Genomic DNA, 144,179 nt, shown 5'->3' with positions numbered 1-144,179 from the left:
ACGGCCTTGTCTAAGAGGGCGGAGGAGCGGATAGAGGTTCAGGGCACTCTCTTGTCCTAGGGGTGGGAAATTGCCCCTAAAGGCGGAAGAATCAGCAATGATCAACGACATGAGGATGCAGAAGGCAATGGAAACCACTGCATTAAAGACACGTAACGTGTATCCACAGGACATGTGGCCTGTAATTGAAGAAGTCTCATGATGATCTCTCCATTGGCAAAAGATTCCGGTATAGTCCCGCATTCGGATCTCCGGGAGGGGACTGCCAAGGGGGAGGTTACCATGAGAAAAAGAGTGAATAATCAACGAAAGGATAACGTTCTACGAGTCGGGGCGTGGAATGTCAGAAGCTTGAACGTGGTACGGAAACTAGAAAATCTGAAAAGGGAAATGCAAAGGCTCAATCTAGATATAGTAGGGGTCAGTGAAGTGAAGTGGAAGGAAGACAAGGATTTCTGGTCAGATGAGTATCGGGTAATATCAACCGCAGCAGAAAATGGTATAACAGGTGTAGGATTCGTTATGAATAGGAAGGTAGGGCAGATGGTGTGTTACTGTAAACAATTCAGTGACCGGGTTGTTCTAATCAGAATAGACAGCAGACCAACACCGACAACGATAGTTCAGGTATACATGCCGACGTCGCAAGCTGAAGATGAACAGATAGAGAAAGTGTATGAGGATATTGAAAGGGTAATGCAGTGTGTAAAGGGGGACGAAAATCTAATAGTCATGGGCGACTGGAATGCAGTTGTAGGGGAAGCAGTAGAAGAAAAGGTTACAGGAGAATATGGGCTTGGGACAAGGAATGAAAGAGCAGAAAGACTAATTGAGTTCTGTAACAAGTTTCAGCTAGTAATAGCGAATACCCTGTTCAAGAATCACAAGAGGAGGAGGTATACTTGGAAAAGGCCGGGAGATACGGGAAGATTTCAGTTAGATTACATCATGGTCAGACAGAGATTCGAAATCAGATACTGGACTGTAAGGCGTACCCAGGAGCAGATATAGACTCAGATCACAATATAGTAGTGATGAAGAGTAGGCTGAAGTTCAAGACACTAGTCAGGAAGAATCAATACGCAAAGAAGTGGGATACGGAAGAACTAAGGAATGACGAAATACGTTTGAAGTTCTCTAACGCTATAGATACAGCAATAAGGAATAGCGCAGTAGGCAGTATAGTTGAAGAGGAATGGACATCTCTAAAAAGGGCCATCACAGAAGTTGGGAAGGAAAACATAGGTACAAAGAAGGTAGCTGCGAAGAAAACATGGGTAACAGATGAAAGGAGGAAGTACAAACATGTTCCGGGAAAATCAGGAATACAGAAATACAAGTCGCTGAGGAATGAAATAAATAGGAAGTGCAGGGAAGCTAAGACGAAATGGCTGCAGGAAAAATGTGAAGACATCGAAAAAGATATGATTGTCTGAAGGACAGACTCAGCATACAGGAAAGTCAAAACAACCTTTGGTGACATTAAAAGCAACGGTGGTAACAGTAAGAGTGCAACGGGAATTCCACTGTTAAATGCAGAGGAGAGAGCAGATGGGTGGAAAGAATACATTGAAAGCCTCTATGAGGGTGAAGATTTGTCTGATGTGATAGAAGAAGAAGCAGGATTCGATTTAGAAGAGATAGGGGATCCAGTATTAGAATCAGAATTTAAAAGAGCTTTGGAGGACTTACGGTCAAATAAGGCAGAAGGGATAGATAACATTCCATCAGAATTTCTAAAATCATTGGGGGAAGTGGCAACAAAATGACTATTCACGTTGGTGTGTAGAAAGTGTGAGTCTGGCGACATACAAACTGACTTTCGGAAAAGCATCATCCACACAATTCCGAAGACGGCAAGAGCTGACAAGTGCGAGAATTATCGCACAATCACCTTAACAGCTCATGCATTGAAGCTACTTACAAGAATAATATACAGAAGAATGGAAAAGAAAATTGAGAATGCGCTAGGTGACGATCAGTTTGGCTTTAGGAAAAGTAAAGGGACGAGGGAGGCAATTCTGACGTTACGGCTAATAATGGAAGCAAGGCTAAAGAAAAATCAAGACACTTTCATAGGATTTGTCGACGTGGAAAAAGCGTTCGACAATATAAAATGGTGCAAGCTGTTCGAGATTCTGAAAAAAGTAGGGGTAAGCTATAGGGAGAGACGGGTCATATATAATATGTACAACAACCAACGGGGAATAATAAGAGTGGACGATCAAGAACGAAGTGCTCGTATTAAGAAGGGTGTAAGACAAGGCTGTAGCCTTTCGCCCCTACTCTTCAATCTGTACATCGAGGAAGCAATGATGGAAATAAAAGAAAGGTTCAGGAGTGGAATTAAAATTCAATGTGAAAGGATATCAATGATACGATTCGCTGATGACATTGCTATCCTGAGCGAAAGTGAAGAAGAATTAAATGATCTGCTGAACGGAATGAACAGTTTAATGAGTACACAGTATGGTTTGAGAGTAAATGGGAGAAAGACGAAGGTAATGACAAGTAATAGAAACGAGGACAGCGAGAAACTTAACATCAGGATTGATGGTCACGGAGTCAATGAAGTTAAGGTAATCTGCTACCTAGGCAGTAAAATAACCAATGACGGACGGAGCAAGGAGGACATCAAAAGCAGACTCGCTATGGCAAAAAAGGCATTTCTGGCCAAGAGAAGTCTACTAATATCAAATACCGGCCTTAATTTGAGGAAGAAATTTCTGAGGATGTACGTCTGGAGTACAGCATTGTATGGTAGTGAAACATGGACTGTGGGAAAACCGGAACAGAAGAGAATCGAAGTATTTGAGATGTGGTGGTATAGACGAATGTTGAAAATTAGGTGGACTGATAAGGTAAGGAATGAGGAGGTTCTACGCAGAATCGGAGAGGAAAGGAATATGTGGAAAACACTGATAAGGAGAAGGGACGGGATGATAGGACATCTGCTAAGACATGAGGGAATGACTTCCATTGGACTAGAGGGAGCTGTAGAGGTCAAAAACTGTAGAGGAAGACAGAGATTGGAATACGTCAAGCAAATACTTGAGGACGTAGGTTGCAAGAGCTACTCTGAGATGAAGAGCTTAGCACAGGAAAGGAATTCGTGGCGGGCCGCATCAAAACAGTCAGTAGACTGACGACAAAAAAATAAATAAATAAATAAAAAAATATAGTTTGTATGTTGAGTGCAATTGACAGGAACTCATTTTGGCCCCTTTCCAGAACCTAATCGCTCTGTCCTGCTAGCCCAGCATTTTCACCTGCGTTTCTTAAAGCCATACCGGTTGCAGATGTCGACATCAGCGTTGCCTCCTCGCCTGGCAGGTGTGACGTGGCCTTCCACACGCTGTCCGCTGCCGCACCCAACCGGCTTAACGTCCGCCTCACGGCATCTCGGCGCCGTCATCGTTATCGTCTGGGAAGACGGATGGCGCCCCCGATCGCCGCGGCTGCAGTGATCTCGAGTGTCTCCTGTCTGCTGAGGTGACGACGTCGTCAGGGAGAGGGCCGAGTCCGGTGTGTTCAGTGTTCCTGCCGGTGCTGGTGACGGTGATGCCTGCGGAGAACAAGACTGCTGTTGCAGAGGTGCAGGTGACTCACCGCCGGCTACCCAACTGATGGTAGTGTCAGTGAACGCCGTGAAGTTGGCGACTTTAGTTATCTAGGATGTGAGGTGACATATAGCTACAGCAATGGCGTAGTAATTAAGCGTAATAAATTCTGATAGGTATGTGGAAGAATTAACAGAAGTCTTCCAAAAAAAACTAGGTAAGATATTCAAATTCAGAAAAACTGATCCATTTTGTCTCAAATGTATGGAAGCGAGACCTGGGTGACAGTTGGAAACACTGACACGTAATACCATTTTTACATTTGCAATTGCTCTCTAAAGCTAATGCAGTGTATAACAAAAGCTGGAATCGGTAAATAGACCTGACCTTCTATATAGGTCAATTCTAGTTACTGATTCCAGTATTAGTAACTTTTTTGTAGTAGTTCAAAGGGCAATTACAAATGCAGAAATAATAGCCTACATTTTAGTGTGCACACGAGATGAAAAAGATGATCTAAGTAATGAGTCATCGAATGGCTAGAATCGGTACTTAGAGCTGACCTTTATAGGAAGTCAATTCTATTTACCGATTCCAACTTTTCGCTGGTTCATAATATTGGACATTTTTGCAGTAAATGAGTGAACTACATTTTTTTAGGATTTCTAGATTTCTAATTGCCCTCAGAACTACTATGAAAAGCTAATAAATATTGTAGATACAGTTTCAAAAGTTTTCTCTCTTTCATAGTAATGAAAATAGTACGCGAAATATCTTTATGTAGAAAATCTGTAACATTTCAGTGCACACACTTAAAACAATTTAAATAACGAACCGTGGAATGGTAGGGATCGGTAACTAGAATTAACATACACATGTCAGTTCCAATTAACGATTCCAGTATTTGTTAGATCCTACTTTTTGTCAGTCTTCGTTACGTGTACCGGTAGATTCAGCAATCAGTATTAAAAGTTAACGCTGATTAATAATATTATGACTTCACCAGGCGCTATACTGTACTGGATTTAAGGGTTCTCTTTGCTCTTTTTTCTCGCTCAAATTACGATACTAATTTATTTCGGACATGTGTACTTGTCTTTTTCTGACGTTATCTATATTCGTTACCTTTAATTCGTGACGGTATAATTAATCACGTGAACTGTGTTTGTAATTTTATTGTATGCTACATTCGTTTGTTTACGAATATGATCAGTTGTTTCAAAGATTGACTTTATGTAGCGTCTCTGCCTTAGGTATGACGAGATTGCTCAAAGCCGACGAGTGGAATCGAACACTAGAATTGACCTACGTTTACGGTAAATTTTTCACATTTTAGGTAAAGTCGAGCGCCGAGGATTAAATGTGGATAATGCCTCGTGTGTAATTATATCTCAGTTTTTTCTAATGTATTTACTATCGGTCATTTTAACGTCAGAAGTAAAATATCGATAGCATTTTGAAATCCTTCTGTTGTGTGTCACTCATTTTAATGTGGTGGAAGAAGGTGGATGAGTTGCTGTCACATAGTCTAACATGTTACTGATATCTTGTGACGAAGTTTCTGTCTTTATTGGTCTACTGAAGCACGGGGTACAACCCTTCGGCTTTGAGAAATGACGTCATAAGTTGCCCATTGATGTTAATGTCTTTACTTTCCAGCCATAGATAATAAATCGCTTGTCTGATGCGGATAAGCGCCATCATTGTGCATTTAAAAATTGAATGTGGTTTTAAAAGACAGCGTTAGATATTGCGTAAATTTTTTTTCGTGTGCATTGATATAAGTAATTGGTTGTTTACAATTCAAGTTTTAGTTTTTCATTTTCGTTTGAAGGCATGTATCTATTTCAGTGACTCTGGATGACTGAAAGGAGGCTATGGGCGTAGACATGATGGGCGCGACTCGATTTTTACAAATGTAGGGTTTTGTTGCCATTTACGTACCATGTCGTGAGTGCGGCGAACATAGGCGTCTGACAGTTGTGTCCGCTCGCCGTACTCACGACTTACTCGTATGGCGCTGCAGCAAAGGTCCGTTGTGGCGGTCCATTAGACGAGGAATATGGTTCGAGAAATCTAAGCTCGCCTTGAGGGATATCATAAAAAATACATATTGCTGGTGTTTGAGGTATCCTGTGTGGCTGTGTGTGTGCATGGATGTCGTGTGAGTGAGCGTACAGTTGTAGATTGGTGATCTTCTTGTAGGGAAGTTCGTGGGGAATATTTAATGTATAGGGGGCCGTTGGGGGGAGCAGGTTGTTATAGTCGAAATCAACGAGTCGCATTTTGGCAAAAGGAAGTACAACAGGGGGGAACCTCCGGTAGGATTATGGGTTTGAGGGGCTGTGGTTTCAGTTCAAGAACGTGACGATGTAACTTTTAAAGTAGTTTCCAATCGAACGAAGGAAGTTTTGTTCACATTAATTGAATATCATGTTGCAGAGGGTTCTGTAGTGATTTCATGGATTTGGGGAATAGGGTTTACAGCATCTTGTTGTTAATCGCAATATTGAGTTCGGGTCTTTATCCAATGGGGCTTGTACGAATAGCATAGAAGGTTATTGGTCAGCTATAAAATTGTTGTAGGGAATGGGAACTGACGGATTTCGACACTACAGATTTACTTAGATGAATATTCATCGAGGCGTAGTGTACCCGATACATATTGCCCGTTTAAGTGTTCTCTTAAAACGGGGTGAATGTCTGTATGTGTGTGTGTGTGTGTGTGTGTGTGTGTGTGTGTGTGTGTGTGTGTGTGTGTATGTTGATTTCGTGAAGTTTTGTTTCTTGTGTATGTGGGTATGTGGTTTTTGTTGATGTCTTTCTAGGCGAGCTTCGGTTTTCTTGCGGAGGAGTTTTCGTATGGTAAGTTAAGTTTTTTATTTTTTTGTTTTACTGCATTTGTCTATTTTGACGTATTTCATTGTAGTACACCGTTACATAAGTATTCGTCAATTGCAGTACGTAATACAAATTTTGTAGCTGTTGCTCTTCTTGCCATTCCCAGCACTAGTGTCAAAACGATTTTTCGAGTCTGTACTAGCGCTAATAAAGGCGAAAATACCGTCGCACGTAAAATTTGAATCCTGTACTTCAGTTGACGTACAAACTGATGTACGGGATACTGGTACTACCTAGACGAAAAGAGCAGTATATGTAAGGCTGATTGTCCGCAGCTCGTGGTCGTGCGGTAGCGTTCTCCCTTCCCACGCCCGGTTTCCCGGTTTCGATTCCCGGCGGGGTCAGGGATTTTCTCTGTCTCGTGATGACTGGGTGTTGTGTGCTGTCCTTAGGTTAGTTAGGTTTAAGTAGTTCTAAGTTCTAGGGGACTGATGACCATAGTTGTTAAGTCCCATAGTGCTCAGAGCCATTTGAACCATTTGTAACACTGATTTGATTTACCTATATAGGTCAACTGAAGAGCAGGATACAAATGTTATGTATGGCGCTATTTTTCGTCTTCCGTAGCACTAGTATCCTGTTCTTCAATTCACATACATAGGTCAACTGAAGTACAGAATACGCTTGTTATAAATGTCGTTATTTCCCATTCACTATTACTATTTTTATATTAAGCTGACCCCCGTTGTTCTACTAAAGAATGGGATGCACATTTCACTGCTGTCGGTTTTCTTGTCGTCGTTAGCAGGACTATAACTTTCAGTCGATACTATTAGCATCCAAGGCAAAAAAAAAAAAGTGTCCCGTAATTTATATGTGTCGTCTTCTTGCGTTTCGCGTAGTTCAAGTGATATACAATGTAATGTACGTCGATTACGTTGTTTTCGTTAGCAGTAAACTGAAGAATGGGATACAATTATACTGTAGGTAGATCTTTCCGCCGCCGATAGTACTACTATCTACTTAAGAACAGACTATCAATGGTAGCGGAGGCGAAATGTAAAATTTGCATCCCGTGCTTCAGTTGACTTATATAGTTTAACTGAACAACAGGATACTAATGCTAACGAAAGCGAAGAAATCGACGTACGTTCAATTTGTATCCCGTACTGCAGTTAAGCCATTGTATTGTATTTTATTGTATGTTGACCGAGGACCTAGAAACGACGGAGAGGCTCCGTCCCCGCCGCAGCCGCAGTTGTGCACAACCCCACGACGACTACCGCAGTCCACCCCTCCGCCGCCCCACACCGAACCAAGGTTATTGTGCCGTTCGGCCCCAGGAGCCCCCCCCCCCCCCCCCACACCAGGGAACGTCTCACACCAGACGAGTGTAAACCCTATGTTTGTGTGGTAGAGTTCAAATGGTTCAAATGGCTCTGAGCACTATTGGACTCAACATCTGCGGTCATCAGTCCCCCAGAACTTAGAACTACTTAAACCTAACTAACCTAAGGACATCACACACACATGCCCGAGGCAGGATTCGAACCTGCGACCGTAGCGGTCACGCGGTTCCAGACTGAAGCGCCTAGAACCGCACGGCCACACCGGCCGGCTGTGTGGTAGAGTAATGGTGGTGTACGCCTACGTGGAGAACTTGTTTGCGCAGCAATCGCCGACGTAGTGTAGCTGAGGCGGAATAAGGGGAACCAGCTCGCATTCGCCAAGGCAGATGGAAAACCGCCTAAAACGATCCACAGACTATCTGGCTCACCGGACCTCGACACAAGTCCGCGGGCGGATTCGTGCCGGGGACCCTGTGCTCCTTCCCACTCCGGAAAGCCGTGGGTTAGATCGTTCGGCTTACCAGGTGGGTGCAGTTAACCTATACAGCTCGACTGAAGTTCGAGATACAACTCATATATATGTGACGTCAGGTATTTTATGCTACCACTACTTTTATCCCTTTTCCCCCCTTTATTTTCCACAGAAGTACTAGGGCACAAACAAGCGATATCCTTAACATTAGGGTCGAAATATTACTCTTCTTGATATATGTCTACCATATTTGCCACGTGAGTTTAGCTCGATCGTATCGCTGACGTTTTAGAGCATAATCTTTGCCGCTGTTGACATAGTGACTTAGAGCTACTTAAGTTTATCGTTGTGTTTTCGAGTGTGAAAGTCATAAAAGTTATTCTGAACAGCTGCGTATTATTCTTTAGTTCGGTATACTAAAAAGTCGCTGTGGTGTCACCGCCAGACACCACACTTGTTAGGTGGTAGCTTTAAATCGGCCGCGGTCCATTAGTACATGTCGGGCCCGCGTGTCGCCACTGTCAGTGGTCGCAGACCTAGCGCCACCACACGGCAGGTCTTGAGAGACTGACTAGCACTCGCCCCAGTTGTACGGACGACTTTGCTAGCGACTACACGGACGAAGTCTCTCATTTGCCGAGAATATAGATAGCATAGCCTTCAGCTAAGTCCATGGCTACGACCTAGCAAGGCGCCATTAACAGTATATTGCATGTATCTAAAGAGTATAACTTGTATCGCCAAGAGCGATGTACACCAATGATGGATTAATGTTAAGTATTCCAGCAGCTATGTACTTTTCTTTATAGCATTCATTACTTATCCTGTTTCAGACCTCACGCCAGCCTGCGTGAGTTTAAGCGCGTGCCTTTCGGTTACCCGTCACTGTGGACTGGCTGTCTTGTCAGTCCACAACAGTCGCCACAGTGGTAACCCCGCGAAGAAGACGCAACAGCACACACACCAAGTCGAAATAATGACTACACCGACATCAGTAGCGGAAAACAGTTTCGAGGAGGAACAAATTAGGTCGCCTGCCGCAAGCTCTTCCACAGGAGAACATAGAAGTACGCCTATAGGCCAAGGAAATGTCAAACTCCCTGCTTTTTGGACAACGAGATCACAGCTGTGGTTCACACAGGCGGAATGTATATTTCAACAACGCGAGGTAGCCTGTGATACTGATAAGTTCAACATTCTGGTTTCACGTCTCGACTTGGAAGTGATAGAAGAAGTGGAAGATACCTTGTCACAACGCAGTTACGCAGTGTGAAAAGGCTCTAATACAACGCTACACTTTACCTACAGAACTACGTCTTCAAAAAATCTTCACTGAGCAATATGTGGAACACAAGCTTCCGTCGCAAGTCCTCAGGTCATTACGCACATTGGCGGGCCCAGATTTGCTGCCAGAACAATCTTTAAGGGTACTGCGGCTACATAAACTGCCAGCCAACATCCGCGCCGTCATCGCCGCACAAACAGATGTACCGTTAACGACATTAGCAAAGTAGGCAGACACCATAGCAAATGATTTAAGACAATCTTCTGCTTGTGCAACAGTCAATACAAACCACAATAGGAGCACGGGAGTATACAGCAATATAGAGTCAGACACCGTGGATTCCGGTTCAAGCATTACTTCCTCTCATCACCAGCACACATCGCAAGATTCCGCCATGGAACAGCTGGTAGCACAAGTGGCAAAACTTAACGTCCAAGTCGCCAAGCACCAACAACACATACAATGCCGACGCTGGAAAAGACGCAGGAATAACATTCCTCAGAGCCAGTCAGAACATCATGACATTGGTGCTGGTATCACAAACACTTCCGCGATTCTACTCGTCAGTGTACCCAATCCTACAGCTTCTCAAACTTCGGAGACGGGCATTAACTGCGTATTATTCTATAATTCGGCATACTAGAAAGTCGCCACATTTTCTCTCCTGTATTTCTTTGTTTCTGAACACTCCTCTCAACAGCTACATCTGTGTAATAAATGATCTCTGGAATATTGTGACGTCATTGTTCACAGCCGACGGGTTGTATCCCGTTTTTCAGTAGACCCGCCTTTCTGGTTTGCCCTATGTAGAAATTTTCGCAGCCTTTGCAGTGAATTTTATTTATAACTGGGTTTGAATATATTGATGGTGTCCAGTTGTTATGTTGTGTCCTGTTTGGTAATCGAATACATATTTGTGTTTTTCAGTAATGTGTTCATTTTGTTTTATATTCTTGCCAGGTATGTGGTAGATATGTATGTAATTTTCTATTTTATTGGTGTTTCTCTGGTGAGTCTTATTCCTTTATGTATAGTAGATCGCGAGGGATTTGAATATTTGTTATATAATTCTGTGGCAATTTGTGGATTGTATTTATTCTGTTGTGCCATGTATTTCGTATTATATTTATGTCCTAGAGGCAGGATTATTATTCTATTAATCATATCGGGAAAGTATGCGTATTTGTCTGATGTAGGGTGGCAGGAATATGCACTGATAATGTTATCAGCTGTTGGCTTTCGGTACGTTTTGAATTCATGAACGGTTGTTAAATCGAGGAATTTTATAGATTTTTTTTTATTTCTGATTCTATAGTAAATTTTATTTTATCTTATGAATATGGTCTGTGCCGTCATTGTTTCGAATAATTATTATAGATGGAATATATAATGATTATAGATGGAAACAAGCAGGACATAGAACACATACATTCTGCACTCAACACTCTAAGTCTGAAATAGGAATTTACAATAACACTGGGAAAATATCCAATAACAACATAACAACAGCCGTTATTTTGGTTTTGTCTGTTAGACAAAATAACTGCTGTTGGCATGTTATTATTGGAAATCGACCAACCAAAGTCCTGTACTCCGGACATAAGATGGAGTTACATTCATTAGAAAAAAAAAATCAGTTAACTTCCTCGATTTGACCGTAAGTTACATTAACAACACTCAACAATTCGAAATATACCGAAGGCTAACAACAACTGATGAAATTATCAATGTAACTTCCTGGAAACCGAAATCAGAAAATAAGCGTACTTTCACACCATGATCAATAGAATGATAAACCTTCCTCTAGAACAGAACGCATTACATAAAGAAATTGGAGACCATCATTTTGTGACACAATAGATTCAATACAGTCCACAAATAACCACAGAGCCATACAACAATTATACAAAACCCTCACGACCTATATAAATAAAGCAAATAAAACTCATAAGAGAAACACCAACAAAACGGAAAATCATATCTATACCTACCACATACCTGGCAAGTAAGCCGACAATAAAATCAATATGTCTCAATACATACCTAATTAGAAACATGCATATTTGCTTTTGTGCCGTCCGTAAGCCTAAATAATTACATTACAATTTATATTGTCTAAAGTACAACCAGTGTTTAATTAGGTTATGTATATTTTAAGTGTTTTAACAAATCTGCTGTGGACGTACGTGGTTTAATGTCGTGCTTTTAACCAATGACACAGCCGCCTTGCTGTAGTTACGTTATTATTGTTCCTTACCTCGTAAATGTTACGGTATTTCAAACTTCCGAAAACGGGAGATGTAAGGGATTCATGGAGAAAAGCAGTTCGCATGTCAAGTCTGTTCCCAGCACTTCCGTGAAGAAAACGTGAACCTAACTGGTCACACAAGGAGACTTCGGGAAGGAGCTATTCCATCTGTATTCCCTTTACATCCATCAGATTATCAGGAAACGGCCACCCCAAGGAATTTATCTATCTGTCAAGCTGCCGGGGATGAAAATTTACAAGTTAAGTGAAACAGTTCACCATCAAGTCGTGATGAGCCGGACGTAGCAGATGATTAGCATTACACACCAAACCTGTCGCCATGCAAAAGGAAACTAATGGAAGAGTTGAGGGAAAAAAGATAGAATTAGTGAACGTAAAGGAAAAAAATAATAGTGTTACAGCAGAATGTTAGGGATATAAGAAGAGTGTACATGCAGACAGTGAAATTATTGATGTTCTTCTGAAAGATAAGATAATTAATGAAAACGGTGCTGAAATATTACAAAAAAATTCGTTATCTTCAGATGTTTGTCGTTTGCTCGCAAAAGCAGCACAGAACGCTGATACACATGCAAGCGAACCTAGTGTAAAGTATGTTGCGCATATGACATAATTTGCTGTAACTTTACATTACCTGTTTCCCAAAGCATATGACTTTGTTAGGCTGAAATTTAATAACGCTTTATCACGTCCCTGAACAATCAGATCTTGGTACATGAAAGTAATTTGGGAACCAGGTCTTAGCCAGGAATGTTTCAGTGCAATTTAGGATAAGGCAAAAGCGTTTAATCAAACAGGTACAGTATCAGTAGTGGCTCGTATCATGTGTTTAAAGGAACATAGAGATTATTGGTTACATTGACCTTGGTACTGGGATCAACAGTGACTGTTTGCCAACTGCCAAAATGGCTTGTGTAATTATGTGCACAGCTGTCATCGACAGGTGGAAAATTACTTGTGGATATTCCGCCATTGATTCACTGTCTGAAGAGGAAAGATTCACTTTAGAGAATCTTGTACTGAAAAACTTCATGACGTTGACCATGTCAAAACGTTGGGTGCAGATCTGTGTGACAAAAAAAGACGTTCATTACACTTTTTCTCAACCCTCATTACCATCCTCTTCTGTTGTTCCACGCCTTGATCGATGCCATACGATTAAATCGATATGAAACCGCGTAGCATAAATGTAGGCGGTTTATATGGCCATTGGAGAAATTAAATAGTCACATTTGCAACGCTTTGGTTTAAATATAAAATGTGTGTACGAGTAGCTCTCCAACCACTGAGTAATTCTGTAGCTGAGGCTCAACAGTTCAGTGATAAGCACTTAGGATTAAAAGAAGTTGCAGGTAGTGATGAAAATGTAAAATTCATTACTAATGTCGACAAAGCTTTTGATCTGATTAATTCATCAATTAAAGCTGGCAAAGGCTGCAAAGCACCACATACTGCTGAAGATACATATTTCTGGCAGCATGATACACTATGGTTTATTAATTCACAGTATGTTGACAATAAGTAACAGGAAGGTAGGACTATTCGGCCTTAAAGTCAGTTTGTTGTTTGTTGGTTCATTACTTAGTATGTTAGAACACGTAGGCTTAAGTATTTTCAGACGTGCAAACTAATGCTACATTGTCCCTATTTTCTGAAGGCAACTTTGAGTACATTGCAGGTTTTGTGGTCAATAACACTAATAACATTTTGAAGGGTAATGTTCGTATTAATGCAGGTGTGCAGACAGATGCGCTTTATCATTTTCTGTTATTTCAGAACAAGGGGTGCTTGTTGATTCCCTCAAGACATGTAGCGAAGGTGTGCCAGATGACAGAACTTGCTATTAGAGAAGTTAATACAAACCTGCACACAATATTCAGTCACAGTATACGAGGACAGGTTGCGACGGAAGCCTGTGACCTGGATCTGTTTTCTTCTAAAAACTCCCATGCTTCCAGTTTAAATTATTTGGGCTAATTAAGGGAATATCTGAACATTATCAGAATTTTCGAATTGCCCGTGTAACCCAAAGTATGAATAACATCAAACTCTATCACCGATCTGTATGTAACAAACTGGCCAATTTCAAGTGTTTGTAAAACTACGGTAACTTGTCCATATTTTAAATATTTTGTTATTTTGAAGCTAAATGAATGAAAGCACAAAAATGTTTTCCTTTATTTTTTCCATTGTAGTGACGGAATGATTATCCGGTATGAGTTAATATACAGTTATGAGTTGTCATGCATATATGTCCTTTATTCGTTAATGAGGTAATAGTTCTCAGGAGCCTTGGGTTATTTTTGAGATGGTATGCCCATTACATCAGAATTTGTGGACGTGGAACATAACAATTGAAATTAATAGTTCTGCTTATATAGCCGTATTTTTTTTTAAACTTAAATCTGCTGTAAATGTGGGTGCACATTACTTGATGTTCACATAATATAATTTTATATATATGATAAACACAATTTTATCTTAACTGCAGAAATTATTAAAACCATCTGGTACAGTGAACAAAGTCAACAACAAACGAAATGTCAAAATGGGATTTAGGTTCACTAAGTAGTGGTAGTCAGTATTCATTTGTACGTTAGTGGCCATGAAAGTTTAAGAAGAACATAAGTACGAAAATAATTTCGTTATGCTTTACTATTCATTGTATAATAATATATACAGTAACGACCCACATTCCATCAGTGGTATTGATTGATTTATTCATTATTATTTACTATTTATTGATTATTTATTGACTATTTATTTATTGATTTATTCAGTAATACTTATTGATCTGTTTCCAGTTTAGATCAACTTTAGCTTTCCTTCAGTTAGTATGGTCGCTGTAAAAGTGCTCCTGTAAGTAAAGAGTGCTACTTTTGATAACAAGTGTCTGTACTGATTTCGGTGTACTTACGTAAGCTGTAGTCCCCTTTAAACGTTATCATATGTATCTTGACGGTCACGTAACAGGACTCTTCAAAATATGTGATAAATTCAAATAGTACGCAAAATGCTAGCTCAACTGCAGCAGTTGTTTAGACCACCTCGTAAAGTTTAAAACGTCCCTTCGCTTCAGAAAATCGTTGTAGTACTATACACAAAACTTTTTGAGGTTTGGTGAGATAAGATGGCATCCTCAGACTTCACTAACAACTGCGAATTTTCCAGTCTGGTAATGTATGTGTATGGTCTTTAGCGCCATAACCATCTATTTTAACCTTCATTCCAATAACATCGCTGATGGAATTGTCACCAAGCAGATATTACGATATGATATCGCTGATCGTCTGAAATTTTTGCTGTCACGAAATTTCAACTGGATGTTAAGTTTATTACTGACCATTATTAATGCTTAATGTCAAATATTTTACACTTTAACGAATTTTTAAAGTAATATGTGTTCGGATGTGTTTTGCAAATGGGAGTTTTCGCTTCTCTAGACTCGGAATAGTGTTATAGCGGGAAGGGTGGCGAGGGGGGACGGGGTTGACCGTTGTTCACTGGTGGTACACCACAACCCAATGATCTACTGCACACGTATTAACTTAGAAATTTTGTTTTTCCAGTTCCGGATTATGTCTGATAGCAGTAGCCTTCTTTTGGTGAGAAATGCCCTCTTTTCCTGTGTTAGCTGCTTCTTATACCCTCCTTGCTTCGTCTATTTTGCATTGCTTCCAAGGCAGCACAGTTTCTTCGTCTTCTATATCAGCAATTACTACGACAACCCTAACACCTGCGCTAATAGAAAGCACAGATGCTGAAATCGTTATAGGTACAGAAAGCTGGCTAAAGCCTGAAATAAGTTCTGCAGAAATTTTTATGAAGTCTCAGACGGTGTTCAGGAAAGATAGATTAGGCAGAATTGGTGGTGGAGTGTTTGTGTCTGTCAGTAGTGGTTTATCTAGGAGTGAAGTCGAAGTAGATACTCCGTGCGAACTGGTATGGGTGGAGGTTATACTTAACAGCCGAACTAAGTTAATAATTGGCTCCTTCTACCGACCCCCAGACTCCGATGATATAGTTGCTGAACAGTTCAGAGAAAATTTGAGTCTCGTAATAACAAATAAATACCCCACTCATACGGTTATAGTTGGTGGGGACTTCAACCTTCCCTCGATATGTTGGCAAAAATACTTGTTCAAAACCGGTGGTAGGCAGAAAACATCTTCCGAGATTGTCCTAAATGCTATCTCCGAAAATTATTTCTAACAGTTAGTCCACGAACCCACACGAATTGTAAGTGGTTGGGAAAACACACTTGACCTCTTAGCCACAAACAATCCAGAGCTAATAGAGAGCATCATGACTGATACAGGGATTAGTGATCTCAAGGTCGTTGTAGCTTGGCTCAATACCGTTTCTTCCAAATCCACCAGAAACAAACGCAAAATAATTTTATTTAAAAAAGCGGATAAAGTGTCGCTAGAAGCCTTCCTAAGAGACAATCTCCATTCCTTCCGGACTGACTATGCAAATGTAGACGAGATGTGGCTCAAATTCAAAGATATAGTAACAACAGCAATTGAGAGATTCATACTTCATAAATTGGTAAGAGATGGAACTGATCCCCAATGGTACACAAAACAGGTCCGAACGCTGTTGCAGAGGCAACAGAAAAAGCATGCGAAGTTCAGAAGAACGCGAAATCCCGAAGATTGGCTAAAATTTACAGACGCGCGAAATTTGGCACGGACTTCAATGCGAGATGCCTTTAATAGGTTCCACAACGAAACATTGTCTCGAAATTAGGTAGAAAATCTGAAGAAATTCTGGTCGTATGTAAAATAAACAAGCGGCAAGACGCAGTCAATACCTTCGCTGCGCAGTGCCGATGGTACTGTTACCGACGACTGTGCCGCTAAAGCGGAATTATTGAACGCAGTTTTCCGAAATTCCTTCACCAGGGAAGACGAATGGAATATTCCAGAATTTTAAACACGACCAGCTGCTGGCAAGAGTTTCTTAGAAGTAGATACCTTAGGGGTTGCGAAGCAACTCAAATCGCTTGATACGGGCAAGTCTTCAGGTCCAGATTGTATACAGATTAGGTTCCTTTCAGATTACGCTGTTACAATAGCTCCCTACTTAGCACTCATATATAACCGCTCGCTCACCAATAGATCTGTACCTACAGATTGGAAAATTGCGCAGGTCGCACCAGTGTTTAAGAACGGCAGTAGGAGTAATCCATCTACGACCTATATCATTGACGTCGGTTTGCAGTAGGGTTTTGGAGCATATTCTGTATTCAAACATTATGAATCACCTCGAAGGGAACGATCTATTGATACGTAATCAGCATGGTTTCAGAAAACATCGTTCTTGTGCAACGCAGCAAGCTCTTTATTCGCACGAAGTAATGGCCGCTATCGACAGGGGATCTCAAGTTGATTCCGTATTTCTAGATTTCCGGAAAGCTTTTGACACCGTTCCTCACAAGCGACTGCTAATCAAGCTGCGGGCCTATGGGGTATCGTCTCAGTTGTCCTACTGGACTCGTGATTTCCTGTCAGGAAGGTCGCAGTTCGTAATAATAGACGGAAAATCATCGAGTAAAACTGAAGTGATATCAGGTGTTCCCCAGGGAAGCGTCCTGAGACCTCTGATGTTCCTGATCTATATAAATGACCTGAGTGACAATCAAAGCAGTTCTCTTAGGTTGTTCGCAGATGATGCTGTAGTTTACCGTCTAGTAAGGTCATCCGAAGACCAGTATCAGTTGCAAAGCGATTTAGAAAAGATTGCTGTATGGTGTGGCAGGTGGCAGTTGACGCTAAATAATGAAAAGTGTGAGGTGATCCATATGAGTTCCAAAAGAAATCCGTTGGAATTCGATTACTCGATAAATAGTACAATTCTCAAGGCTGTCAATTCAACTAAGTACTTGGGTGTTAAAATTACCAACAACTTCAGTTGGAAAGACCACATAGATAATATTGTGGGGAAGGCGAGCCAAAGGTTGCGTTTCATTGGCAGGACACTTAGAAGATGCAACAAGTCCACTAAAGAGACAGCTTACACTACACTCGTTCGTCCTGTGTTAGAATATTGCTGCGCGGTGTGGGATCCTTACCAGGCGGGATTGACAGAGGACATTGAAAGGGTGCAAAAAAGGGCAGCTCGTTTTGTATTATCACGTAATAGGGGAGAGAGAGTGGCAGATATGACAAGCGAGTTGGGATGGAAGTTATTAAAGCAAAGACGTTTTTCGTCGCGGCGAGATCTATTTACGAAATTTCAGTCACCAACTTTCTCTTCCAAATGCCAAAATATTTTGTTGAGCCCAACCTACATAGGTAGGAATGATCATCAAAATAAAATAATAGAAATCAGAGCTCGAACAGAAAGGTTTAGGTGTTCGTATTTCCCGCGCGCTGTTCGGGAGTGGAATGGTAGAGAGATAGTATGATTGTGGTTCGATGGACCCTCTGCCAAGCACTTAAATGTGAATTGCAGAGTAATCATGTAGATGAAGATGTAGATGTAGACCACCCGCCAGATATTAAACCCACTTCTGTACCTATCTTTTATTGCTTTCATTTCCTTTTTCGAGGATCTTCTGAGTATTTGAAAAATCTTCCAGTAGTTTGACTTTTCTTGGTCGCAGTTCTTATGAAAGTGTAGTGACTTTTTCAGCCTCATGTACAATATCAACCATAACATCATAGCTGCGTCTCTAGTGACTTTGCCTTTCCCACTATCAAACTAGACGTCAGCTAACAGATCTTCCACTTTTGTTGATTATTCTCTATATCGTTCTGGTCAGTGTCTTTGGTGCATAAGTAGTCAAGCAAATTTTACGGCAGTTCCCGTATTTATGTGTCCTTCCTGACTTTGCTGTTAAGTGAATGATTATATTCCGAAAATCTAAAGGTCTCTCTCCATTTTCATGAATTAGACACAATGACCTCAACAATATTCAGTGAAATTTGAATGCAGAACAGTGTCAGAGACTGATAAGCATAATTGTTTCGGTATCTTTGTACTGAAATAAGCACTTTTGCCAAGAGGCATTCACTAGGGCGTAGGCGTAAATATAGTTTACAGACACAGAAATACAGTACTGGTTTATTTGCCAGAAGCGTTTATATTTCCCACCAACGGACAAATAGTATCCAAATTGTTCCGTAATATGCTTCACTGGAAATAGATGTTGCAGATCTTCAGTGCTAGAAGTTAAGAAATTTTTCACATTACGATCAGAGAGTATAAAACAGAAAATCATAACTACATCTGCATATGTACATAACAGTTGGTAGGAACATACCTGTAATATATAATTTAAATTGGTAGGCACTGGTGTCAACAAGCTTACAGCGATCACATAAACTGAGGCCGCTTATTAAATGCACCTGTTCAGCAGACCTCGGTGTGACAGGGCTTGGCACGCCCTCTATGTGACATGTGTCACGTGAAGACTTAATATTACTGGTTTTGCAAGATATTAACACTAAATAACTCTTGCGCATTTGTGAATCATGAAGTAATTCAAATTTGTAATGTACGTGAAACACATGGCAGACGAAGGGGGAAGGAAATATCTAAAATACATTGGCGTATTGTTTTTAAAAAACAAACTTATAAAACATAAAATACGTCGATGATACGTTGTCAGAGTGCAGGACAGGTAAAAGAGCAAAAGAAAACGAAAAAGAATAATATATGAATAACATGAAATGAGAGATAACACAGATTTTTAAAAAACATAATACCCACCATCTGGCGTGGGAAGTTAGAAGTACAACGTTCGTTATTTGCATAAAATGTTACGTTAAGACTAAGGACTCAAATATATAAAAATAGTAATAGTACGAAAACGCCATTACTTAATAATTAAAATGCCGTGAAACACAATGTTCATTACAAAAAAGTTTGTAGGTGTGGATAAACAATTTTGTTATCATATTTAACCGACATGCTGATGTACGTCTCGTTTGTCCCTTTGGACAAGCTAGCAGTCTTATAACAGTGGTTATAGGCTTCCGCATAACTTCTAGCACTAAAAAATTTTTAACTTCTAGCACTGAAGATGGTCACTAAGTGACCGAAAATCGATTTTGCCGTTAATAAAACAAAAAAATACGACCAATGCTGTCTCTCCTTCCAAGAATACCCATTATCTGGTCGTGGTGCACAGGACACTCCATGGAGTCGCCAATCAACTTGCTGCTATGTTTGATTGGAATTTGATAGTACTGTATTTTTGTAAAAAATTGCCCATACCTCTGAGACTGGTTAAGAGGAATGTTGCACGTTCTAGTCCTAGACAGGCCAGTCGGGCTCGACCCACACCCGTGTCATCTTCGGCCAATGACATCATTCGAGTTGCCGTGAAGTGGCATGCGGTCGACACTCCGCTGTCCCGGTCGTTGTCGTGTTTCTTGACGTAGCAACTGCTAGTAATCGGTCGATAGCTCCTCAGTTGGCCTCGCGAAGCTATGTGCACCCCGCACCAGCCCTACCACCAAGGAAAAATCCATAACAAAACTGGGATTCGAGACCACGTCTGCAGCATGGCTGTCAGTGCCTCTGACTACTCAGCTACGGAGGCAGACTGCTTAAAAGCGACCAAGAAGAAAAACTGCATGTTTTTAAGACATTAAAATATTTAAATTACCTTCTTTCCCCGGAATATTTTTTCATTTAATGTGACATACTGTTGTGTTTATGTGTCTTCGACCATTGGTGAACCTAAGTAGGTTAGTGCTACAACCAGTCTTCATAAAGCGGTACCTTTTTTTTCCTGTGGCCTTTTTCTCTAAATGTTAGGTGTTCTCGACAGTTTGTGACTAAGGTAATACTTAGTTTCGACAAACTTCTTTTGATTTGTTAATCATGGTTTATTTGTATAACTTTTTTCGTATAATCTAAATAATTTGCCATGATAGAGAACTTTTTATGGTCTTCAGCCTGATGATTGGTTGGGTACAACTCTCAACGGTACTCTGTTGTGTGTATGTCTCCTTCTCTCTGGATGACTCCTTCAGCATACAACGACTTGAACCGACTGACTGTATTCAACGTTCGGTCTCCCAATAGCATTATTATCTCCCATAATTCCTTCCATCATCAAGTTCACTATTCCTTGATGCCTACTCAGGATGTGTCCTTTCAACCGATCCCTTTGTTAAGCCGAGCTCTGCCATAAATTTCTTTCGTCTGGAGTTAGATTCAGTCTCGTCCTTAGTTATTTTAGACACTTATTTAACCTTCAGCATTTTTCTGTAGCACCACATTGCAAAAGCTTTTATTCTGTCCTTGCCTGCAATGTTTATCGCCCTTGTTTCAAGCCTCCTCTCCATGCAAATGACATCAGAAAAGCTTTTCCAACACTTAAAGCTACATTCGATATTAACAAACTTCTCTTTTTCAGAAGCGCTTCTCTTGACATTACCAGCCTGCATTTTATATACTCTTTTCTTCCGCCAACCTGAGTTATTATGCTGCCCAAATAGCAAAAGCCATCTACTACCTTCAGTGTCTCATTTCATAATTTCATTCAATGAGCATGGCTTGATTTTATTCAACGATATACCATTACCTATGTGTTCATCTTACAACCTACTTTAAAACATGCAAGCTTCTAAAGTCTTTCATTTCCCGTGAAGCTAGTCCTGCGTTGCCATCTTACACTCCCTGTATATGTTATTTTTAGACAGTTGTATTCTCGTTTGCCTCCATAATTTTTTTGTGTTTTTGTGGCTCTCTCACGTAAATTACATTAAATATCTTGTTTGTTTATATCTCAAATCTGTCCATTCGATTACTGTTAAATGTCTTTTTTGTTTCAGTGAGTTGTTACACAAGGCTTTATTTTTTTTTTGCTACTCTGTAGAACCATAGCTCTTTCAAATTATCCAGGCCCCATCTCCTTAATTTTCTAATTATGCAAATTTTAAAATTTTAATTTGCAGTTCATAACCAACAAACTATTGACTGAGGCTGTATCTGCTATTGTAAAAGATTTCTAAGCCACATTTCAAACAAAAACGATAGTTTTATCGCACAGAATGCAAATAAAGTTAGTGGGTCTGAAGAGTCCAATTTCGTGGGCTTTCGGATAGACGGTAATCTGCCATGGAGAGCCCATGTTCAGGATCTTGTTCGAAACTCAGAGCTGCTACAGTTACGATTAGAACAGTATCAGCAATACAAGATAGTCCAGTAGCCCTCAACATCTAACAAAGCGTCATTTTTCTTTTCCATTCTTCTTGTTAGTAACTTGCATGCATGAGCTGTTACGCTGATTTCTCAATAATTCTCGCACTTGTCGGCTCTTCGTATCTTCGGAATTGTGTGGATGATGTTTTTCCGAAAGTCTGACGGTATATTGCCAGTTGAAGTGATATTTTTTCGTGTATGTTTGTGTGTTGTACTTAAGTGTGTGTATATTTGTACTGTTAATAATAAATCGTAAGATCACATAAGGCTACACACAACATATTCACTGCAACTTCTTATCACGTGCGAGTATTGTTATTTTTAATATTGTTAAGACTTTATATACTCAAGTGCCCGATAAATGAGCCACCTTGGAATGCCGATACATATGTAAAATAAATTAGGAACAAATCGGTATGAAGCACCTTAATCTTTTATCTTTAAAAATATCTCAGAGTTGTATTTACATATCTTTTAATTCGAATAATAATTTATACTTTCGTGGGTTCGCTTGGGGAAACAGCTTTTGCTTGGTACACTTATTATTAATTCAGAACTGATAACTTTTTTAACTGTGGAAATCTCTTCACTTGGACAAAAGGTAGCCATGAAACGACTACACAGGAATGTTTAATATTTATAAGAGTCTTTGCAAAATGTAAAATGAACTTCACATTAATATGTTTACTCAAAAATTAGTTGTAAAACCTCTCCATTTTGCTTTACATCTCTTAATATGCAAGAATCTGGCCACTTTCAAATGGCGGCCAACAATACAAATTACAACTCGCGCTGTACCGCACGATATTAATATCTGAAAAAAATTATAATTAAATTTTCACATATGTATGGATGCTACCACTACTGAAATCAGTGGTTTGGTTATAAATAGCAGCATATATTTACCAAAAGTACGTTAAAAGATAGGTACGTCTTCATCCACGTCTTTCTCATGCGAAGAGCCGAACAAAAGCAAAAAAGTTCTGAAAATCTATTTCTATTGTTTCATTGCTCTAAAGCCACCAATTATCATCAATATCGATACTGCTTTTCACATACATAACAGTGAGATAATTAAAATATTTGTCGTATTCTTTTGGACACATAGTAACAGTTCATTTAAACAAGTCATTTCAATCATAAATTAATATTTCTTGTTCGCAGAGGACCAGTACACAGTCTCATACATCCTCCACATCAATTTTAGAAATTCCGACAGTATTGTATCTATCCCTTGTGCCTTCTTTAATCTCAAGTTTTCCAACGCTCTTTTGAATTCTGATTCTAATACTGGATCCCCTATCTCTTCCCTTTCGATTCGTGTTTCTTCTCCTATCAAGTCATCAGAAACACCCTCCACTTCATAGAGGCCGTCAATGTTTCTTTTCACCCATATTCTATCTCCCCTGCATTTAACAGTGAAATTCTCGACGCTGTATTAACGTTACCATCCTTGCTTTTAATCTCACGAATGGTTGTTCCGACTTTTCTGTTTGTTGAGTCAGTCCTTCCGATAATCATTTCATTTTCGACTCATCACATTTTCCATGCATCCATTGCGCCATAGCTTCCCTGTATTCCTGAATTTCCAATCTATTTCATCCGTTAACCGCGGTTTATCCGAAGTTACCTTCCTTGTACATACGTTTTTCTTTTCAGTTTCCATGACTGGCCTTTTTAGAGATGTCCATTCCTCTTCACTGAAGTACCTAGTGAACTACTCACTAATGCCTCAAAGAACTTCGAGCATATCTCTTCATTTCTTAATTCTTCTGTATCCCATTTGCTTGCGCGTGGATGTTTCCTTACAATTCTCTTCAAATGTAGCCTATTCCATACCATTGCTAAATTGAGATCTTAGTCTGTATCTGGGTACGACTTACAATACAGACACTGATTTCGGAATACCTACCTGACCATGGTGTAATCTAACAGAAATCATCGCGTATTTCCCGGGTTTTTCAAAATATACGTCATCCTCATTTGTTTCTTGAACAGACTTCGCTATCTAGCTGAAATTCATTGCAGAGCTCACTTAGTCTTCCTCCTCTCTCATTCCTATTACCAAACCCATATTTTTTGGCAATCCTTTCTTCTATTACATTCCCCTACAACCTCATTCCAATCCACCATGAGTACTGCATTTTCATCTCCCATCAATTACACGTTCAGTATCCTCATTTACGCTCTCTTCATCTTCTGCTTTTGACGTCGGCACGTATACCTGAAACAATGTTGTCGGTTTTGGGTTGCTGTCGGTTCTGATGAGAGAAACCTTATCACTGAACACAGTAGCTTACTCTCTGCCCTACCTTTCTATTCCTAACGAATCCTATTCCCGTTATATCGTTTTCTGCTCCTGTTGATATTACCCTATCGTCACCCGACCAGAAATCATTATCTTGTATCCATTTCACTTCACTAACTTCTGTTATATCTGGAATGTGGCTTATCATTTTCCTTTCAAATGTTCTAGCTTCCTTATCAAGATCAAACTTCTGACATTCCACGCCTCCAATCGCAAAACGTCTTCCTTTCGTCAGATTTCAATCTTTTTCTTATAGTCATCTCCCCTGGCCAGCCCCTCCCGGAGATTTGAATGGGGAGTAGTGCAGAATCTTTTGGCAACATGAGTGATCATCAAGACGAGTACAGGCTACAGTAGCCCATTGCAAACAGTATTGCAAGGTGCTTAAAAATCTTATTAGGAAGCCAAAGAGTATATTGTATGCAAATAGAATAGGTAATTCGCAGTATAAAATTCAAACAGGATATAAATTAAAACCATATGGTCAGCAGCACAAGGTCGACGATATACAGCGAGTTCGTAGTAAAAATATTTCTGTTACTGATAAATCAGTTATATGTACAGTATTTAACAATTATTTTCTGAGCACTGGTGGTGAATTAAATAAAATGTTACGTTCTATACGGAATCATATAACTTTCTTGGCAATTGCCTCTCTGAGATTGATGTGTTAAATACTCCTCTGTGTACACACAAGGGGGAGATTGAGTCAACAATTAAATCACTGAAGAACTTAAGGCTCAGGATTCTCATGCACATGATGGAGTGCCTAGCAGAATGTTAAAGTACTGTGCTGCACATGTTAGGCCTGTATTTAGCCATATTTGTAATTTTTCCTTTAGGAATGGTCATTTTCCTGAACGATTGAAGTACTCTGTGGTAAAGCCGATTTGTAAAAAGGGAGAAAAGGATGATGTACACAATTTTAGACCTACTTCTATGCCATCAGTGTTGCTAAAGTTATTGAAAAGGCTTTGTATATAAGGATAATTCATCATTTTATACGCACGACTTACTATCAAGTGTTAAGTTCGGGTTTAGAAGTCGTTTAACAACTGAAAATGCAATATTCTCTCTTCTGTGTGAGGTACTGGATGGGTTAAACAAACCGTTTCGAACGCTAGGCATATTTTTTGATTTTACTAAGACGTTTGATTGTGTTGATCACAAAATATTGCTCCATAAGTTGGACCATTACAGTATACGGGGAGTAGCTCACAACTGGTTCACCTCATACAGACAGAAAGAGGTCATTATTCACAAAATTAAGAACGACTGTGATGTTGGGTTTGAGTGGGGTCAGCCAAGTGGTGGTGGTGGGGGGGGGGGGGGGGGTTGCTCCAGGGATCAGTGTTGGGGCCACTCCTGTTCCTTATTTATATAAATGATATGCTCTCTAGTATTACAGGTAAGTCTAAAATACTTATATTTGCTGACGACAATAGTTTGGCGGTAAAGAATGGATTGTGCAACATTCGCCCAGTTCCAAATAGTGCAGTTCATGACCTATGTTCATGGCTTGTGGGAAATAAACTAGCGTTAAATCACAATAAGACTCAGTTTTTACTGTTTCTAACACAGAATTCAACAAAAACTGACGTTCTGATTTCACAGAATGGGCATACAATTAGTGAAACTGAACAGTTCAAATTTCTAGGTGTTCAGATAGATAGTAAACTGTCATGGAAAGCCAACGTTCAGCATCTTCTTCAAAGAGTTTACTATTCGAATGGTATCTGAAATGAGTGATCGTTCGACATGAAAATTAGTCTACTTTGCCTATTTCCATTCGCTTACGTCGTATGGTATTATGTTTTGGGGTAACTCTTCCCATTCTAAAAGAATATTTTTGGCTCAGAAACGGGCGGTTCGGTCAGTAAGTGGTGTAAGTTCACGAAATTCTTTACGACCCCTGTCCACGAGTATGGGTATTTTGACATTAGCGTCTCAATATTTATAATCCTCACTGTCATTTCTTGTTAACAATATTAGCTTATTCCCAAGAATAAGCAGCTTTCACTCAATACTCGGCAGAAATCAAACCTGCTTTTGGATCGGACTTCCTTAACTCTTGTGCAGAAAGGTGTGCAGTATCTGCATCCATTTTCAATGAGCTACCGCTAAAATTCAAATATATGAGCAGTAACCCAAGCGCTTTCAAATCGAAACTGAAGAGTTTTCTCATGGGTCACTCCTTCTGTTCTATCGAGGAGTTCCTTGAAAAATTAAGCTGATTCTTTTTGTATTGGTGATTGCGTTTACATAAACTTATGGATTGACTTCAGGTTCATAAACATTTTATTCTTATCTGTTATTACTTTTATGTTGTAATTTCATGCACTGACATGTTGCATGAACTTGGAGATTCGCTCCTCAATTTGGTCGTACGGAACTTGACGTGTAAATAAAATAAAATAAAACGTCCTATAGATGCATATTATGTATCTTTAATGCAGTGATTGTCATTGCCTTCTGCATTCTCAATCCGTCGATCATTGCCTATTCTTCCCAACCCAAGGACGAGAGAGTGCCCTGAAGGTCTGTCTGCTCCTCCACTCTCTTTGACAAAGCCGTCGGCAGAATCAGGCTAACTTCTCACGCCTGAAGTCTTCGGCCGCCATGCTGGTTATTTTTATCAAAATAGGTAGACTCCAACCGATTGAGAAGGAGTGACTGGTGAATATCAGAGTTGTTTCAGAAAGAGCCTTTCGGATGTTAGAAAATGTTTGTGCTGCGACAGCTCACCAAGAGGATGTGGGAATATGTTAGTTACTGAATATGCTCTTCATATACTTAATGAAGGCATATACCTTCATTCACGGGGAGAGCCTGACGAATTGCCTAGTCGAATTCGCTATTCCTAGGATACTCGTCAACGCAGTTCTAATCTGTCTTACGGATTCAATGGGCAAAGTGAAGCTCTGGAATCAAGTCACACTGAGCTTGTACATAAACACCGGATTGAGAGAAAAAGATGGTGTGTCTTCGATATTTTTCAACCCAGTGCTCGGAAAGGTAACATGAAGTTTTCCATACGAACTTCGAGTGGATCGAGATACATGGTGAGAAAAACACACACCTTCCGTTTGCGGACCATGTGACCCTGTTTTCCAACTTTGTACTGATGCAGATGAGCGACAGCATTGAGGTGGCAACAAGCAGAATAAGTCTCCTTGAGAATGAATCGAAAACTAAGTTTCTGGTGATGAGCAGGACTCACGCCTTTTCAAAAACCTCACTCCAGTGTGTTTGTATCCGGAACCTCACCGTACGAAAGGGTTCATAATTTTAAATACCTAGATGCAGATGACGCAAAATGTGACGCAGAAATACAAGCGAGGATCCAAATCATACTTCAATCTGAGTCAGCTTTTTAAATAGCGCAGTCTCTCAACAAATTTCCGACTGCAACTGAACAATATACTGATCCAACCCGTAGGGCTGTATGGTTGTGAAACTAGGAACGTCTGGAAAAAGCATTTAAATAATTTTCTCTTTTTCTAGCGAAGAGTCTTAAGGAAGATGTTTCGTCTGACACGAGATCACTTGATAATGGAGGATCCAACATAACTGCGGGCAGGATGAAACCTACAACAGATCAAACATTGCAGAGCTGATAAGAAGCAAGCGGTTTGTGTGGGCAGCACACTTTGCTCTGATACATAAACACTGATGGCCAGCAAAATTGTGAGAAGCATGAAATCTAAAAATGGCTCTGAGCACTATGCGGCTTAACTTCTGAGGTCATCAATCGCCTAGAACTTAGAAATAATTAAACCTAACTAACCTAAGGACATCACACACATCCATGCCCGAGGCAGGATTCGAACCTGCGACCGTAGCGGTCGCTCGGCTCCAGACTGTAGCGCCTAGAACCGCACGGCCACTCCGGCCGGCAAGCATGAAATCTGCTACATATCAAAATATCATAATTATGAGCAAGATGGAACCTCCAATAGATCAAATATTCCATGACTCATGGGAAACATCGGCTTGTGTGGGCAGGATATTTCGCTCGGTTAGATAAACACCGATGGCCTTTGAAATTCATCGACTTTATTCCCTACGGAAGAAGACTGCTAATAAGACCAAAGAAAAGGCGGAGAGAGGGAATCCAAATGAACTTTCTGCAGATCGGCATAGACTGACCGGCGACATAAAAAGATTGGGTAAAATAGTGTAAGTTACAATAGAAATAGCGGGATAATCACCGCATAAGCACTACATCAGCTTTCAACATAACTTGAAATATGTGCTACAGTGAAACATACAGAACTTTCTTCGGCTCTTTCTGCTAATGTATGAAAAGTAGTTTATTCCGTGTCACATAATAATTTGCGCTGATTGTTCCATGAATGATTCTTTTCTTAATCCCCAGTAACTGAGCATCAGTTATTATTTATGTATTGCCCTGTTCCTATTCTGTGATTTAACGTTCATTTTTGCCAGGTACATATTTTCTCTTGCAGATTTGTTTGCACAGACACTTAACTATAGATTACGTAACACCGTCTACGGTTGCACTGTTATTCAGATGTCTTCAGTGCAATGCAGATACAACAATAGGCACGGAGGAGTAAGAAATCATACGAAACGTAGTTACTCAGTAACGTGAATCCGTAATCGATGACCACTTTCACCCTCCCCCCTCCTCCCCCCCCCCCCCCAAACACACAAATCCCGCCCAACATCCGAAATATTGTTGGTGAATTAGGCTACACCCGTACAACGAGAACAGTAATAACTGAGTGGTAGTGTGGTAGAGGGTGATGGTATCCGTGTAGTAATACTTGCACCACTTAGCTTAATGGAATCGATAGTGAATAAACATCGATCGTCAGCGCTTCGTGACGCGACACAGAGAAAACATATTATGTTCCACGTTTCGCTGATTGATCAAAGTTGGTCCCACTCATTCGGTTAAAAGGTATATCGACAAAAGCAGACACTGATGCTGAGGCAGACGTGCTTGTATGGTACCGTACGGAGCACTACGTATTGAAGCTTCAAGAATTTTCGACATTAATTGCTGTCAGATAGTGTGGAAAGGGAACTCCATGAAAATATCTAAAGGAAAGAATTCCATATTAGTGTAACGAGTTAAGGATATGATAAAGGAAGGAAGGAAGACTGCCGGGCAGTTCTAGGCGCTTCAGTGCGGAAACGCGTTGCTGCTACGGTCGCAGGTTCGAATGCTGCCTCGGGCATGGATGTGTGTGATGTCCTTAGGTTGGTTAGGTTTAAGTAGTTCTAAGCCTAGGGAAGGGGGGGGTACCCGTGGTCTAGGGGTAGCGTCTTTGATTCATCCCCGCCACTGCCTAAATTTTGATAAATAATCAGCATTGGCGGCCGAAGACTTCCGGCATAATAGGTCAGCCTCATTCTGCCAACGGCCTTGTCTAAGAGGGCGGAGGAGCGGATAGAGGTTCAGGGCACTCTCTTGTCCTAGGGGTGGGAAATTGCCCCTAAAGGCGGAAGAATCAGCAATGATCAACGACATGAGGATGCAGAAGGCAATGGAAACCACTGCATTAAAGACACGTAACGTGTATCCACAGGACATGTGGCCTGTAATTGAAGAAGTCTCATGATAATGTCTCCATTGGCAAAAGATTTCGGAATAGTCCCCCATTCGGATCTCCGGTAGGGGACTGCCAAGGGGGAGGTTACCATGAGAAAAAGAGTGAATAATCAACGAAAGGATAACGTTCTACGAGTCGGGGCGTGGAATGTCAGAAGCTTGAACGTGGTAGGGAAACTAGAAAATCTGAAAAGGGAAATGCAAAGGCTCAATCTAGATATAGTAGGGGTCAGTGAAGTGAAGTGGAAGGAAGACAAGGATTTCTGGTCAGATGAGTATCGGGTAATATCAACAGCAGCAGAAAATGGTATAACAGGTGTAGGATTCGTTACGAATAGGAAGGTAGGGCAAAGGGTGTGTTACTGTGAACAATTCAGTGACCGGGTTGTTCTAATCAGAATAGACAGCAGACTAACACCGACAACGATAGTTCAGGTATACATGCCGACGTCGTAAGCTGAAGATGAACAGATAGAGAAAGTGTATGAGGATATTGAAAGGGTAATGCAGTGTGTAAACGGGGACGAAAATCTAATAGTCATGGGCGACTGGAATGCAGTTGTAGGGGAAGGAGTAGAAGAAAAGGTTACAGGAGAATATGGGCTTGGGACAAGGAATGAAAGAGCAGAAGGACTAATTGAGTTCTGTAACAAGTTTCAGCTAGTAATAGCGAATACCCTGTTCAAGAATCACAAGAGGAGGAGGTATACTTGGAAAAGGCCGGGTGATACGGGAAGATTTCAATTAGATTACATCATGGTCAGACAGAGATTCCGAAAGCAGATACTGGACTGTAAGGCGTACCAGGAGCAGATATAGACTCAGATCACAATATAGTAGTGATGAAGAGTAGGCTGAAGTTCAAGACACTAGTCAGGAAGAATCAATACGCAAAGAAGTGGGATACGGAAGTACTAAGGAATGACGACATACGTTTGAAGTTCTCTAACGCTATAGATACAGCAATAAGGAATAGCGCAGTAGGCAGTACAGTTGAAGAGGAATGGACATCTCTAAAAAGGGCCATCACAGAAGTTGGGAAGGAAAACATAGGTACAAAGAAGGTAGCTGCGAAGAAACCATGGGTAACAGAAGAAATACTTCAGTTGATTGATGAAAGGAGGAAGTACAAACATGTTCCGGGAAAATCAGGAATACAGAAATACAAGTCGCTGAGGAATGAAATAAATAGGAAGTGCAGGGAAGCTAAGACGAAATGGCTGCAGGAAAAATGTGGAGACATCGAAAAAGATATGATTGTCGGAAGGACAGACTCAGCATACAGGAAAGTCAAAACAACCTTTGGTGACATTAAAAGCAACGGTGGTAACATTAAGAGTGCAACGGGAATTCCACTGTTAAATGCAGAGGAGAGAGCAGATGGGTGGAAAGAATACATTGAAAGCCTCTATGAGGGTGAAGATTGGTCTGATGTGATAGAAGAAGAAACAGGAGTCGATTTAGAAGAGATAGGGGATCCAGTATTAGAATCGGAATTTAAAAGAGCTTTGGAGGACTTACGGTCAAACAAGGCAGAAGGGATAGATAACATTCCATCAGAATTTCTAAAATCATTGGGGGAAGTGGCAACAAAACGACTATTCACGTTGGTGTGTAGAATATCTGAGTCTGGCGATATACCATCTGACTTTCGGAAAAGCATCATCCACACAATTCCGAAGACGGCAAGAGCTGACTAGTGCGAGAATTATCGCACAATCAGCTTAACAGATCATGCATCGAAGCTGCTTACAAGAATAATATACAGAAGACTGGAAAAGAAAATTGAGAAGGCGCTAGGTGACGATCAGTTTCGCTTTAGGAAAGGTAAAGGGACGAGAGAGGCAGTTCTGACGTTACGGCTAATAATGGAAGCAAGGCTAAAGAAAAATCAAGACACTTTCATAGGATTTGTCGACCTGGAAAAAGCGTTCGACAATATAAAATGGTGCAAGCTGTTCGAGGTTCTGAAAAAAGTAGGGGTAAGCTATAGGGAGAGACGGGTCATATACAATATGTACAACAACTAACGGGGAATAATAAGAGTGGACGATCAAGAAGGAAGTGCTCCTATTAAGAAGGGTGTAAGACAAGGCTGTAGCCTTTCGCCCCTACTCTTTAATCTGTACATCGAGGAAGCAATGATGGAAATAAAAGAAAGATTCAGGAGTGGAATAAAAATACAAGGTGAAAGGATATCAATGATACGATTCGCTGATGACATTGCTATCCTGAGTGAAAGTGAAGAAGAATTGACTGATATGCTGAACGGAATGAGCAGGCTAATGAGTACACAGTATGGTTTGAGAGTAAATCGGAGAAACGAGAACAGCGAGAAACTTAACATCAGGATTGATGGTCACGAAGTCAATGAAGTTAAGGAATTCTGCTACCTAGGCAGTAAAGTAACCAATGACGGACGGAGCGAGGAGGACATCAAAAGCAGACTCGCTATGGCAAAAAAGGCATTATGGCCAAGAGAAGTCTACTAATATAAAATACCGGCCTTAATTTGAGGAAGAAATTTCTGCGGATGTACGTCTGGAGTACAGCATTGTATGGTAGTGAACCATGGACTGTGGGAAAACCTGAACAGAAGAGAATCGAAGCATTTGAGATGTGGTGTAGACGAATGTTGAAAATTACGTGGACGGATAAGGTAAGGATTGAGGAGGTTCTACGCAGAATCGGAGAGGAAAGGAATATGTGGAAAAGGGACAGGATGATAGGTCATCTGCTAAGACATGAGGGTATGACTTCCATGATACTAGAGGGAGCTGTAGAGGGCAAAAACTGTAGAGGAAGACAGATATTGGAATACGTCAAGCAAATAATTGAGGACGTAGGTTGCAAGTGCTACTCTGAGATGAAGAGGTTAGCACAGGAAAGGAATTCGTGGCGGGCCGCATCAAACCAGTTAGTAGACTGATGACAAAAAAAAAAAAGCGTAGGGAACTGATGAACTCAGATGTTAAGCCCCATACTGCTTAGAGCCATTTGAACCACTTTGAAGGAAGACTGGGCTTAACGTCCCGTCTACATTGAGGTCATTGGAGCCGGAACACAAGCTCGGATTGCGTCAAGGAAGAGGAAGGGAGTCTGCCACGCCCTTTAAAAGGAATCATCCCAGCATTTGTCTGCAGCCATAGAGGGAAATCACCGAAAACCTAAATCTGGATCGCCGGACGCGGATTTGAGCGGTCGTCCTCACGTATGTGAGTCCAGTGTGATAACCACTACACCACTTCGCTTGGTAATATACTGCAATAACCTCTATACAAACCTATGGGATGTAGAGTGTATAAACACTACAGGGAGACAGAGATTGCAACTTATCCAACTAATAACTGACGACTTTTGGTGCGAGTGCTGCTCTGAGGTGAAGAGGTTGACACAGCAAAGGAATTCGTGTCGGACCACACCAAAGCCAACCCATTTTAGTGGTGATTACCCCACACCAAAAAAAAGGGTATGTATTTGAACAATATGTAAACATACCTAAATTTCTGGTAATTAGGCAATAGACTGCGAACATGTATTAACACATCGATTTACAGAAACGTGGTGAGTGGTGTGTGGAAAAACAAACCAAACGTTTGACATATTAAAACATAATACGAATGCCGGTACCAATCACTTGCTACTTACAGGGTCTAAAATGAGTGTCAGCAATTTGACAATCTGATCTGAAATACGCTGGTACTGTAGCACCTATTTTGGTGTCCCTGGGGCGTAAAATTATGATGAACTTGAGCAATACTTGGAAAATCTTAATTGGAGAAAAAGTACATAAACCATGAAAAATTATGAAATCTGTCAAAAATGGTGGTTAGAAAATGGCGACGAAAATAACGAAAGAAAAAAATGGTTCAAATGGCTTTGAGCACTATGGGACTTAACTTCTGAGGTCATCAGTCTCCTAGAACTACTTAAACCTAACTAACCTAAGGACATCACACATATCCATGCCCGAGGCAGGATTCGAACCTGCGACTGTAGCGGTCGCGCGGTTCCAAACTGTAGCGCCTAGAACCGCTCGGCCACTTCGGCCGGCAGTAACGAAAGAGCCTAGTAAATATTGTGCTGCGTGATGTAACGCATGTAGTCTAAGTAATTTCATAGGAAGAAGTGACGAGATATCTTTACACTGATGTGACAGAACTCATAGAATAACGATGTGTATATATATATATATATATATATATATATATATATATATATATATATATATATGTGTGTATTTATATTTATATTTATATATATATATACAGGATGGTCCATTGATCGTGACCGAGCCAAATATCTCACGAAATAAGCGTCAAACGAAAAAACTACAAAGAACGAAACTTGTCTAGCTTGAAGAGGGAAATCAGATGGTGCTATGGTTGGCCCGCCAGATGACGCTGCCGTAGATCAAACTGATATCAACTGCGTTTTTTTTAAAACAGGAACCCCCCTTTTTTTATTACATCTTCGTGTAGTACGAAAAGAAATATGAGTGTCTTAGCTGGACCAATTTTTTCGCTTTGTGATAGATGGCGCTGTAATAGTCACAAACATATGGCTCACAATCTTAGACGAACAGTTGGTAACAGGTAGGTTTTTTAAATTAAAATACAGAACGGAGGGACAATGTCATCCTTGCCACTGGCTTATATCCTGACCTGTGGAAAACCTCCCGTATCCGATGTTCTCCAAACCCAATAAGCCTCCATCTGATGCCTCTTCCTATCGTCCTATCTGTCTCACATCAGTGTTCAGCAAGCTCTTAAAATCCAACCATTCCCGGCGCATCCATCACCACCTCCGCCAAAACCACCTCCTCCCCGACACCCAACGTGGCTTTCTGCCTTCCTTCTCTACTGATGACTAACTCCTCCGCCTCACTCATCTCCTCTCGCTCCAGCTTATCTCCTGTCGCTCCGCCATTTTTGTCTCACTCGACCTCGAAAAGGCCTACGACCGTATCTGGCATCCCGGTCCCCTGTTTAAACTCCAAACCTACGCCCTTCCTATCAACTACATCCATCTGATGGCCTCCTTCCTTTCCCACCGCCCCTCCTTTGTTACCATCCATAATGCCAATTCCCACACCTTCTACCACTCTGCAGGTGTGCCCCAGGAGAACTCTGTCCTCTCCCCTCTCCTCTACCTCCTGTACACGACAGATATGCCCCAACCCCCCCCCCCCCCCCCACCAGTACACCTCTTGCAATATGCCGATGACACCGCATTCCTCGCCCTCGCTCCTACCCTCCAACGGTCCCAACGCCTTCTCCAGAATCACCTTGAACTTTTTGCTGCATGGTGTAACCAGTGTCTCCTGAAAATCAATCCTTCCAAGACCCAGGCAATCATCGTAGGTAGTACCACTCGCTCCTTCCGGCTCCCTGATTTCTCCCTTACTGTCTGCGCCCGTCCTGTCCACCTCACCCCCACCCTCACCTGCCTTAGCCTCACCATTGACCATCACCTCACCTGGATCCCTCATCTCTGCTCCATCCAATCCAAAGCCCACAACCGCCTCTGACTCCTCAAACTTCTCTCTAGCCAGACATGGGGGTTGCACCCCTCTACCATCCTCCACACCTACAAATCCTTAATCCGTCCCATCCTCTGTTATGCCAGTCCCGCCTGGATATCTGCCCCCCCCCCCCAAATTCTATAAGTCCCTCCAGATCCTTGAGCGTCATGCACTCCGCCTTGCCTTCCGTATATGCCTCCCGTCCCCCACGTGGATCCTCTATGACCTCATTCCTTCCCTCCATCTGCACCTATTCCTCGAACATAGCCACATCCTCTGCACCTCCCGCCGCCTTGATCCCCCTCACCCCTGGTTGCTCCTCTCCTCTCCCATCCCCGACCCCTGCCACGTCTTCACTGTTATGTCCCCCCTATCCTCCATCTCTACACACTTCACCTCCTTTCCCAAGGTGGCTTCCATCAACTCCCTGGATGATGCCCTCTCTCCCTTCATTTATCCCTCCTATCAACTTTGACCTTCACTCCCCCTCCTTATCTCTGTCCTTTTCCCAGGCTCCCTCTCCTCCCTTCCATCCTCTTTTTTCCCCATCTCCCCTCTATCTGCCCCCTTCTCTCCCCCGAGTCCTTTTGCATTTCTCTCCTCTGCCTCTTCTCATTCCCTCTTGCATCTGCCCTGCCCTGCCACTCTCCCCCCTTATGAGTGCTCTCCCTCCATGGTTCCCCCCCTTTCGTTTTTGACTCTCCTTCCTCCTTGTTTTCTCCCCTCCTCCAGTTCCCCCCCCCCCCTTTCTGCCTTTGGCTCGGGTGTGTCATCTTTGTGCCGCCATTTTCGTGCAGTGTTTTACAGTGAATGTTTTACAGTGAGTGTTCCGTGTTGTGTCTTCTGGGAAGTGTTGCGAACAGCCATCATACTGTCGCTGGGTGTGATTTTTTTTTATCTCTTGTGAACAGAAACCAGACTGTCGCCATGTTTTTTAATTGTGTCTCTCCTCTGTTACTTGTCTGATTCCTGTGTATTTTATTGAGATTGCCAACCCCTTTGCTTTCTGTTTTAACTTCCGCATTTTTCCGCCATTTTACACTTTAAGTTACCGTTTTATCGCCTGTTTTTCTTGTTTCTTTTCTTCTTCCCTTTTTAAAAAAGTCTGCAGGCTTTAGAGCGGCGTACTAAGAAAGCTGCCAGCCCGCCCCCTTTGAGAGGAATTGAAAATCAATAAAGAAAAAACCAAAAAAATGGAGGTACGTTTGAACATTTTATTTCGGTTGTTCCAATATTATACATGTACCTGTGTGAAGTTATCATTTACAGCGTGATTACCTGTAAATACCAAATTAATGCAATAAATGCTGAAAATGATGTCCGTCAACTTCACTGCATTTGGCAATACATGGAAAGACATTCCTCTCAACAGCGAGTAGTTCGCCTACCGTAATGTTCGCACACGCGTTGATAATGCGCTGATGCATGTTGCCATGCATTGTCGGTGGATCATGATAGCAAATATCCTTCAGCTTTCCACACAGAAATAAATCCGGGGACGTTAGATCCGGTGAACGTGCGGGCCATGGTATGGTGCTTCGACGACCAATCCACCTGTCGTGAAATGTGCTGTTCAATACCACTTCAACCACACGCGAGCTATGCGCCGGACATCCATAATGTTGGAAGTACATCGCCATTCTATTATGTAGTGAAACATCTTGTAGTAACATCAGAAGAACATTACGTAGGAAATCAGCACACATTGCGCCATTCAGATTGCCATCGATAAAATGGGGGCCAATTTTCCTTCCTCCTATAATGCCGCACCATAAATTAACCCACCAAGGTCGCTGATGTTCCACTTGTCGCAGCCATCGTGGATTTTCCATTGCCCAATAGTGCCTATTATGCCGGTTTACGTTAGCGCTGTTGGTAAATGACGCTTCGTCGCTACATAGAACGAGTGCAAAAAATTTGTCATCATCCCTAAATTTCTCTTGTGCCCAGTGGCAGAACTGTACACGGCGTTCAATGTCGTCGCCATGCAATTGCTGGTGCATAGAAATATGGTACGGGTGCTGTAAGGTGTCAGGCAAATCCAACACATTCCATGAAAACCCTGACATGATAAGCAAATCCAGTAGTATGTCACATAGCTCCGAATAAATCGTGACGTTAAATTAACGAAAGTAATATGAGTAACGAGTGAGCAAATGGAATACCACAGACTAACACAAGAATGCCTGTCATACCTTCCCACCGTGAGACAGACGCAGTTCCGAGGGGAGAAACGAGAACAGAAGCCAAGAGCAGAACCGTATTAAGCTAGAAGGCCCTACCATAAGGGACGGACATTCACATTGCCAGCTAACCGACAGGACCACCCCCCAAGCCCATGTTAAAAGCTAGAGCCCTCCAGAAGAACAGTATAGATCTTACGATAACACTAAAAGGGCCACACCAGCTGCAAGTTTTAGCGTGAGACTTTTTCGCGTCTGTGTTACGTTGCAAACGTTAAAAACATTGTCCCACCACGAAAAGTACAACGTTTCTCATTGGATAGACAGAATTTTTGTAGGCAGAGCTTAAGGTTAACATTGAGACCCTGATTGGTCAGATGAAAACACAGCCAGATGGTTTTTTTTTTTTTTTCAAACCATCTTCGTTAAATTGTAGTAAGGAGAAGTTAGGAGAGAGTTGCTTCCGAGACAGCAAGCTGGATGGAGCTGCGCCGGCCGCCGCCCCCTGACGAACACCGACAAGGTAAAGAATGCACGCGATGCCGCATTTTTGAGCGCATAAGGCTTCACTCAGAACTGCCGAAGTCTCATCTATTACATCCCCTTTTTACGTAATACGAGTGTCGATTGTCAATTGAAGCTCATGGTATTCACATTTGCTATGTAAGTTAAAATCTGAAACACGATGATTTTTCTGTTATATAATTATTGAGAAGCCACATCAGCCACTGTAATTTACGACAAGTTAGATAAGTAATTAGAGATAATTGAGGGTCACTGTAGACCATTTTGTGAAACTTAATTTAAACCTAGATTATAGATGTGATATGGCATAGGTCATCCTTCGATCCATTGTAGAACTTGGAAACCCATTCAGGGAATATTCGTTCAGATTTTTGTTGAACGCAGTTGATTTTTGTCATCCTGTATTAAAACATTTCCTTTTATCAGTAGTGCAATTTATAAACGATGTTTTGTGAGTAGAATAAAATTTCCAATGGTAAACTAAACTGCTTTTTCGACGTTATTTTACCAGCTAACTAAAAATAGGAAAGCCTTGAACCCCTTCCACTAAATTTGGTTAATATTAAAACTCTTTTACAGGGAGTGCAGTGGAGCTGACGCTGAAATCATTAAGGATTTGATTATATCATCGCTAGTCTCACTGAACTCTTCTGAACTCTATATGTCATATGTGGTCTGGCGTCTCCTTACCAGCAACAGGTCCCAGGTTCAAACTAGTCAATTCCCTAAAAAACACGCTCAGAGCGTCGTTCCGCGAAAGTGGTAGGGAGACACGACATAGAACAATAGAAACCACGCAGAATGTTAGAGTGCAATCGATGTTGATGTAGCATTCTCAACACCGACATTTTTGAGATTCCCGATTCTTGCGCAATTTGTCTGCTACTGATGTGCGGATTAGCCGTGACAGCAGCTAAAAGACCTACATGGCCATCATCATTTGTTGCCGGTCGTGGTTGACGATTCACACGTGGCTGAACACTTCGTGTTTCTTTAAATAACGTAACTACCGAGCGAACGGTCCGGAAATTTGGATGATGTCGTCCAGGATACCGAGCAGCATACATAGCACACGCCCATTGGGCATTTTGATCACAACAGCCATACATCAACACGATATCGACCTTTTCCGTAGTTGGTAAACGATCCATTTTAACACTGGTAGTTCTACGTTCTAGGGGACTGATGACCTCAGATGTTAAGTCCCATAGTCCTCAGAGCCATTTCAACCATTTTTTTTTTTTTGGTTCAACTGGATCAGAGAACCCAGTCCATTCCATGTAAACACAGCCTACATCATTATGGAGTCACAACCAGGTTGCACAGTGCTTAGGTGACATCTTGGGTCCATGGCTTCGTGAGATGTGTCCCACATTCGAACACTTCCATCCAACTAAAACATTCATATTTCTATGCGTACTACACGAATATGCAACAAAAAATGGGGGTTCCTATTTTAAAAAAACAGCAGTTGATATCCGTTTGACCTATGGCAGCGCCATCTAGCTGGCCAACCATAGCGCCATCTGGTTTCCCCCTTCAATCTAGACCCGTTTCGTTGTGTGTAGTTTTTTCGTTTGATACTTATTTCGTGAGATGTTTGGCCCGGTCACTATCAGTGGACCGCCCTGCATCTGCGGAGCTGTCATTTGTACTCATGCGATTTATATGAAAAGGTAATGGCCGTACGACGGGAATTAACGTACTTTGAGTCCAAAAATGTTCTTGGAGCCAGACACATGGGACATTCCATTCCGGTAACATTTGGGAATTCAATATGTCGAGGTCCAGAGTGTCAAGAATATGCCGAGAATACCATATCTCAGGCGTTACCTCTCACTTCGGACAACGCAGTGGCTGACGGCCTAAACTTAACGTTCGGGTGCAGCGGCGTTTGCATAGAGTTGTTAGTGCCCATAGGCAAGCAACATTGCGTGAAATAACCACAGAAATCAATGTGGGATGGACGAAGAAAGTATCCTTTACGACAATGCGGCGAACAGTGGTGTTAATGGGTGTGGCACCAGACGACCGATTTGTGTGCCTTTGCTAACAGCAAGACATCACCTGCAGCGCCTCTACCGGGCTCGTGACAATATTGGTTGCACCCTAGACAGCAAGGAAATCGGAGACTGGTGAGATGAGCCCCGACTGTAGTAGGTAAGAGCAGATGGTAGTGTTCGAATGTGGGACACATCTCACGAAGCCATGGACCCAAGGTGTCACCTAAGCACTGTGCTACCTGGTTGTGACTCCATAATGATGTAGGCTGTGTTTACATGGAATGGACTGGGTTCTCTGATTCAGTTGAACAAAAAAAAATGGTTGAAATGGCTCTGAGGACTATGGGACTTAACATCTGAGGTCATCAGTCCCCTAGAACTTAGAACTACTTAAAACTAACTAACCTAAGGACATCACACACATCCATGCCTCAGGCAGGATTCGAACCTGCGACCGTAGCAGTCGCGCGGTTTCGGACTGAAGCGCTTAGAACCGCATGGCCACCGCGGCCGGCCCAGCTGAACAGATAATTGACTAGAAACGGTTATTTCCCCCTACTTGGACCATATGAAGACATTCAGGTACTTCATGTTCCCAAACTAGGTGGGATTTTTATGAATGATATGGCCACCCACATCGCCCAACATAAATCCCATCGATCATTTATAATCAGTTCGTGCATAAAATCGTGCACCGTCAACACTTCCGCGATTATGGATGGCTGTGGAGCCAGCATGGCTCAATATCTCTGGAGAGGACTTCCAAAGATTTGTTGAGTCCATGCCACGTCGAGTTAATGTAGTACACCGAGAAAGATGTCCGAAGGGCCATTAGAGCGTATCCCAGGACTTTTGTCACGTCAGTATATTTTATTTTCCATAGTTCGAACATTGTAAAAAGGTGAGAAGTTCTTAAATCTACGCAAAACTGGTGAAAAATTGTGAAACTTACCATTCAAATAAGATATATTATTGGTGTTATGAGATATTGAAATAGTTGAGCGGCCATTGAGATGTTCATTGCATAACACCGCACATACAGAAACAACGGTTCTGTCCATGAGTAACAGAAGTACGTCGCCTATCTGTTTCTTCTTTGGAATGAATCCAGAAGACTGACAATGGCATATAAAACGGGCGTGCGCTGTAATTTGTCCAGATGAACTTTAACATAGAGCATTGCCTGTCCCGAATGGGTTCGTAGTATGTATTAATCCACATTCCTCTAAAAGCCTTTTCGAGCGTGTTAAGGAGATTTAGTAGATAAAGATTTGATAAAGAACCTATGTCAGGAAAGGTACCGTTTGGACGTAAAATAAGTTAGCAGGTCGAATCACCGCAAATCTCCCACTTCACGGTAAGCTCACAGCAGAGACAATGAGCTCTGACCTTTCCACAAGGCGATCCTGCTGTTTGTCCCAAAAGATATGGGCCTATGTGCGATGTAAATTTGATGGACTGAGGTGATGCCTGAAAAGTTTTCGTTACTCTTACTGTGTAGTTCTCCTACTAGGTTCCATGCCACGAAATGGAAGACTGGAAAATGATTCGATTTTCAAACTTATTTTATATCTGAACTTTACGTTATTAAATCTTTATCTATTAAATCTAATCTGTTATCCCTATAAGCCTGTAACAGGAATTGTCAACCCCAAGCAAATTTTTATTGAACAGAATATGATCTTATAATTCGGCAGGTGTTACTTCCGTTTGACGGAAAATTTGCCACGTTGTCTCCTGTAACTTATGAAATGCGCACCCCTATACATACACTCATTCTGAATTTAATTGCCGGCCGGAGTGGCCGTGCGGTTCTAGGCGCTACAGTCTGGAGGCCAGCGACCGCGACGGTCGCAGGTTCGAATCCTGCCTCGGGCATGGATGTGTGTGATGTCCTTAGGTTAGTTAGGTTTAATTAGTTCTAAGTTCTAGGCGACTGATGACCTCAGAAGTTAAGTCGCATAGTGCTCAGAGCCATTTGAACCATTTTTGAATTTATTTGGAGTGACCTGACTTAGTTAGTGGCCTTACTACACTGAATAAAATGGAGGTCAAACGTTTGTTAGAATGCTTCGCCTAAGAAAAATGAGGAAAGTACGATCTCTGTTTACACCTTTATAATGAGGTAACTCGCCCCATCCGGAAGTGGCATTCTGATCGAAGTGCAAGGGAGGTGTTTGTCCATGTAAGTAACTCTCTTCAAATCTGACCATCTCTTCTGCATTATGAGAATAATGTACGTAAATTAGAAAAGAAACTGATTATAATACGCGATCTTCCGCGTCTTCTCTCTGTCGTTGCCTAACATAAAATACTTTGTCACATTGCAACAGGCGCTTGGAAAGGCAACATCAGAACACAAGATTCTATAGCGCTCAAACACGTAACATTGGAAGGTGCGTTGTCAGACGCGGAGCCCCCCATATTTACGCAATCAGTACAGAATACAGTTGGCTTACAATGCGGTCTTTGCAGGGGGTCTTTTCAAATACTGCCTCCTAAAGGACGCCAGAGACGCGTTTTTCTGGACCCGGCGAGGCTGCAGTAAGTTTCCACAACTTTCCATGCGCCCTGCGCCCTGTGCAAGTGCCTGCGGCTGCTTTTGTGGCTGCTCATCAGTATTCATGAAGTTTACGCCTGCGTATGAGTGCGGGCGGCCTGTACTTGGCGCGTGCGAGTACACGATACAGGCGGAGCGCACTCTGCCGTGTCGCTGAACGACCGCGGACATGAGTGGCGTGGAGCGATGACGGTCCAACGGCCAACAACGCCGCTCGCTCTCCGCCTGCTGAGATGTCGGCTTCACACTACGGTTCGCGTACTGTCGCACTTTTCATCCTGAAAGTAGCTTCTGGCTCTCACATCCAGCCGAGGTCCTGAATTCTGTGAATGTGCAACTTCATTTAGTCGCACATATCATGAAACCCACTATACACTCCAAAACCACACTCAGAGTTGTAGCTGATCTAATCCATCAAGAAACTCACGTATAATCTGGAACTGATAACTATTTGCCACGAGAGGAGGGCCCACCAGTACTAAATAAGTACTGAGGTGTCTGTACAGAAGCCCTAACACCTGAATGGGTCGTTCGGGAGAGTTCAGTGACTTCTAAAGTGGACTACTCACTGGATGTCACCTGAGCAACAAATCCGTCAGGTGTATATTAACCCTTCTAAAACGGTCCAAGTCGCCTGTAGCTGATGTGACTGTGACAACCACAGCTAAACCACGTCCAAGATGTCCTCATCTCCTGGCAGAGAGAAACTGTCGAGTACTGCGGAGGGTGTTTGTAAGAAGATGAAGAGGAGGGAATCATTCGTGAGTTCCAAAGCGCTACTAGTTATTTAGGTAGCGCAACTGCTGTGCGTTGGGGGTACAGTGGTCGAGCAGCTCCTCAATACCCACACATTTCTGTAGTCAGCGCTAAGCGAAGTTTCGGTTGATGTAAAAGGCAATGGCACTAGAGAGCATACCAGTAATTTGGAGTCATGAAACACGTTACACAATCTGATTCGGATTAGTTTGCGTTTGGATAATGGCTGGATAACGTTACCTGCCATCGTGTTTAGTGCCAATAGTGAAGTAGTGGCAACGGTGAAGTACGAATGAGGTGGTGTCAGGAAATATGGGTGTTCCTCGCTTAATACACATTTACGTCTACATCATTGTCCTCAAGCCATATAACGGAGTGTCTCGGTGGAGTGTGTCTAGTGCCATTAGCTGATACCCCTTCCTTGATCCATTCGCAAATAGCGGTTGGGAACAATAATTGGCAGTAAGCCTTGGTATTAGCTCTAATTTCTCGTAATTTCTCGTCGTGGTTGTTTCGCGCAATGTGTTTTGGAGGAAGTAATATGTTGTCCGAACCTTCCCGGAAAGTGCTCGCTTAAAATTTCAGTATTAAACACCTCCGTGATGCACAACGCCTCTATTGTAACGTCTGCCACAGAGTTTGTTGAGTAAATAAAACGCTAAATGCAGCATTCAGTAACCGCATTCTTTAGAGGAAGAATTCGGTGACGATGACTGTTTGTGTCAGCATGACAATATACTCCGTCATAAAGCAGCTTCTGTGAGACAATGAATTGTGGAAAATAACATTCCTGAGATGAACTAGCCTGCTGAATCCAATGAGACCTCTTTGAACTGGGTTAGAACGTCAGCTTGCTCCAGCTCGCAGCGTTCTACATCACTTTCGTAAGTGTTTCGGCTCTTGGAGAAGGATAGGCTGTCATTCCTGCTCAGACATTAAGACACTGAGCTTGTCCCCAATAGAGCTCAAGTAGTCATAAAGGGGCAAGGGGGGACATACCCCATATTATAATCCTCTAACAGATACCGAAATACATTTGAACGTGTAGTGTAAACTAACAAAGAATGAACGCACATCGTGAGAGATGAAGAATAGGTGGAACTTCCTCATTGCATGATTACTGCGTAGGAGTTCACATATGATCTCCTGAAAACGTACACTGAACTAAACAATAATAAAAAAAGAGGATACGCCAAGAGAAGTAGCGGACGAGCAATTAGTTCACATTCGGAGGAAGTAGAGTTCAAATCGCCCCATGGCAGTCGTGATATAGATTTCACTATAAATCTGGTGAGTATCAAGATATTCTGTTTAGACAGGGTATGATCAATTTCATTCCCATCTTTTTCCAAGAAGATAATCCTCAGTCTCCAAGTCTTCATAACCTGTAAGACGTATATCCGAAACCTTCCATTCTACTTCCTCTTCTTCTTCTTCTTCAATAAAAGTAATATTTTAGTCATTGTTATCTTCATTGCGGGCCTGACGATGCCCACTATTACTTTCCTCTGAGTTGCAGATGTACACCTCTCGGGTATAATGTCTAAGTCACTTGGTAAGTTCTGCCATACAATCTAGTTTTCAGTCATCAGTTGCTTCTCCCACTACTAGACTAACACATCTAGATGGCTTTGGGATATCATCGGCTAATATGTCAGTTCAGAGTGTACTCCGCTGCTTACTTTCCTTTGACTTTTTTTTTTTTTCTAATACTGCTACGTTTCTCAAATTCTGAGTGAGCGCTAGTTGTGAAAATTTTTGGTACACTGAAACTCCATATCAAATTGGGATTCATTCCGAGCCTTCACAGGCAATGATATTATCGACTGAGCTATGCGGACAACATTTCAAATAACTTAATTCATATTACAGTCTTCTGTGCCATTATCTCAGTTACTTACAGTGGTAGATGCTATTCTGTTTCCTCACATACGAGTCGTTTTGTGATGCCAGTAGATTTCTTCTTACGAAAGATAGGCCCTATTTCACTCAATAGCATGCGTGTGCCTTAACTACCGAATGGTTGCAATTAAACATTCGCTGCTTGAGCCATTGTAGACGAAACTCTGTTTACTGTGTGGATAATCAATTTTTTAGGAATGATGTTCAGAGCTGTACACTGCAGGTTTTTTTTTGTAGTAATGTTAGTGTCGTGACTTGCTATCAGGTATCGGTACTGCTACCCCGACGTAAGGTTGAAACACAAACATCAGTGTGCATTTCAGTTGCATACAGTCAGCATGGGTCTGGACAAGGTGAGCAGGGATTTACTCGTAAAGCTACTTTATCAAAAGGAAGTAAAATTAAAATAAAATAAAAAGATTCAGCAACATTGCTGCTATTCTTCGCCAGTATCGACGCATTGTTCGTGAGATTACTCAGTTACTTCGTAATACATCTGGAGAAAACCGAACTGTTGGCCAATACGTCCAAACTACGTGGCCACCAAGGTTAGATCTGAAGCCATATAATTTCTAGGTTGGGGTCACCTTAAGGAACACTAACAAACATTGGAAGTTGAAGGTGAGCAAAGTGAGGGATGGAGCCAACACGCCACTTTTGAGAAGGTCCGGGCAGCATCGCAGCTGTATCTAGGGCTGTTCCAAGCCGTCACGGATGCAGATGAACTTCACACTGAGGAGCGTTTGTAACTTGCACCGTAAATATAGTATACAATTAAAAAAATATTATCTTCTCATGTTGAATTGAAAATGTAAATCCCTCTTCTGCATGTTCCTACAAATATTTCCACAAAGTTTCTTTGTGCTGCTATCACTGGATTTTCATGGGAGCACTCTCAAGTAGGAAAAGTTTAATTACAAATATCCTGTGATTTCCGTAATGCGCTCATCTTATCTAATTGAATCGCTGCCTAAATTTTGTAGGTGTTTCTGCTTTTCATGGCGTGCTCTTCTTGTTTCCACTACCGTCAGTAATAATCATACGTGGAACACATTCTTCACCTTGTAACGCCGGAAATGCATATCCTTCTATTTCCATCTATTGTACTATTATTTTTTTTCCTTGTTTTGCTACCTCAAGATATGACATTTCTGTCTCTTTATATATTGTAATTGTTTTACTGTTTATATATATATATATTTATGCACTTATGTCGATGTATAATTGATTTGTTTCGTAAATATTATTTGTATTTTTGCGCTGGGTCTTGCCTAGGGAAAACTGCTATCGAACGATTACATCGATAGGTCGTGTGAAGACTCAAAGTGTGTAGGATCTTTGGTAGTGTGAACTCTGCCGCGTGGAGTGCGGGCAGAGCGGTCGGAGTCTGGCGGGAGTAGCGAGTGGAGCAGGTGTGTTGTGTGACGCTCCCGCGAGTTGCCGCGCTTTCGGGGTTTGGCAGCATGTAATTGCGCTCGACTCGCGATGATAGTTACTGACATGGTGTCGCGCACGGGAAGCATTAGCTGGCGCACATCAAGAGCCCGTTTCGCCTGGTGACCGTGTCGAGAAGAAGGCGCGCCAACATCCAGCTTCTGCAGCAGCGACGGCCGACAATGAGTGACTGTCGCCACCTCCTCGATCAACGGCTTCAAACCTTCAATCAACCAACAAGGAAGACTAAAAGCACGTAAAGTTTCAGAACTGTATGGCAGACCTCAGCTTTTCAAATTGTTTCATTTGCCTCGCAAAATTACAGCCACTTAGCATGAACCTTTGTTGCTCATTGTCCCAATTGCATTGCCAAGCAGGGTCCCTTCCATTTCCGAAATGAGCCCGAGGGTCGTTGAAATTCAAACGCCAGCATCATTCGATTTCACTGCTTTAATTTCAAAGTTCAGCTGGCTACAAGATTTAGATTGCACAAGCACAAATTAAGAGTGCGAGTTTTGTTACCGTATTTTAGTTACCTGTGACTGCAGCTCAGCTTGGTATGTACTAAATTTTACTATTGTTAATTGTTCAGAATCATTTAATTCAAGTTCAAAGTTAATTCTCTTATTTCTAAATTGCGTAGATTCAAGTAGCTTTTGAAATGATTGTTGAGGTAGTCCAAGACTAACCTTATTTTACTGAATGTCGATGTGCTTCAGAAAGAAAGCTCACTATTAACTTCAGTCACTAAATTAACTTCCGATTTTCCAGTTTTATTAATTCTTTTGCTAAATTAAGTCAGAGTGTAGCGAAATTTATTACTTCTGACAAACTTTCAGTTTTCACACTACACGTGTCAACCTTCAGTTGCCACGCTTCTAGTGCTAATTATATGTGCAATTACCTTTCTTTTTCAGTTACTATAGTAATTGTCCTTAGGACTGGCGACCGTAATTTCCCCCAAATCTCAAATATCTAATTACCGCTAGTTAATTGTTAACGTAACGGCCGCACATTTACTTTCTTCATTAACTTTACCCCTTTTCAAAATTAATTTCCACCAGTTTCATTTGCATTTTTCCTTTCATTTAGATGTAACCCTTTCCTCCCCCTTTACCGACAGATTAACTTCGGTGACGATTGCTTTTCCCAAATTTCCATTAGGTACACGCGGTTTAATTTTTCAATGTCATTAAGGTCGATAAGTGAGGGGGAGGTTACACGTGGCGACCTGGTGACAGGACAATCTTCGGATCTGAGGTTGTTCTGGACACGAATTTTGTATGTTGCAAATCTCGTAACGAAGTACTGGTTACGTACAGGCCGTTACGTCAGCGAGAATAAGTAGTGGGAGTAATCCTAATTATATTTGAGATTTGGCATTTATATTGAAAATTATTAAAATGAGTGAAGGCAACAATTGCCAAAATTTGGTAGACTTGGATACGGAACAATCGGTCGAACAGTGGGAAACGCGCACTGCGGTACCCATTGTTCAGGGGCAGGTGGCTAGCATGAAAGACGCGACCGCCGAAACGCAACAAAGAGCAGAAATGGAATTCCAAACTTTAGAAAATGTTTCGGAATCGGAAGTGAAAATCAAATCTGAATCCCTTGATGACGAATACGGGGGGAAAATTAAAGAGGAAGCCGCTGCGGAAGTAAAACCGGTAGTTTCCGGGAATTTAACTGATTTATTGAATGTTTTGATTAACGAAATCAAGAGTCAATCGGCCAAGCAAGAAGATCAGGCTGCCAAGCAAGAAGCTCAGTCTGAAAAATTTGAACGGATGCTAGACAATCAGAACAAAGCTATTAACGTTGTTATCAACAATGTTGGAGTTGTTAACACAAAAGTTGATAAAATCAAAGAAGATATTGTTGTAATTAATACCGAAATCGGTAATCTTAAACAGGAAATGATGGGCGTTCAGGCGGAAATTGCGAGCATAAATACTCGTTTTAATTCTGAAATTAGCAGAATCGAATAAAGTGTAGGAGAATGAGTTGCTCCGATCATCGAGAATAAGGTGACGGAACAAATTCAATTAGTGAAAAAAGAGGATCAAAAGAAGGTGGAAACTTTAAAGGCTTTAGTATCCGAAGTAGATACCAAAGTGACGAAGCAGGCTAATACCTACGAAGAGAAAAAAAGGGAAGTAGAAACGCTTGCGACAACCACTTGCCAAGTAATTACGAGAGTGTCGGAATTAGAAAAGAAACTTGACGAAAAACAGAGCTATGTGCCAATCTATGCACATAGTTCGGAATTGTTGACGAAAGAGGAGCGGTTCGACCCCTTGAAAAAAGGCGGTATACACGCGACGGATTTCATTAAGAATTGTGAAAGAGTTTTACCCAGATCATGGACGAATGAGAGAAAAATTAATGCGGTTATTGATGTGCTGGCTGGTGATGCCAGGCATTGGGGCTTAAATCTCAACATTACGAACCTGACTTTTGACGAGTTTAAAATTTTGTTTCTGACTGAATACTGGTCAGAGCAGAAACAGCAAGGTGTCTGGCGCGAATTTGTCGTATCGAGGCCTTTCGATGCGAATTCGCGCGTTTCGATGGAGTTTTGTGAGGGCTGGATCCGCAAGTTGGAATATTTGCGTGATCGCCGCACGGAATGCGAAGTAGTCTGGGAACTCTACAAGAAGCTTCCAGATGATACAAAACGATACGTAGGAAGCAATTACAGGACAATCAATGATTTCCTGGAAAGAGTTGAGGACGAGGACAATTGGCGCAATAATCGCGACAGTGATAGAGGCCGTGGTAACAACAATGGGTACCACAACTACGATAACCATGGGAATAATGCATACCGCAACCATGGCAGCAATAACAATAATGATTTGGGGCCGTAATGACAGTCGGTACAACGCGAATAATAACAGGAATGACTGAAACCAGTATCACACTAGCATGATACGGGCTTCGCAGAATAGTAATAACGCCGGAGGGTGTGATCAGCCGCCTCAGCAGAATCCGGGGAGCGTATCTGCTGGGACGAGACAGGGAAACCATTAGCCGCGCCGGTGAGGGGCCGACCGGGCGTGGAGAAATTTTGGCGGCCCAATAGCAGGAGAAAACCCAGGTGTCGTCGATAAGAAAATTCCGTGTGGAATAATCAACGGCGGGAGAGTGTGCCAGTGTTAGGAGAAAGGAGTGCGCCCTCAAGTAGTAGATCAACTGTATACACGGCAGTAGAAAATACATTCACTGTCAGTGAGAACAATTTAAGTAGTGTTCCGGAAATCGATTATAAAGGGGCAGCTGTAATACCCACAGCGGAACTGGAGATTGAGTTTAAGAATGATTCGCAATTGTTGAGAGAAGATCAGATGTCGGATAACACGTCCGTCATTGAGCGAGGGGATGCAGAGAGGGATGAGGTCTGGTTAAGGCAGTTCGGTCGCTTATACGACGAACTAAGAGATTATAGGGGCCTGTACGGGAGAAGCATTTATGGAGAGCGCGGGCAGAATTTGCCGCGTCTCGTCCCACAGGAAGATAGTATTTGTGAAGTGATGGAAAGTTCTGGCCCTAACCGGCAGACTTTACTAGAAATAGTTGATGTTAAGGGGGAGCACGAGCAAGATGCGTCGTGTTTCGTCCCGCAGGAGTTGAATGTTGAAGCAGTAACGGAAAGTTCTGGCCCTAACCGGCAGACTTTACCGAAAGTTGTAGTGGTAGAAGTAGCCGACCCATCCGACGCGAACATCCAGTTTAAACATTGCGAGAGTATTAAGGAGAAAGATTACGAAAATTTTAGTGATAGCAGGACACGATTGGTAGAAAAGCACGTAGATTACAGTGTGTATGAGGTTAGAGCTGACGTTATACTTTCAGACGGTAGCAGTGTGGGTTGCGCAGATCCAGAGGAAGTAATTGCAGATACTACTGGGCACATTCCTCCAGGTAGATTGGCAGATGAGATCAATCTGACCAAAGAGGAATCAACGAAGGTGACAATTAGTGAACTGATAGCAAAGCAACACTCACTAGTTCACGAGTTACAGGAAAAGGATTCGGTATTGGAGGCGAAGCTACAGACTAAACCTCAGGACAAACGTGTTGAAATTAAAACTGTATGTGAACAGAGGCAGAAAAAGCCGCCAGATAAGCCGAATTTAGGATCAAAGCCGGATGGTTTTTTCTGGAATGACCTGGATATAGACGAGGATTTACTGTGGGAAAATAATGAAACAGTCGAGGACAAGTGTAGACAGATAGTAGTGTCTGTTAATATGCACGACCTACAACTAAACGTCTTGATTGACACCGGCGCAGAATTGAGTGCTGTATCTGGGAAAATATTTGAGTTACTGAAAGACAGACCCGGCATCGTAGTTATGCCAGTAACAGGAGTGAAAATTATCGGTGCTACTGGGAAGGCCAGTAAACCGGTCACAAAACAGATTTTTGTCAACTTCGAGATACGTGGGGCACGATTTGAGCAAGAGTTTGTCGTCGTGCCAGACTTAACTACGGAAGTAATTATCGGGTTAGATTGGCTATTAAAGTACCGTGCAGTGATTAATTGCGAAAGCAAAACTTTGACATGTACGTCCCAAGATAAAACAATAGTAGTTAGTTTTGACGAGGCAGGAGACGGTGTGCATAGGCAATACCAGCCTATACACATTGTTAACTGGCCAGATGACATTGACGCAGGAATGAATTTGAACTGCTGTAACGTGAGGAATCTCAGCATTGACAATAGAGTAGAAAGTGAATTGGAAAGTATAGTAGACGGTGTGTCAAACGTAACACACGAACAAAGACGAGGCCTGTATGAAGTAATAATGAGGAATAAGAGTGTGTTTTCAGACAAACCGGGACTAGTGGAAGAGATAATCAAATTCCCTCCACGGATTGACATTAGTATTGGTGTGAAAAAGGATCGTTTGCGAGAAGTAATGAAGCTAAAAGCCGATGCTCGCATACGTTGTCATGACGCTAAATCGCGTTTTGATAAGTTTGCAATCGGAGACTTAGTACTTGTAAAAGCTCATGAGAAATCGAGCGAGATAGACAATGAAATCTCTAAATTTAAGTTTGTTTATAATGGACCATATAAAGTCATTGGTATACCTCACACAAATGCTTATTGCTTAGAGTATCCAAGCTCTGGAAAGCTATTAGGTATACGGAACATTGTAGACCTGAAATTGTACCAACCAAGGATTGATTAGTACCACGGAAGGGTAATTTGTACAGTATGTAAATATAGAGTGTAAGATTTAAGGTTTGCTAGATTGCCATGCTTTTTCCTGACCAAGAGGACATTAAAGAAGTTGTAATTAAAAAGTAATTAATTTTACTAAATGATTTAAGAGAGAGTGATTATTTGTCAGTTGAAAAATCCAAGCTGCTAGTTTGAGTTCTCAGCTGAGTCACAGTAGATTAAGGAATGTAAATATGATTTTGTAACTAGCTGTAAGATTTCATGAATATGTGTTTTACTAGTCACTGCCGATGTACTTAGACGCTGTTTTAAGTTTCAGGCTAGTACATGCGTGTGATGATGGACAGTGTTGAGTTATCCACTGTGATAGAATTAATGGACTCCTTGAGATTACTCGGGAGTGACGTTTTCCGAAAGAACTCAGTGAAACGGACGTTCTGGAAATGCCGTTACACAGGCGAGTGAGATCAAGCGTGCCGCACAGGCGGGCGCAACAATACTGGCGAGGAGGTGCCGCTGTCGGCTCTTGTGCCGCTGTCGGCATTCTTTGTACTTGCGAGTACGGAAGGCGGAATTGTTTTTCTTCCCGGACAGATGATGTGAAAGAATTCTGCTGTCAATACTTACGTTTTTTTCGATCTACTGAATATTATTTTCTTGTTTAGCATTAAGTGGACTCTCATGGCAAGCGTATTAATTACGAAAAAGTTATATAAAATGTGTATTCTATGTAATTAATAATTAATTTGCGTATTTTGATCTACCTGTTTTTATGACCATGTACTCTGATTAATTTAGTAAATAGTATTCCATTTCATGATAGTGTTACGGATTTTGACGATTTTGGAATAGCTAAACCATCTTCTATGAATTTTAATATGTTGTCAACCTGTTTTATTTTGTGCAAGATGACAGAGTGGAATAAGATTAGGAGTGTCTCCACTCAGTTATTATGGTTTAAAAATTGATTTATGATTAATTAGACGAATGCTAAATTTTGTTGATGTTTTGAGCATATGCATTTCCGCTGTTTCTTTTTTGGGACATTTTCTGAGTCTGTTTACGTTACACGAACATCCTCAGACAATGTGGGGCACGTGTAACGCCGGAAATGCATATCCTACTATTTCCATCTATTGTACTATTATTTCTTTTCCTTGTTTTGTTACCTCAAGATATGACATTTCTGTCTCTTTATATATTGTAATTGTTTTACTGTTTGTATATATATATTTATGCACTTATGTCGATGTATAATTGATTTGTTTCGTAAATATTATTTGTATTTTTGCGCTGGGTCTTGCCTAGGGAAAACTGCTATCGAACGATTACATCGATAGGTCGTGTGAAGACTCAAAGTGTGTAGGATCTTTGGTAGTGTGAACTCTGCCGCGTGGAGTGCGGGCAGAGCGGTCGGAGTCTGGCGGGAGTAGCGAGTGGAGCAGGTGTGTTGTGTGACGCTCCCGCGAGTTGCCGCGCTTTCGGGGTTTGGCAGCATGTAATTGCGCTCGACTCGCGATGATAGTTTCTGACATGGTGTCGCGGACGGGAAGCATTAGCTGGCGCACATCAAGAGCCCGTTTCGCCTGGTGACCGTGTCGAGAAGAAGGCGCGCCAACATCCAGCTTCTGCAACAGCGACGGCCGACAATGAGTGACTGTCGCCACCTCCTCGATCGACGGCTTCAAACCTTCAATCAACCAACAAGGGAGACTAAAAGCACGTAAAGTTTCAGAACTGTATGGCAGACCTCAGCTTTTCAAATTGTTCCATTTGCCTCGCAAAATTACAGCAACTTAGCATGAACCTTTGTTGCTCATTGTCCCAATTGCATTGCCAAGCAGGGTCCCTTCCTTTTCCGAAATGAGCTCGAGGGTCGTTGAAATTCAAACGCCAGCATCATTCGATTTCACTGCTTTAATTTCAAAGTTCAGCTGGCTACAATATTTAGATTGCACAAGCACAAATTAAGAGTGCGAGTTTTGTTACCGTATTTTAGTTACCTGTGACTGCAGCTCAGCTTGGTACGTACTAAATTTTACTATTGTTAATTGTTCAGAATCATTTAATTCAAGTTCAAAGTTAATTCTCTTATTTCTAAATTGCGTAGATTCAAGTAGCTTTTGAAATGATTGTTGAGGTAGTCCAAGACTAACCTTATTTTACTGAATGTCGATGTGCTTCAGAAAGAAAGCTCACTATTAACTTCAGTCACTAAATTAACTTCCGATTTTCCAGTTTTATTAATTCTTTTGCTAAATTAAGTCAGAGTGTAGCGAAATTTATTACTTCTGACAAACTTTCAGTTTTCACACTACACGTGTCAACCTTCAGTTGCCACGCTTCTAGTGCTAATTATATGTGCAATTACCTTTCTTTTTCAGTTACTATAGTAATTGTCCTTAGGACTGGCGACCGTAATTTCCCCCAAATCTCAAATATCTAATTACCGCTAGTTAATTGTTAACGTAACGGCCGCACATTTACTTTCTTCATTAACTTTACCCCTTTTCAAAATTAATTTCCACCAGTTTCATTTGCATTTTTCCTTTCATTTGGATGTAACCCTTTCCTCCCTCTTTACCGACAGATTAACTTCGGTGACGATTGCTTTTCCCAAATTTCCATTAGGTACACGCGGTTTAATTTTTCAATGTCATTAAGGTCGATAAGTGAGGGGGAGGTTACAACCTGTAACAGAGATAAGCCATTTTATGTGTTCTACGCCATCAACTGTACTTATTCATTGGTGGATATGAATATGGATGGTAGCCCACATCAACAGGAAGTCAGTGTGAAGCACACGTTTACGCTGTCTCTAGTGTCCTCGCCAGAGTTCAGGTGAACATAACTGTTACTGTGCTGTCCCTGCTACAACTTTTTTCTTAATATATGTAACTTACCCTCCAGGCAATTGGCCGTATTTATTCCAAATCGAATGCTGTGGATTTGCTGTTCTCTGCCACTAGGTATTTTTCTAATTAACCAACGAGCTAGAACTTGATTCAGTGGATTGCCTATGATCCGGTGGCTGACACTGTTAGCTATAAATTCTCGAGTACCGGCCTTGAGTCCTGGCGACCACTGAGGAATTTTTTTCTGGTGGAAGAGTCTGGACAGGCATCCATGCATTCTAAAGATAGTACCATTAGTAAATAAACAGCGGCATTGTTACAGAAATCACCGCAGTTTCAAATGAAAGTGCTTGAACCAATCAATATTGTTGTTGTGTGATTTCATTCAATGTTTTGATTTAATATACATTTTTAGACAATGCCTGGGTTGTGTTGAATCTTTTATTATCAAATAAAATGTTGTTTCCATTCCGAATCTTTGATTGAAATGCGACAGGGTTTGAAATCTGTAAACTTGCTTTCCAAGAATATTGTCCTACCGATTGATCTATCCACTCACGACCAACAGCTCTTTACTTCACCCAGTATCTTTCCAACTTTCCAAACATGACAGAAATTCTCCTCTCTATCTTGCAGGACTACCATGCCTGGAAGAAATATTTTCGTGCAAGCATGGCTTGGTCATGTTCTAAGACTGGTTTGTGAAAAACTCTGACTCATCGGCTAGAGAGTGCACGGCAGAAACTTCCTAGTAGACTGACACAGCATGCTCGTCTGGGACTCAGTCTTGACACTTTACTTTCGGAGGCTATGATCTTATCAACTAAGATCTGAGATATTCGGCAACGAATCACATGTGCCCCCGCCCCGCCCCCCCCCCCCCAACCCTATACACACAGATATTTTTTTTTTTGGAGAAATACAAACTCTATTAAATATGTTTTCCTTAGCTTTTTAAGACCTTAAAATTGTTCTTAGTGCTAGTACTCTCCACACCACAGATATTAGTTTTCTACTTTTTGTGAGAGTATGGTTAGCGTCAGCACGCCGCGGGAGTTCTAAGTGTTCTTCGTTTCACATTCTATAATTCGTTCGTTCATATCCGTTCCGGTCTTACTTCTTCCTAGATAACTTGAAAATGAATCCCGTACGTCTGCTTTGAGAATAAATTCTTTGATCTTACAGTAGCCTTAACACTGACAACAACAGTCGAAACTTGTTTAAAAATGGTGCTATCTCCCAATTTTTTTCACGTTGCAGTAATTAAAATACGTGTAAGCGAGAAATTTTTACCTTTGATCACTTTTCAGACTTTCGTTCCAGCCTGCCATGTAATGTAACTTAAATATATTTTGTGATTCCATTTTGAAATGATAGCGTTCAATTTACCTGTGCTGCTGCATTTTTTAAAATTAAAAAAAATAGCTTCGAATAAGTAAGGTCATTCCAAATGTTAAGAGACTGTTTCAAGGTAGAATATGGTCATATATCTAAGAACATATATCGTATTCAAATTTAAAGTCGTTTCATACGAGAATATTTTGTCAACACTGTATTTAATAGTCAATATGTTACATTAGTTCTCTACTACACTCCAGTAACCACTAAATGAAAGGGCAGCTAATCCAAATTACTATTTTCTAGACAGGAAAAACTTTTAAGCATTAGGGAAATTATTTCATTCACTAATTTCCACTATAGAGTGACATTACGTTTTGAGTTACAAAATGGTCCATGACTGTTAAGGGACAGCTTAACTATCTACACCAGTTGTTCCCAACCTGGCGATAATTATCCGCGGAGGGGTAAGACGAAACTTTCTGGGGGGTAATAACACGATGGTTTAGATTACGATTCAGCCACATAACTAAATTGCTTCATAAAATCAATTGCACTACTTCATTAGACTGATAACTTTAAGACAGACCGCTAATTCTAAAAGTCTCGAAAATGAACATTAACGCTTGACGGTACGTGGCGGGGGCCGTAGTGAATGTATTCAACGACAGACATTAACAGAACTTCGCGCGGAGTAACCAATGACAACTAGCTGCAGGTGGCTACTTGCCTTCATTGTTACGTCAGTTCCTTATTTACTCCACCGAGTTACCGGCTCGCTCATTGTTCTTCTTCCGTTAGTCAGGTGTTAGTTCGCCAACAAAGTCGACGGACACGAAGCGAGTGCCTCCGATTTCACTACCTTCTCAACGAATTTGAAATTGAGACTAGAAAGAGAACAGGTGAGTGAAGTTTTTTTTTTTTTACTCAAGCGCTAACTGTTGGGTAAGAAATTCCTAGTTAGCAGCACTGCCTTTCGTTATTACTGGTCATAAATAGCTGGCTCGATAAGATACAAGTAGGCGTGTATGTTTCTTTCTTACATGTTGATATGAACAGTAAGCTTAAAAAATCTCTCTACGCAGCAACAATCTAAAAATTTCTTCACTGTAAAGGCAGAAAAGGATTCAGCATGTGCCTCAAGCTGACTTTGTCACTGCAAAATAAACGTTGGACACAGAGGTGTATGATTTCAGACGTGAGCATAATCTTAATTAGAAGCTCGTTGGTTGAGGAAATATAGGATGAGAAAAATCCTTACACACGTTTATGAGACGTATTTTGTTACTATGTCGCAATTAACATAAAAAATGAAATGAGAATACTCACTTTCATCATTGTGTGTTGAATGGCTTCGTATGTGATCAAGATTACAACAGATTTAACATGTGATCATGCATCGAAAGAAAGCGCACACATTGCGCTACATATCGCTCGTTTTTTTTTTATCACAACACTAGTGCCCGCCAAGCTTCCTGCTGAAAACGCCTAATCTAGGCATGTATAAATAGTTGGATAGCACTGGTCCTATAAATCGCGTACCCAGTGATTCACTGTTCACACTCACTGTCACAATTCTTTGTGGCAGACGTTTTCGCCCAGCCACGCAAAGGATCGCGTACGCATCTAGATTTGATTCACGGAGAGCCTAAAGCTAAAAGTTTAATCATATGCTGCGCCGCTAAAAAGTAATCTTTGTGTAAGAGAAAGAAAATCTGCATTAATCTGTGAAATAGTTTTTCTTTCGGTAAATGATTTACATACAACAGATTCTGGTTTCGCATGTTTTTCGCTATTCAGTCTTTGTCAAACCATTGCAAGCAATCTACTCGCTAAAAATATTTGATTCCTTTGCATCCTAGTCTCATATCGCAGTCTGATGATGAAGTGGCTATGTTTTCAATAGTTCCCATATTTATTACGATTCTTCGAATTAAGTAACTCTCTTCCTGTTGTCCGAAGAATATATAGTGACTTATAAGTGAAAAATGCGACTGCTGATCTGAGAGAGGCAGAAACTGGATGTCTGAAAATGTCTTTTTCGAAATGCGTCCCTGAACCATTTCTACAAGGTTTTCGTAAACTTTTGTAGTCATCCCAAATAATATCAGAATCCCAATCCATCCTCCACTTTTTAGGTATCTAGACGGTTTTGCTCATAACTGTTTCTTTAAGAACCTCATGGATCTACCGACGTTTATAACCAATGCTGCTATTTTTCGGTTGTTGCAATTTAGATCATATATTTCTGCAAACGAAAGTAGCTAACACATCGAAATAATTTTTTATGAACATAATAGACCAATATCTATTTCTCGACAGTGGAGATTCGTTTGCTAGTCTTATGTAAATTTCGAAGTGTCCTATAAAAAACTGAACAGGTTAAGGCGCGTCCACACCGAGCGCTCTCCTACGAACGTGTTCCGCCTGTTGTCGTTGCGTCAAAGGAATGTGGCTATTCACCGTTACTCAGTTTGGAGGGTGCTGTGCCGCGCCGTGCAATGTGGTTAAAGTGGGGGGGCGTCGCAGTCACGCGTCTGAAGCCAGTTAAGACTGCAAGTGCCTCGTTTATTGTGCTGTACCGTCATCTGAAAAAGAGCTGTTGTCAGTGGTTAACACCAGTGTTGACAAGTAGGGCAATGTACGGTGGAATTAATCTTTTCATTGAACTACTTGTTGGGAAGGCTTCGAAGACCCAACACTTGTATATGAACCACGAATAATGGACACAGATTGCACAACCTGAATATCTAGCAAACTTTTTGTCAAGGGCAAATTCCTTCATGAGGTTCATGTGCCTGTTTCAGATATCCAGAATATATCGTCTATTGCCATTGAAGTATGCGAACTGTTCTTCGCTTCATCGGTTTCGTATGGACATAACTCGCGACCTACTGCCAATCATAATATACTTTTCTTATGTGATATTTATTGTCTTAGGATAATACAGGTCCTGCTTTTCTCTACGAAGAGCTATACGTTGTTCAGTTTCTTTGCTGTTACACTCCATACATAGTGCTGCAACGCAAATATAAACACTTACTGGGTCACTGCACCTGAAAAAATTAATCCATTTATGTATTATGTGGTATGCTGTAACTTGTCAGACTGTACACTGCATGACGCACAATGCGATATTTACTTGTCGCTTGTCTCTGAGTCACGTCCACACTGGCAATCTTCCGCAGTGCTGAATCTGAGAATCTGAAACGCCTGAGAAGTACTGTCCTGTAAGCACCGGATTCGAGATGCAATGCCACAAAGCTGTATTTGCCGCCCAGAAACAGCCTTGCGACAGTGAGTGGCAGCTTTGCGTCTCAGAGCTCACCAGGCTTCAGACTACTGCGACGTGTACTTTTATTCCCTCCCTCCCTCCCTCCCACCCTCTCTCCCTCCCTCTCAGACGTATACTTGGTGTGCCACTCTGGCCAAATCTTCTCTTTCCTTTACCAGCTAATATAGAGAGGTCAGTGGTAAGTTACAAATCTGAAAGTCTAGGCTTCGATCCGTGGTCAGTCCTAGGATTTTTATCTCTCATTTATTACTTCTTTCCCCTCTGACAATGTTTTTTGACGTGAAAAACTCTGAGCTACACCATTGGTCGGAATCCACGTTTGACAGCAGTTCCCTCTACAACAGGCTAATTAAATCACTTCAGAAGTCGGAGGAAGGCAAGGACATACCACCCCCAACAGGACCACTCGTAGTAAAACATTGGGGTGTTGAAAACAGTCATCGGATTTATGAAGCTTTACTTTACTTACACAGAGTTATGTTAACATTCGTGTTAAACTTACAATGAAAAGAAGTATAGCAAAAGTACTGCTAACGACCATGTTAAACTTACAATGAACGTAGTATAGCTACATGATATTGACGATTCTGAGACTACGTCCACGTGCAGTTGAATAATTGGCAAGAGCAGTACGTAAATAAATATACACTTCAGGCCACTGAAGGTTCTTCATAATAAATTCAGGCGAAAAGTTTACGGCAAAATATAAATTAAGATACTTCAGTTGCAAGTAGACGTAAACCAGAACTAATCAACATCATTTGCATTATATTTTTTACTACTAATGCTACATTTTCGTGACTTTTATTCCAAAAATGTATTATGGTATGTTTCTTTCTCTTATGTGCCCGCACTTCAGACAACTTCCCTACTTCCCGGATCCATGCCACCCGAAGAAAAAAGGTTTTACAAAGAATCATTTCTGCAGTTGGGTTTTACCATGGTAGTTCATAAAGATAAATAGAAGCCCCAATGTGTTTTGTGTAATAAAGTGCTAACAGCAGAGCATGAAACCAAGCATATTAAAAGACCACTTGAAAGAAGTCATGCAAAGTTCGCTGGAAAAGACATTGAATTCTCCAAACGCAAAGAAGCTACACTGAGAAGTTCACGCATGGATTCATCAGGCTACTTTCCGGATTCGATGGAAGCTGTTCCTGAAGTTTCACACTGAGTTACTATTCTAATAGCTGAAAACAAGAAACTTCATACAATAGGTGAGGATCACATCAAGCCTTGCTTACTAGATACAGTGAAGTTAGTTCCAGGAGAGCTACATATAGAAAAGACAAACAAGGTGTGTCGTTCTAACAAGATGATCCAAAGTCGTATCGAGGACATGAGTTTGGATAATTTGGACACAGTACTCAACGAAATAAGATCAAATAATTCCTTTCACGGCAGTTGATTAATCGACTGACGTTGCATCTGGCCCCCTGCTATCTAAATTCGATACATAACAGATGATGGCCTGAAATTACAATACTTTTACTCGGGATCATTGGACACTACTACACGCGGTAACGATATTTTCCGATCAGTAAGGAATTTTGTTGAAAGAAGTAAGTTGCAACGGTCGAAGTTGGTGGGTGTATGTACAAACGGAGGGTCTTCCACGTTAGGCGTTCGTCTGGATTCCACAGATTGGTCAAAGCTGTTGCTCCAAATGCAACATTCAGCTACTGCATTATACATCGCTACGCTTTGACAGTGAAAATACTTCGACCTGATTTTTGGATGTACTCGCTCAGTTAGTGAAGACTGTAAACCACACCGGAGACAACAAACACAAGAGTTCTAAAAGAGTTGTGCAAAACGGTTGGAGCGAAATTCGATTTGCTCTTGTTCCACGTAGGAGCTCGATAGCTGTCATGTGGCACGTTTTTGCGTAGAGTACTTGGGCTCCAACCACAAACTGCTTTTTTACTGGAAAAAGCGAGGACGGAAAAAGAGGAATACTACATGCAAAAATGACGAATAATATATTTATTTTTAAATAGCGTATCATGCGAATTTATTCACGGAAATCAATAAGGTTAACTTCGGATTGCAACGAAATGTGGTGAATATTTTGACGGCACAAGATGAAGTTGCCAGTTTACCTCGTCGGTTGGAGCTTTACCAAAGCAGGGGTCACGTTAAAGACATTCCGCTGTAACTAGAATTGACAGTAATGCTCGACGCCGGCAGTGAAAAATACTCATTCGCAAATGAAATAAGTAAGCACTTATCACCAGAACAGGCAACATTTTGGAGAAAGTTGGGTGACGAGTATGTATTATTATCAGATAAATATTGATACCATTCGCCACATCTTATTGGTGTGAAAGTGAATTTGCGACTATGGTGGCAATGAAAACAAAAGCAAGCAACCGATTGAACTTGGAACACGGTTTGGAATGCGCATTGGCCGAAGCCAAACCGAATATAAAATAGATTGTTAAATCTGACCAATACCGACCATCTGATTGGCTTTCATTATTTCTTGGCTTAATACAACACAGAAACATGTGAGTTTTATTTGTTGAACGTTAATAAAGATGTATTTTCTTGTAATTTTAAAAATTGGAACGTTCAAACCTTTTTTCCAGTAATAAATGAATTAAGGATGGGATCGTTTTCTTGCAAGCGTACAGCTGTTTTGTTTTACTACCCAGCCTCATTTCACCACTAATGCTGCATACTCAGTGGGTATTTTACTTTATTTTTTCTTGAAACTTACGCTATGTGAGTCCTGTGGCTGCCAATGGAAATCGGTAACAGGTCTGATTAGTATACCATGTCATCCATGCTGAATTTAGATTGTCTGAGCTTTGCCTTGATTGTATTTTGTACCCAATGCGTTTTGTTGTTTTTGTATATTTGCAATGACGTTTCTCCTGCTCGTTCGTGAATAATTGCGTCTTTTTATTTTTGCCGCTCTCAACATTAGTTAAACACTACACTCTGTATTGGCTTCCATATGATCTCGTTCAGGGGTAAATCTTTCGAAAAGTTTGGGAACCACTAACTTATATATTGTATGGCTACTTTAATAAGTATATAGAATTTTATTGGTTATAAAAGTCTGTAACTGAGCAACTAACAATATCTTCAAAACAGGTGTAATATGTTATACAGTACTTAAACAAGAAGTAATAATTGCAAATGGTGCACAAAAAAGCACACGTCCTACTAAAACCGAAAGTGTAGAAAATGGTGGAAACTACTTTTTGTCGCTCTCTAGTGTCCGTTCCCTTACGTGATTCTAAAATCAGTTACTTGACTGAAACACCGGCCAGGAAACATCATGTGTTCCTAGGTCTACTATCTTCCAGGTACATCTCTCTCTCCTAATTATCTGCTCCTTATATCCCAAAATTCCCTTCTAAAAACTTTACTATTACGGATCACGAGTGCGAGATCGCCAAGATACACTGCATGGTTGCACTTATCGTTTGGGTTTTTCCTAGTTTTTGGCTTCGTTTGAATCTATGTGAAGTGTCGCTTCAGTGAGTATAAAGTTAGAGGATGACATGCGTTGTACGCGAATCCTTTGTGCAATAAGTGCACCTTGAAATTCTTCTTTCAAAGAAATCAATAATTTCAATACAACTCCTTTATATACTTATGTTTTTCTAACATGAGTAACCCATTTCCGGCACATTTCAGCAGGAAATGCTGACAGAATTTTCTGAGTGACATCTTTACTGTATTGGATGTCTTTTTCTAGGGCATACAGTGCTGCAAAACAACAGGCACATTCCAGGAATGTACAGTTCAGCGCTTCAGGTGTCACTGACTGTACAGGTCTTAACGTATGCAAATAATCGAGGTGTAACTGCATAATGCAGTTGCTTTCGCAGTACCAATTCACTCAAATTTTTTGTTTCCTTGTATGTGTTAGCTGTAATAGATATCCTATCCGCAAACAACTTTGGTCGTCTGACATATCCTCGGAGGATAATATGTTTGTTTATTGTAGAAGGCGATGGGTCTTTATTAATGTTCGGGTCAAATTGTTTCTAAAAGCGGGTCCAGCTTTCGGCATCTCCACAAAATATCTCAAGTTTAATGGTGGTAGTTTGTCTTGGTGGGATACAGTGGAGTGAATGGAAACAGTAGGCGACGTCAAGTGTGTCTCTGACATTAAGGCTCAAAGTTTGTAACAAAGTGATTTTGTAGCCTAAATACGTCACGTCATTTTCGTCGTCGCAGAGAAAGCTGTGCTAACGTTATCCAATGAAACGACGTCCTCTCTAAATCACTTTGAAGCCATTCCATGTAGTGTTCAAAATCGTCTAACGGCCCTTCTGTTACATTCTATCTACTGCCGCACAAAATCTTGTAGTTTTAGTTCTCTCCTCAGCTTTCTCTCCCTCTCTTGAAGTTTGCTAACTGGTTTTCTAAGTCATCTGGCATTATATGTTGCTAACGACGGCCATGGCATTATTTTTTTACGAGTGCACTTATGAATAGCTTAAACCTCTGACAAAGAGCATATGCTTGAACGTGAAATGAATCAACCTTTCGTTAACACATTATGTTCTCAGGTTTCACGCTTGAAATACAACACAGAGTTCATGTACCCGGTGATACACATTCTTTCGAAACGAAAGATTCATGCCTTACTATTATAATGAAATGGACTTCTTCTGTGATGTAATCCGAAGTCGTCTCTTGTTTTCTGCAGCGTGAAGTAAGCCATTCTTCGTTGAAGTCAAGCAGGAAATCGAAATTTCTACAGCAGTTTCGCCAGCGGAATATTACGTACACAGTACACAGTGATTCCAATATAACACTGATTTCTTTCTTTCAGAAGGAACGTACGTACATAATGGAGTTACAACACATATAAAGTCGCAGATAATAATCAGTTCCAGTATAACACTGATTTCTTTCTTTAAAAAGGAAAGAACATATTGGTGTACACAACATCTATCAAATCACAGATAATTATCAATATCGTAAGAGTGTTTATAACTACAAGCATCAACCAGCAGCGCATCACCTTAATTTCAGTTTTTAGTTCACTATTTTTTTTATTTTCATGTGCGCTGGTTTCCCTATAGAAATATTTTATTATAATTCTTCGCAGCTCACAAGTTGACATATCCTTCTTCGAAATTGTTGCTCAGTCCTTTTACGAATGACCTGCACGCTCACCATCTTCAAGGCAAATGCTCATTACTACATCTTTTTACTTCATAATTTGGCTTCACCTTGCTATGTGCTATGAAAACCTTTTACTCCTCTTCATCACACTTACAAGGGTCTCCGTGGTCTTAATCACTTAATATTGGTCCTGTGGACTACTTCTATTGAATCGGTAGTGTTGTTACTTCTTGCTCCAATAATTTAGAGGTATGATACTTGCTTTTAAGGGATTACCAAGTTTCCTCTCAATTTCGAGGATAACAACTCTTTAGTCGAACGTATTAGAATATTAGTTTCGGTGGTCTATTATCTGAGCGACTATCCACTAATCGCAGAAAGGTTGGGAAGACTGGGAGCAAACTGCATAATTTTTACTGCCATTTCATAGCAGGATTATAAAATTAAGCTTTGAGTTTTTTATTTCTGCATTTCAAAATGTCTTTTTTTATTTAGCAGATTCATTTTACGTCTGAATGCAGAAAGCTGAAGATCATTGTAACTAAGAATTACCTATTTCTTTAAAACAACATCAGTATGTATTAAGTGACTAATTTAATCAAGGACTGAGAAAGTCTCTTTGAACACAGTAACTCTCATTATTCGTACACTAAAGGCCATTAAAATCGCTACACCACGAGGATGACGTGCTACAGACGCGAAATTTAACCAACAGAAAGAAGATACTGTGATAGGCAAATAATTAGCTTTTCAGAGCATTCACACAAGGTTGGCGCCGGTGGCGACACCTACAACGTGTTGACATGAGGAAAGTTTCCAACCGATTTCTCATACACAAACAGCAGTTGACCGGCGTTGCCTGGTGAAACGATGTTGCGATGCCTCGTGCAAGGAGGAGAAATGCGTACCATCACGTTTCCAACTTTGATAAAGGTCGGATTTTAGCCTACCGCGATTGCGGTTTATCGTATCGTGACATTGCTGCTCGCGTTGGTCGAGATCCAATGACTGTTAGCAGAAAATGGAATCGGTGGGCTCAGGAGGGTAATACGGAACGCCGTGCTGGATCCCAACGGCCTCGTATCACTAGTAGTCGAGATGACAGGCATCTTATCCGCATGGCTGTAACGGATCGTGCAGCCACGTCTCGATCCCTGAGTCAACAGATGGGGACGTTTGCAAGACAACAACCATCTGCACAAACAGTTCTACGACGTTTGCAGCAGCAAGGACTATCAGCTCGGAGACCATGGCTGCAGTTACCCTTGACGCTGCATTACAGACAGGAGCGCCTGCGATGGTGTACCCAACGACGAACCTGGTTGCACGGATGGCAAAACGAGATTTTTTCGGATGAATCCAGGCTCTATTTACAGCATCATGATGGTCGCATCCGTGTTTGGCGATATCGCGGTGAACGCACATTGGAAGCGCGTATACGTCATCGCCATACTGGCGTATCAACCGGCTTTATGGTATGGGGTGCTATTGGTTACAGGTCTCGGTCACCTCTTGTTCGCATTGACGGCTCTTTGAACAGTGGAAGTTACATTTCAGATGTCTTACGACCCCTTGGCTCTACTCTTCATTCGATCCCTGCGAAACCCTACATTTCAGCGGGATAATGCACGACCGCATGTTGCAGGTGCTGTACGGACCTTTCTGGATACAGAAAATGATCGACTGCTGCCATGGCCAGCACATTGTCCAGATCTCTCACCAACTGAAAAAATCTTATCAATGGTGGCCGAGCATCTGGCTCGTCACAATACGCCAGACACTACTCTTGATGAACTGTGGTATGGTGTTGAAGCTGCATGGGCATCTGTACCTGCACACGCCATCCAAGCTCTGTATAACGTATTTGCTAGTATAATATATTTGTCCAATGAATACCCGTTTATCATCTGTATTTCTTCTTGGTGTAGCAATTTTAATTGCCAGCAGTGTAATTTTATATATCGTAATATTTTGAATTTTTTTCAAGCGGAGGGTTAAAAATAAATAAATGCGCTTTAAATAAAAGCTCTGAATTCAACAGTATTCTTTCCAGTAAATCTTGTCACAGATCACTGCACTTATGACGGACACAAAAAATCATGGGAGCGGCGAAAACACAAACTCAGTACCACGCTTAATAAGGCTTAGGAATACTGTTGGCACTCAAAATAGTTTCGAGTTGTCGAGGAATGAATAAATAAAGGTACTGTCCCTTATACCATTCATCCAGCAAAATAGAGTCAAGTTCGGGTAACGATGACGGAGGTGGATAGCGATCACGCACACTTTTCTACAAAGTGGACCAGGAAGGCTTAATAATATTGTCATCTGGTGTATGTGGTGGCTAGGAAAGCAGCGACAAATCATCTTCGTGCCCACAAAATCGGTTCTGGACGGTGCGAGATGTGTAAATAGGGGCACTTTCGGTTTGGAACACAAAATCGTCATTAGAGGGACAAATGTTGTATCACGGGATGGATCTGATCGGGGAAAGTGGTCACAATCTTTAGCAGTAATGCGACCTTGCGGAGTACCCTTGAAGCCATTGTAATACAACGATATGACAGTCCAAATCACCCAATCCCCGGCATGTTTCACTCTTGGGACGTAAAGAGTGGAGAAGTTTGAAACAGTGAGCAACAAGACCCATCCAACTCCATGACTTTCTTGCTTTGCTCAGTAGTCAATGTTATATGGATATGGCACCAGATTTTTCTGTTAGGGACATGTGCGCCACTGATGTGCGGCCTTGAAACACTTCCAGCTCATCCTGTAATTCCCTGTTTATGGAGCTCCCTTCTTGTTGCTTTGGTGCTGACCGGGTTCGCGAGTGACAAATTCAATTCTGCAGTGACTTTTGCAGCTTTCGTCCTTCGAATTTTCGTCATAAACCTCTTCAATTCCCGTTTGTCACGATCAATCAACAAATAGTTTCGTTCGCGTTGCAACTTAGAGGACGACCTTTTTCCGCTTTCGCTGTATGCGGTGTAAGTCTTCGATGTGGTGTCTGTTGTAAGAACCATACAAGCATCAACAATCAGCCCACGTTCGAATTCACTTGGCCCCGGCATAATACACTCACATCTACACAGAACACTGTTCTGACAGGGAGTGACACTTGAAAGGTATGAGCACACTGTACGGGTGCCGTTCGTGGTCAAATACGACAGCGCAACCTACTGGTCAGCATCGGCATTTATGTTCAAAGATGTATTTCACGGGGTGTTTCGACAATTTCCTCGTCAATTAAGAAAAATGATACCGCGTTGTCACGATCCCATAAACTTAACATGAAAGAGAAGCAAATTAATACACTGAGATAATGTTAATGTGAATGCATCGAAATATAAAGTTTAAACGTTTCTTCTGACGCCTCAGATAGTGGTAAAACCTTTGTTGGCGTTAGTATTCATAATACTTTGACAAAAGTTCTGTCTCTCAGAATTGTCCATCACAGTCCTGAAACGTTAAGAAAGTGTTTGCTGCAATAATTAAAAATGTGTGCGAGTATAGCTCAGTTATTCTCGTCTTCCATTACTTTCCCTGGGTCTATGTATTTGCGTTAATGTCATAACGTCTTTGCTATCTCGATCAGTACTCAAATCAACGTGACCTCTATTGCTAGTTTGCTCAACTTACAGTTTCCTGATGATAATTCTAGTACTCAAATTTACTTTAAATATTAACGAATTCCTGGTTTTCAGAAATGATTATCATGCTATGCCCAGTCTGCATTTTGTATCGTCTCTGCTTCGGCCATCATCTGTTATTTTGCTCCCTAGTAGAAACATACGTATGCGAACTTTTAGTGTCTCACTTCCCAAAATAGTTCTTTCAACAACATCTGATTCATTTCGACATTTCATTAGCCCTGTACGTAAGTGAAACATGGACGAATGGATGTTCAGACAAGGAACAGTTTTTGGGAAGAAGTGTTACAGAAGAATGTTGAAAATTCGATGGGTGGTTGGTGCAACTAATGAGGAGAAGCTGAACAGAAATGAAGAAAAAAGAAATCTGTTCGACAACTTGACTAAAAGAACAGAACGTTGTTAGGACTCGTCTAGAGACATCGACGAATAGCCAGTTGGGTAATAGAAAGAGGCATTAAGGGCAGAAATTTTTGGGAAGACCTAGGGCAGAATACAGTAAGCAGATTCATATAGGATGTAGGCTGCAGTAGTTATTCGGAGAAGAAGAGACTTGCACAGGATGGAGCAGCGTGTAGAGCTGCATCTCACCGGTCTTCGTATCGAAGACCACAACGAAGTCAACGAAGTGTGTCACATAAAGTGTTTCACAACTAAGTTTCATGTGCCTTATGTTGTGTCGTCCTCTGCCCGCGAAACCTTCTCTCTTTCCCATTCCAGTCCACAAAGCGTTGCCACACGTACACCTACGTTGTGTATCTCTCCCTTCAGAATTTCTGGCTTTGCCAACAATGTTCCATGTAGTAATATTATGTCATTAGATTTTTAGGAAGTTTTCGAGCCCAAGTGCATCGTCTTCCTGTTAGCATTTTCTGAATCTCCTGTGTACGTAAACAGCTGGTGTTTATACCGCAAAAGTTTGCTTGTGATCCCCACCTCGTTTCTCTTCTTACAGGAAGGTTGTAGCTAAAATGAGGGTATTAGTATTTTCATAGGCTAAGCAATGAAGTAGGTTCAACTCAAAGACGACTAAGTTAGTAGTCAACGTTGTTTATTAACACATCGCGCGTTTGATTTACTGCATTACGCCAATTATAGACAATTTAGATCACTAGAAACTGAGCAGTTACTCAGGCTTATACGTACGACGCTGTATCATTGAAGACATTCTACGCTACATCATTGCTCTGGAATTGTGAGTTTTCTTCCTGAATACGGTCCATTTTCTTCACATGGCTGCACGACGTCGGCGTAGACTCATGGTACTGTTGATACAGCACTAGGCTCGTAACGAATTTTAACCATTCGTATATAGATTCGGAATATTTCATTACAGCTTATATATAATTAATAATGGTCACACATTTTATTAGATTCATAGTAGCGCTTTGTCTAACTAATTTTCTATTGCTAATATCAATTATTACCCATGCATAGATATGTCAGACGGATTGCACACTTGCATAAAGCTGTTAAAACATCTGATATGGCGACTAAATGCAAGTTAGAACATTTAATGAATTGCACTTAAAAAATATAGCAATTTTGAAAGACTGTGTTATGTAGTCAAGCAAACCAAGAGAAAAGGTTATCAAATGCAACATGCCGCTTCAGTTTTTTGTGCCACAGTTCAGAAACATACAGAAATTTAGTTGTTGTCTATCTTCATTGTGGAGTAGTGTGTCATGTTTAGATCACAGGTACAGTCTTTCATACACTCATTTTAATGTGTTATTAGATAATAAGTCAATGACTATTCTTCATTTTTCTGGAATGCCACTTCCGAGTTTTAATTAAATGTTTTGTTCAAAGAAAGAGCAGATGGTGAAATATAGACTGCATACGAACTTGTTGTCTAGTCGTGATACAGAGAGCAGGGCGTTTTCTGTAAGGAGCAAAGTTTTCATTCGGTTCGCAATTTATTGGAGCCCGGAGAAACTCTCAGAACTTTACGGCATCTCTTCTGGGCCGATAACCCTTTAAAGTAGGATCAAAGCATTTTTGAAGTTTATCTATAGGGCAATCTAAATACTTGCTTCCCAGAGCTTAGTTTACATTTTTGACGTGTTGTGGAACATTGTACATGAAAGAAGATAATTTCTTTTCGCAACGCTAAGTAGAATGATTCATGCTCACATCCATGACAATGAAACAACACGTTGATTTGGAATACATGAAAAATAGTCTGAAATTAGATGATTGTAATTTTAGAGATCATTTTCAACTCTTATTTTAAGTGAGAGCCCATTGAGGCAAATCTTGTTCCCACAGAATTTAATTACTCTAGAAACCAGAGTAAACAATGAACGTGGATACCTATAGATTACTGAAGATAATTAAAGCTACTTACTTTTAGTAACTACCATCAAGTGTAATTAACCCTCTTTACAAGGTATCAAAAATGGCTCTGAGCACTACGGGACTTAACATCTGAGGGCATTAGTCCCCTAGACTTAAACCTAACTAACCTAAGGACATCACACACATCCATGCCCGAGGTTACAAGGTATCACAAACAGCACTATGTAGCAGTAGGAAATACTTTATCTTGTAGTGAAATTGATGTACGTAGTTTGTATAAGTTAGTATTTATAGAAGTGAGAACTGGGATAAATTACTAAATGGTTCCTTTTACCGACGCCTGTCACCACCACCACCACCGAACCCACTCAGATGATGTAGTTGCCGAAAAGTTCAAGGAAATTTTAGTCTCATTTGGAATACATACACAACTCACACAATTATAATTGGTGGTGATTGCTGGCGGGAAGAAAATTTAAAGTCTGCATAAGGCTAAAACTTCGTCTTAAATTTTCCCATCATGATGGATACAGAAATTAAAGACCACAAGATCGTTTTTGTGAGAGTAAATACCATGGCAATCAAATCCAGCAAAAATAAAGGCCAAAACACATATAATTAAATAATCAGATAAAAAGTCACTTGACGTCTTCCTAAGAGACAGCCTCCTTTCCTTCGAAACTAATTATGCAAACCTAAATTCAGATACAAGGTGACGATTGTGAGTTTTATACCAAGTAAGATAAAGAGACAGAACAAATCCCCGGTAGTGTACAAAGTCCAAGACACTGTTGTGGAAACAACAAAAAAACTCATTTCAGGAGTAAAAGAAAGCAAAATCTCCAAAAAGCTTGAAATTTAGCATTGACTTCAAAGCGAGATACATTTAGTAGTGTCCAAATTGGAACCGTAACAGAAAATCCAAAGAGATTCTGATCATATGGGAAGTATACCAGCAACAAGATACAACCTATGCTTTCAATGTGCGCTAGCAATGATAATATTATCAATCACAGGACGAACAAAAGGATGCAATAAAAATTCTAGAATTCGAATCGAGGATGGCCTCAAGATAATTTATATGTTGATTCACTTGCTGCCGCAAAGCGAAAGTCACTCTGTAAACGGAAGTATTAGAGTCCTGGTTCTACAGTCCTGTTTCTACACCAGTTAGGTCAATTGGGAAGTAAATACATGATCTGACGCACGGAGTAAGCGGTATCATAAGGCTGTTTGCTGATGACGATGTGGTGTACGGGAAGGTGTTTTCGTTGAGTGACTAGCAGGATACATGTGACTAGGAAAAAATTTGTAGTTGGTGAGTTGAATGGCAGCTTAGTCCACATTTACTTTAAAGTCTGTTAACCCGCCACCGCCCGCTTGGTAGCGCGGAACGCAGTCTCCAAAGTGGGGTCTGCCCGGAACCTATTTACATTTTTGCTCCGTAAATACATCAAAACATCATTCAGTAAATTTAGAGGTGCCTGTTAATATGCCCTTCAAATTTCGAGCCTCATGAAGAAAAACTGCCGTATTTAGCACAAAATGAAAAGAACCAAAACTGTTAAGTATTTCAAGGACACCAGAAAGAAATATAAACTTGAGTAAACAATGAATATGATAACATCCTTATTTATCGTATCAACAGAAGTACAAAGCTCCATATTTTCATCGACATTCAGGCTTTTGCATGAACTTCGGAACTTTTTGAAAATTGCCATCTCAATCGAGTTAAACGACCCAACTATACTGATTAAAGAACCAGGTGTAGAAAAATATAGAAACCCGAGGTATTGTATTGACATCAAAAATAAATGTACACTCCAGCACACTTTGAGTAAAACGGCACGTTTATAGAAACTGCCATTCCAGGGACGAAGCAAGAGCAACTTATACTACTGACAGTACCACAATCAGACTTAGAAAAGTATATAAATAAACTAACATTGCTAACTTGCATCACTCTATGAATCCGCAGCATCATATAGCAAACGTAATCGACTTATTTTTCATGCTCCCAGCAAACTGGACGATTACATGTGGTGTATATGTTGGATTTCTTATTCTTTTTTTCTACCTCACATTTGGCATCTCATTTTCTTGAAAAGCGCCATACCAGACCATCCCTACTACGAGACATAGGGTTCTCTTACTCCCCACATTAGCTTGCCACCGCTTCATATGAGGTTCATCAAGCTGCAGATAGGATTTTTCAAATATCTAATCGACGCAGTTTACTTCCAGCTAACGTGAATAAAACCCAGCTGTTTTTCTCATCATCGCAAGTGTGCCATCAAAATACCGCAGTGGCCAACGACAAGAGTCGAAAAATTCAACTCATCTTTTCGTCAAATTATAGAACTGAATGACTTAAAGTTTCCGTGTATCAGGATTTACGGTTTCTAACTCATGTTTCATTGGTAAATGTATTATGTTTTTGTTTTTCTTTTCAGAGAAGGTTGTGAGCATTTTGTAGGGTTGGTAAACAGATGTTAATATCATGTAATCCTTTCACAGCGAGCAATCCAGTACGTATTTCTCTTTTGTTTTTCCACATGGTGCCAATAAAAGTGCCCTTACGTTCAATAAGCTGCTCAGCCAGTTCTTACGATGCAAACCAGTTGCTGGCTGTTATATCGATTGGAATTTGGTATGTTTTCACACAGGTGAATGACGCAGCATTCTGGCAAAAGAAGGGAGCCTTCCCTCTGGATTGTATTTTTGGCTACGTGGGGTACCACACAGAAAAAATAAAATGTGCGAGCTTCACAAAGTGACACAGTCTCCAATCAACCAACATTTTTTTTTTTTTTTTTTTTTAAGGGATACACGTTTTAAAGCGACATCTCCCTTTGAAACTAAGAATTTATCGACAATCACATACTCGGATGGAGTATATAATTCCCCACAGTCTTCACTGAAAATGTCCGATACCTCAAGAATGTGTGCTAATTTACACTTTCTTCTTCTCTCATTGCGTGTTTGCTTAGAATCAAATCTCAAATGTGGAAGAAGGAATTTTTGGACATCACGCATCTGAAAATTTGAGAGCAAATTTTCTGAAATAAAGACCATCGAGAGTCACATCAGAGTTCTTGGGAGCCCCACAAAGAAAGGTGAATCCGATAAGTGGTTTCATTCCAATGTCATCTGGGTCCAGTGTAGCTCAATAACTTTGGGGCTAAAGCCTGTCTTTTACTGATTTCTTTATTAGTGTGAAATACAATTTTCTCGATAATACTTTCAGTCACGAATAATTCAAGAAAGAAGAGAGGTGTTTCGCCTGTTCGGGCAAATCCTTTTGCACCATTACGGTGAGTTCTGGTTGTATAATTTCTCACATCCACGTCATCCGAATTGTCTCTCTAGTCTGCCCCAAAACGAAGTCTCTACCTTCACAGCCGTCCAAATCTGTCTCTTGCAAGGGATCCATCAGAATCAACGAAGATGTCGTCAGGCACCATATTGCACTTCACCGTCTGTTTCTTCAGTATCCTCGTCTTCAATTGGCTCTTCTTTCTCCAGTCTTTCCCACTTATCAACTATTATCTCCTCACCGATAAACCAAGGACCCCCTCCCCCCCCCCCCCCCCTGCGGCAACATGACGTCTTGTCAATAAACCAAAACCAAGAAGAACAAAATGTTCGGTTCAGGATGGCAAAATACCAGTATGGACAAGAAACAACTCTTTCTCATTCTCAGTTTTATCCATGACATATACAGTGAAAGTAAGCCTTACATAGCTCAAAAGAAGGAACATCTAAGAGCAAAAAAGTTTCTGCATGTTTCAAATATTTTTAAACGGACTCCCACGTAGGGTTCTCTCAGAACAACGCCACAAACGAAAAAGTAAGGGTTACTGACCTGCAGAATCGATGCTGTCTTGTGAACTTCTCAGGTACTACTCAGGAGGAAACTGTTCAAGAATGGGCCTGTGAGAGGCAAGATGGCGATTGAGCAGTGAAAAGGAAGTGCACCTAGGACCGCCACGATCCCAATTGGCCGACGTACAATGTAAGCATATGAGTAGAAAAAATAATCCCGTAATGTTCGAATATAGAATTAATAACGTACAGCTTCGATTAAATGTCTAAACATAGCGTTGCAAAACGAAATGTAACGAGCAGCTAAGTACAGGTGAATGTTTGACTTCGGCTTATCGGGACAGTTTCAAAAGACCTCCAAGGAAACACTGGTGTGACCCATTTTTGAGGGCTGCTCGAGTGTTGGGGTTCACCTGATCTGATTAAAGGAAGATAGTGAAGTAGTTCACAGGCGGGCTGCTAGATTCGTTATAGGTAGGTTCGCACGTCACGCGTGCCGCGTTAACTGAACTGGGAATCTCCGAAGAGAAGACCTCTCCGCCAAACACTGGTCAGAAAATTTAGAGAACGGGTACTTGAAGCTGACTGAAGAACGATTCTACTAACGCCAACGTATATTCTGTGTATGGACCGCAAAGACAAGATAAATTAGAGCTCGAATGAAGGCATGCAAACAGTCGTTATTCATTCGCTAAATCTGCTTATGGAGTGAGAAAGGGAATGACTAGTAGCGGTACAAGCCTCACTCAGCCATACACCATGTGGTAGTTTCCGTAGTACGTACGAGTGTAGATGCAGATGTAGATATACATCAAATAGTTCCATTTTTAGCGATCATTCACAGGCATTTACATGATGAAAGATCTGTACCTAATGACTGGAAGTTGCACTGATCAGTCCAGTACACAAGAAAGGAAATATAAGTAATCCGCTTAATAACAGACCATGTCACTCACATCGATTTCTAATAGCATTTTAGAAACATAGTATGTTCGAAAATGATAAAGTACTTCAAGAAAATAATTTATACGCACATAACCACCACTGATTTAGAAAATGTCGTTTTCAGTAGGAAAAACAGTCTGGGTTGCAAAAATAGGAATCTTCAGAGTTCGTATAGGAATATACTGAATTCGAACATCATAAAGTGCCTCTAGAAAACAATCTATACTCACATAAACAGTACGGATTTAGAAAATATAATTTTCAGTTGGAAGGAAAACATGGGTTCAAGAAACAGCATTAAGCTTTATTGACATGATTCGCCTTCTTTAGGCATCTTCATAATTCATATAAGAACCAAAGGTAGCGCTTTGGCGAAGGTGCACACCAGAATTTCGACTACTCATGACTAATGAGTTACCTGTAAGTTCCTATACTAATTCTGAAGATGCCTCAAAAAGGCGAATCTCGTTAATGAAGCTTATGCTATTTTTGCAACCTAGGCTGTTCTTTCTATTGACAAAACATTATGATCACTGCACCATGGACGTAGAGTGGACGATTTATAGAAAACATCGCTCTTATGAAACAAAACTGACTCTTCATTTCTACATGGGATCTCTCAACTCAGTTCCATATTTCTAGATCTCGATTGGGCTTTTGACACCGTTCCTCGCAAGTGGTTCACTGCGTGACTGTGGAGTATAGTCTCAACTCTGGGAACGGGTTCATGATCTTCTGTTAGAAATGGCAGTTCTTAGCAATTAACGGGGAATCATCAAGTGAAACAGAATTTATGTGTTGACTTAACCAAGGAACTATTACAGCCCCTCCCTTCAGTTTTTAATCTGCTTAAATGTTTTAGGAGACATTCTGAGCAGCCCTCTTAGATTTTTTGAAGGTGGTACTGTCGCTTTCTTACATTGATACGACAGCAGAGAAGGATTCCCTCTTAAAATCGTAGAGGGAGATCAAGAGACGAATATACTAAGCAGATTCAGAAGGATGTAGGTTGCAGTAGGTACTGGGAGATGAAGAAGCTTGCACAGGATAGAGTAGCATGGAGAGCTGCATCAAACCAGTCTCAGGACTGAAGACAACAACAACAACAACACAACTTTGCTCTGCACTTAATGTCTAGGGTATATTGCTCCATCTTATTGAATTTGTCCATTTGTGTGGAACATATCCAGTCTCTCTATGGCTACTAAGTAATCTTAAATCTGTCCCTAATAAGCATTAGCGTAATTCTATCAATCATGACATTTATATCGACACGAATAGCCACATAAGTAATAACGTCAACTTGATCACTGTCACTAATGTAATAACGGCAATATATCACAGTTTCCTTGCTTAGTGTTAACTGCATCGGAAACCTCGAGATTTTTGTAACAGATGTATCTGCAACGGTGGCCTGACTTAACAGATCCCTGTTTAATTTATCAAGATAACCATCGTATAAATAATTTGGAACAATATCCCATAAATGCCTGTCCAAACGACCCACCTTAATCAGTTTCTCAAAGTTTATAATGGTGGGTTGCAAACGTGCCCCAGAATACAACGTGATCAGAAAATTTACCATCCAAAAGTTCACTCCAAAATTGCGTCACTACCGCTTATAAAGCGGAGGCACTATAAAAGCACGCAATTACTGCCTTTAACATCTTCACTCCAGTTATTTTGAATGTGAGTTTGTAGTACCTGCACTAGAAATTATTTTATTTTTTTTCGTCTATAAACACGGTTTCGCCACCGCTGTCCAATACACAGGGCGAATCACCTAAAACTTGCACCGCCATTAATCGAAAATGGAAAGTTCCGCTGAGTGCGGTTTTCACAGAATGGACCGGTAGTCATGGGCTCGTATCGTTACCAATAAAGAGATTTTAATAATACTTAGTTTCTTTTGTGATAACATTCAAGATGGAACGATGCCTACTGAGACTAATTAACTTGAGAGATATAGTATTTTGAAAAGTTCCCACATCGACACGTGTAGAATACCTGTAGTAACACATACTAAAGAGCAACACAAGTGCCGGCCGCGGTGGTCTCGCGGTTCTAGGCGCGCAGTCCGGAACCGTGCGACTGCTACGGTCTCAGGTTCGAATCCTGCCTCGGGCATGGATGTGTGTGATGTCCTTAGGTTAGTTAGGTTTAAGTAGTTCTAAGTTCTAGGGGACTGATGACCACAGCAGTTGAGTCCGATAGTGCTCAGAGCCATTTTTTTGAACAACACAAGTGCATACTCCAATTATGTGGATTCTGTCCAGTAACGAGACAACTGACAACCAAAGGTTTCTTTTCAAAATTGCCACAGGCAGCGGTAATCACGCACCCAGTCTGATATGGGTCACCTGGAAAACACGTGCTTGTATTTCAGCGGAGATGTCCGAGCAGACTACAGTAATACATGGTTGCATATCATCAAGTGAGTTGGTATGTCCTTGACGACAGCGTTTTCAGCTTTCCCCAGAAAAAATGACTTCAAGAGTCAAATCCGGGAATGGGCAGGCAGATACAGGTCCTCTATGTCCATTCAAACGATTTGGAAATAATTCGTGAAGACATGCCGTAGTATTTCGTGCACAATGGTCTGGACGGCCATCATGTTGGCGGCACAGTCTGCAGCGGAACTTTTTCTAGCATCCATAGAAGATGGTCTCTTTGGGGGTTGCGGTGCTTGCGCGCGTTCAGCGTTCCGTCATGAGAAACGGGCTCATGAGCTGATTGTTCACTATCCCACATCACACGCTTACACTCCGTTTACGCAGACGTTCCACATGATGGTGGCAAAGTTGATTGTCAACACACCAACAGTGCACATTTCGGCGATTTACCTGGTCAAATTTGGAAAATGCGGCGTCATATGTTAACTAGATACATGATACATCTGGAGTATCCTGTTGTAATGTCCACGCACAGAAGTTAACACGATTCTCATAACCGTTTCCCTGCAGCTCTTGATGAAGAGTGTCACGATAGAAATGGAATCATGTCGATGGAGAATGCGTAGGGCAGTTGCCTGACTCATGCCACTTCCTCGTACGACTGCCCAGCAGCTAACGTGCGGATCAACTGCAACAGAAGCAAGAATAGTGGTTTTCCCATCTTCTGTCATCAGTTGGGTCCTCCTGCTATATTGGCTGAGTGTTACACTACCCCTTTCACGTAACTGGTTGAAGCGGTTCTACATCTATATCTATATCTACGTCGATACACCGATATCCACCGCACAGCACTTGGGGGAGGGTATCCCGTACCAATACTAATGATTACCTTTCCTGTTCAACTCGCAAATAGAACGAGTGAGTAACGACTGTCCGTATGCCCCCGTATGAAACGTAAATTCTCGTATTTTATGCAAACAAAGGCTTCCGCGGCTTTTGTCACAATCAATAAAATTCTTCTGGGTTTGAAGCCGCATTGTCAACTATAAAACTCGGACTTTTCGGCGACTATTGCAAGACGCTTTCCACAGGGTGTACTGTTAACTGCTGAATGAGCACTAGTTTGGCCGGGGTGGCCGAGGGGTTCTAGGCGCTACAATCTGGAACCTCGCGACAGCTACGGTCGCAGGATCGAATCCTGCCTCGGGCATGGATGTGTGTGACGTCCTTAGGTTAGTTAGGTTTAAATAGTTCAAAGATCCAGGGGACTGATGGCCTCGGCAGTTAAGTCCCAGAGTGCTCAGAGCCATTTGAACAATTTGATATTAGGTGTTCTTTTATTCCTCTTTGCATTGCTTGTTGTCATTGGTGGAGACAGGCGTTTTCCATTGGTGTTTCTTTTATTGCTTGCCATTGGTGGAAATCGGCGAGTAGGAGGACGGCAATAGGAAAATGCAGAACGAAGCACAGAACACCGTCCTGCTACCATACGTACAAGGGCAAAATTCTCCGTCGGGCAGGTACTAAGCAGATTTTTCGTAGCAACAACAAAATCTGGGCTCGACGATAGATACAATTGAGAAGTTTCGTTCCGTCGGAGTTTATGAAATCGAGTGCGATTGTGAACTGGTGTATGCAGGTGAGACTGGGCGTCCAATAAATACATGCTTATCTGAACAGAGAGATATATCCGTCTCAAATAATACGACAAGTTAGCGGTGGCAGAACACCAGGAACAGTGGAGGATGAAGATCGAATTTCGAGAGGCCCGCGAACTCGTGAAACAGCCGTTTAATTTGAGGAGAAAGATTAGAGAGGCTATTGAAAAAGCCAAGCGACCCGACAACATGAATAGAGAAGACGGGCACCGACTTCCAGCGTCTTGGCTGCCAGCAGTGACAGCTTTGCGGAAGGACAGCTCTCGCAAAGCAACAGGCGTGCATTAGGTCACAGCTGCGGAGGGTACACAGAGTGCTGACGTGCACTAGTCGATAATAGACAGTTAGTAAACAACGCTACGTTGCAGTCGCCGCTCAATTTCCTATACGCCGATATCCACCAGTGGCAAGCTATAAAGGAAACTCCAATGGGAAACGCCTATTTCCGCCAATAACAACATGCAATGCAAAGACCCATCAAAAGAACACCTAATATCCTTAAGTAACCAAATTAGTGCTCATTCATCAGTTATCAGTACACCCTGTGGAAGGTGTCTTGCAATAGTCGCCCCAAACGTCGGGAATTTACAGTTGACAATGCAGCCTCAAATCCAGAAGAATTTTACTGATTGTCTAGTATTTTATCTTCGCGGTCCTTATGCGCAGTGTATGTTGGAGGAAGCAGATTCGTTCTTCAGTCAGCTTCAGATTTTCTCATTAGTGTTTCAGCATGGGACTTGGGGAAAAGCAGGATTCGGTGTGGACCGGGCCTTACTCAGCTACCGTTGGTTGCTCAGTTAAAAAAAGAAAATCACGTAATCTTTATTTGGAACCAATTGCAAATGAGATTGACAATAAGGAACAATTATCAAATTTAACTGTTAAGACACAGTGTCTATAAAAAATTCTTAAGCAAGTTGCACTCCCGGCTGAAGGCCTTATTGACCAGAAATTCAAATTATTTGTTGGCTGAAGGCTGCAATAGTAACAACTTACAAACAATTTGACGGCTGAAGGCCAGGATAGTGAATTCTTAAAAACAGTTGAACTTCTCCAACAGATACTAAAATATATATATTCTTTAAAAATAACAATAATCAAATTTACTATTAAGAGACCATATCTAATTAAAAATTCTTAAGACAAATTGCATTCACGGCTGAAGGCCTTATTGGTAAGAGATTCAAATTGTTTGTCGGCTGAAGGCCCCAATAGTAATTACTCAAACCCAATTTGACAGCTGAAGGCCTAGATAGCAAGTTCTTACTAAAATATTATAAAAAAGGGACTGTCATATTAAGAGACAATGTCTAAGTACAAATTGTTACGACAAATTGCATTCACGGCTGAAGGCCTTACTGACGATTATCACAATGTCACCAAATCAAGAGAGAAGTGGGCCTCAGACAGTGCTCCAAGGATCGGCCTGGGAAAGCCGCCCAACTTCGTAAACGATGAGACAGGATGCCAAGAGTTGTATTCGCTTAACCGGGTGGCAACTCAAAACTACTGACAGTTTAAACGCAGGTCAACACTCTTGCAAAGTCTACCTAACGTCTGGTAACAAACTCAACGATGGAATAGCCCAGGAAAGACGGAAACGGCGGGAAGCACTGCGTCTTCAGAATCAGGTGTTCAGAACATCCAGAAGCAGAAGGAACCACTACGACCAATGTAGTCCAAAAGAACAAAATATTCGAACCACAATCAAGTAGGCTGTCGAACTACACACCTTACCAGACAGCAGCGGCAAGGCGACGAAAAGTACACTGCAACCTAAATACGCTAACCTCGAGAGCAGGTAACTGGGGCTTTAGCGGCCACTAGACAGAAAAATACCGCCCGTTGAACTTCATGAATAAACACAAGAAATTCAAAGATTAATAATAAGAAGTGGAGGACGGTTAATAAATGTTGCTAACTCCAAACACTCCAATCGTTGCTCTTCGTCTCAGCGACCCTGTGAGCAGCAACGCAAGAACAAACGGCGTGATCTTAAAATAGTGGAAGTTTCACTACTGCGTTAATGTTCACTCAACTGAAACGTCCTGAGCATTTAACACCGCGGAGCACGAAGCACACCTGGCAGTTACTGCCACTCTCTTGTCTGCGTATCCCATCAGTTCCCCTCTGTCCAAGTTGTGGGATATCAACGACCTCCTGTCCCTGTCCATTACTCCTGAAGATCTTAGGGAAAATTGGGAACGGGCAAACAACATTAGGTTCGCCCACCGCAGCCAGGGACGGCGATATAATGGGAATAGACGCCGCTTGAAGTAGGAGAAGAGGTTTTCGTGAAGAATTGTGCCGGTCGGGTGGGGTAGAGCCAAGCTCGGGATGTTTACTCCTCGTTTCATAAGCCCACACTCCATCATGAAAGTTCGGTGTTCAGGTAACCTGCTTTTCAGGAATCGGGCCACTGGTAAGATCTGCAGGGTGCGTCTTAACCATTTTGAGTCATCAGTCTTCTGACTGGATTGTGCGATCCGCCACGAATTCCTCTCCTGTGCCAACCTCTTCATCTCATAGTTGCAGTTCCATCCTATAACTTCAATTATGTACTTGATGTCTTCCCTTGCAGTTTTTGCCCTCTACAGCTCGCTCTGGTAGCATGGAAATCATTCCTTGATGTTTTAACAGATGTCCTATCATCCCGCTCCTTCTTCTTGTTAGTGTTTTCTACAAATTCCTTTTCTCTCCAATTCTGCACGGAGTGTCCTCGCTCCTTACCTTATCAGGCTACCTAATTTTTAACACTCATCTGCGGCACCACGTCTGAGCTGCTTCGATGCTCTTCTGTTCCTTTTTTCCCACAGCCCATGCTTCGCTACCATACAGTACTGTGCTCCAACCATACATTCTCAGAAATTTCTTTCTCAAAGTAAGGCTTATGTTTGGTATTAGTATTCTCTTGGTCAGAAATGCCCTTTTTGACAGTTCTAGTCTGCTTTTAATATACTTCTTTCTCCGTCAGTCATTGGTTATTTCGTTGCTTAGGTAGCAGAATTTCTTAACTTCATCTACATCGTAACCATCAGTCCTGACGTGAAATCTCTCGCTGTTCTTATTTCTGCTACTTCTCATTTACCCTCAATACAAATTCTGTACGCAGTAGACTGTTCATTCCATTCAGAAATTCATATAACTCTTATTCACTTTCACTCAGGATATCAACGTCATCAGCGTATCTTGTCATTGGTATCCTCTCACCTTGAACAGTAATCCCTCTCCAGACCCTTTCTTTTATTTCCATCGTTGCTTCTTCGATGTACAGACTAACGAGCACGGGCGAAAGACTACATCGCTGTCTTAAACCCTTTTTTAACCCGAGCATTTCGTTCTTGGTTGGCCACTCTTATTATTCCCTCTTGGCTCTTGCACGTATTGTGTATCACCCGTCTCCCCGTACAACTTACCCCCATTTTTCTGATGATTTCGAACATCTTCACCATTTTACATTGTCGAACGCTTTTTGCAGGTTGACAGATCCTATGAACGTGTCTTGATTTTTGTTTAGTCTTGCTTCCATTATCAACCACAACGTTAGAACTGTCTCTCTGTGCCTTTCCCTTTTGTAAAGCCAAACCGATCGTCATCTTACACAGCCTCAATTTTCTTTTCCATGCTTCTATACACCATTCTTGTCAGAAACTTGGATGCCTGAACTATTTAGGTGATTGTGAGATAATTCTCGCTCTCGTCAACTCTTGCAGTCTTCGGAATAGTGTAGATGATATTTTTACGAAAGTCAGATGATTTGTCGCCAGACTGATACATTTTACACACCAAAGTGAATAGTCGTTTTCTTGGCACTTCTCCCAGTTATTTTAGAAATTCTGATGGAATGTCGTCTACCCCTTCTGCCTTAGTTAATCACTTCATCTTCTCCAAAGTTCTAATTCTCATACTGCACCACCTATTTGTTCTAAATCCACTCCTGTTTCATATTCTATCACATCAGACAATCTTCCCCCTCATAAAGGCCTCCAATGTACTGTTTCCGATAATCCGCTCTCTTCTCTGCAGCCGGCCGGAGTGGCCGTGCGGTTCTAGGCGCTGCAGTCTGGAACCGAGCGACCGCTACGGTCGTAGGTTCGAATCCTGCCTCGGGCATGGGTGTGTGTGATGTCCTTAGGTTAGTTAGGTTTAATTAGTTCTAAGTTCTAGGCGACTGATGACCTGAGAAGTTAAGTCGCATAATGCTCAGAGCCATTTGAACCATTATCTCTGCATTTAACAGCGGAATTCGCATTACACTCTTAATGTTACCACCCTTGCCTTTAATTTCACCTAAGGTCATTTTGGTTTTCCTATGCTGAGACAGTCCTTCCAACAATTATTCTTTTTTCGATTTCTTCACATTTTTCATGCAGTTATTTCATCTTAGATTCCCTGCATTTGTAATTATGTATTCCTGAATTCCTCTGAACATTTTGTACTTCCTTCTTTCATCAATCATCTCAAGTGTTTGTGTTGAAATACTTAATCAACTTAAGCCTGTTAATTAACCTTCCTCTTCTTCTTCTGTAAGCTGTTTAAGGCAGGAGTGTTAAGCTGTGGCGGGGAAGTAGGCGTCGTGTTTCGAATTTCTTGCGCCACCAGCTCGATCCGTTATGTGACGTCCCTCTAGTTTGAGTCCACTAAGGTATTTGCTCGAATATGTTGATGGGATGGGATGTGTTGTGGCGTGGCGAGTAGTGGAGTGGCAACGGAAACCGGAGTCCGGTGTGAGAGGTCCATCCGGCGAGTAAGGCGAGCACTTGCGTAACCGCCGTGGGCACTGCGTCCGGTGAGTGATTGCTGGACACAATTATTGGCAGATTTGAATCCGTGGCTGACTTCGAGTGCTGTCTTCGTGGGTAGCCTTGCCAGCCAGTTGTGGGGCGTGACACACCGGTAAGAGAGTTGAAGCCAGTTTCGCTGCCCTGTGCTGAATTCTTAGCCCCTTTGAAAATATCAGGCTTCAGGTTCGATTCGTGAACTCTAATTTTTGGATTTTGGGGTCTTAACTGTCACTTTATTCGCGATATCTATAAGTCAGTTGCGATCATTCCAATTTCTTAGGTGATCTATTTCACCACCAATTCATTCCTTGAATTGTGGCTGTTGTTTGCATTTCCTCGGTCGATACTGGCCTTGGTTATATGTTAACTTCTTGAACTGTGCGAGCCAGTGGTGTTTCCTGAGGTGAATAGATAAGGTGTTTCTTCTACGCCGCGGCCAGACCCCCTGTCTCACGCAGTACCTAGATTGTTGCCGTGTAGCTGATCTCCCTGTCAAACATCTTCAAACAAGGACCTTTCTCTTGTGTACGGCCGGAAGCCGGTTTCGAGAAAGCTTCGAATATTACAGACCTCATCGCTCTGTTAATTATATTGGCTTAGGAGGTTCATTGGTCTCAAAATTTGCAGTTATCGAGGCTATATAATTGGATGTGGCAGCTTAGTTTTCTTTCTGGCGCTTCGCCGTCGTTGTAGAGGCGGTATCTTTCAGTGACGCGGGTATAACGTTTGGCTAGTTATTGTTACTTTCGCGTAATTAACCTTGCTGTGTTCATATTTTTTTTTGCCGGTCTGGAAACCAAGAAAATGGCCTTGGAAGGCTGGTCCTCTAGTTGTAATCTTTCTTGGCCTTCCTATTCGGTGTAGTGTTGTGCCTCTTGCTTTCTGGTGAATATTTGTGAGGAGGCAATTCAAACTCTTCGGTATTTAACTGAAGCAGTTATTTATGAAGGCGTACCTGTTTTCTATTTGGTAGTCTTACGTAACTGAAGCAATTATTAAAGCAGTCCTGCTTATTTTCTGTTTGTTAATCTTACTTAACTGAAACTGCTGTCATTGAAGGCCTATTTGTTTTATATTTGGTAACTTTTCGTTAACTGAAGCTGTTATCGTTGAAGGCCTGTTTAATTTGTTCAAATGGTTCAAATGGCTCTGAACACTATGGGACTTAACATCTTTGGTCATCAGTCCCCTAGAACTTAGAACTACTTAAACCTAACTAACCTAAGGACATCACACACATCCATGCCCGAGGCAGGATTCGAACCTGCGACCCTAGCGGTCACGCGGTTCCATACTGAAGCGCCTAGAACCGCACGGCCACACCGGCCGGCGTTTGTTTTTTATTTGTTAATTTTACGTAACCGAAGCTGTTATTAAAGAAGGCCTGGTTTTCTATTTGGTAATTTTACTTAAATGATGCTGTTATTACTGAATGCCTGCCTGTTCCCTTTCAATTAAATTAAAAGCTATTTGATAATTAAGGTTAGCTGAAACTCTTATTAATTAAGGCCTGTCTCTTTTTATTGCTCTATTATTGAGATCTGATATCTTAATCTGTGTTGTAATTATCTGAAATTGTGATTGCCAGAGGCCTACCTGTTTCAGAGGTATATATGTGGGTAAGGTAGTAACAGGATATGACACATGATGGTACATGGGCCCTAACCTTTGGCCCTACATAACTGTCGGTTCCAGTGCCAAGCTTGTGTGTGTTTCCTTTTAAAGACTGTTTTATATTAACTCACCGGTTTAGTGAAATATTTAATGTGTGTCAGTTGTTTAATTTTATTTGTGTTTACTGTTGTAAACTGTGGTGTGAATCTGATCTTCAAAAATGGCTCTGAGCACTATGCGACTTAACTTCTGATGTCATCAGTCGCCTAGAACTTAGAACTAATTAAACCTAACTAACCTAAAGACATCACACACATCCATGCCCGAGGCAGGATTCGAACCTGCGACCGTAGCGGTCACTCGGCTCCAGACTGTAGCGCCTAGAACCGCACGGCCACCCCGGGCGGCGAAGCTGATCTTCGGTGGCCGGTGTTGGCGTTCAGTGAGGTCCTGTACTTGGCTGTTTCATCAGCTGGAAACATTTGCTGAATGCAGTGTTGTAGTGGTTTAATGTAATGAATTTCCATTTTAATCAATTTTGGAACTGTTTTTTTGGTAATAAGTTTGCGAACTCAAAGTTGGCTTCTTTTGGATGGTTTTCCTGTTAACTCCCAGAAAAGGTTATCAGCTGGTCAAGAAAATATACCAGTAGACGAAATAAAAACCTGCTTGTAGAAGAATGTTTGCGCAATTTTAGAAGCTAGCTTGCATTGCCCTTATGTAGGTTCGAAGACACAGCCACTGAATTAATTGGGAGGTCTCTATCACTCTGTGACAGTTTGGTGAAGGGAATCATCATCGCAATTGAGTACTGCAGTGTTTTCAGTAAAATTTAGTTTGTAGATATGTTTGTATCTATTGATGAACTGATGTTAACTATTCCTCCAGTTTAGCTCCGATTTGCCATCTGCCGTTCTGATGAAACACTGCACAGCTAAGCTTACCTTCTCTCAAGTATGACACTAAACGCTTGACAGTAACTTTATTACTGTGTTAATGATTAGAACCTATATTATCTGTTCACTTATATCGTCCTCAGTATTATCGAAACTATTATAAATTTCCTCCAGAAACGAGATTTTAAAGTGGTGTTTCCAGTAGTACTGGTGAGTAAGGGGTTAAGGCTAGAGATAAAATTATTAACGTGGGCTTATCGAGGATGTAATTCAAATAAGTGTGTGAAACGGGAGTGTCTTCTGTAAACAAACGATTTAATTTCACTTACGGTTGGCCTTTGGTTGGACGCTAAACAAATTTCAGGGTGTGTATCTTCAAATGTCTGGCATCCATTTTCGAGTAAGTGTTTCTAGGACACTCAAATTTACGTGTCTTGTTCAAGTGGTAACAATACGTACGTGTATTGTCTAGAGGTAACGGCTGTAATATTATCTCCCTTAATGTATTATAAATAATTGACGATTAACTCAATTATTTAAAAATATAACGAAAGTGTAATGGAAGAATTGCGCATAGGGTGACAGAACTCCCAATCAATCCAGTGAATGTGACTTCGAACATACATAAGGGAAATACAAGCTAGTTTCTATAACAGCGCAAGAGAACTTAAATATAGTTACCTATTTAGAGCTTACTATTCAGATCGTACAGAGGGAGAGTCGTCAACTTGTACTGCTACAAAGTACCCGTCATCAAATTGTATACAGCATGCTAATGTTACTTATCCTCGAAAGGTTACCTGGAAGCGCTACATGACTGCTTTTGTAAATTTACATGTAAGCCCATGAACAAAATAGATTAATTACATCAATAAGAAGGACGAGCATGCGCTTTCTCACTCTGTAAAGTTATGGTTAGATTTTAGAGTTACTGGCCTCATATGCAGAATTCTTCGATCAAACGTTACAAAGAAAAAGATGCTCCCGTGGGGCCACGAAAAGGGTGAATATGTTACTCTTTGAAAGGGTATGACAGAGAAGTGGTAAACCCACTGCCACAATCGTTATTACGCCTTCCTCAACAAAAATTTTGTCGTACTAACAAATTTGCGCTCTTTTAACAGAAAATTCTAAATGTTTTATACAGTCTCTCTTAGTAGTTAAACCTCCATATTTAGCATCATTCTCGCACTGCCACTGTATACAAATGTTTCTTTCTCACTGTCCCCCTTTTCCCTCACTTACACTATCTTCTAATGTGTTTCTGTCTGACTCCCACACTCTCCACCATGCCTCAGCAGCTCAAAAATTCTGGCGTTTAGAATTAATTTTTTCTCCTGTATCCACGTGTTTAAAATTTCGGTCCAAAATATGCCATTCCCTGTACGCACTTGTTAAAGTTTGGCTGTCTGGAAGAGTTCAGACCCGCCAAACCTATGTCGGAGTCCAGTCATCTCCATTTTTCATTTTCAATGTCTCTTCTCTCTTTTGCTCTGACTGATTCTATGTCTACAGCTCTCTCTTTCTCTTTTACTGCCACTGTCGTTCACTGACTCTTTCTTTGTCACCCACTGCTATTGGCTTTGCACACCTCTCTTTTCCACAACCACTTTCTCCCCCACCCCCACCACCACTGTCTTTCTCTTCCACTGGGATTGCCTCGCCTTTCTTCTACCGTCACTGGCTCTGATACACTCTTTCAGCACTAAAAAAAGCTAATATATTCGGATGGCAAAATTTTTCGTGACGATGGTGGAATGAGGATTGAAGTAGCAGAGCCCCACATTTCTGTCAATGTCTTAAAGAAACACATTTGCCTTTCTTGTGCACTGAGACTACCATTTTTCTGCTGCTTCCCTTCTTTTCTCTTCTACAGCAGGTTGCGATATATAAAACGAATTCTATAGACCAGTAAAGTTTTCATAGTTTATTTATATATTTCGACACGTTTAAATACTTTGACACATAGAAACAACAAGGAATTGCGCATAATTTAGATTAACGAAAAATCATTTGCTTTGCTTTTTCTCTATATAGGTTGGTCGTCGATCGCAATTCATTGAAAACCCCTGGTTCATTAATTAGTTAGTTAGTTAGTTACATGTTTCGTATTTCATTTGATCGATTATTTCGCCGGCCGGAGTGGCCGTGCGGTTATAGGCTCTACAGTCTGGAACCGAGCGACCGCTACGGTCGCAGGTTCGAATCCTGCCTCGGGCATGGATGTGTGTGATGTCCTTAGGTTAGTTAGGTTTACTTAGTTCTAAGTTCTAGGCGACTGATGACCTCAGAAGTTAAGTCGCATAGTGCTCAGAGCCATTTGAACCGATTATTTCATAAAATTGATGTGGGATGAGTCAGTTTACAGGATACGTATACATGAGTAGTTTTAACACTAATGAATACATTCTCATTTTATTCCTCCTCGTACAACTACACTCAAAAACAATATATTTTTTTTTTTTTTTTTTTTTTTTTTTTTAAAGTCTACGACACTTTAAGTAGAAGTTTGTCAATGGAATAAGAATTCCCCAGGAGAAATGATTTTAAATTAGATTTAAAACTTGATTCGCTATCTATCAGAAATTTTTATATTGGGAAAATGATCAAAAATTGTTAGTGCTGCGTACTGAACTCCTCTCTGAGCCAGTGACAGTTTTAACAGTGGGTAATAAAGGTCATTTTCCTCTCTAGTGTTGTAGGTATGTACATCACTGATTGTATCTTAAGAGACTAAAAGTGATATTAGAAATATGATACTAAATTTGCAGTGTTTCCAGTTGTACATAATTTTTGGCTGTCATTTTCTTTTCAGGCATGTTAGGACCCTATTTAGCCCACTGCAGTACCACTTTGTGCATACTTGTATAGGCGTAAAGCGCTCATTATACAGAAACAGCGCATCATGAAGTTTTATATGCAAAAAATACTGAGTGAACACAGTTTGTGTGGCTTCAGAACACTTGACATGACCCTACAACCCTTGTCACGTGCTCACTACGTCAGTTAAAACTACGCTCATGCCTGAGATCCGATATTAGGCGCATGTTTTAGGAGCGTAAGTACGGGAACCTTGAGCCTCTGTATTTCGGTAACGAATACTGATATCGAAAAGGTTTCAGAGTTCCTCGATAACATCATCTTAAGAAACCACGCAAAAATTTCGACGATCAGCCATAAACAGAAATTATAAATGTGGCCATCCTCACAAATGGTACTTCTCGTACCCAAAACTTATGGTTTTTCGGGGTTTTCTCAGGATCCACCGCAAAAAAAAGGTGTTTTTAGAAGCCCTATACCACACCTAATACAAAGGAACCAAACGATTTTCAGTTTGTCTGCTCTGAAGGAATGTGCGAATTTTAAGTGTTGACCCTATACTGTAAAATAGCTACAGTAAGCTCGTTCTTCCGATAGGTATACAAATGGTCGCTAGGTCAAGGTTATCCAAAACACCTGGCACCTTATGTCTGGTCGATGGAAACTGAGATATGAACTGTGAAATATCGCATTTTCGGGAGCGGCCATGTGGAACATATTGGTACCGTGCACTGCCACGCACAGACCGATGGAGTCAACATTTTTACGATTGATCAAAATAAAAGACGTATTACCACTTGGGGTCTTTAAAGTGGCGTATCAAAGGACTATAACGCCGAACGTGCAGTATGTTATAACAATGAGTGAAAATAACAATGTGGCCGTCAGGAATAGTACAGCGGAAAACAGGTTTTCGATACCGTACAAATGCTAGGAATGGAATGCAACATTTTGAAAAAGGAAATCCTGGAAAGTGGCTGAGATTTATATGAATGAAAGCAGTTTCAATAGAGAGTAGTTTCAGTAGATGCAGTCTTTCTGCTTTGTGGCTTCCCGCCAACACCGACGTAAATACCCATGCATAGTGCGCGGCAAGCAAGCAAACAAACACCACCAGGCTAGGCGAAGTGGTCCGTAACAGGAACTAACGTGGTCACATGATTAGGTACAGTTACACTACGATTAAGGAAGTGTGCGTTGTTACGTCACAGTGCAAGCGCGGTAGATTAGCGCCTCAACGCCTTCACGGGCAGGCGCGACGGCTTGCGATTAGCGTAGTTCAAATGGTTCAAATGGTTCTGAGCACTATGGGACTTAACTGCTGAGGTCATCAGTCCCCTGAACTTAGAACTAATTAAACCTAACTAACCTAAGGACGCCACACACATCCATGCCTGAGGCAGGATTCGAACCTGCGACCGTAGCGGTCGCGCGGTTCCAGACTGTAGCGCCTAGAACCGCTCGGCCACCCCGGCCGGCGATTAGCGTAGTTAAATTTGTTGCCAAAGATAAAGGAAGGGCCGGCCGTTGTGGCCGAACAGTTCTAGGCACTACAGTCTGGAACCCCGCGACCTCTACAGTCGCAGGTTCGAAGCCTGCCTCGGGCATGGATGTGTGTGATGTCCTTAGGTTAGTTAGGTTTAAGTAGTTCTAAGTTCTAGGGGACTGATGACCTCAGAAGTTAAGTCCCATAGTGCTCAGAGCCATTTGAACCATTTGATAAAGGAAGGTGACGGAAAGTGCAAGATTTAGATTTGCAGATTACGGAGGGAGGAAGCTGAGCACTGTGAAATACAAGTGCCTACGCCAAAGAAGGAGAACCAAGGTGCTCACAATCGATATTTCATTGTCGATATGGATAAATGTATTGTCAGGCGTTACTACGCTTTTACCAACAATATAAGCAAATAGCAACTTTGCACAGAACTGAACTTAAAGACCAGCAAGGAAACTCGTAGGAAAATGGTTCTGTCTTCGTGATTTAGTTTTAAAAGGTGGAACATAAACATGTCGTTATGATGAACGAGAGGAGAGAGCTGCAAGAAGGGCATACTGCATTAGGTTTTTGCGGAAGAATGAAAGCGAACAGTGGTTTACTTAGATGAAAGGAGGATTTACAATTATTACACCATAAATAAACGTTGCCAAGTGACCGTGTGTGAGAAGTATTGTCGAATAAAATTTCTGGTCAGCGTTTTACTGTTGTGCATGCAGGCGGCGACAGGGGTTTCATTAATGGTTCACTCCACATATGATTCACAAACCAAAACATCGGACTTCCATTCAGAAATGAACCACGAAGTCTTCTTTATTTATTTGAGGTGAATCGCGTTTTACCTTTCCTTGACGATACGGGATACACAAAAGCTTAAATATTTTCTAAAAACAAAACCAACTAGCTCAACCATAATAGATTACTTTGGAGGCTAATATGTATATTATTTATACACGTATTATCTCACTGGAAAAACCTCTCGTCTGCACTCGTTTGCTTGTGCCAAAGCTCCACCTAACTCACAAGGGAAGGGTTGGATTTGACTTTTAGGCACCATCTATACAGTGGTGGGCAAATAAAAAAGTTAATACAACGATTAAAATGACGCAGAACGGATTAGAAATAAATTAAATACAATTAATTGACTTAAAGCAACGAATAAAGTCATTTTGATAAATATTTATAAATTAAAGTGCACCGAAGGGAACTGGAACTGACAACCTCTAAATCCCTTCGCTCACGGGATAATATAATTATTGTTATAGAGCATCAAACTAAACATTTTCTTTTCATCGCTCGGAATAGTTTTGCCCATTCGGAATACTTATAGCCATTGTAAGCTTCCAAAACGTTCAGGCACTTCGCTTCGTAAATTATGTAATTTCCGTAATGCCCATGTTCTGGAGACAGTAATAAAACACTCTTTCATTGATAAGATTTTCGAAGATCGCGTCTTGGACAGCCTCCTATCCCCCCGCCCCCTCCCCTTATCACTCTCTCTCTCTCTCTCTCTCTCTCTGTCTCTCTCTTTCACTCTCTCACTCACTCTCTCCCTCCCTCCCTCCCATCCTCCCTTCCCTCTCCCTAAGAAATAAAAAAAATTACTAAAAAGACAGTGATATTTCACTGCACGGAGTTGACTGAATCGGAAAAGCAGATTTATGTTTTCCAGCTGTGTCAGATAAGTGAATTTGAAACCGTTGTTTGATCGGGTTAGCAGAATAGATTTACGATAGCAAAGATCGCGTTTGAATTTCGAAATTAGATTTCCGTCTTCGGCAATCGCGTGACGTGTAAACCTGACGAGACATGAGCGGCGTGTGACAGCGTTCCACTGCCACCATGACGAGATTAACGGTAGAAGTAGTGGACTTCGCCGTACCCCTTGAAATACGACGTGTGTGATCCTTGACTCTTAGTGGGAAACTGCGTTTTTATTGATGTTTGTGTGGTGTTTTGGGTGTCGCTATGTTAACAACACGATTAAGATAACTCTGATGTGTAATCAGAGGTTAATGTGGCGTCTAAAGTGAATAGTACACTCTCAGAAATAAATTTTCAGAAATAACCAATTTTTTATTTTAAATATTACAGACGAAATTCCTCAGTGTTTTATCAAACATCATTAAAAGTAGAGAGCAAAACAATGTTTCACAGTTTTTCTGTGTAAAAATACTGAAACAGAGTTAAAATACCCTGTCTATAGGAGTAGTAATAGTATTTTTACTTTTACAGACAAATGAGTTAGGAACCGAGTGTTTGTAAGTGGTTCTAAAATGCAGCATGTGACTAATATGCTCTGCATGTGTTCTTGCTTACTACAATCAAGGAACTACAGCATAAGAAGAAACAATTTCGTTCTGGAACTAAAAATGTTTCGAAATATTTAGGAACAAAGGGAAGGACGTAACTGTCTAAGTCGGAATGGGCTCACAGTTAACACATTACACAAGAGTTTTAGTTTGGCCCCTTTAGGACACACACACTTGTTGCACTTGAAACATACACGTGATGTTTTATTCCCCTTCTGTTCTTTGCAGGAAACCTGATCTTAACAACGTTTCGTATTTCCATGTTGGCCAGCGGCGCTACCTAGAGCCTGCAAGGGGAGAGTGCTCATTTGTTACTCCGAGCATTAAGTCGCGCTGTGGAATCCTCTTAGAAGTACATTAAAACTGTCTGAGAATTGGTCATGGTGAATTCACCAATGTTGTAAAAGACATGCACAGGCCATCGGTAGGTGTCAGCTCGGACTCTGAAGAGTCTAGTCATTAGATCAACTGTATCGTCTCCACCCATAGTTTCATTATCAAACTTCACAGTTTCTGGAAGTGACATCCAGCATGCATGTTACTCAGAATGACAATTTTTTCTTTTTGCCTCGGTATACTATAAGAAAATTGTCACCCGACTTGCACAAGCGTATACCATACAACGTGTAGTCTCCACTTAGCGGGAAAGATCTCTGAGTGTTTACGGAAGAGTGCCAAGTCAACTTTCCATTTTTTATTTCAGCTCGTCCATCAGTTTCACAGAGGTGAAGAAGTTGACAGTCGTTACGACCTAATTGAGGAACGGCTGTACCAGCTTCATAACAAGATGATGACCAAGACCCCTGCTTCCATCACGGGTGTAATGTTTGCCATGGTAAGCGAATCAATTCAGGCAGTAGCGGTCCAGCATCACACTTGAGCCAGTATTTTATCCCTTACTTATTAGGTTTACTCGGCATGTACAGTATGAAAGGGCACCAGCAATTGCAAAGATACAGCTGCTCGTCAACAGTCATGAGACAAAATTTATCAGTTACAGAAGAATGCTGATGATTAGATGGGTAGATCACATAACTAATGAGGAGGTATTGAATAGAATTGAGGAGAAGAGGAGTTTGTGACACGACTTGACTAGAAGAAGGGATCGGTTGGTAGGACATGTTCTGAGGCATCAGGGGATCATCAATTTAGTATTGGAGGGCAGCGTGGAGGGTAAAAACCGTTGAGGAAGACCAAGAGATGAATACACTAAGCAGATTCAGAAGGATGTAGGCTGCCGTAGGTACTGGGAGATGAAGAAGCTTGCAGAGGATAGAATAGCATGGAGAGCTGCATCAAAGCAGTCTCAGGACTGAAGACCACAACAACAACAACCTTGCGTTGGTTCCTTGATGACATAAAATGAAACCCAAGATGACTGCATATTTCTGCAAATCTTTTCCTTGACATGTCAGAGTAGACTTGCATCCCACGTTTTCAACTATGTGCTCCATTTATTTCAGTCTCTGGCTTCCTCTCCAGTTATCACCCTCTACAGCTCCCTCTTCTAGCGTGGATGATATTCCGTGATATCTTAACAGATGTCCTGCCATCCTGCACCGTCTTCTTATTAGTATTTCCTTATATTCCTTTCCTCACCGATTCACCGGAGAACCTCCTGATTCCATACCTCATGAGTCCACAATATTTTCAACATTCTTCTGTATCACCACATCTCAGATATTTTGGTTTTCTCCTTTTACGATTTTTCCTCAGTCAAAATCTCACCACTGTTGTACTCCAAACGTACATTTTCAGAAAGGTCTATGTTTGATAATAGTAGGCTACTCTTGGCCAGGAATGCCGTTTTTGCAAGTGCTCGACTGCTTGTGTCCATCTTCTCCGTTCGTCATGTTTTCTTTTCCTGCATAATTCTAAGTTTACTGCCATTTCATAGCAGGATTATAACATTAAGCTTTGAGTTTTTTATTTATTCATTTCAAAATGTTTTTTTTTATTTAGCAGATTAATTTTACGTCTGAATGCAGAAAGCTGAAGATCATTATAACTAAGAATTACCTGTTTTTTTTTCAAACAACATCAGTATGTATTAAGTGACTAATTTAATCAAGGACTGAGACAGTCTCTTTGAACACAGTAACTCTCATTATTCGTACACTAAAGGCCATTAAAATTGCTACACCACCACGATGACATGCTACAGACGCGAAATTTAACCGACAGGAAGAAGATGCTGTGATATGCAAATTATTACCTTTTTCTGAGCATTCAGACAAGGATGGCGTCGGTGGCGACACTAGCAGCGTGCTGACATGAGGAAAGTTTCCAACCGATTTCTCATACACAAACAGCAGTTGATCGGCGTTACCTGGTGAAACGTTGTTGTGATGTCTCGTGTAAGAAGGAGAAATGCGTACCATCACGTTTCCGACTTTGATAAAGGTCGGATTGTAGCCTACCGCGATTGCGGTATATCGTATCGCGACTTTGCTGCTTGCGTTGGCCGAGATCCAATGGCTGTTAGCAGAATATGGAATCAGTGGGTTCAGAAGGGTAATACGGAACGCCGTGCTGGATACCAACGGCCTCGTATCACTAGCAGTCGAGATGACAGGCATCTTATCCGCAAGGCTGTAACGGATCGTGCAGCCACGTCTCGATCCCTGAATCAATAAATGGGGACGTTTGCAAGACAAAAAAACCATCTGCAAGAACAGTTCGAAGAAGTTTCCAGCAGCATCGACCATCAGCTCGGAGTCCATGGCTGCGGTTACCCTTGACGCTGCATCACAGACAGGAGCGCCTGCTATGGTGTACTCAACAACGAACCTGGGTGCACGAATGGCAAAACGGGATTTTTTCGGATGAATCCAGGTTCTGTTTACAGCATCATGATGGTCGCATCCGTGTTTGGTGACATCGCGGTGAACGCACATTGGAAGCGTCTATTCGTCCTCTCCATACTGGCGTATCACCCGGCGTGATGGTATGGGGTGCCGTTGCTTACTCGTCTCGGTCACCTCTTGTTCGCATTGACGGCACTTTGAACAGTGGAAGTTACATTTCAGATGTCTTACGACCCATGGCTCTACACTTCATTCGATCCCTGCGAAACCCTACATTTCAGCAAGATAATGCACAACCGCATGCTGCAAGTCCTGTACGGGCCTTTCTGGATACAGAAAATGTTCGACTGCTGCCCTGGCCAGCACATTGTCCAGATCTCTCACCAACTGAAAAGGTCTGGTCAATGGTGGCCGAGCAACTGGCTCGTCACAATACGCCAGTCACTACTCTTGATGAACTGTGGTTTGAAGCTGCATCGGCAGCTGTGCCTGTACACACCATCCAAGCTCTGTTTGGCTCAATGCCCAGGCGTATCAAGGTCGTTATTACGGCCAGAGGTGGTTGTTCTGGGTACTGATTTCTCAGGATCTATGCACCCAAATTGCGTGAAAATACAATCACATGTCAGTTCTAGTATATTATATATGTCCAATTAATACCCGTTTATCATTTGCATTTGTTCTTGGCGTAGCAATTTTAATTGCCAGTAGTGTAGGTAGCCGCATTCTTAACTTCATCTACTTTGTGATCACCAATTCTGATGTTAAGTTTCTCGCTATTCCCATTTCTGCTACTCCTCCTGTATTCGTCTCCATTTTCACTCAGGATATCGAAGTCATCAGCGAATTTTAGCATCGATATCCTTTCTCTTTGAATTATAATCCCACTCTTGAACCTTTCTTTTATTTCCATCATTGCTCCTTCGTTGTACTGGTTGAAGAGTTGTGGTGTAAGACTACATCCCCGTCCTACACCCTTCTTAATCCGTGCACTTTGTTCTTGGTCTTCCACTCTTGTTGCTCCCTCTCGGCTCTTGTACATATTGAATATTACCTGTCTTTCCCTTATTTCTCATAATTTCGAATACACCATTTGACGTTTTAGAATGCTTTTTCCAAGTGTACAAATCCCTTTCAGTCTTGCTTCCACTATCAAGAGTAACTTCGAAACTACCTCTCTGGTGCCTTTACCGTTCCTAAAGCAAAACTCATAGTCATCTACCACATCTTTGATTTTTTAAGTTTCTTCTGAATGTTACTGTTGTTTCAGCTTGGATGCATGAGCTCTTAAGCCTATTCTGCCAAAATTTTCGCACTTGTCGGCTCTTGCAATCATCGGAATTGGGTGGATGATGGTTTTTCCCGAAAGTCGGGTGGTGTATCGCCAGACTCATGCACTCTACACACCAACGTGAATAGTCATTTAATTACCGCTTCCCCCAATGATTTTAAAAATTCTGATGAAATGTTAGTTATGGTTTGATCTTATGGCTTCCAAACCTCTTTTAAATTCTGACTGTAATATTGGACCCTGTATCTCTTCTGTATCGTCTTCTGTTTCTTCTTATATCCCGTCCTCAGACGAGTCTTTCCTCCTCGTAAAGGCTTTCAATGTACTCGTTTCACCTATCCGCTCTCTCCTTGCATTTAATAACGGAATTTGCATTGCACTCTTAATGTCATCACCCTTGCTTTTAATTCCACCAAAAGTTGTTTTGAGTTTTCTGTAAGCTGAGGCATTCCTTCCTACAATCGTTTCTTTTTCGATTTCTTCGCATTTCTCATGCAGCCATTTCACCTAAGCTTATTTCATTCTTAAGTATTCCTGAATTTCAGTGAAGATTTTTATACTTCAGGCGAAGTATTTCTTCTATTACCCATGGTTTCTTCACAGTTACTTTCTTTGTACCTATGTATTTATTTCCAGCAACTGTGATATCAGTTACTCTTGAAGTGAACTGCCTAGCGAACTTTCCTTATCGCAAAATCTATAGCGTCAGCGACATGCAAGCATATCTCTTCATTCCTCAGTAGTTCCCCACTGAGAAGTAGAAGTAGTATCCCACCTCTATGTCCAATGGTTCTTCCTGACTCGTCTCTTAAATTTCAGTCTGTTCTTCATCACTACTACATTTTGATCTGAGTCTGTAAGTGTTCCTGTGTACGCTTTATAATCCAGGACACTTGAATTTCTCCCTGACCATAATGTAATCGAAATGAGACCTTATCATATCTCCCGGCCAAGTATACCTCCTATTGAACAGAGTATTTTCAACTACAAGCTGAAATTTATTGAAGAACTCAGTCTTCCTCCTCTCTCACTCCTAGTACCTAGCCCATATTCCCCCGTAATTCTTTCTTCAGGTCCTCTCCCTACAACCACAATCCAATTCATCTTCCTTTACTTATTAAACTGTCCGTTCCATATCCCACGTATTGTTCAATGAGTTTTCTACAGAATGCCCTCAGCACCATTTTCTTCACAAGCGAAAGGTAAGCCAAAGAAGCAACTGGTTTTTTCAGGCTTAGGAACCACTCATTGTTACCAAATGTGCAGTGAGCCTTTTCCTTAATGTGGGTTTTTATCAGTTCCAGTATCGGGTCGCTGACATATAGCCGCAACACAGAGTGTGCCTACGCGCATACAACATGTCGTTTGGCATACCCATCGGCCCGGGTGTCTCCTGCAGCATATTATGGGCGCTGCGCCCCCCAACATCTTGTGAATAATGCCCAAGCACACCAAGTCAGTAAGGAGTTTGAAAAGCATGTTACTGATATCAAACTGCGTTAGACTACGTGTGGGTCGAAAAGGACCTACGCGGTACTTCAGGTGCAACAGGTAAATTTTTCATACGTCTGTGTGCGCTAGGGGAATGAAATTTTGGAGAGTTGTACAGCCACATAAATGATTAAAAGTCACCGGTGGGTTTGGTCCTACGATGATTATGGAGGGGTAGGACCCTCGACAAACACTCTTGGGTAAAAAATTACCCACGTGGTACTCGTAATGTTAACATTCACATTGCCGACTTATTTTGGGAAACACTCTTTCTCTCTTCTCACTTCTCAGTCACTACGTATCCAATACCGATGGTTCACCAACAGGACAACTTTCACTCAGTATTCACATTTCTTCGGGACAAGCGCGGGAAAATTCTCTTTTATAAGTAAATACGACACTGATCTTTGACAGCGTTCAGGTAGCTGCGGATACCAGAAAGTTCTGAAGAAAATTAAGGCAGAGGGTCGAAAGAGTTGTGTAGGAAAAAGTTTATGATGTACTGGGTACACCCTAGGAACCTAGAAGGTATTTTGTTTGTTTGACATAACCACTTAGTAACGTTTTCAATTAATCTGTAAATTAGTTATCAACACAGAATACTTGAACGAAGAATCTTTATCGTTCATTGCGATCAGTTACATCTACTGTTATTTCTGAATGCATGAAAACACTGGAAGAACCGTCTACGTCAATGACATTGGGGACGGAGCACAAGCTCTAGTTGGTTCAAGGCTGGGGATGGAATTCGGCCGTGCCCTTTCAATGAAACCAACTCAGCATTTGCCTGAAACGATGTAGCGAAATCACGGAGGACCTAAATCTAGATGGCCGGAACGGGATTTGATCCGTAGTCCACCCGAATGTGAGTCGAGTATACTAACTGCTGCGCCACTTCTCTCGGTTCGAATAATGGAAGCACGGCATAAAGTAGAGAAGCTTCCATTCGAGGTGTCAGGGAGACCTACATATTCCCTGTGCGATGGTTTCGGTTTTCACTACAGACTGGTGTTTGGCGGAGCGTGAGATTTGCTTGAAATAACGATACTTGAGAGGGTCGGAATTCCGGAGTCCAGGCATACTTCAGCCGAGAGACTTACCGTTTTCGGAAGATTCGCTTCAGAGCACTCTGCTGCAGAGGAAAAAATAACCCTACGGCGGAAACTGCAGCCGTTCTGTACAATGTTAGTCACGCCTGCGTACTCTACATCTGACGTTACGAAATATTTACCTACATTTCACAACCTACTATTATAAGGGATCATAAAGTCGTTTAGTAATTTTAGCAGACGATGATAATTTGACGTTCACCTCGGAAAAGTGTCTGTCAGGTTAATCGAGAGAAAATAAAGGAAACGTAAAGGTATTCCCACTGGGAGAAATGATTTTCAAGATAATTACTGTAGTGGGATGACAGAAAACTGAGGAAGTAACTAGTTCGAATACAGTGGAAACTACAATTGATAAATCATCATCCAGGTGTTTTACGTAAAGTGTGGCTTGTAATGTCTCCTGGCAAAACACATATTATATGTGGTAAAAAAGAAAAAAGTAATTGAACTGGATAATTGTAATTTTTTTCTGCATGGACAATGATTGTGTGATCTCTATGTACTAAAGAGAAACCATTATGTCTTATGTTCTATACTTGTATAGTTTTTTAAAGATAATTTTAAAGATTTTTTTTAAAGATAATGTCTGTGTCGGCGAGTACTGAAACCGCCACAGACGATACTTATTAAATATTAAACAAAGATGAGCCAAGCATAAATAGTAGTAACCGAGCATTAATTTCTCTGTTGTCTTTCTGGAGTTACGTGAGTAGGAAGAGCCTGTGACACTGTATTGTATGCTCGTGTAGCATTCTTTTGTCAGAATTGAGAGAAGTACGCCATTTAATCTGTCTAAATGTTTTGAATAGAGTTACTTAGTGAAAACTTGCATTATGATTTGTAATAAGCTTGCCTGGCATTTTATCCCATTCTTTTAAGACATTTTCATTTATTTAAATATTATTCGTGGTGCAGAGCTGCGCTACGAACGAACGAGCCGCTGCCGCGGCGGATTCAGACTGCATTAAATGAAACAAATCATACCGCAAAGAAGCGGACAGGTAATAGTGAATTAAAATTATTTCTTTCAGCTTTCGGGATTGCAGGGCAGAGCATCAGATTTTGTGATGTGTTTTACAGGTGGACGCGGGCTGCGGATGACATATTATTAACAGTGCAAAAAGATAATTTACCTTCATGACATAAAAGAAATCTTGCTGTGCGTAGTTCTGGTCTGGCAAACATTATAGAAAAATATTTTTTCTCTGATAGTAGTCTCATGTTCTCGTGGTCGTGGTAGTTATTGGTGTTTTACTGTTAACAAAAATCCACTGGAAAATTTTGATGTTGAACAAACATTGCGTACTGTAACGTCAGTATTGATAATGAAATAATTTTCATTAACTTTTTCAATAACTCTGAAATAAGGAAGATATGTTGAACTTTATAGCGAGTTACAGTAACGAAACAATGTTCTTTTTATAGAAAGCCAGATCCAGAATAACAAGAATATAATATATTTTGTTTTGTTGAAAATTAATGATCCGAAGAAAGTCACAGCACAGCATCCCTAAAAAGTATTTCAGGGCTCTTTTCGTAGCAACGTATTTTATCTCATATATTAGTTGTTACAGGAGCGATAACGGAGCAAAGACAGCGAAACTGATGCCCAAAAGCATGGGGCAGAATTTGCAGTGGTCACGAAAAAAATAAGTGTTTTATGTGGTTTGTCTCATTGTCTTGTTCATGATTAATGCCATGTGTTAATGAATGTACAAAAATTCTTTCATGAAAAAACGCACCACTGTAAGCGAGTCAGAGGAAAAGATCCTGATAGTACTGAGAAACTGTAACAGGTACGTAATCCGGGGTAGCCGAACCCCCGAAATCAGATAAACTAAAGGTAAGACTACAGTGTAGTTGTCCTGTTCGTAGAAGCTTAGCTCCAGTGAAGTGATCGCATATCGCTAGTTGTGTGCGTAGTTTGACGTTAGTATTTATGACAGGGCAAAATTGAGTGTAGATAGTAATTTTTAGTGTGCAGTGTATTGTAGATAAATTACCATACTTTGTGTGCAAGTGGCAAAATTGACAGATTCTGTTTTCGAGTAGGTAATTGATGAATATGGTTACACTGCGTAGTCAACGTCCGAGCAATATGGATACTGAGGGACAACAATTAATTAGTGCAGGAAATGTAGAAACGGGTGCATTAAGCAGTACAAGTACTCTCTTTGAGGATATACCATGTGAAAATGTGGGGGCGGGGGCACAGGAAGTGATGCCACCGCCCACCAGTGCTCAAGGACACGTAGATAAAGAAACTGTACCAGCCCCAGAAAAGCAGGAACTAGAGAGTGGTTATATGCCTAGTGGGTATTCACTTCAGGCAATATTAGAGCGTGTGCTGGATTACCAGTCCAAATTAGCGCAACAACAAGCTGAATAGGACGAAAAAATTGAGAGCTTTCTCGCACAGCAAGCTGGGCGAGATCGTCAGCTAACGGAAAATTTCCTTGCCCAGCAAACAGAGCGAGATCGCCAGCAAAAGGAAAAGTTTCTTGCCCAGCAAGCTGAGCGTGACCAGCAACTTGTGCCATCGTTAGAAATTATGAAAAAGAGAGATTGCCTGTATGAAACAGAATTACGAGTCGATACCTAATGCCGTGCTGGAGTTGATTCTACAGGTCAACTACCTGCAAGTAGCAAACACTAACATTGTATACGAGATGGGTGTTTTGGCCAACCGATTAGAAAAGCTATAAATAGATTCCACACAGCTTGTAGAGCAGAAGTGGAACGAACAAATGACTAAAATTGAAACCGAATTCAAGTCACGGTTAGAAGCGAAGGAGAGCGAGATCAACATATACACTCCTGGAAATTGAAATAAGAACACCATGAATTCATTGTCCCAGGAAGGGGAAACTTTATTGACACATTCCTGGGGTCAGATACATCACATGATCACACTGACAGAACCACAGGCACATAGACACAGGCAACAGAGCACGCACAATGTCGGCACTAGTACAGTGTATATCCACCTTTCGCAGCAATGCAGGCTGCCATTCTCCCATGGAGACGATCGTAGAGATGCTGGATGTAGTCCTGTGGAACGGCTTGCCATGCCATTTCCACCTGGCGCCTCAGGTGGACCAGCGTTCGTGCTGGACGTGCAGACCGCGTGAGACGACGCTTCATCCAGTCCCAAACATGCTCAATGGGGGACAGATCCGGAGATCTTGCTGGCCAGGGTAGTTGACTTACACCTTCTAGAGCACGTTGGGTGGCACGGGATACATGCGGACGTGCATTGTCCTGTTGGAACAGCAAGTTCCCTTGTTGGTCTAGGAATGGTAGAACGATGGGTTCGATGACGGTTTGGATGTACCGTGCACTATTCAGTGTCCCCTCGACGATCACCAGTGGTGTACGGCCAGTGTAGGAGATCGCTCCCCACACCATGATGCCGGGTGTTGGCCCTGTGTGCCTCGGTCGTATGCAGTCCTGATTGTGGCGTCACCTGCACGGCGCCAAACACGCATACGACCATCATTAGCACCAAGGCAGAAGCGACTCTCATCGCTGAAGACGACACGTCTCCATTCGTCCCTCCATTCACGCCTGCCGCGACACCACTGGAGGTGGGCTGCACGATGTTGGGGCGTGAGCGGAAGATGGCCTAACGGTGTGCGGGACCGTAGCCCAGCTTCATGGAGACGGTTGCGAATGGTCCTCGCCGATACCCCAGGAGCAACAGTGTCCCTAATTTGCTGGGAAGTGGCGGTGCGGTCCCCTACGGCACTGCGTAGGATCATACGGTCTTGGCGTGCATCCGTGCGTCGCTGCGGTCCGGTCCCAGGTCGACGGGCATGTGCACCTTCCGCCGACCACTGGCGACAACATCGATGTACTGTGGAGACCTCACGCCCCACGTGTTGATCAATTCGGCGGTATGTCCACCCGGCCTCCCGCATGCCCACTATACGCCCTCGCTCAAAGTCCGTCAACTGCACATACGGTTCACGTCCACGCTGTCGCGGCATGCTACCAGTGTTAAAGACTGCGATGGAGCTCCGTAAGCCACGGCAAACTGGCTGACACTGACGGCGGCGGTGCACAAATGCTGCGCAGCTAGCGCCATTCGACGGCCAACACCGCGGTTCCTGGTGTGTCCGCTGTGCCGTGCGTGTGATCATTGCTTGTACAGCCCTCTCGCAGTGTCCGGAGCAAGTATGGTGGGTCTGACACACCGGTGTCAATGTGTTCTTTTTTCCATTTCCAGGAGTGTATATTCGTTCTAAGGTACAAACAGCCATGGCAGATAGAGATTCCGAATCGTTCAGTACCGCGGTAAATAGTCAAGTACAGAACGACGTGCAAACCACCAAACAAATACTCAATGAGGATATTCCGCATTGGCAAGTGAATATCCGACTTGGAAAAGGGTTTAGCACACAGCAGCAAACATCTTGAGCATGAAACTATGTCGCCAACAGCCAATGTTTTTGGCAACGCACAAACTTATGCGCGACGCAACAATGGTGAAACTTTAGGCGATAATGCGAAGAGCTGTCGCTTCTGTTCGGAGCACATAGCCTATGTCCCAGGAGCAAACCAGTATAGTCCAAAAATATTGGTTGAAGAAAGTTTGATCAAAAATAGGCAGTTTCAAACGTTTACTACTGAACGGAAATCAGTACATCCAGTAGTATTCATAAAAAGCTTTAAAATTATCTGTTCCACTAGGCATAGTGTGGGGAACGAAGCGCAGAAAATTCAATATGTAATATACATTCAGGGTGATGCAGTGTTGTGGGCTGCATGAAGTATGAACAGTTCGAAAAGGCATTTTTGTCGAAGTACGCCTTGTATACAAGAGCGGCTAAGAGAAGAAGTATACAATCGCGAGCCGTACTCAGCCCGTCTTGGGAATCTGAGACGGTATTTCGAGAAGTATATAAACAGGACACGATACTAATATGAGCCTATCTCATCAAGAGACATAATAAGACTCCTAAAATCACATTTACCCATTCATATCAAAGAGAAACTAATACACGTACCAGAGAACGACATGGAACATTTCCTGTCTGTTCTAGATTCAATAGACTTAATGCAGGAAGACGCAAAAGCAGCGTATGATCACTCACGGAACAATGGATCAGGGTGTAGAAATGACAGGAATAATAGTGCACCAAACCACTACCATGGAAGTGGTGGGGTGGTAACAAACGGCAAGAGCTCTCGCAAAATGGTAATAACGGTAGAAGTCAGAACGGCTATGGGCAGCCGTCTCATAACAAAAAGCGTCGACTTGATTACTGGTGCGATTCCGGGCCGCCTGGGACCAACTGCTGGAAAAGTGCGTGAGGTCAGTGGCATAGCAATTACAGCGATAGCAATCGCAATTGGAATGAGAATCACCGACCAAGCCCAGAACAGCAAGGTAATGACCGGTACGATAACAACAGACCACCGCTTCAAAACGCGCCTATTGCGCAGTCGTGGCAGCCTACAAATCAAAACGTACACATAGTAGAGGTCACGGACAATAGCCGTCCAAGTACCTCGCAAGCAAGCCATCCAACAAACTAGAATTAGCCTCGATATGCTCTCCGTCGCTGGCCGAGGGGTGGAGTGAGAGCAACACGAATGACAATTCATATGCTGCCATACAACGGCGGTATCAGTATGGAGCAAGATCTACTGACCGAACCCCATTAATGGAATAAAGATAGCAATGAAAATGTGCAAGCCGTAATAGAAGCGAAAATAAATGATGTTGCAGTGAATATAATCATCGACGCAGGTGCCTCAGTGAGTTTAATGAGTACAGAATTGTTTAAAGCACTGGGGAACGGACGTAGCATACCGACTTTCCTGGTTAATAATTGCAAGGTGTCTGGAGCTAGAAGTGCACAGAGCCAATTAGTTAAGCACAAAGTGCAGGTGGAGATTTGTAAGGGGGGGCGAAGCCCTAATGAGCTCGTTCCTCATTGTTAAAGGGTTAAAAGTGGCCTGCATTCTGGGAATAGATTTTCTCCGTGAGAGGGACGCAGTGATCGACCTCTCCTCGGGAAAACTAAGCATAGTTAATAAAGGTAGGAGGATTGTGTTGTCAATGATGAAATTGAAGGAGGTACTTGTGCCATGTTGCAACCGGATTAATATCAAGTGTAGGAAACCCTGGGTACTACACCTAGATGATTATTCACGTGTGACAGATCTTTATTATCCTAGTGTGGAAGATAGAAATTTTGAAACAAATGTTGATGCATTTCAAACCGAAGTACAGGAATCTGAAAGTTTAAGCAATGTACAAAAGCGACAGTTAACGCAGCTGCTATCGGAATATACCATGGTATTTACCGACCGACCAGGAATAATCAAGGGGTACCACTATCACTTAGAGGTGATGCCCCACAAAACGTACTGTCGCCCATCTTACTCCATCCCTTGGTTGAGGAGGGATGTAGTGGCTAAAGAGATTCGGAAGATGTTAGAGTGGGATAGTAAAATTATTTATTCAATGACCTGGCAGATGTAAATAGTAGCAATGAGAAGATTTCAATTGTGTTTTAGAGTGTAAGTATGTCAGCTTTAAGAAAGAATTTGTGCGTATTTAAAATTTTGAGGAAGCAAGACATGTAATACGTAAGCGTAGCATGAAAGTAGGATCAATAAACTGAGCAATAGCATGCAAATTGAAGATTTTGTTTATCGACAGCTAGTTGGTTCAAATGGCTCTGAGCACTATGGGACTTAACTGCCGAGGTCATCAGTCCCCAAGAACTTAGAACTACTTAAACCTAACTAACCTAAGGACACCACACACATCCATGCCCGAGGCAGGATTCGAACCTGCGACCGTAGCGGTCGCGCGGTTCCTGACTGAAGCGCCTAGAACCGCTCGGCCTCACCGGCCGGCAGACAACTAGTGTCAGTAAAATACTATATGCTCATCAAGCAATGAACAATCTTTTCGTTGGCAAGGTAATGAATAATTTCTTCAATCATTTTCATTTGTAGTAAGTATGCACAATTAATGATGAGATTTCATTTAGTAATATAACAGGTGTAATTTTGTTAGAATTAAGGAACCCTGAGGGAGTCTCTACTGGACAAAAAATGACTTTGCAGTACGAAATAATTATGTGGAATAATATTACTGCCAATATTGATCTGAGAACGACACTGGAGCAGAATTCAATCAAAGACAAACCCATTTTGTGTAATCTGCACTTTCTACGTAATTATGCTTCGGTTGAAGCCCGTGTACTTGGTACACGTCCTTGAATATTAATTAAGCGGTACGCGAATCAAGTCAATTTACGCGGGAAGTACACTGTAGTCCTGTAACAAAAGATCATTAGAAGAAAAATTCTAATACTAAATGAAATATTTATTGAGCAATATGCCCAAGTCCAGCTGTTATGAACATGGTAAAATCTTTTTGCTAGATGGGTGATAATCTGGGAAGCTACACCGAAAAAGGAATCGAAAACTATGTACCAAAAATCACACACCTTTAAATAATTACAAAAAAGCCATATACGCCTAGTAACATTACTAAAAGTGTGTAATGAGCATGGTAAATACAATGGACTCAATATAGATGAGAGTGATTATGCAAAGAACAGTTGATATGCATTAAAAATAAACTATGTGCGCAAACAATCTAGGAAAGGACGGAATATTGTGTGTAGCATGGACAGAAAATGACTATCGGATCTGCACCAATATATACGTCGGAATAAGTCAAGTGTTGAGTGACTAACTGTCATATTGCAGTGCTCAACGAACAATAAATTTACTGTGTATAAAAATGGTAGATAGTGATCCGTTCCAAGTCGATTAAAACAAACATCGCTCGACGGAAACATTTAGAGTGTGTGATCCGAAACATTTTCGCGTGTTCAGAGACGCTATGGTAGCGCATCGACCGTGAGAACAAATGAAAGTGTGTAGTACAGCGTGCGTGTGACGAACCCTAAATGGCAGTGTCACAGTGCGATTCAATTGTGAAACCACAAGAAACCAGTTATCACGCCAAAACATTCTGTGCAGACCAGCGAAACGACGGCTTAATGAACAATAAACGCTTTTAACCAAGTTGCATTTTCTTCCACATCTAATAACCTATATCCTTAAAGACTAATCGTTGTGGAATATTTGTTTCATGCGTTTTGACGGGGAGCCCTACGGAGAAGCAGAGACGGGTGCTGTGCCGCCCGCGGGAAACAATTGCAACACGCCGACATTGGTGAATGCTTCCGCACAGTTCGCAACTGCGCGGGCGCCACCCCAACGCGCCGTCGCTGTTTTTAGTACTGTGTATAAACTCAAAATATTAATTTGTTAGATGATGTATGTTATGTTTTCGTCACATTAGTGAAGCAAACTGAGACGATTGCCATACCATGGTAGAGCATTTGTAGTGAATAATTGTAGAGGCAAGTCATTATACTCCTGTAAAACTATTTAATGATTGACTTTCTTTGTGACACAGAACACACACTCAAACATTACCACGGATGTGGAAGAGTATAGAAGGTACATTTTCAAACGGGGCGACTAAAAGTTTAACATTTTGTCATCAATAACATTCGTGTGTGACACTTTATCTATGAACATTTGATAAATGCCAACCTTATTTGATGAACAATCAGACTGCGTTTCACTGCAAACCAGGCGAGGTGACCATGGCTCCGGCGCAGTTTTCCCATGTTTTCAGACCGCACATAACCCGAATGGGGGCGACAGAAATCAGTAATGACCCTGGGACTAGGTTTTCGGTCACCTCGTAAAGTTTGAGAAAACCATTAACAGTGTAAATAAAACTATAGTGCAAAAGAGCAAACAAAGTTAATAGTGAATATCCCAAATAAGGTGAGAAACAATGACGAAACGGACGTTAGTGGCAGCGTATTGCTGAACATTCTTAACGTTAGTCAATTGCAGCTAGGGAGCATTGTAACGTCTCCTGGCAAAACACATATATGTGGTAAAAAAGAAAAAAATAATTTAACTGGATAATTATAATTTTATTTCTGCATGGACAATGATTGTGTGATCTTTATGTAATAAAGAGAAACCATTATGTGTCATGTTCTATACTTGTAAAGAATATTGTACCGATTTTTTTAAAAATCATATCTGTGTCGGCGAGTACTGATACCGCCACAGACGATACTTATTAAATATCAAACAAAGGTGAGCCGAGTATAAATATTAGTGACCGAGCATTAATTTCTCTGAAGTCTTTTTGGAGTTACGTGATTAGGAAGAGCCCGTGACGCTATATTGTATGCTTGGGTAGCATTCTTTTGTCAAGACTGAGAGAAGGACGCCATTAGGCATTGATTTCTAAAGGTGCGTAAGAATTTAATCTGTCTAAGTGTTTTGACTAGAGCTACTTAGTGAAAACTTCAATTATGATTTGTAATAAGCTTGCCTGACATTTTATCCCATCCTTTTAAGACATTTTCAGCTATTTAAACACTATTCATGGTGCAGAGCTGCGCTACGAACGAACGAGCCGCTGCCGCGGCGCATTCAGACTACATTAAATGAAACAAATCATACCGCAAAGAAGCGGACAGGTAATAGTGAACTAAAATTATTTCTTTCAGCTTTCGGGATTGCAAGGCAAAGCAGAAGATTTTTTGATGTGTTTTACAGGTGGACACGGGCTGCGGATGATATAGTATTAACAGTGCGAAAAGATAATTTACCTTTATGACATAAAAGAAATATTGCTATGTGTAGTTCTGGTCTCGCAAACATTATAGTAAAAACATTTTTTCTCTGGTAGTAGTCTCATGTTCTCGTGTTAGTCGTGGTACGTATTGGTGTTTTACTGTTAACAAAAATCCACTGCAAAATTTCGATGTTGAACAAACGTTGCGTACTGTAAGCTCAGTATTGATGACGAAATAATTTTCATTAACCTTTTCAATAACTCTGAAACAAGGAATACATGTTGAGCTTTATAGCGAGTAACGGTGACGAAACAATGTTCTTTTTATAGAAAGCCAGATCCAGAATAATAAGAATATAATATATTTTGTTTTGTTGAAAATTAATGATCCAAAGAAAATCACAGCACAGCATCCCTAAAAATTATTTCAGTGCTCTTTTAGTAGCAACGTATTTTATCTCATATATTAGTTGTTAAGTGAACAGTAACCAAGCAAAGATAGCGAAAGACTCTATATGCGGCCGGGACATGGACGTTCAGAAAGAACAGTGAAAGTAATGACAGACCATGTGAGACTGGAAGAACTTAGAAAAAATTAACTTTCTAGGAAGGGTTAGCATCACAGCATTAATGTATGTGGTTGCTGAAAGTATGAATTATCGCTATACATTATAGAGAGATGGAGATGCTTGTTAGAAAACTATCCAGAACGACAACGCTTACTGTCACATGCATTGGTATGAATAGAGATAGAAAATGTAAGAAGAAAGAAATAAGTGCAAATAGGTAGACAAAATGAAAATGCAAAATTCATGTAATGACAAAATTTATGCCATAAATGAGACAAGAATGATGTGCCTATATTTTGTTATATACAGGAAGTAGTGACACAGAAAACTCAAAATTCTGATGGAATTGGAAAAAAATAGAACCTCGGAGAATGTTTGTGAGGCTCTTACGGGGTCGACAATCATTTGTTGAACAGTATGTCAAAAAGGAGGGAAAATAAAATAACTGATTATAATCAAGATGATTAAACCGAAAGGGTACTAATGTTGAGTTCATACATGATTCCGTCTATCTCACTAAATTGTAAAATAGTTTATTTACATCTTAAAATTTTAATACCATTAGAAGAACATATTAATGAGAAGTGCTGGATCGCAAATATGTATAAGCATAAGTCGAGTTTTGCAGTACTAATGTTGAGTTCATACATGATTCCGTCTATCTCACTAAATTGTAAAATAGTTTATTTACATCTTAAAATTTTAATACCATTAGAAGAACATATTAATGAGAAGTGCTGGATCGCAAATATGTATAAGCATAAGTCGAGTTTTGCAATCGAGAAAGAATAATTCTATCCGAAAAGAATATGGCAGACACAAAACACAGAACCAGCGAGCGCTTGCCACGAAAATACCAAGGAACGTCAAAGAAAACACAAAAAGAAAAATTAAATTAGATCCACGAACATGCTACTACTGCAGACTGATGAAAGCTACTCAGTCCGCTCAATTACACTACGTTTAGTAATATTACTTCAACACAGAAAACTGCTTCCATTCAAGTCACTATTTGCCCCAAAATAAATTGCAACGCGTTTCACAAACTGACATGGAAAGGTGTAAAAACCAATATATGTTAAAACACCGTTGATCTAAAACATTAGAACCACTGCTCATAGCGAGATTGAATGCAGTTTTGAAAGCCGGCTGTTGGCACTGTGGGCACGGCACGCAGGAGGGAGGTATATAAGCGGTGAGAGAAATGATTCTAGCGACTGTACAGGGCGAAAGACGGTATATGCATCGACTTCAGCTACTTTGATAAATGGAGGTTGTCATGGCCTCTGGGAATGAGCACCTCCATCTGTGGGAAGTGGTTTGCTGAATGGCGGTATCACGCGAAGGCGACGGGGTGTTTGTCATTTGCGGCTTATCACAGAACGTGAAATTTGGAGACACACCGTTAGGCGCACATTGTTGAGCATGGTGTTCCACAGCAAACGATCTCAGAGTTGTATAGTCGATTGACGGAGAGGGACAAACAGCGAGGTCCTGGGTCCCATAGGATTAGGAAAGGATGGGGTAGGAAGTCGGCCGTGTCCTTTCAAAGGAACCAATCCGGAAAACCTATTTCAGGATGGACGGACGCGGTTTTATACCGTCGTCCTCCCGAATGCGAGTCCAGTGTCCACTGCGCCACTTCGCTCGTCAACGACCCCGGAGTGCCCTCATGTTGAACAAACGACAGCATCAATTACGTTAGTTATGGGTACGGGAATATAGAGATTCGATCATGTATCAAAGGAACGTATGTCACCTGGTCAGTTACATTACGTTTCTCGTTACACGACTAAGAGGGTCGTGTTTCGATACACCGTCATTCAGGTGCATGACTGCTTGAAACATGACAGCCCAGTGGCATAGTTTGAAGTGAGCACGGCTCAACATGGAAAATCAACAGTTTGTCCAAGAACATCCGACGGCCTCGTTGAGCTAGTGAGACGGCGTTTTGTCGACAGCTCTACGAAATCGACCCGGTGTGCATCTTGCGAACTGCAGATCCCGCATACGACTGTCTGTCATATGTTGAGAAACCGTTTGCATTTGAAACCGTACAGATTGACGATTGTACGGTACACTGATAAAACTGCTCACAAGAACGTCTATGCGGATATGTTAGATAGACTGGATGAGGATGGACATTTCTTGGACAAAATCATCTTTTTGACGAGTCGACTTTTCACTTAAGTGGCAAGGTTAACACACATAGATGTAGGATCTGGGGCAGTGGAAATCCACATCAAACATGACATCATGTTCGTGATAGCTCTAAACTGAACGGTTTTTGTGCATTGAGCAAGAACAAAGTGTAGGGCTCCTTTTTTCGCCGTGAGAGACCCATCAACGGAATAGTGTACCAAGATATGTTACAGCAATTTTTAATACCCCAGTGGGGTGACGATGAATGAAAGGTTTACTTCATGGAAGATAGTGCACCACCCCACTACCCGGCTGACGTCCGGGATTTTCTTAGTGATCGCTTTCCAGGTCAATGGATCGGTCGTGATGCACCAGTTGCATTGCCCCCCACCTCCGCCAGACCTGACATTACGCGATTTTTTAAATGGGGATTCATCAGCTTAGAGCTAGAATTTACGCCGCCACTAAGCAAGTTACACCTGCAATACTACAACGAGTGTGGGAAGAAATTGACTTCCGATGGGATGTGTGCAGGATAACCAAAGAAAGCCACATACAATATCTTTAGTTGAAGGTAAAAAAACTTGATGTGTTTCCCTAGAAACTAACACTGAACTCAACTCTGTATCTTCTTTCAATAAATTTACATGAATTTTTAAAGCTGTAAGGTCGTTTCTGAAACCCCTGTATACTATGTTCTATTTAACCAAATGTGATTTCTTATCGTAAGTCTCTGACGAATGAACCAAAAACTACTGTAACACAAAAGTCTAATAAGCAAAGGCCTACTACGAATAAATAAGGGTCCAAGACAATGTGCCACATAGCAGCACCTCTCCGCTTATTTTCTACAGTACCTAATACGAGCAGCCTTGAATCACGTAAATGGCTGGACAACCCGGCGATCATTGAGGTGCAGCTATAGCAAGCATAATCGATCTGCAGAGACAATTCACTTTCACTATAATTTTAAACAATGACAAAGAAAGTTTTAACTCTCGGTGTTAATGCTAAATGCGCCCACGTGTGTGTCTTATGAAACATTGTGCCTTGTGCGTGAATCTGATTTATTAATGAGACTGGACTCAGTCTAGAGAACTGTATTCCAATGAAATCTCTAGATTTTCATTTCTTCTAACTCCTAAGTCCATGTTATTGGTCGAGATTACGTCGTCATTATTACCATTAAAGACGGAACACTAGCGCATCAATGCCGCGATAGAGAAGCAAAACGGCCATCTTCTTTGAAAATAATTGTCTCGGCATCGCCGGTAAGGAAAGCAAGGGAAACAGAACGCCTGGCAAAGATCTTAACCACAAGTCTGTTGCTGTCGTACGTTAATCATCTGATATTTTAGGTGACTCTATATTCCTCTTCAAATTTCTTCAGTACTCGTCGATTCCTATACTCCCAGATTACCGTGACACAGATGAAGACTCCCGAAGAAGATCTCCACAGAGAGATCGAGAATTTGTAACAGGAATACGACTCGACCTACCATCTCAGACAATTTTGCCACAAATCCGATTCACGTTTCTCCGGAATTCGTGTCTGGGCGTTTCTCTCGCTCTTCCCTCTTGTTGTACGTTCTTGGGTTACGCATGGAGGTCCAACGCCTGGTTATTTACTAATATTTTCACCGTCATTCCTTCACACTGAAATCCAGTTGTATGACGAACCAGTTTAGATATACTTTTTGCTGCCACCTCATTATTTCTACTTTATGGAATTTGATAAAATCGGCAGCTTTCATTTTCTTTTGTGGACTGAAATTATTTAATAATATTTCTGTTTTCTATACCTGTATCCTATACTCCTCGTACAACCCACATGGTCCTACACGCCGTCATAGCAAGATAATTTCCACAGGAGATGTACCTTCATGATCTAATTGCGTGTTACACATACTTATGAAAACTAACGGCTAAAAGCTCTTGGTATTAGGTACAGTTCGGTGTTCGTCGTAATTCTTCGGTGCTCTTTAGCAGTTTTTTTTCTGCTAAAACATTTCTGTAGTCTTTCATTTAAATGATTAAGGCTGAGAGTACATAGTGCGAGATCCTTGCTCTGTAGATAATGGGAATATCACTGATCAAATGAGTAGCTTATTATCAAAGATGGACATCTGTCGTTTTCAAAGAATCGAGGTATGTTTCATTTTTTACTACGAAATGTGGAACTTATGTATTTCCATGGTGCTTGGTGCAAAATTAATTTTAATACTACAGAAATCATTCTGCAAAGTTCTCGACATCAATTTAATTAGATAAACCAATTAAAATTAACTTTGAAAATATATACGTCCATATTTGAAACAAAAAATATGTAGATGTCCACTTTTGATGTGAACATGCTTGCAGGTGTCTGTTTTTGATGCTCAGTAAATCGCTTTATAATGCTGAGAATCTTTTACAAGGGTATCTGCTGTGAAATTGTAGGAATATGGGTATAATGAGAAACAAATTAAGTTTTAAACCATACTATTTTATTGAATAAAATTAAAAAATTACAATAATTGTAATAATCTTTTGAGTGTTACACACAAAATAAGATGTAACTTTTAGTGGTGTTTGACATGTTAAGCTCATTTACAGGATTCTGAGTACTAATGAAATGTGTTTTATTTGCAAGTTCTTACATTAAGAGGAAATTGCCACAGAAAGTTAAAATTTTAATTTACATTTAGAAATGTAATTAAAAATAGACTTGAATCTGATCTCAAACAGCCATTGAAACGAGGTCATTGCCAAAATCGTTCTGCTGTGTTTCACATTCACATTGATCATTAGATAAATCTGAGTCACGGGGTGGTCTCTGTAGTACATTTTTGTACCACCCTTCAAAATGTTTCACTAGCAACTTGTCAACATCTCGAAGTTTTTCTGCCTTGATTGGTACACCAATTGGAATGTTCTGAGTGTTTATATCTTCTGGATTGCTGTACACTTTACAAATAGATCTCTCTGTTCCCGCGTCTATGTTGTAAGCAAGTTCCCCTTTAACCACAACTTTGCCTGACTTTGTTTTCCGGAAAATTATGCTCTTGCATGCTGACAGTTTGCAGTGAAGCTGACCTGCTGACTTCATATGACGCTTGGCTTGTTCGTTCCAACCTCGAGGTAACCAAGCTAAGCCAATTACCTTAAGAGTTCCATACGTCTCAAAAACTTTGTATTATTCATGTTTATTGATGATGGTATCTTTTTTCCTTAGATCCCTTTCTATTGGGCCAAATACTATCTGAAGGTAGGAAAGAGTGGCCAGTAACTGGGAAGATAGCTAGCCAGAAACTTGTTCAACATTGTTAACATATTGATATTCTTGTTTTGCCCTGCACATCCGTCCACCACCAGGCGAATTGTGTCGTAGACGGAGAGATCAACAGCTTTCAACTCATTGAATATTATGGAAGCCACTTCATTCGACGATTTCGTGGCTTCATCTTCCGTCCAGCTGTATATTGACACAATAGCAGGATTTAGACAGTCAGTTGAGAAGCCTTCAACAACTGAAAGGTTGTAGCAATAAAACTGTCTGGAGTAGTAGGCAATTCGGTCTGTTGCCTTAGGTAGAACAAGGTTTTTTTGCCAGTCAAAGCTCAAGAGAAAACAGCCTGTTGCTTTTATACGCAAGTACTGGAAAAAAGATTGTGCTTGTTTCTTGTGTAGCTCCAGTTTCATTGTCAGTCCACCTTTCGTAGTCTCATTTTGTTCCATTGAGATTTCATTTTCCACCTCTATACATGTGCTACACTCATCTACACTTGGGTAAGAAAATCCTATATTATATTCTGTGCAGAAGACTTTTCTGAAAAAGGCTTGAGTAACTTTCTGTTGATAATCTCTTTCTGCATTGAACATTCTTCATAGCTTACTGATGTTGAGACCTGTTGGCAGATATACACGGGATGATTTTTCTCTTGAATAATGCGATTCACAGGCTTTTAGACTGCAAATGAAGGTCTTCACCGCTTCTCTAAGTGGGCCAAATTCGATCTCCTTTCGATTTACATCTCGTGTTTCCACTGGGACATGGGAGTTGCCTTTATTGAAGTTTTTGAAGACCCCCTATGATCCTGTGCTTCGTTATTGGTGTCAACACCGTGAGAAATGTTTCACGACAGACTTGCATATTGTTACCGCATTGATTTACAATACTGTATTTGAATGTAGTGGATTTTCCTTTAACCACGTCTTTCTTCTTCTTCTTCTTCCTTTTAGGGTTGGGTATTTCAGCACGACAATATTTGAGAATAAATGCATCTTGCTTCATCTTTTCAGGGATGGAGTAAAATGAGTCGTGGAACACCTTGATGTCAGACATCGTTAGTAATGCACACTGATAACCAATTCTGTGGTTACATGTAGGAAACTCAGGGTGTATATTAAGGCTACTGCGTTTGAAAACACATTTACTTTGTTGGTTCATGTATAGCAATTAACTATTTATTTTTGTTGTACTTTAGTGCGTATTTTGAACATTGAACCTTTCCCCTCTCCTCTAGGCCGCTTTACCCAACCCACGAACACTAATTTTATCACCAGAATAACGATTACGAATTTGCCCTTCTCTCAGTCAATAACGTGGTCTACAACTATTTTTTATGGCCCTGAACCTCGGACATTCGTAGCATAAGGCCAGTTAAAACTCTCATCAGATTTTTCCCTTATACTCTTACATTATGTCTAACATCAAAATACACTCCAACAATTGGTAATTACAAGCAACACGCACAAAACTGGAACAATGTAGATTATAAGCTATCCTTACCTTTTCCTCTTTTCAATGCTTCTTTTCCACTTCTCAGATTGCCGAATTCTCTGCCTGGCTTTCCCTCCTGTGGCTGGTGAAACACTGTGTTCCATTTCACTCACTTATAAGGTAATACCGTAAAAAATGCTTCAAAACATGAAGTACAGGTTAGTACGTCTTAGTTTCTGTCACAGACTGTCGCTATGTCTGATTTTGGCAGTCACATGATCATATACGGTATTACCATTGGTTCAAATCGTTTTTTTCATCAAATGTCCGTAATTGATACCAAGCTCTTGTGTAGATGTCCACGTTTGACGTGAACAGCGAACTTCAACGAGTAATTTATCACATTTACATCCTTTTTTGAAACAAACGGACTTCACCAATGAAAAGAGCGGAAAATTTCCTATTGGAAATGACTGCTAACTCAATTTCGACCAAGAGGTCAGATTTCCGGATTTGATATTAGGCTACTCAAATTACACTGTTATTGGCATTAATGAACACTTTTAGCGAACAACATCCGACAATAATTTTCCACCTGGATCGTTTAGGTTATATGGAGAAATGCCAGTTCTGTGTCACAAAAATCTATTGAAATATTATTTTACACGGTTCTAAGAAGGAAATTCATCACCTTCGCAGTAAAACATATAATTTGGTACACGTTTTAGCAGTGTTTATCATACGCAACCTAAGCGTCACTCACTTGGACCTGGTGGTTTATTGAGTACTAGCTGAGAAACACGGCATTGCCAATTTTCTGTTATAAAGGGAAATAAAGAAAAGAGAACTGAACTGTGTTTGCCGTGTAATATTCCGAACAATTTCTGTACGCTGGTCGCAGCTGATTTGCATGTTTAAACGAGATATTGTATATGACTTTGACAGTTGCTCCTCATAGCTCTATAATGATAACTGCTTTCACCTACAGCTATTAGTTCTTCGCAGTTGAAAGATGTCAAAAGCGGTACTAGGTGTCAAGGATTTCCTTCACTCGAATGTAGGAGTGTCTTAGTAGTAAGAAATATACGTATTAAAACTTCATGCAAGATGCGGTTTTTTCACGCATCCCAGTGCTTATTACGTCATATGTGTTGAACTATGTGTCGAAAACTGATGTATTTGTGTAAGTACATTCAGTGGGGCATCTGGATACTGTCTGCAAAGTATGTTGCAAACAGAGTTAGTAGCAAAGAAATAAAGACGTGTGCACAAAACAGCAGTTCTTCACGCATCTCATTGTTTATGATGACATCTCTCCTAAATTGTATGGGCTATCATTATATAGTTTTGTAGGTGCGTTTAGCTGCACATGTGGATCTTGTCTGCGGTTGTTGTTAGTGGCGCAGAGGTAATAAATTCAAACGTCATAGATGATGCTGCAGTGATTCACGCATCTCCTTGTTTATGGCGTCAAATCTCTGAACTGTGGTAGGGTAAGTGGTTCTTACCACGACAGTGATTGTTCCCAGACAATAAGGGTTACATGCACCAAGTTTGATTGACTGACTGACTGACTGACAAACACACACACACACACACACACACACACACACACACACACACACACACACATACATACACACACACACACACACACACACACACATTTTATAAAATATATGTAGATTTGAAAGTTCTTTTTTATCTTTAACAAAGTATCCCTGAATATTCCAGGAGAAACTGATTAAACGTTCGTCACAATTAAAAGTTTCATTTATTTAGCTAGACCAGTCAAGACTTCATGTAAACTAGCTTAACAGCTCGTTGGTCCACCTTTGGAAAGCAATATAGCAGCAATTTGGCACGACTTGGATCTGACCAGCTCTTTGTAGGTTTAAGGAGGTGTCTGGGTCCAGGTACACGCTTATGTCATGCAATTACCGAAAATACCATGCCGGCGGTTTCTGGGCGTGTTGCTGGCACCATATAGCTGACAATTGTATTCCATTAGGTTCAGTACAGGTGATTTTTCTGGCCAAGCCATCAACATAAGGTCACTGAGGTGCTCTTCAACCTGTTGTGGCACGGGTCTGGCAAGAAAAACAGTTATCTTGCTGGACGATGCCTGATATTGTGAAGGATATTCACCATTGTGCCAGCTGCATGGAGCAAAGGTACAGTACGCACAGGGCTCTCGTAGACTAAGGATTTAATAAAATAATCGTTTTTGTTTTTCAACGGTCTCCCCAAAGGAATTTTGGCACTTTTTAAAAAAAAATCATTGTAGTTAATTTCATACAATTTAAACAAAACAGTCAGAACCAACCATCGAATGAAATTAAATACAAAATAGTTTGAAAGATCTTGACCATTAAGGTTACAACTTGAACTCAGCTATTGCAATCATCAAAGCAGTTTTAAAACCAAGTACCACACTTCGATTACCACTGTAATTACTGTTACTAGCAAGATAGATACACGGACTGGTTTCGGAAGCAATAAAAGTTCATGATCTGGTCCTCTGTAACAAGAACAATCAGTCACACACCAATAAGACTCAACTCCGTAATGGTGTGTGTGTATGTGTGTGTGTGTGTGTGTGTGTGTGTGTGTGTGTGTGTGTGTGTGTGTGTGTGTTTGCGCGGCTTATAAGGGCCACTCGCCTACAATATATAGGACAAAAGCTACACACATGCCTTACACTTGAAAACATAAAAAATATTACCAACTAATGGGCAGTAAAATATGAAAGCTGTGCCAAGAATAATTACTAGTGAAGCTATTATTTGCAGTACACTGAACGTAATAATTCGAAGGCACAAATGTCTGTAGTTTATGTGACATCATCGCCTAGTTTTCTCCCACTTTCCGTTAGTAGACTTCTAGAAACTGACCAGATTACGAATTCGTTTCTCCACGAGATAAGCCACTTAAAACGATGTTCAACAGAAATAGTTCTAATATCGACTAAGTGCGTCCAGGGACAGTGCAGTCTGACAGAAGACGACGCAATGGCTCTGATTAACGAATGAAGGTTCGCCAGATTCAGCACGATCCTCCTGCGCAAATGAGATGCCTCAGCAGATCTCCGATGCAAGAGACGCAAAACGCTGCCGGACGACACTGGTCGATAGCACCGTTCCTCATGGAGTACCAAATCCGATAAGCAGCTGCTACAGTCCTTGTAGTGCAATGCATGGAGCCGCTACACTCTTCTCCAGCGATCGTAGTACCAAGCAAGAGTTCTAGCGCAAGGCCCGGCGAGCAAGACCTCTGTTTCACTTCACCGTGCGACGCTAAAATCCTCATTTTACCTCTTCTTTTAGTTTATTTCTGTGTTTTGGCTTCGGATTACAAGAACCATACAGCCAACAGCGGTTATAAAGTGTCAAAGAAAGCTAACTGAAAAAAAAAAACAAAATAGAGTAAATTTACGAAGTTGGCATTCAAACACACTCTTAAAGATAAAAGCGCAAGCAGACAAACACCTGACAGCGGGCGGCACTGATAACAATAACATGGGGGTGGAATTACAAACAACACTGTACAACATCATCATGATAAACACGCATATGCTCTTAAAGTAAAAGACAAAACGTGAAAGGTCAGTCATCGTACATCATACAATAAGTACAACAGCTGTGGAACAAAATTGAAGGTAATACTTATCATACAACGATGTGAAAGATTTTGCATGCAGACAGACGTGCTGAAAGTGAAAGAAAAACCCAAAATGAATGACAAACACAATACAATCTACGGTATGTACAATAGTACCAGTAGGACAGTAACATGCACAAGAGAGCAATAATGAAAATTTAATGTACAAATAGAGGTCTTTACGCAAATTAAAGCATAAAGTACATACTCCAATACGAATCAGTCTGATGCCATGTGAAAACGAAGACTTCGGAAAGTCTTAAATTAACTTTGGATGCCGGTTGCGGTTACTTTCACGTAGTCTGTGAGCTACTTACTTTTATCAAAATGGTGGAGTAAAACAGGACGCTAGTTACTTTAATCAAAATCGTGGAGTAAAAAAGGAAGATTGGTGGAGAGGGGGTAACCTATCGCAACCAATTTCTTATACAACACTGATTGTGCATTTCTGTACCTGGAACATGCCAAAATCATGTGGTTAATGTTCGCTACTGCCGTTGACTCCTTCTTGCAGTGCCGAGAAGTGGTAATCTTCAATCGATATACGTTTTACCTGGTCGCATGGCTTCTGTCGGTCCGAGGCGAGGACCATGGCGCCGCGGGCAGTAACACAGTCTCCCACCGCTCTCATGAGGTATCGATAGGGACCGCACACGGCTCAGTGCCATCGCTGTCAAGGGAGACATCAAGGGGCGACCGCACCCAAAAAATTAAATTTACCGCGCTGATTTGAACCAAGTTTTAAAATCATGTTCATCATTCAATGATATAGCATTACCCAAGCGTCATAGTCCAGAACTATGTTGGTTTTTGAGTTTTGAATTTTTAATATGCTTTTAATGGCGTTTATGGAAACCAATTTTTGGTACTCAGACCCCAATTTTCACATTCCAGATTCTTTAGGTACGCTCAAAAACATATTTCAACAGTTGTAAGCATTCATTCTATGAGAAATGCAATAATTTTTTCAAATTTTAAACTTCAATTTTCCTTCTATATCGGCACATATATGTGGCAAAAGTAGGCAAACTACATTTCCACGATATTAATACATAAGAGTGTGCAAATACCTCAACTTACTGCAAAACTTTCATTGAAACTAGTTAATATTTAGGATAAAATGTAGGCAATGAACTTAGAAGAACAATCTTATGCGGAAATGTATTTTAAAATTTTATTAACAAATCCGTACTAATACGAAACATATACCCGTCAAATTTCAGAGCTCCATATCTTTTTGCTTCCTGCAACTATAAGGTTTCTTCTTCCGTAATTTCAAAATCAGGATAGCCTTTTACTTCAATTTTTTCATCTCTGGGTAGCATAGTGGACGCTTTGTTGATCTCTACATAATATCTTCTTCTGGGAGAGTGATAAAGGAGTGTTGGGACTCCTGTTCTCTTCAGTCTTCATACATCCCATACTAAAACGAGAAACAGCTTCTGCAAGACCCAAAGTATCTTCTTCCTAGACACAAAATTTTCTTTGGGACTCTTGTACCAAATGACACTGTGCAAACTGTTATTTGCATTTTGTGTTTTTCCACCAGTACGTGTTGGCAGTAGTGCATCAGATAATAGTCTCGTTGAGATAAATGTTAGCTTGACCACAATATTAGTAGTAAGAAGAGTATCAATATTATCTCCGTGAGGTCCTAGTGTTACACCTAGTAGTGGTAATTTGAGTACAGCCAAATTGGTTTGGCATATAAGTGTAAGCACTCCACAGATGTGAAATAGCCATTGAAAATGTTTTGAAAAAAAAAATTGAAATTTTAGGGTGCTGTGCCTCTTAAGCACAAAAGGACGTAGATAGTCCGCGATAAAGTTGACACAGTGCACTGCTGTCTAGGTGCCTCGGCTACTATCTTGGGTTCCATGGAAATCCAGGTAAATGTCACCCATAGCGTAGTAAGGACTCCACCGGGCTGCGACCGCGGCGCGTTGCACGTTTCGAACTGACTTTCGCCTGGATGACGGTGTATCCAACGACAACCATCGATCTGGTGTGACAAGTAATGTAGCTTACTCGAGGAAGAGACGCTTTTCCATTCATATCAGGTTTAAATTCTGTAATCCCGTGCCCACTGAATTGTAACTGACGATATCGTTGTATAAACATGGAAACATGCTGAAGTCGTCTGCTGCAGAGCTCCATTGCATTGTACTCTAGCATTGTACTCTACAGTCTGTCGCAGATGCCATCTGTCGTACATTCCAAAGCGATTACCACTCCACCTTCTATTTTTACGTAATGTTATGGGGCGTAGACGCCCATCATGTTGTCGCTTACTTGTAGTTTCACCGTCTTTAAACCATTTTCCATAATGCCTACATTAATAGCAAGCGAGCAGCTCGTCAGCTCTGCCGTTTCCGAGATGCTCGTTCACAGGCGCAACGTCATAACAATCTGCACTTTGTCAAAGTTGGTCATGTCAGTGGAATTCATAAACTGCGCTCCCTATCGGCGCCATAATAGTTCCCTACTCACCCTGCTTGTTAGTGAAGCTATTTAGTTCTTTTAAAACTGTTGTATCGTTGCAAGGTTAGCCACTACTACATTCCAGTCTCTATATTATTACCATTATTTCAAATTAAAAGTAGATATCATTGAAAGTTTTGTCTTTATCATTGCGATAGTTTTCACTGACCCATGTTATGGCACTTGACAATAACTTGCCTGTTTCATGTGCAGGAAATCCAGTTCCTAGTAATTGTTCCGAGTGATTTTTCTTTTCTGATTGTCACACGAAATAAAGTCCTTGATCCACTATAAACGTGCCAGTATCCTTATTCCGATATTGTCATGGCTCCAATTGCTTCATAGACTTTCAATCAGCAATCACTGAGTGCCGTGTTGCACTACTTCTCAATCATTTCATCTATGGTGGAGGTTTCATGACCCCTTTCATGTTGATTATTTTAAATCACCTTTCGGCTGTATTTCAATAAAGTCACTCATATATTTATTGCTGAAACTGAAGCAACAGCGTCGTTATATACTTTCGATAAAATATGGGTCAATTTTCATCAACATACCTTTCAAAACAAAAACAATTGTCACTACACTAAATTCCAATCTTTTGAAGGAAAATTCCATTGGTCCAGATGACACTTCAGTTATATTATTTGGCAACATGTAAAACAATACATTCTTGGTATAAAAGTCATAGCTGTGTACGCACTGCAAATTTTTTCCTTGGTCTCGAATTGTTTTACGTCTTACGATAAGTAGAAAACAGGTATCTACAAATACGAACCCACATTGTGCTGCTCTTTCACTGCCTTCCGTGTTCTGTCCACTACCGTCCAGCCTTTACAAACATTCGCGAAACTGCAGACCGCGAAAAAGTGAGAGGGTGTTTCACAACAGGATACGTCGGGGATGGGTGGAAAGGGAACAACAAGCTTCTCTGTAACTACTCGTACTTGTGTATCTCATCCAACACCACTTACTTTTAGCGGCACTTTGTATACATCAGTAGCAGACAAGCCAGCCAGAAACTTATGCTTCTCGCAGTGTGTGGCTCCTCCGAATTCAGTGTCAAAAAAGTTGCGATGCCATATGCAGAATGAGGCCCTCCCAGCGCTCGTCCTTCAAAAGAGTGAGGCAGACCCCATTAGCTGATTGCGTTGCATTCACAAGAAGCATCGGAACGTGCAGAGCCATTTCTTTTCTCGATAAATACTGTTGCTTTTGAATTCCGTTGCCGGGGAGCAGGTTATATTCGGTGGGAGAGCCCATCGATCCAGCTAGAGTATTTAAATTTTGTCAGATTATTTTTGTGTCGGAAAAATTGTTGCACAGATACCACTGGGGCTACAATTTAGGCACTGAAAAACAATTTTTGGTATTGTCAACGACCAGACTTTGAGGTAGTTCAGTACGCTTCAGTGTGTCAGTAAACAGGAATAACTTTAAGAGAGGGAGAATGTTACAGGAAAGATCGAAATGCAAATGTAATTAAATCAGTTTCAAAAACGATCTCAGTACGTTAGAAGACATGCAGATCAAAAGTATATGTTTTGTTTTACTAATTGCAGAACACATGTTATGAAGACAATTTGCTGTTACTCTTTTTTTGTGTGTTATCGAAAACATTCCCACGTTTAAATTTTCTCCCCGTTACACTTCTACGACGAAAGTAATGAAATACTGCACAACTTTTCAGTGAAACTAAAACGTTTTAAATGTAAGGAACGTAAGGCATCTAACCGAAGTACTACGAAAACCGTAAACGCCGTTCTTATTTATTGCTGTCGATATGTTGTCTTTAATTTATTACAATAACACTGATTCAGATTTATTATATCGCATTTTTCTGTTATAAAACAGCATTTGCTTTTTTTAAAGCCCTCCCAAGACGGATTGAAGTGGACAACAGCAATACTGAAATTATTTTCAACTTACATATAACAAATAATTTTCAATTTACATATTAACCTTCTTAAATTAACCATTGTCGTCCCTCACCTCCATCGCCCTCTGAATGGCATGCTACAGTGATGTTGTTGAACAGATATTTTCCTGAGGACAACGTATCTGCACACAAGTTGTGACTTTCTACAAAAGTAGTGTAATGAGTCTCTTCATATAAGTGACCCTTTTCTGTTGTCATCTCCTGCCACTGTAGTCTTTGCTCGCAAGTCGTCAATTCTGGAACCTCTTTCAACATCCAGTTCATCGATATCCACATCTGTACTGTGGAAATTACTGTGAAGTGTGAGTCACTTTTAGTTCTATATTTTAGGGACTCTTCTCGTTACAGTTGAAAAAACAAATGACTGCTAATGCTATTTTCCCTCACCTTAACCTTCGTAGTCCTATACGACATACGCAGACAGCAGTGAAATGCTGAAAATCAATACAAAGATCAAAAATAGCTTTGCATCATCTCGGTTCCTAGAGTTCCTTTTTTCTGCTCATGAAAACCACACTTTGCGTGTTGTACCACCATACAGCGAGACCTTAAGAGGTGGTGGTCCAGACTGCTGTACACATCGGTATCTCTAGTACCCAGTAGCATGTCCACTTTCTTTCATGCATGCCTGTATTCGTCGTGGCAAGCTATCCACATGTTCATCAAGGCACTGTTGCTCCAGATTGTTCCACTCCTCAACGGCGATTCGGTGTAGATCCTTCAGAGAGGTTGGCAGGTCACGTCGTCCATAAACAGCCCTTTTCAATCTATCCCAGGCATATTCCATAAGGTTCATGTCTAGAGAACATGCTGGCCACTCTAGGCGAGCGATGTCGTTATCCTGAAGGAAGTCGTTCACAAGATGTGCACAATGTGGGCGCGAATTGTCGTCCATGGAAACGAATGTCTCGAGAACATGCTGCCGATATGGTTGCACTATGGGTCGGAGGATGACATTCACGTATCGTACAGCCGTTACGGCGCCTTCCATGACCACCAGAGGCGTACATCAGCCCCACATAACGCCAGCTTAAAACAGCTGAGAACTTCCACCTTGCTGCACCCGCTGGAGCATGTGTAAGGCGTTCAGCCTGACCGGATTGCTTTCAAACAAGTCTCCAATGATTGTCTGGATGAAGGCATATGCGACACTCATCGGTAAAGAGAACATGATGCAAATCCTGAGCGGTCCATTCGGCATGTTGTTGGGCCTATCTGTACAGCGCTGCTTGGTGTCGTGGTTGCGAAGATGGACCTCGCCGTGGACGTAAGGAGTGGAGTTGCGAATTATGCAGCCTATTGACCATAGTTTTAGTCGTAACACGACGTCCTGTGGCTACACGAAAAGCATTATTTACCATGGTGGCGTTGATATCAGGGTTCCTCCTAGGCATAATCCGTAGATAGCAGTCATCCATTGCAGTAGTAGCCCTTGGACGGTCTGAGCGAGGCATGTCATCGACATTTCCTGTCTCTCTGTATCTCCTCCATGTCCGAAAAACATCGCTTTTGTTCACTCCGAGACGCCTGGACGTTTCCCTTGTTGAGATCCCTACTTGGCACAAAGTAACAATGCGGACGCGATCGAACCGCGGTATTCACCGTCTAGGCATGGACGAACTACAGAAAAGACGAGCCGTGTACCTCCTTCCCGGTCTGGAACTGGTCAGCTGTCGGACTCCCTACGTCTAATAGGTGCTGCTCATGCATGGTTGTTTACGTCTTTGGGCAGGTTTAGTGACACCTCTGAACAGTCGAAGGGACTATGTCTGTGATACAATATCCACAGTCAGCGTCCGTCTTCAGGAGTTCTGGGTATCGGGGTGATGCAAAACTTTTTTATCATGTGTATGATGTATCAACCATATAGTACGAGGGTCGTTCAATAACTAATGTTCCACAATTTTTCTCACAAAATATTCGTTGTTCAGAGTAAAAATTTTGTGACAATATACATCAAAATGTGTTGTCCATGTCCTACGTTTTTACGCAGTCTCCGTCACATTCTATGCCTGAACATAAACGGTGTGGAAGAACAGATGTTCCCTCCTGCTAAAACCTGTTGTCCTGTAGTTGTAGCCATGTTTTCACTGCAAGTCTGTCACTCCTGTAATCTTCAAAATGTGTTCCCCGTGGAGAATCCTTAAGCGGCCCAAAGAGATGGAAGTCCGAGGGTGCCAGGTCTAAACTGTAGGGTGGATGCGGCAATGTTGTCCAACCGAATTTGGAAATGTGTTCCCAGATTCTCATACTTGTTTGTGGGTGCGCATTATTGCGTTGGAGCAAGATTTATGCAGGATTCTTGTCCGATCGAACACGTCGGAAACGATTCTTCGATTTATTCAGAGTCTTCACTTATGCCTCTGAATTGATGGATGACCCTCTTGGCATCACATTCATGACACCATCACAGCCCCAGAAGACTGTCACCATGACATTTCTGGCAGAGGAGGTTGCCTTGCATTTCTTATTTTGTGGTGAATTAGGGTGATGCCGCTTCATGGAATGCCTTTTTTTGTTTCTGGTGCATTGGGGTGCCCCCAGATTTCGTCCCTCGTGACGATCCGTGACAGGAAAGAATCTCTGCCGGTGTCAAAACGCTTCAACAATTCAGATGAAATGGCCTTTCTTTGAATCTTGTGGTTCGCTGTGAGCATTCTTGGAACCCATCGTGAGCGCCTTTCTGAATGTCCGGGAGTCATGATCATTGCAGACGCACTTTCAATGTTAACCAACAGCTGTAGAACCATTTGTCGAGTTGTGATTCGCCGGTCGGCGCGAATAATGGCATCCGCGTGATTCAGCACGTCTGGAGCAGTGGCTGCGACTGGACGTCCCAAGCATGGCTGATCATGGAGCATTTTCGGAGGCTGTAACGTCCCTTACCCATCGCCCAACTGTAATCCTATCGACTGCAGCATCGCCATATACTGCACACAAACATTTATGGATGTTCATCACGGTTTCTTTTTCTCCACACAAGAATTAAATAACAGCACGCTGCTTGTAACGTGATTCGTATGTAAATGACATTTTGACGCTCTACTATGGCTCTGCCATCTGCCAGAACGGTTCGAAACGTCACCGGCGTACAGAACAAACATCAAATGTGAAAAACCAACAAGGACGTTTGTCTATGTATATTAATAGCTTTAAAAATGTGGGGAATTACTTATAACGACCCTCCTAGAATATAAGTAGACAGCAACGAAGGTGACATACAGGAAAACATATAACTAATAAAAGAAGATGCAAAAGAGGGCGCGTCACAAAAATCTGTTACAATTTTTGTAACTCGCTTCCTGCTGGGAGGGGGAGTGAAGCTGCTTCCTTAGCGTTTCTAATTAGGGTCCAATAAAGTTAGTGATTGCCGTGGCAGTTTCCATCTTTAACCAAAGTATTAGTTTTCCGTTGTTGTTGCTTATGACTTCTAAAATGTCATAGAAAGTAACTTAAATAATATATTAACATAAAACAGCTACTGCTAAGTGGCATACTTTCTTCCATTAAGGATTCGGATTATTATTATTATTATTGCAAGTTGGTTCATCTCGTACCACAGCCACAAATTTATTGAAGGGCAATTCCACTTTCCACCTTTACTATTATTTCCTCACTGGGATTTACATCTCTATCACCGGATCTAGGCCGTTAGCCATTTTGTAGTGAATATTCCTATGGTCGTAAAGACGCGGGCGGCAACAGCGTTCTGTGCTTGTCAAGATTCTAAAATAACTAATGCTGCGCTGGTTTACCTAAAAAAATAAGACTCACCACGCCATTTACAAATTAAGTCGTCATCCCTGGGTTCATAGGAGTGCTTCTTCTTCTGTTGAGGTAGCAATATGAAATAATACTTTTTTGTGGACATATAGTGGACAACTTCTCTTTATCGGGGTTCACAGCCACGAAGAATTTTTTGAAGGATATTGTATTCTTCGCTGACTGCAGAAATAAATCACTTATTTCAAAATTGCAATTTCGGCCTTTTGGCCTTTTTGAAGTGGTAATGCAAAAGATAAAAGACTACAAAACTGAAGTACGTGATGTATGTACAGAAGTGCACAAATGTGTCATGGAAACAGTAGAACATACAGAAATAATGAACATAATCCATCACTTATATTTTGCTTCAGCACATGTCAGACTTCAAAATCCTCTGAGAAGTGTACATGCCATATTCAAAACTAAGCCTTTTCACTGTAAAACTACAGTAACATCAAACGAGTGTGAAGCTCTGTATATATTGAAATGATATAAATTACGCGAACATTCATTAGCACTAATATTTCTCAAATAAATTACTACAAATAAAAGTTCTAATACATTGCATGTATGTGGACTAATGCTGCTGGTGCAAAAACAAGTTCACAAGTCACTATATCTCTGAACTTATCAGAGATAGTGTATTAGTGAGATAAAAATTTTAAAATTCATGTTATAATATCTTTTTACATTTCTATGAGATGATATGAGGCGCAAAGGGGACAAGATAGGAAAATTTACTGACTACAGAGTAACGTAAAATTACATGTATTCTATGTCTAAGAGGTCTCAGACTGGCTTTGGTACAGAAACAGAACATTTCCTGTGTATCCTCCCATATTACTTTCTTTGCGTGTACGCTACAACTGATGAAAAAACACACAAGCCGCAAAATGCTCGCCAATGATGCAACCAACAGAGTAGCACAACAGTTTAAGACATCACATCATAAAATGTTACCTCGTAAGTACAGGATTTCTCTTTTTACCAAGCCATAATATGGGGAATTTAGTTATGTATAAGGATATGTACATGTAATAATAAATCACAAACAGTTTCAAATGCTGTCAAGACTATATTATGATGCACTACTAAAATAAATCACGTAAGATACTGTATAGATACAATATAGATAAAATGACATGAAGAGGATAAAATTAATTTACAAAAAAAAAAAAAGACTGGGAGTGCACTAGACTCTCGCCCATTATCACGTGTAAAAACTGCAATACAATAGAAAACATTGGAAGAACTACTATTAGGTACAAAGGTGGGATGCTATTCATGTACTGGAGAGCCTCAGCAATACTGATAATTTAAGAAGGGGAAAAAGGGCTGAAGGCATGAAATTTGGAAAATTTGATATTTCGTGGTATGGTCTTATGAGATCAAACTGCTGAGGTCATCGGTCCCTGAGCTTACACACTACTTAATCTAACAAACTAGCTTACGCTGACAACACATACATCCATGCCCATGGGAGAACTCGAACCTCCGACGGGGTGATCCATGCAAACCGTGGCAAGGCGCCTTATATCTCTTGGCTACCCCATGGGGCGGTGGAAGGCATGAACTAAAGTTTGTGTTAGGGAGAGCTTTGCACTAGGTAAGTTCATGCATCCGTGTTGGCCACACTGCTACACTGGTGGACTGGTTAACACATCTGCCTAGTGAGCAGGAGACCCAGGTTCAAGTCACGGGCATGGTACAGATTTAGTTAATTTTTTCAGCTTCTGTCATTTTTATTGTAGTTGTGAATTTCTGTTTCTTCAGAAAACATTTAAGTGAGAATAAACATAGTATGTGGAACATAGATCCAGCCCTTACAGTACTGAATACTGCGTCTAAAAGTAGAATTGTGAACATTCTTCAAGAAATAGAAAACAATAAAACGTAACGTTTTATTGAGCAAAACATAAAATGAACTAAATTTCTTCACATGAAATACATGACGGGAACACAACAAGGATCAAAATTCAGCAGGATTTCATATTGACACTTGTGATCTTCCAAAAATCCTGATTTGTGTGAGGCATGTTTCAGTACGTAGGTTAGCGTTGGCGAAGAGATTTAGTTATGTACTAGTGACTGCAACTTGATTTTGCTGTTACCTTTTCACCAATCTTGTACATCTTGCACCCCACTTTATCTCCCTACTTGTGGAAGCCTCCTTGTTGTTGCCTTTCTTTGGTAGCCATTAATGCTTAGGGACGTACTCTAATGTCCATCCCCTTTCTTTGACTCCTGCCTCCATGTAAACGTTTTTTGACATATGTTTCGCAGTTCCCTGCCAGACGCAATTTCTTGGGCTGCGCTGTGACACTTTAGAATTGGTGTTGGGAAGGGGCGAGGGGAGGGGAGGGGGGGGGGGGGGTAGGTCACGTATTTGGTTCCCAAAGCTGAATCTTAGGTCCACTATTGTTCTACATACATCAAGAATATCTTCCGTTTAATATACAACAAGCAGAACCAGTTTTTTTGCAGGTGGTGCTGGTACTTTAATCAATCACTACATAGAAAGACACGTTCTTAAAGGCACATATTTTGGAACTCCTAAAACAAGGTAGTTTAGTGATACTTTGACTTAGAATTATTACAAATCTTGGAGAGAGACAAATCAGTAAGTGGGCGTAATTCGCATATTTTCATTCAACAATGTCATAAGGAATAATATTCAGGGGCAACCCATCTTTAACAAGGTCATCACTGCTCAAAAACGTGCTGTATAATGATATCTGACGCTCATGCAAGATCTTATAGACGTTTCTTCAACTAGCTTGGCATTCTGACTATTGTTTCACAGTGTATTTATCCTCTTACGAAGGTTATTGTGAACAATCTACTTCAGTGCAAAAGTAACACTGACGTACATACAGTACCAGCAGGGAAAATGACATTCATTCTTCTACATTAAGGTACTCTTTAGCACAGTGTTGTAACTAAAAATTCTGATAACTTACCCAGTGACATAAGTAAAATTTTAAAGTTTCTCCTTGACTACTGCTTTTACTCTGTTGAAGAACTCATGATATTGTAATGTGTAAAAATGGTAGATAACAATTATTAACTACATATATTTCAATAAAATAAAATTAAATTAAATAAAAACCTTAGACATGTTGAGCAGTAGTCCATATTAACAATTTAATTTGGATTCTGAAGATAACACGACACGTTTGAAGATTTACCAAGCAAATGAACCATGGAACATAAAACTCACTAAGCAAGTGTATTAGTTTGAGTACTACATGGACGCTGTATACATTTTTTCCATTCCTCTATATTGTTATTTCTGTATTGTTATTTCTTAATCTTCTCTCTCTTTTCTTACGATTTTAAATAATTAACATTCTTATATAACCTATCTTTCTATTACGTTTCATATTGTCACTCACAGCTGGCCTCTTGGATGTCCTTGATTAAGATGGTCCTTTAGAAGCTCGTGCTTGATATTCCACTTGAAAGGGAAACATGCATCTTAAGTACTTTTTGGCTAATGCATTTCTATTCAGCGTTAATCCAACATATCTGATTCTGTTCACTAATCGTACTCTATACACTATCACAGGAATTGTTTGTGACTGAAGAGTGATTAACTTGCTTTTGCCTTGATGTTTGTAATTGTTTTCTGAAACAGGAAAAAGTGACAGTAGATTTTTTCTTGTTGTTTGCAACATGGCGAACGAATGTCAATGACATCTGCTGTAACTATTGTTGGAGTTCTAGCTATTTGCCTCAACCCATTACTGGTCAGCTCATTAGTTTTTAATGTAATCATTAAGAAAGTTATCTTGCTAACGTAATAAGGTGAAAATATTCGCCTGTTCACACATTTAATTGTTTTATGTGTGGCCTTTATGGGCCTATTGTTCAGAATAACAGTGAAAGTTAATAGACCGAACTAAATTACAACGTACTTAGTTGCATTTAATACATGGCATGCAGATGTCACCTTGAAGGTAAGGTGTATACAAAGGAGGTGTACGTTCAAGGAAAACTCTCCGTGTCAGGCATTGGTCTTTATATTTGCACATGATATCTTTCTGGTTACAGATGCAGAAGAAAGGGCCTTTTACAATTTCAAAAAGTATTTCGATCGAGTACCACGCTGACAACTCATAATTATTATATTAGTCGAAAGACTTTCGGAAATCGAGGAGACGAATCTACCTGCAGAATGTCACCTGTTTTGTTTGAAGAATGTGACTAATTAGCAATGAGTATTCAACTCTATCTCACTAATAATTTACATTGTATTTGATTAAAACTTAATCTTACATGTAATATAATTGATTATTTAAGTCTAACGAAAATAAATTATCCACTAATAAGTTAATCAATACAGCCCAGTAGAAACTAACACAACCGAAAACGCTTACGCAATGTGACAAAGCATCTCTTATTCGCAAAACCATCGCGGATAAAGTCCTCATGAACCACAGTTTGGAAACAAAAAGGCTTAGCCGTCGCCAGACCCAGACTCCAGGTGCTATACGAAACAGCAGAGTTGAAATACAGCTTACTCTGCAAAGTATTTAGATCCTACCAGATATTTCAAAATATAAAATTGCTGTTGTTTTCGAAATACATGTCCGTAACTGAACCGCTCAGTCCCTCTCCTCAGCCTGTTGGGATTTCTGAATGAAAACAAGGAAGTCTTATAAAAGCCCGTCGATCTACATTGAGCAGATAATGAAAGAAGCCAGCACCACTACCCTAAAATTGACTGACGATGCTGTTATCTATACAGACATTTCGTTGTTGGACGATCGTAAGGAGAGGCAGAATGACTGGCAGAACTTTCACTACGTGTAACGAATCGCAGTTTTATTTAAATGTGAATCATTGCAGCGTAAAGCCTCTAGTAAAGAGAAGCGACCTGATTATAACAATAGTGGTCAATAATTTTTGAGGCTTAATTACGTGCATCCTGTAGGCACGCATTTCAGAATTTTTGGCAGACGATCGCTTAGCTTGTTTAAGACGTTTCGCCAACACGAATGGCTGCTATTAACAAAGATTAACTCTGCATTGCTGGTGGGGGACTACAGTCGATGCCAATTCTGGAGGTTGTACCTATTTGACGCACCAAGCCGGAGGGCATTTCACTGGTAACTACTGCTATAGCTCTCTGCTATCCGCAAGCTTTGCCCGGTACAATGGAAGAATACAAGCTATGTTTATCTCGACATTTCCCTCTTTCTTGTTGAAGCTATTAGCTTGTTTGTATCTATGACAATCCAAAACAAACGCAGAAGATTGTACATCCCCACATGGAGAACCAGCATGTCGGTGAACTTTCATTAGAAAATATCATGGTCTACGTTGTTTTCTAAATGGGAACTGAATCAAGATTCGAGAAACGTTTTTTATCATTTATCACAAGCAAGAACGGCTGTACCCTGTTTTGAAGTCATTCAACTGAGTGTTCTTCCACTTCAGTGATACTCTGATATTAAACTGATATAAATATTAAGCTGATAAAAATATATATGTATAAATATACTTATTAGCATAATGGTAGAAAGACGTACCAGTATCTGGTGGACTTTGTCACTGTTATTTGACGTCATATACGAAATAGCCGTCTGAAGACCTAAGATAGCACTAAGGTATAGTTTAAAAACTGTTACTACTGGGGTAATAATGAGAGCGTCAGCAACGTTTCGGTGATAAGCGTACGTTACTTAAATTATCGTTGCGTATCTTTTGCAATGCGGCACAAGAAACTCAGCTGACTATGGCACGGTGTTTACATCAGTTGCTCGTTTCCATCGACATGAATGCACTCTGATTAAAACCATTTCTGGTTGAACAATAGCTTCAGTTACGGTGTCCATTAAGACCTGTCTGGTTGTAATGGGTTTACACGTGTGTTCGCTCGAGAACAGTGTTGAGAGAGAGAAAATCTAATTTCGGTGCTGGCGATTCGATTAATGAAGCCGATAAAACACTGCAAACACACTGCAGGAAAGGATGCGGAGGAAATTAAACTTTCGACAAGGTATAGAAACGTATTTTAGCAGCGAATGACGTAGGCTTAAGGCTTTAGAATTCCTTTAAGAGGGTAATTAACAGAACAAATTGAAAATAAATTAATTTAAGATATTTGCGTTGTTTCATCATTTCGAAAATGGACATTGTCAGAAATGTACACTGCCGCAGGAAGATGAATTGCTTGTACCGGAAAATACGACGCGAAAATTATATCAAGTCATATTCACACTTGGAATGTCTGTCGACGTTCGGCAGCTATTCTCTTTGTTTTACAACAAAATTATAATGGCTAAATTTTATTCCGAGGTACATCAAATCACGTGAACGAGCTGTGCAGGACTGAGGCTGAAATATTCTCCGGACTATTATCATGTGGGTGTTTATAGCTGCAGCTCTATACTGGCGTGTACCTGTCATATACTGTAACATCAGCAATAAAACCTTTCTGTGCTGGCACTGCGAATGGCTAAGTCAAAGGAAATGTACAGTGGCTACTTTCTCCTAGGATATTCTGCTCAACTGTATGATTAAATAAAAAGGGTATCCTCTGGGGTTAAATGTTCCCAGGTTACCGTGCAATAGTTCCTCGTTTGAATCTTTGGGCAGGGACAACTCAGGTGGATGACATCACCATAAAAACAAAATTCTACGGATCGGAGAGTGAACTGTTGCATCCCTTAATCTGGTAGGTGGGTTAGAAAATTTAAAAAGGGAAATGTTCAGTTTGGAGTGAGATTTAGCAGGGATTAGTGAATATCGGTAGCAAGATGAATAAGACTTATAGTCATTGGAGTTCAGGATTGTACATGAAATACGAAGTAGATGGACTGCAGGAGTAAACCCAATAATTCGTGCTGCAGCCGGTAGTCACAAGTCACGTGCTATTGGTGCCGTCTTGCTGTTACATGGCTGCGATACGCGGAAAGTGATAGTCTTTACACTTCAGTAAGTGCACGGAAGGTATAAATCACCATGGGAACTTACTTTCAGAAGAATAATGTGCAACTGGAATTCGTCAAACAGCCAGCGAACAACAGCTGTTGATATCCAGGGATGGGTAACTACCAACATAAAATTAATTAAGGGGACAGTCTGCAACTTAATGCTAACGAGTCGATCTAGTGTTTCAAAACTTGCTTCGTCGTAGTGCACGAGCGAATAATCCGTGAGAGTACTCGTCACCTTAACATTAACAACAGGATTTGACGCTATTTTACCGTTAGTCCAGTCGAAGCCACTTGACAAAAGTGCATGTCTTTAACATCCCCATGGAAGTTCCAAACGAAGTAATAAAACTGAAATTGCAGACGTATGGAAACGTTCGTGCGATTCAGAACGACATATGACCCATCATGGATACGTGTAAAACTAGGGTTTCTGTAATATCCATTGATTTTTTGAAAGCTGTCGAAAGGATTTTTGCAGTTCTCTATTACAAGCAACGCATAAATTTGGTTCAAAATGGTTCAAATGGCTCTGAGCACTATGAGACTTAACATCTGTGGTCAGCAGTCCCCTAGAACTTGGAACTACTTAAACCTAACTGACCTAAGGACAGCACACAACACCCAGCCATCACGAGGCAGAGAAAATCCCTGACCCCGCCGGGAATCGAACCCGGGGACCCGGGCGTGGGAAGCGAGAACGCTACCGCACGACCACGAGATGCGGGCATCAGTTTGGTATCTGCAACAAATTCACCTAAGTTGTAAGAATGCCTTTGCAAGGAGCTCAGTCCAAAATCATGATCAGTGGGCTAATAGCTGGACCATTAGAAGTAAAGCGGCAAGTACGTCAGGATTTCCCACTGTCGATGGTCGTATATGCAATTGTGGTCGAAGCTCGCCTAAAGACTCTTAACAGATAGCTCTCAGGCTTGATCTTACTGGGAAACAAAACTGTATGTCGAGCATTTCCAGACGATCTGAGCATATTTTCGTTGACACAAGACCACATACCACACGAAAATCTTTTACTGAATACTTGCTGTGCAGCAGCAGGAGCCTTGATGAAGTGCAATAAATCCAAAATAAAGAACTTACGGAAATGCTTACTGTTGGAAGAACAACAATCGCTACTTTAATAGAACATTATGAAAGAGAATCCATAGCCTCCCAAGATCTGAGATGACATCCATGATATGGGACAATTTCGGGGAATCAATAAAATCAGTATCAGCACAGATAAATTCACTTTAAAGGAAGATTTGCCACAATTCCGCTATTAGTTTACAGTATAAATTAGACTTGTGCAACTGGAGATGCCTAAGATTAGATGGCCGAAGTTAGAGGAATAGTTCAAGTAATCCCGTCATCTGTTAGTAGAACATGTGATAATTACAATATTCCTGCTGCTCATCCTTTGAAATACGATAGTGAAATGAATTATGGTGCTTTGTTGTTAAACCGAGTATCGTACGTAGCATCGATTTCAACATCACTATCCTCTGTCTTTCTCGAGAAAATTTTGCTTAAGCATAACATTTCCAGAAAGACGTGACCAAGTTACAGCGCAGAATCTCATTCCAGATATAACTTTTAATTTTTTTTTCTTCTTTGAAGAAATTTATTCAGGCATTAAGGGGCTAAGTATGTAGTAGGTCTTCGAAATATGTCGAACTATGTTCTATAAAAAGGAGAGCAGTGCCTGCCATCGTCTGAAGAGTTCTTAGAGATTACATACTGGTGGTTGGTAAGCCTGTCATTTTGCTAACAGGTAATACTTCAAACTGTAAAAAAAAAAAAAAAAAAAAAAAAAAAAGTCCAAATTTCATCCACTGAGTAACCCAATTAAATGTTTGAATGTATTTTGAGAGAATTTCATCGTTTTCAGCGAATATATGCACGTACACAACATATACATTGTATGAAATTGTTGAACCATTCGAGTACCGAGTGAACAATTAGCCATTTGACACAACCCTTTATGCTCCCTCAGATCTCTTAATGAACAGTAAAGATGTTAACGATTGGATAAAGCCACTGCCACACCTACCTAATAGTACCTACCGAAAAGAGAACACTAGATGGAAAAGAAAGGAATACGGTAATTGCAATTTTATGAGCAGGCTACGATTCCAAAGAACGCTTATGACAAAAGAATATTTAGTTGGAGAAGCCATATTGCTTATATCACATTAAAAAAATAAAAAAAATAAACGGTAGTTACTCTATATACAATTATGTAGGAGTATCCTAATTCCATATCCAGAGAGCTAACTTCTGGCTTTTCCAAAAACAAACAAAATTAAAGGACTTTATCCTTCACAGTCGATAAGATTTGAAAAAGTATCTGCATTAGTAGTAATGACGACTATATTCCTTTGAACTGAGAAAAGGTGAAAGGTATAAATCTTTGAATAGTGACATTCGTAGATGTATCCTCCGAGAAACATCGTACCTGAATAGTTTTACTCTAGTCTATCAGTTTAAATACAGCGAATGCTGTGTAAGGCTCTCAACTATTTTGCCACAAATTTGACAACAAATGAGTTCCAATGTATAATATATATTTGTTACCCTTTTATGTACTGCATATATATTGAGTTATTTAGTACATAAAGGGAAAACATTATTACCAAAGTTTCCAGTGAGTATTTGACCAATATACTGCACATTGCTTTAAAGGTGTCCCAAAATAATGTATACACTGTTTGAAACAGAATATCTCTGTAATTAAAGGAGACAGGAATGCACTTTTTATGAGTAATAATTTAGATGGATGTGAAAAACATAAGAATGCTTTCATTTGTTTCAGTATTGACAGCAAACATGGCGTTATCGTTTGAACAACAGAAATGGGTGCTAAGGTGTTACTGCAAAACAGAGTGTGCGAGTGCGGTACGCCGACGTTGGAGAGTTGAATTTGGAACACCACCGCCGACTAGAGTAACAATTACAAGACTCAGAGATAAGTTTGAAGTCGACGGAACGGTGCACAATATGAAGAAGGGACATAGCGTACGAAAGAGAATTTCAACAGGCAATGAGAGTGTTGCTGCAGTAATCCAGGTATACACACGATCCCTGAAGATACCTATGAGGAAATGCTCTCGTGAGACTGGGATCTGCAGAAGCAGTGTTCTTAGAATTTGTCGGTCTCAAAACGTTAAGCTTTACATTCAAGACTTCTCCATGCTCTAACGAGGATGATACTGATAGGCGAATTTTGTGAGTGGTTCATTAACAGATGTGAAGGAGAGCAACGTAACGTTTCCAAGACCAAATTCTTTGATGAGATGAAGCGACGTTTAAACTTGATGGAACAATTAACTGGCATAACTGCATGTACTGGGCCAGAGAGAATCCATACGTAACCGAGCAAAGGCATGTTAATCTACCATGAGTAACAGTCTGGTGTGGTCTGTCGTCTAGAGGGTTAATTGGGCCGTAATTTGAGAACGCTGTCACGGGCGACTCTTACTTGGAAATGTTGGGAATGATAACTACTGGTCTTAGCGTTGTGTTTGGAAATCAAGATTATTACTTTTAACAGGATGGGGCGCCACCTCACTTTCACCTGGATATGAGGACATTTCTCAATCGTACATTCCCTGCCAGATGGAGAAGACTAAGAGGGAGTGTGGAGTATCCCGCTCGATCTCCAGATTTAACTTCTTTCTGCGGTGTACTTTCAAGAACACAGTATACTCTGCGAGGCCATACACACTGAATGATTTTAGAGAGCAATTTGAGCAAGCATGTCATGCTATTCCGTTGGAAAGAATAAACTTGGCATGTCACTCAGTCGTAAGTCGTTGTCGACGGTGTATTGCAATGGACGGACACCAGTTTCAACATTTACCACCTTAAGTCGGACCATGAGGCACCTAACACCACTAAAATTGTATTTCTAACCCCTTTCAGTAAAGAGATGTTCAGTTTCAAAGAGCGAAAACATTATTTTGCGACACCCTGTATCTATATTACCACATATACAGGTTAATAATGTATTCTACCAATTATAGAGCACATGCGCAGTAAATAAAATTTCATTGCCATCCTTCTTGGTGTCGCTATTTTAATGGCTAGCAGTATATTTGTACACCAAATTAATAAACGAATGTTTTTGCCAGTACAGTGCCCAGTTCATTACTATGGCGCTCATTTCACGAAGTATGTAAACATCTAGTGGTCGGAAAACTCGGTATTATTATCTGTTTCTAGAAGCATTCAGAATGTGCTTTAAACTAGTTTCTTAATAGTAATTACTTCTACTATTAAGAAACTAGCTTAAAGCACGTTCTGACTGCTTCTAGAAACAGAAGATAATACAGATTTTTCTGATCACTGTATATTTACATACATCGTAGAAAGACCGCCATACTAATGAACTGGGCACTGTAATGGCAAAACATTTGTTTATTAATTTGGTATACAAATATACTGCTAGCCATTAAAATTACGACACCATGAAGGTTGGCAATGAAATTTTACTTACTACTCATGTGCTGTATAATTTGTAGAATACGTTATTAACATGTGTAGGTGGTGTTGAAGGTGCGAGATTTGGTATGCAAGGCTGCCACCTCTTGCACCAACAATGGTTCTAACTTTTTGAGTCGATCTAAAGTTGGATTACAGATAGGGGTGTGTCTTTCATGGTGCTTCAACTCTATGCTGCAGTTGGTTAATCGCAGTGGCAGGAGGGTGGCGGCCTACCGTAGACTCGGTAACCCGTCACTAAAGGATTTCAAAGGCTAAGAGATCTGGAAAATTGTGTTAGCCTGGATAACAATGTAACCCCCTCTGTATACACGTTGAGTCAGCACGGCAAGGGGTACATGTGGTCTGGCAGTATCTGCTTCATAGGAACGGTACAGAGAACTCGAAGTAAGGGCACAGACAGGAATTTGGCTAGTACTGTCGACATTACCGACAGTGTGAACCAGAGCTGAACGTATTGTGTACTCAACGGCATTACGCACTTTTATGTATGGTACTGGGCTCTTAAAGCGGAGACGAATGTTACGACGGTCTAAGGAAGAAAGATGAAAAACTAGTATCTTCTGCACTGAGCTTACAAGGGAATTGTATATTTTGACATGTGGAAACCTACGCAGAAAATTTACACACAGATAGAATACATCGAAAGAAATGCATTGTCAAAATTTTAGCTGCTAATGTGCACTATATTTTTTCAATTGTTAAGAGTACTTTTTTTATCCCACGAAGAACCGCTTATTACAGCCCTTCCTGCCTAGCGAGTGGATAGCCAAATAAGCACACGCAGTGTTAACAAGGGAATGTAGCGCCGCATATCGCCCAGCACAGATTGCATACACACGAATTTTAAGCACTTAAAAATATCAAAAATACATCAAATTATTAACGTTTTGAGTAAATTGCAAACAGTATCGACAGCTAGACTGTTGCAAATATAATTCACACATAAGTGAATAGCAGATGAGAGAAAATCAAGACAGTGTATGATTTTACATTACAGGCGACTACCAGCAAAACATAAAAATGCATTAAATGAAGCAGGCAAAATGGAATACAAGCGTCTCAAAAATGAGATCTCACAGGAAGTGCGAAATGGCTAAGCAGGGATGGCTAGAGGACAAATGTAAGGATTTAGAGGCATATAGGGGTAAGATAGATACTGCCTACAGGAAAATTAAAGAGACCTTTGGAGAAAGGAGAAACACTTGTATGAACATCAAGAGCTCAGATGGAAACCCAGTTCTAAGCAAAGAAGGGAAAGCAGAAAGGTGGAGGGAGTATATAGAGGGCGTATACAAGGGCGAAGTACTTGAGGACAATATTACGGAAATGGAAGAGGATGTAGATGAAGATGAAATGGGAGATATGATACTGCGTGAAGAGTTTGACAGAGCACTGAAAGACCTGAGTCGAAACAAGGCCCCCGGAGTAGACAACATTCCATTAGAACTATGGGAGAGCCAGTCCTAACAAAACTCTACCATCTGGTGAGCAAGATGTATGAGACAGGTGAAATACCCTCAGACTTCAAGGCGAATATAATAATTCCAATCCAAAAGAAAGCAGGTGTTGACATATGTGAAAATTACCGAACTATCAGTTTAATAAGTCACAGGTTCAAAGTACTCACGCAAATTCTTTACAGACGAATGGAAAAACTGATAGAAGCCGACCTCGGGGAAGATCAGTATGGATTCCGTAGAAATGTTGGAACACGTGAGGCAATACTGACCCTACTACTTATCTTAGAAGAAAGATTAAGGAATGGCAAACCTACGTTTCTAGCATTTGTCGACTTAGAGAAAGCTTTTGACAATGTTGATTGGAATACTCTATTTCAAATTCTGAAGGTGGCATGGGTAAAATACAGGGAGCGAAAGGCTATTTACAGTTTGTACAGAAAACAGATGGCAGTTATTAGAGTCGAGGGACATGAAAGGGAAGCAGTGGTTGGGAAGGGAGTGAGACAGGGTTGTAGCCTATCCTCGATGTTATTCAATCTATATATTGAGCAAGCAGTAATCGAAACAAAAGAAAAATTTGGAGTAGGAATTAAAATCCATGGAGAAGAAATAAAACCTTTGAGGTTCGTTGATGACATTGTAATTCTGTCAGAGACACCAAAGGACCTGGTAGAGTAGTTGAACGGAATGGACAGTGTCTTGAAAGGAGGGTATAAGACGAACATCAACAAAAGCAAAACGAGGATAATGGAATGTAGTCGAATGAAGTCGGATGATGCTGAGGGAATTAGATTAGGAAATTAGACACTTAAAGTAGTAAAGGAGTTTTGCTATTTGGGGAGCAAAATAACTGATGATGGTCGAAATAGAGAGGATATAAAATGTAGACTGACAATGGCAAGAAAAGCGTTTCTGAAGAAGAAAAATTAACTTCGAGTATAGATTTAAATGTTAGGAAGTCGTTTCTGAATGTATTTGTATGGAGTGTAGCCATATATGGAAGTAAAACGTGGACAATAAACAGTTAAGACAAGAAGAGAATAGAAGCTTTCGAAATATGATGCTACAGAAGAATGCTGCAGATTAGATGGGTAGATCGCATAACTAATGAGGAGGTATTGAATAGAATTGGGGAGAAGAGGAGCTTGTGGCACAACTTGACGAGAACAAAGGATCGGTTGGTAGGACGTGTTCTGAGACATCGCGGGTTTCCCAATTTAGTACGGGTGGGCAGCGTGGAGGGTAAAAATCGTAGAGGGAGACCAAGAGAGGAATACACTAAGCAGATTCAGAAGGATGTAGGCTGCAGTAGGTACTGTGAGATGAAGAAGCTTGCACAGGATAGAGTAGCATGGAGAGCTGCATCAAACCAGTCTCAGGACTGAAGACCACAACAACAAGAACAACCAGCAATAGAGACTTTAGTTCATTTGCATGAAATATACCAAGTCCTGTAGCACAGATCTTATAATGATTTTTCAATAATGCATTTTTAGTACTAGGGTAAGTCAATTATTATCCACAATTTAGTTAAATTTTTTTATTTTGTTAGTACTGTCGTTTTACGTTGATGGTGCATGCTTTGTTTATTTGTTATATCTTTGCAATTTTCAAGCTTCTAGGCTAGTTTCGCTATCTCTTCCGTGTTGTTAATCATGGCTGTTCCGCTGTCTATTTGCACCAAAGAAGAGCAACATTCAGTGACAGGATTTTTGTGGCCGGAAGGCGTATTAGGGGCCAAAATTCATCGAAGACTTTCGGTACAGTACGCTAACAGTGTTTTGCCCCCACGGAGTGTCTACGGAGGGATCGAAAATTTCCGAAGTGGTCGCACAAGTGTTACGCACGATGAAGGAGCCGGACGACGGTTTACCACCACAAATGAAGAAATCATTGAGCGTTCACGTGAAATGATTCTCTTAAACAGAAGATTAATATTGACGAAGTAGCACATCGTCTGCACATTAGTCACGGCTCTGCCTACTAAATCATCCACAACAGACTTAGGTTTCATAAATTTTGTGCAAGATGGGTCCCAAAACAACTCACATAGTTGCATAAACAAACGTGCTTGGACAAAAAACATTTGTATCGCTATGGTAACGAAGGGGATAACTTCTTAGACAGGATAATTACTGGTGACGAAACATGGATCCATCATTACGGCCGGAGAGTAAACGACAGGGTATGCAATGGAAACATCCAAATTCGCCGTGCAAGAAAAAGTTCAAGATCCAAATGTCCGCAGGAAAACTGATGCTTACGGGTTTTTGGGACGCACAAGGTCCAGTACTGGAACATTGTGGGGAAAGGGGCTCAACAATAAACAGTGTACGTTAGAGTGAGGTATTTACTGCCAGGCTAAAGCCTGCAATTCGAAGCAAACGTCGAGGATTGTTGTCAAAAGGTGTTGTCTTGTTGCACGACAATGCCCTTCCGCATACTGCTGCCCACACTACTGAAACGCTCCTGAAACTCAACT

This window comes from Schistocerca serialis, chromosome 6 (genome assembly GCF_023864345.2).
Source record: "Schistocerca serialis cubense isolate TAMUIC-IGC-003099 chromosome 6, iqSchSeri2.2, whole genome shotgun sequence".
Lineage (NCBI taxonomy): Eukaryota > Metazoa > Arthropoda > Insecta > Orthoptera > Acrididae > Schistocerca > Schistocerca serialis.
This window is presented reverse-complemented; position numbering follows the sequence as displayed.